At 32.9% G+C, this 132,539-nt stretch overlaps 18 protein-coding genes and 2 long non-coding RNA genes across 21 annotated transcripts; 12 read left to right on the top strand and 8 right to left on the bottom strand.

Annotated features, from left to right (window-relative positions):
- The first annotated feature begins 1,791 nt into the window (after positions 1 to 1,791).
- Positions 1,792 to 2,856, top strand: LOC122597287 (F-box/kelch-repeat protein At3g06240-like). The gene has a single exon (XM_043769901.1). It carries the CDS (start codon positions 1,792 to 1,794, stop codon positions 2,854 to 2,856), a length of 1,065 nt encoding a protein of 354 aa, XP_043625836.1.
- A 10,631-nt stretch (positions 2,857 to 13,487) lies between these two features.
- Positions 13,488 to 15,460, top strand: LOC122596345 (pentatricopeptide repeat-containing protein At5g13770, chloroplastic-like). Its single transcript, XM_043768908.1, has one exon. It carries the CDS (start codon positions 13,531 to 13,533, stop codon positions 15,349 to 15,351), a length of 1,821 nt encoding a protein of 606 aa, XP_043624843.1. The 5' UTR covers positions 13,488 to 13,530; the 3' UTR covers positions 15,352 to 15,460.
- Positions 15,461 to 23,332: 7,872 nt separating this feature from the next.
- LOC122596539 (basic peroxidase-like) lies at positions 23,333 to 24,974 on the top strand. The gene is made up of 4 exons (XM_043769137.1): positions 23,333 to 23,609; positions 23,718 to 23,897; positions 24,041 to 24,209; positions 24,433 to 24,974. The coding sequence occupies exons 1-4, from the start codon at positions 23,379 to 23,381 to the stop codon at positions 24,825 to 24,827; spliced, it is 975 nt and encodes a 324-aa protein (XP_043625072.1). The 5' UTR covers positions 23,333 to 23,378; the 3' UTR covers positions 24,828 to 24,974.
- A 3,468-nt stretch (positions 24,975 to 28,442) lies between these two features.
- On the top strand, positions 28,443 to 29,953 carry LOC122596577 (basic peroxidase-like). Its single transcript, XM_043769186.1, has 4 exons — positions 28,443 to 28,756; positions 28,864 to 29,043; positions 29,179 to 29,347; positions 29,535 to 29,953. The coding sequence occupies exons 1-4, from the start codon at positions 28,529 to 28,531 to the stop codon at positions 29,921 to 29,923; spliced, it is 966 nt and encodes a 321-aa protein (XP_043625121.1). The 5' UTR covers positions 28,443 to 28,528; the 3' UTR covers positions 29,924 to 29,953.
- A 7,807-nt stretch (positions 29,954 to 37,760) lies between these two features.
- On the top strand, positions 37,761 to 38,775 carry LOC122595103. The gene is made up of 3 exons (XR_006323190.1): positions 37,761 to 37,815; positions 37,901 to 37,985; positions 38,600 to 38,775. It is a non-coding gene; the product is annotated as an uncharacterized LOC122595103 (long non-coding RNA).
- Positions 38,776 to 44,406: 5,631 nt separating this feature from the next.
- On the top strand, positions 44,407 to 46,082 carry LOC122597786 (basic peroxidase-like). The gene is made up of 4 exons (XM_043770355.1): positions 44,407 to 44,634; positions 44,732 to 44,911; positions 45,007 to 45,172; positions 45,688 to 46,082. The coding sequence occupies exons 1-4, from the start codon at positions 44,407 to 44,409 to the stop codon at positions 46,080 to 46,082; spliced, it is 969 nt and encodes a 322-aa protein (XP_043626290.1).
- Positions 46,083 to 52,912: 6,830 nt separating this feature from the next.
- Positions 52,913 to 54,192, top strand: LOC122597936 (basic peroxidase-like). Its single transcript, XM_043770529.1, has 4 exons — positions 52,913 to 53,137; positions 53,239 to 53,418; positions 53,514 to 53,679; positions 53,798 to 54,192. Exons 1-4 carry the CDS (start codon positions 52,913 to 52,915, stop codon positions 54,190 to 54,192), a joined length of 966 nt encoding a protein of 321 aa, XP_043626464.1.
- Positions 54,193 to 62,001: 7,809 nt separating this feature from the next.
- On the bottom strand, positions 62,002 to 68,637 carry LOC122598197. The gene is made up of 8 exons (XR_006323556.1): positions 68,472 to 68,637; positions 68,292 to 68,384; positions 65,842 to 65,958; positions 65,540 to 65,662; positions 62,914 to 62,981; positions 62,567 to 62,775; positions 62,349 to 62,426; positions 62,002 to 62,235 (listed from the first exon to the last, which is right to left on the bottom strand). It is a non-coding gene; the product is annotated as an uncharacterized LOC122598197 (long non-coding RNA).
- Positions 68,638 to 69,319: 682 nt separating this feature from the next.
- On the bottom strand, positions 69,320 to 72,819 carry LOC122596044 (F-box protein At4g00893-like). The gene is made up of 3 exons (XM_043768547.1): positions 72,696 to 72,819; positions 70,709 to 71,728; positions 69,320 to 70,593 (listed from the first exon to the last, which is right to left on the bottom strand). Exons 2-3 carry the CDS (start codon positions 70,942 to 70,944, stop codon positions 69,438 to 69,440), a joined length of 1,392 nt encoding a protein of 463 aa, XP_043624482.1. The 5' UTR covers positions 70,945 to 71,728; positions 72,696 to 72,819; the 3' UTR covers positions 69,320 to 69,437.
- A 1,408-nt stretch (positions 72,820 to 74,227) lies between these two features.
- Positions 74,228 to 75,509, top strand: LOC122596280 (OPA3-like protein). The gene is made up of 4 exons (XM_043768829.1): positions 74,228 to 74,545; positions 74,740 to 74,874; positions 74,962 to 75,048; positions 75,215 to 75,509. Exons 1-4 carry the CDS (start codon positions 74,417 to 74,419, stop codon positions 75,356 to 75,358), a joined length of 495 nt encoding a protein of 164 aa, XP_043624764.1. The 5' UTR covers positions 74,228 to 74,416; the 3' UTR covers positions 75,359 to 75,509.
- Positions 75,507 to 79,355, bottom strand: LOC122597286 (acyl-coenzyme A oxidase 3, peroxisomal-like). The gene is made up of 13 exons (XM_043769900.1): positions 78,889 to 79,355; positions 78,672 to 78,789; positions 78,458 to 78,565; positions 78,204 to 78,376; positions 78,018 to 78,117; positions 77,850 to 77,924; positions 77,638 to 77,768; positions 77,327 to 77,462; positions 77,120 to 77,239; positions 76,643 to 76,789; positions 76,448 to 76,552; positions 75,906 to 76,007; positions 75,507 to 75,803 (listed from the first exon to the last, which is right to left on the bottom strand). The coding sequence occupies exons 1-13, from the start codon at positions 79,350 to 79,352 to the stop codon at positions 75,507 to 75,509; spliced, it is 2,076 nt and encodes a 691-aa protein (XP_043625835.1). The 5' UTR covers positions 79,353 to 79,355.
- A 2,464-nt stretch (positions 79,356 to 81,819) lies between these two features.
- LOC122595919 (acyl-coenzyme A oxidase 3, peroxisomal) lies at positions 81,820 to 85,958 on the bottom strand. The gene is made up of 13 exons (XM_043768398.1): positions 85,460 to 85,958; positions 84,580 to 84,697; positions 84,374 to 84,481; positions 84,126 to 84,298; positions 83,947 to 84,046; positions 83,745 to 83,819; positions 83,497 to 83,627; positions 83,189 to 83,324; positions 82,982 to 83,101; positions 82,753 to 82,899; positions 82,557 to 82,661; positions 82,381 to 82,482; positions 81,820 to 82,295 (listed from the first exon to the last, which is right to left on the bottom strand). The coding sequence occupies exons 1-13, from the start codon at positions 85,921 to 85,923 to the stop codon at positions 82,053 to 82,055; spliced, it is 2,022 nt and encodes a 673-aa protein (XP_043624333.1). The 5' UTR covers positions 85,924 to 85,958; the 3' UTR covers positions 81,820 to 82,052.
- A 5,683-nt stretch (positions 85,959 to 91,641) lies between these two features.
- On the bottom strand, positions 91,642 to 95,788 carry LOC122595912 (rac-like GTP-binding protein RAC2). The gene is made up of 7 exons (XM_043768390.1): positions 95,661 to 95,788; positions 95,459 to 95,546; positions 95,165 to 95,274; positions 94,991 to 95,054; positions 94,290 to 94,354; positions 92,408 to 92,473; positions 91,642 to 91,902 (listed from the first exon to the last, which is right to left on the bottom strand). Exons 1-7 carry the CDS (start codon positions 95,757 to 95,759, stop codon positions 91,804 to 91,806), a joined length of 591 nt encoding a protein of 196 aa, XP_043624325.1. The 5' UTR covers positions 95,760 to 95,788; the 3' UTR covers positions 91,642 to 91,803.
- Positions 95,789 to 99,812: 4,024 nt separating this feature from the next.
- LOC122596452 (F-box protein CPR1-like) lies at positions 99,813 to 101,452 on the top strand. Its single transcript, XM_043769030.1, has one exon. It carries the CDS (start codon positions 99,973 to 99,975, stop codon positions 101,236 to 101,238), a length of 1,266 nt encoding a protein of 421 aa, XP_043624965.1. The 5' UTR covers positions 99,813 to 99,972; the 3' UTR covers positions 101,239 to 101,452.
- Positions 101,453 to 106,609: 5,157 nt separating this feature from the next.
- Positions 106,610 to 107,854, bottom strand: LOC122597285 (protein ALP1-like). The gene has a single exon (XM_043769898.1). It carries the CDS (start codon positions 107,852 to 107,854, stop codon positions 106,610 to 106,612), a length of 1,245 nt encoding a protein of 414 aa, XP_043625833.1.
- Positions 107,855 to 108,747: 893 nt separating this feature from the next.
- LOC122597074 (glucosidase 2 subunit beta) lies at positions 108,748 to 111,952 on the top strand. Its single transcript, XM_043769708.1, has 5 exons — positions 108,748 to 108,920; positions 109,045 to 109,158; positions 110,633 to 110,728; positions 110,925 to 111,107; positions 111,594 to 111,952. The coding sequence occupies exons 1-5, from the start codon at positions 108,803 to 108,805 to the stop codon at positions 111,695 to 111,697; spliced, it is 615 nt and encodes a 204-aa protein (XP_043625643.1). The 5' UTR covers positions 108,748 to 108,802; the 3' UTR covers positions 111,698 to 111,952.
- A 158-nt stretch (positions 111,953 to 112,110) lies between these two features.
- On the bottom strand, positions 112,111 to 112,617 carry LOC122597284 (RING-H2 finger protein ATL52-like). The gene has a single exon (XM_043769897.1). The coding sequence runs from the start codon at positions 112,615 to 112,617 to the stop codon at positions 112,111 to 112,113; it is 507 nt and encodes a 168-aa protein (XP_043625832.1).
- Positions 112,618 to 115,662: 3,045 nt separating this feature from the next.
- LOC122597845 (pentatricopeptide repeat-containing protein At1g06270) lies at positions 115,663 to 118,643 on the top strand. 2 transcript variants are annotated; one of them, XM_043770415.1, is made up of 2 exons: positions 115,663 to 117,220; positions 118,344 to 118,643. In XM_043770415.1, exon 1 carries the CDS (start codon positions 115,714 to 115,716, stop codon positions 116,749 to 116,751), a length of 1,038 nt encoding a protein of 345 aa, XP_043626350.1. In that variant the 5' UTR covers positions 115,663 to 115,713; the 3' UTR covers positions 116,752 to 117,220; positions 118,344 to 118,643. The 2 variants fall into 2 exon arrangements, with proteins under 2 accessions (XP_043626350.1, XP_043626351.1); XM_043770416.1 differs by having other exon boundaries at positions 117,302 to 118,643.
- LOC122597283 (zingipain-2-like) lies at positions 116,796 to 118,451 on the bottom strand. Its single transcript, XM_043769896.1, has 2 exons — positions 118,025 to 118,451; positions 116,796 to 117,502 (listed from the first exon to the last, which is right to left on the bottom strand). The coding sequence occupies exons 1-2, from the start codon at positions 118,449 to 118,451 to the stop codon at positions 116,913 to 116,915; spliced, it is 1,017 nt and encodes a 338-aa protein (XP_043625831.1). The 3' UTR covers positions 116,796 to 116,912.
- A 1,119-nt stretch (positions 118,644 to 119,762) lies between the features above and the next one.
- Positions 119,763 to 122,519, top strand: LOC122597958 (PLASMODESMATA CALLOSE-BINDING PROTEIN 5-like). The gene is made up of 3 exons (XM_043770553.1): positions 119,763 to 120,246; positions 120,546 to 120,573; positions 122,236 to 122,519. The coding sequence occupies exons 1-3, from the start codon at positions 119,886 to 119,888 to the stop codon at positions 122,387 to 122,389; spliced, it is 543 nt and encodes a 180-aa protein (XP_043626488.1). The 5' UTR covers positions 119,763 to 119,885; the 3' UTR covers positions 122,390 to 122,519.
- The last annotated feature ends 10,020 nt before the right edge of the window (positions 122,520 to 132,539 follow it).

Genomic DNA, 132,539 nt, shown 5'->3' with positions numbered 1-132,539 from the left:
GGTTTAATATTTATTTGAGCCAAGATAAAGTTTATTTGCTACAGTTCTAATTATCGCAACAGGTAAATCTCATCTATTTATACTTCTAAAAAACATCATGGATTTTTTACAATTATTTAAAGGAACTTCAAATTTGGTAGTTGAAATGGATAATTCTGTAAGTGCTCAGGCAAGTATCTGGGATAATTGGTACTAGTGTATCCGCAAGAGGAGTTTATATATCTCTGCTTCATTTTCTTTATCCTGATATCCTAGATGTGAATTTCACATACTCTATTGTTAGTGATTATATCATTAAATATGATTTCATCTAATTTTGGGGAACATGTTTGAGAATTGAGACAATATTGTATCACTAACTATGGCTAGTTTGTAGATGCCATCTTCATAAAAGTCGAACAGACCCCATTATTTGATCAAAGATGAGGTACATAGAATGCCCAAATTCCAGCTCTTTTTCAGAACCCTTTTTCTCCCGCAGTTTATTTTGCTGACCATTATTCTTATAGTTGCAATTCACTTCATGTTTTCTTGTACCGTCTAAGATATTTGTTATTGACTAATAAGGTATTCAAGTTGTTTTTGTGATTTTATAATGTACCTTAACTTTGGAAGGGCTTAGTCTTGCTATTGCAATTTCCTTTTCCCACAGGAATACTGAAGCATAATAATATCCTATACAAGGGAAGTTAAACCAAAGGTATGCCCTAGTATGATTTGTTAATGTTATTACGATATATGCTATCTACTTGAAGAGTTTGGTAACTGCTTTGAAAGTGGGAATTAAAGGAAAATATTGTTTTCATGATAATATATGTTAGTTCAGTTAGATTTTGCTTCTAGCTTCATATATAGATCTTCAGATAAGTTCTACACATCGAAGGAATGGCTGACTAAGGAAGATATTGTTTTCATTTATATCTAAATCTATGTAGATGCAGTCCATATCTAATATATACGAGAAGATATATTAGGAATTTCAACTGTTGATGTTTTATACAGTTTTCAGGCTTTTTTGTAGGAATGTTTAGTGTATCTTTAGTGTGCTATATCTAGTTTAAGTTTGTTATTGTAGTACATTAGAGGCCAAATCTTAGTTGGAACTTGACTTAGTTTTCCCACTTGAATTAATTGATTTGTGAATTTGCAAAATGGGCAAGAAATGGGACTCTAGAAATTGTTATATCAATTGGAGTATAAATCAAATTGGGAAACATTACCAAGAATCTTTATCATTTCAGAGGCTACTGAGAAGCATCAACTTGATTGCATTGCCTAAATTTTACAATGGTTGCCCCTGTATTATTCTCGTGTAATGTTGAAGTAGGGTCCTCTTTTTCTGCTTAGCATAGAGCAGACATTTTTGTATGTAACACCTTTTATGGTGAAGGTTTTCCTCAAAGCAGTCTCTCTATCTTTGGGTATGGGTATCAGTGTCTACATCTTACCTCCCCGCATAGGTGTTGTTATTGTTGGTTTTTGGACTGACGCTATTGATGAGAAAGTAATGTTCCCCGTGTTTCACGCACAATTTCTTTGCAAGACTTCAATTTTCATTATTTATGAAGAGAATTGAATTCGAATTATATTATTTAGATTTGATGAATCACATTTTGATTTTCGTTATATCCGCTCTTTCTCATACCTTTTCTCTTTAGACTCTTTTCTGTTCTCTTCCCTTACTTTGCACCAGAGGTTTCTTTCATTTGAATTTGACCCTTGATATTTAAACCAATTTCCATAAAGATATCAATAACCTTAAATCTTGAAACAAATCTGCACAAAATCTAAATGGGGAAATCTTTAAAGGGATCACCACATTTTGATACAAATATTTTATTTGATCTCATTTTCATGACACTTGTATGGTGGCCGGTAAAATGCTTGCTACAGATGAAGTCGGTTTGTTCTATATGGCGTGCTAAAATATCTGATCCTCTTTTTATCAAAGCACACCTAGAGAAAACAAATGATCTACGTAGACTAAGGTATATTTTTCATGACCCAATGAAGGCAATGATGAGATCCATAGGATTGAAAGATCGGGATTCAAGGTATGAGCATACTATTCCTATCACAGATTTTTCAAACCATGTTGAGATTCTTGGTTCTCTGAATGGCTTGCTTTTATTGGGAGATGGTGAATGTACATATCATTTGTGGAACCCTTCAACTAGATTATTGAGAAAATTTAGTGGCCCTTATATATTTAGAGGACAACTTAGGAACTTTGCACTTGGCTATGATGCAACAACCTGTGCATACAAGGTTGTAAGGATTGTGCGTGTTACCAGTATTGAGTATCGAAAGCTTAAGTTACCATACAGGCCCTGTCCATATCAGAATACCTATTATGATGCAACTAGGGCTCATATGTATAATTGCAAGACTAACTGTTGGAAAAAGATCCAAGATTTTCCATATGTTATTTTCAAAGATGCTCAAGGTATAACTATGAATGGGTATCCACATTGGGTTATGTTACGGGATCGTCAGGGCCGCGATGACGTTGTTGATTTTGTCATTGTATACTTCGATTTGGTTGAGGAAAAATTCATGGAAATTCCAAAACCCAATTGGTTAATTGCGTCGTCTAAGTTTAAATTTGGTGTTTTTAAAGGACAATTATGCTTTATTCGTTACGCAAATCCACAATCAGAAATATGGGTAATGCCAAAGCATGGGGAGTCTTGGATTGATTTCTCGTCTGTAACAAATATCGATAGTGTTCTTCGCCACCCAGGTTGGGATTTTCGTCGTGTAGATGATGCTGCTGATATTAATAAGGCTTTCGTTGGAGCTCATTACGTCGAGAGCCTAGTCTCTCCTTATGGTGGGAGTGATATGGTCGGATGAGGCCATATGGAATGATTGGACCTACAATGGAAGGTGCTCTCATCCTATAATTTGAATATTATTAGCTAATTGATATTCATACACACTATTAATACAAGCCTCCCTAACATACATATCTTCAACTCCATGTTACTTTGTGTTATATGTTATCAACGAAGTTTATATTCCAGGGTAAAGTATTTTTAAATGTATGTTGGATATTCATCTTCATAACCTTTTATAGTGTGCATCTAATTTTGGTTATTGCTAATATATACCTCTTAGGAATTGTGATGTGGTACTAGTTTTGTCGTTTTGATGACATGACAACTTGGGTTGCCATGAAATTAGAAATAGCTTTGTTATCTGATGAAGAGGTTACTAGAACATATAATGACAATACTAAGTTTGATTAGTATTATACTTTCGTGTAATATTGAGCACATTACATAAAAATTGGCCCTACATACTATTTGTATATAAACACGTACGATTGTATGATGCATTATTCAAAATCCTCATGTATGATGCTTTGTTCTAATCATGCTTGTCCTTTTGCAGGGGGTCGTTTTGGATGGCAAGGAACACATCCTAGGATTGACCAGGAAAGAAGTGGTTCAAATTCAATCTGATTGAGTCTATCTTTTTTTTTTTTTTTCCTTCATATGTTAAATGTGTCCTGAAACTTTGTTGTGATGCTTTATGTATTGTCCAAGGATTTTGAGTCATATGTTTAATCTTTTAGTTGTTGGGTTTGATTATATCAGGCATCAAACTGAGTGACATTAACACATTTAAATTGGAAGAGGCCAATTATATAATTCACATTTGGATGTGTGGCATTTATTATTTGCTTGGATGTGTTTGAATTTATCAATTTTTTGCTGTTTTTCGGGCTTTAAAGGAAAAAACAACTTTTCACCTATGTGATGCATAAATTATATAATTAATGTTCGTTATTAATATCATACCCATGTATTCACACTATGTTTTTATAAGCAATCTGTAAAACCTGTTCGAGTCTTGGATAACCTATGGCCAATAGTCATTACTTTTCAGGAGTGCTCCTTGGTTTGACAAATTTGAGATAATCAAGAGATTATAAAGTGGTTGAGAATCACCCAGACACTAGCTGTGACAACTGTCGTCTGAGCGTTTTTACTAAATTACCCTTCCGATCATTTCTAATTCGTTTCGTTTATGTACGTCTTTGGACTTTAAGACTTTATCGTGAAATAAATGGATTTGTATTTATTTCGGACTTTATGAGCATTTAGACTTTAGAAAAATTGTACGTGAACTCGAGAACAGGAGGAATACTAGTTGTCTTGTGGAAATGCCAAACTTAGTAAAATACTTAAAATTAAATCAATTAAAGATTTAATAAGTAAAAATAGACATGTTTATATCCGTTAGAAAGCTATTAAAAAGTTACGTTTAAACATGACGACAAAATAAATTACGAGTCATGAGTCTTGTAAAATGGTCGAGTCAAACGAGTTTTGTGAAGGTCAAAGACGGTCAACTCGGTCAAGGGTCAAGGGTGGGAACTAACAAAACCCTAACCCTAACTCCCTTTCTCTCATTTTCTCACTTTCTCTCACACACTCTCCCTCCCTCTCTTTCTTCTCTTCTCCAGCCGCCCTCCCCTCTCTCCTTTGCTCAGCCGCCGAACACCACCACAAACCACCGATCGGCAGCCACCATCCACCACGAACCACCACGCACCATCATCATTTTCTTCATCTCCTTCTTATTTTCTTTTAGTTCTTGGTAAGATTTGTTTGGATCTAAGGGATTTAATGTTTGTTCAATCTAAAAGTCGGATTTCTTCATATATGTATATATAAATCCGAAAATCTTATGTTAAATCGGTATCTCTTTCATCCTCTTTTGTTTTTAGATCCGAAGTTTTTCTATATATATATATAATCGGTTATATATATGTATGTATATATAAAAATAGATCCGAAAATTTCATCTTTGTTTATGTATAAATCGGTTTGTACATGGTATATGCATATGGATCCGAAAAACTCTTTTAAAAATTCGAACTCTTTATACATATATTTATATTTTCGTATATATATGTATATATATATAGATCTGAAATATCTTGACAAAAGTTCATGTTTTTCGATGGTGTAATGCATATGTATATGTAAATATCCGAAATCTTGGATCCGAAATGCCCTAAATCCGGAATCTTGAATCCGAAAACTTCTAGATCCGCAAAGTTTGGCTCCGAAATTCTTTAAATCCGGAAACTTATACCCGAAAACTTAAAGATCCGAATACTTTGGATCTGAAAACCATATTCTTGTTTAGATTGATGTATTTCTTTGTATTTTTTCGGTTCATACATAACTATATAAATCGAAATCTTGTATAAACGTGACAATATATTGATTTTTGGGTTGTTTTTGATTAGATCTATTATAGATCCGACTTGTTCTAGAAAATTGTTGTTCTTGGAATTGATTTTCGCTTGGTCAACGCCGGTCAATCGCCTGTCAAACCGGCCAGAAAAGAGTCTTGGTTCAAAATTTGGATTTGTTTTGTATTTTGGAGTTAGGTCAAAGTTTTGGTTCGGTCAAACTTGGTCAACGACGGCTTATTGATAAGGATTAGGGTTTTGGATATTATTTTGATACTTTAGTCAAAAATTAAAGTTGTAAATAAATAAAAGTTTTATTTCAATTAATTGATCTATAATAAAAAGTTAATCTCAAAATTTTATAATTAAATTCCAATCTTCAAAATTACGAAATTAGTATTGATAAATATATATATATCTAAAAAGACTTATAAGGACTAAATAAATTATACGACTTTCCGGACTTAACATAGTTTATTATGACGTTATATATGAAGACTTGACGAGATATAAACATTAAAACATGACCTTATTAGACGAACAATTTCATTTGGACAATTAATAAGGACAAGAGACAATGTTATATACATACATATATATATAATATACATATTATGACATTTGACGAGACATAATGGCATTTCCTAAGACACTAGTATAGGACATGGACTTGTACAATTAAGTAAGTACTTACTGGGTGACTTGTGGACAGTGTAAGACTTTTGGACAGATAGTGAACTCATTTCAAGTGTATTTGACTGTTCGTGTTCTTGTTCGTTCATCTAGGGTATTTGTGCTTGTGCTGCTTTCAGGTGAGTTTCGTAGCCCCTCTTTTTACAAGTTTTGGGGTGGAAAGTATACTTATTTTCAAACAGTTCAGTCGATTTCTGTTTTATGTTCAATATTGAGCCTGTGCGTATAGAGTTACTGTGCCATTTGACGTGCTTTGATCTTGTTGTATGTGTGTGTTTATGTGTTTGTTTGTTGTGCTTTGGACGTACTTATTGTGTGTGTTGAGACTTGAGACTTTGGACTAAGGCAGGTACCGTAAGACCAGACTTTGAGACATTGAGACTTTTGAACTTATTATGGCGTAACTCTGCTCGTTATATATTGAACTATTACTGGTTTAGACTTAAAATAATCGACAAAAGACTTATTTCTTGACTAGACTTTTTGACTAAAACCTACGAACTCACCAACCTTTGTGTTGACGCGTTTTAGTATACTTTTCAGGTACTCAGGCTAATCAGGGATAAAGACTGCTATTCTAAGCTTGGACTTCGGAGATTAGTGCTCCTCTATTTATTTTCAGACTTTAAGGCTACATGCCTTGGAATATTTTTTATGGACTTGGTTGTAATAAGCTATTTTAGCACTGTTATGACTTCGAATTCATGTATTTGAGAATATATTTATTATATTCTATTTCATTTAGCAGTATCTATGTAATTCCATGTCGTGCTGTACTTTTCATGACACTTCATGTTTCCGCCAACGGTGGGGTGTTACACTAGCCTAGCTGTGGATTAGTGGGTACCAAATGGTACATGAGATCAGGATATTTCCATCCAATTAGCATCACAATCTTGTTTGTAATATGTGTTTGTTGATGAATGAAATTCACCATTTAAAAAAAATAAATTTAAAATCTGTACGTATTAACTAGAAATTATTCTCATAGAATGAATGTAATCAATTGGTGTAGTGCATTTTAATGTTGTTTATTATATCAAGTGTAGATTGGTATGTTATTTTGTCTAACTCATGTAATAAACTGGCTAGTTGATGACATACAAAGCAATATTTACACACTAATTTTCAGGCTTGTCCAATAGTCAGGTAGATTCAAAAAATATTTTTCAAGGTTCGTTTTAAGAAAATTATGTTTCCCTTGAACGATACATTTTATAGCAACTCTATCAATTAGTTATAGCTTATATGCTAAGATATACATTTTTACAGTAAATGAATAGAAAATAATTTTCAATAGGTACATTTACATCAATTGGATGAGAGTTTATTGTATACATAAGCAATTGTATACAAAATTGAATGGGGAGAAAAATAATCGTTGTGTGAATGTTATGCAACAATTTTCAAAATAGGATTAGGTTGAATTGTTAGAAGTTGTCGTGCATGATTTTTGATTGAGGTTTTATTTTGTTTTCAATTTTTATGTAAACATAAAAGTAAAAGTAAAAGAAATAAATGAGGTTTTGGCAGGAGGGGTTTCAAATTTTTTATTCTTTTTTATATTATAATAAATTAAAGTAGATTAGAAAAAAAATGAAAAAAATAAAAAGAAAAGGGTGGGAGGAAATTTGGTCTCAAGAAGGACTTTGGTGGCTCCAAATGCTTCTTCAGAATACTCTTTTAGTATAATACTAGCTAATCATCCCAAGTTCAACCTGAATACTAACTAAAATTTTAGAATAAATAAAAGTAAAAATAAGTATTCATAATTTTTGTAAATGATATATTATAACTTGGTTTGGAGATAATAAATTGGCTAACATAATTTATATGTATGAGTATTAATTGCATTAGCAAAACATTAAAAAAAAATTACAATCAAAAAGTAGGAATTATAAATAAGTATTTAGTGAGCTATTTGTCTTTAAAAATATTATAATATTAAATATGACATATGAGTATATGACCTCATAAATAAAATAAAACCTTTTTGATGAAAAATGTAGACATGCCACATAATATTTTTTTCTAAAAATAGTTTTAGAAGACAATTCTTGTTTTAGAAGACAATTCTTCTTTATTATATCTATATAATTATTAAAAAAGTAGTTAATCAATCCTTTTAAAGCCTTTTGCAAATTTAAAGTTATCTTAAAAAATTGCCACATAGGATTTTATTCATGTGGCATCTTCATAATTTTTTTTCACTATATTGATCTTTTATTTTTTATATATTAAACCAACCTTAATTTTTTTATAAAATAAGAATAAAATACACATCTTAAAAACACGCGGACCTTAACAAACACACCCATTTAATTATACCGATTTAAACAACCTTTTCACAAACCATTTGTTTTTCAATGATCCTTAATTTTCTTTTAACCTTCAAAGCCTCTCCCATTTTTATATATTAAACCAACCTTAACTATTGATTGTAATGCTCAAACACTCTCCCATCAATTTTTTCAACGCAATCTTCAATCAAGGTTTATTCTATGATCAACATAAAAAGGTAAAAATATAAATCACCATAAGTTGTTTTGTTTTTCTTTGTTAAAGGCATAATCAAAATGATGAATGTTCTGAATGATTAAGTTCCCCTGTTTTGAGTGATTAATCCATTTGAATTATATTTTTCAGTCAATTGTAAAAGGATGAATGTTTTGGAATTGTCTGTTAATGTTAAAGATTAGATTGTATGGTTTTTGTGTTTCTCTGTATTTGATCTCTCGATCATTAATGTTCTTTTTAATTGGTGTACATGTTATTTCGTCATTTTCTTTCATGAGTTGTATAACTATTGATCGATCTTTATTACAAAGCAAGTCTTCAATTTGTATTGATATCAATTGGACTATGTTCTTATTAAATATATCAAAATTTTGTGGCCAAAGGCAATTATGAAAATGAAAGCTAACCATCGATGCAAAAAAGACTTAAGATAAGGTTTCGCAAATACAAATGTGGTACATGAGATCAATTGGTTCCCATTGATCTATCAATTATTTATTATTTGTTTAAAAACAATTTAAGTTTGGCTAAGAAATAGAAGTTTCACTTATCAGGTCATGTGAACTTTAAATGAATTAATTTAACATTACATAAAAATCTATAACATCTCGCGCATCGCGCGGGTAAAAAACCTAGTATATATATATAATGATAATAATAATAAAGATTAGATTAGATAATTTGTTACTATCAATGTATATTTACAAATAATTTCTTATTGGGACACTAACTTTATGGTTTTAGTATAACAATAGTCAAATGGTATTCAGCTAATTATTCAGAGAGTAATCCCTAATACGAATTGGATATAATAACAAATTATTATATTATATATATACATATATATACAATAAAAAAATTAAATCTATTCGTCTAATACTTAATAAGATTTATATCTATTTATTTAATATATAATTAGCTTTGAAATAATTAAATTTATATAACTTAGCAAATAAATCTCTTAAACTTCGGCTCTGATACCAACTTGAATGGACAAGACTTGATAAATCAAAATTGAGAATTTTTTTTTAATATTTAAAACAATACCTCTCCACTGCGATGCAATGGAGAAATACACTCCCACTGCGGCGCAGTGGGAGATTTCTGGTCTGCACACACAAAAGCCTCCACTGCGGCGCAATGAGGCTGGACAAGCCCACTGCGGCGCAGTGGATAATGTCTGGTCCAGAAACTCTAAAACTCCATTTTGATACCTTCTTTAACAACATACATCCAAATCAGTGTAACACCCCAATAATTTTAAGGTAATAGAAAATTAACCTTTTTATAGTTTTAACATTAAATTAATTTCCTAGTATTTTGTTTTGGAATAAGGGGTTAATTTAGTTGGAACTTTAGTGAATAGCGGGTAAAAATACCCATTTATATTTTTATTTACGTGGCAAAGGGGGGGGGGGGGAATAGCCCAGCCACTTTTGCTTGATGAATCATTAGTCTAATTTCTCTCAAAAGCTTTAATCTTCCATCACATTCTAAATCCTTCCAATTCAAAAGCAGATTTTCTTCTCAATCCCTTCAATCAATCTTCCAAGTGATTTAACCATAACAATAATAATCATTAATCTTCAAGAAGCAAAAATTGAAAAGTTAGAGTTGTGTTTTTAGATGGTGGTGGCTGAATTTAAGAGAGAAAAGGGGAAAAAAAAAAGGGGAATTTTGATTCAAGTCCAAGTTATTGAATTCTTGAGGTATTGATTTTCTTAACCTATTTCTAGTTCCTTTTATTAAATTAGGGTTCTTAATTTTATAGTTTGGGGTTTTATGGGTTTAGGGTTTAAATAAAACCCTAATGAATTTTGATATAGAAATTGATAATATGATTGAGAAAATAAGTTAATGATGAAGAACCCCATAGTTGGAATTTCATAAAATTGGTGTTTGGCTAGTGTATGAACTTAGAAGTCATATTATGAGAATTATAATGAAAAAAATGGTATAGCCAAACACTATAGTGGTTTAGTTCATGATGAACTTAGTTAATGGTTGTAGAAGGAATGAGTTTATAAACTCATAGTATATGATAAATGTTGTGTAGGTGGTGGAGAATATAACAATGAGCATAATAATCAAGTAGAGCCTATTAGCCAAATTCAAGGTGAATGCATATGTATATGTTCATAGTTTGTGATATGGAGGGCATAGATGAATAATTCCTATGACCTCATTTGTATGATTGAATTTGTGTAAGACTAGTAGATGATGATATACCTACTAGCATACATTGGTTTTGTGCAAGACTAGTAGATGATGATATACTTACTAGCATAATTTGGGTGTAAGACTAGTAGATGATGAGATACCTACTAGCATATATCCTTGGCCAAGTAGAATTTACATGATCATGATTTGTTTGTTGTTACTTTGATTGTTGAATGATCGGCTTAAGTATTTATGTGTATTTTAAGGGATATAGTTATATTGATATATTGATCATACATATATGCATTCACTAAGCGTAAGCTTATTCTTTTAGTTGTTTATCTTTTTATAGGTGGTTTCGATAGTAAGAACAACTTGTAATATGCTAGAAGGTTGAAGTTGGAGCTTTTGGTGCATAGAAGGTATTGGACCATTTCATGGAGGAATGGTATCTGGTAGAACCCTAGTTACTCCTCTCATTGAACCCTTGGCTCTTGGTACAAAGTTTATGTTTTGGACATGTTTCATATGTAAGAATTTCAGTAATATGATGTGTCTTGGGTCATTTGAAACTTGATGTAAAGTTTGACTTTGGTTATTTGACAAAATGGGTAAATGACCCATTTCGTTGTAAATTGTGCACTTGATCAAATGAAAGCTTTTGGAATGTTGAGTCATGTGTATTTAACTTTTTTTGAAGTTTGTCAAATTGATTTAAGGTGTGAAAATGTGTTTGTGATTAGTTTTACTAGTTGTTAAAATGTGGAAATAAATCTTTGGGTCAAAATGGGTTTGTGCAGAAAGACTAATATGTAGAGTATTAGTCTGTTGCAGACTAATATGTAGAGTATTAATCTATTGTAGACTAATATGTAGAGTATTAGTCTGTTGTGGACAACATATGGAGTATTAGTCTGTTGGAGACTAATATGTGGAGTATTAGTCTGTTGTAAAAAAAAAATTTTTTTTTTTCAATTTTGATTTAGATGGGTTTGGGTTCTTACAATTAGTTTTCAAACACTTTAAATCTAAACCAAAACATCCAAAAACCTGTAAAACACCATTTTGCAAGATTTACCATTTACACAACTTTTAAAACTTCGCTATTCTACAAGTGGGTCAATTGCCCAACTTGGATTATCAACAATTTGAACTAACTTACTCCAAAATATAAGAGTTAACCAAGATGTTCTAAAAAATTAAATCTATTCGTCTAATACTTAATAAGATTTATATCTATTTATCTAATATATAATTAGCTTTGAAATAATTAAATTTATATAACTTAGCAAAATATTTAGTTGTAACAAAACTGTTTTTGAAATTCTAATATAATAAAAATGATGTAAAATTTCAAATGAATTATGTTGGATGTCAAAAAGATACATATAAAAGAAACATCTTTTTATAATATAATTGTTTATTAATTTTTAAATAATAATAATGCTAACAACAATATCATAACAATAACAATATTATCTATTCAAACAAAAATTTAACAATATTGTATTAGTAATAATACTATAAATAATAGTTACGTCAAAAATAAACTATAATAGTTTCTAACTAGAAAAAACAGGCAATGGACAGTGACAGTTGGCGGTGGATGACAGTGGGCGGTTGTGGTTAGCGATTAATGGCTATGGTCAGTTGCAACAACGACGTTCGCTTCAAAAAGGTCATTGAAGGTTTCACCGGAAAAAAATAGAGTGAAGGTGGTTCAAGAAATTTGAAAAAGATGTGCCGGAAACACTTGGAATGTGAAGGAATGGGATAGACAAACTAGATGTATTATAATAACAAGACATTCACATTTAGTGGGCACCAGCCGTCACTTTTCAGGAGAGGTTCTGGGTTCGAGTCTTACCAAAGGCAAACTTGAGATAATCAGGGGATTATTAAGTGATTGAGGTTCATCTGAATACTAGTCTGGTTAGAGATTAGTAGGTACTAAATCATACATGGGTTTAAGGGGTTTCCATTTAATTACTTTTTTTCTCCCGGCATTCACATTTTAAGTGATTTTAACGCTTGAAATAAAAAATACGACAATTAAGTCGGGTTTATATGCTCTCATACATGCCAGTACATATCAGGTTAGCAAATATTCCATAGTCGATTTGGTATGACTTTTTAGTAAACTTTGATTGGCAAGAATAACATAAAAAATTTACACCATGCTTTTGAGTTCTAATTTAGAAGAAAAGAAATAGAATAATAAGATGAAAAATAAAAAGAAGATAAATAACTTTTTTAGATAACTACAAATGAGAGAAAAAATTTTAAAACCAAAACAATTAAAAAATCTTTTCAAATCATATTAATTCAATTCTTTTTCGTCCTTGAGACTTAGCCTAAGTGGACATTTAATGTCCTTTATATCTTTTAACCAATTGTTGGTCACGGGTTCAACACATATGAAATGTATATTGGGAAGTTTTTGCTAATGAGGTGGGGCATGAGGTTTTCTCTAACATTTAACTGGTTTTTTTTAGAACGGTAGTTGGACTTTCACCGTCAATCATGCCCTCAGATTGACTGTGATGGTGACGTGGTCAATCTTTACATAACAATGAAGAGACAATGCTGAGTCCACTTGTTGAAACAAAATTCAATTCTTTTTCATCTTAAAAAAACCTCCAAAAATCAACTTATCTTAAAATTACTTTTATTCTTTTCATTTCTTTTCTAAAAAATGAATCAACATCACAAGTAGTTTTATTAAGTTTTACCGTTATATTTCTTTTCTATTTTACTCTACTTTGGAAAATCCATATATTATCCACACTACCAATTTCTGACACAAAGTAACATATGAGTGGCTCACATCAACACAAGTCACATAAAAACACAAACCAAAATCCTACTAACAATATCATATCATTCTTTCCCACATTTTAACTTCCCAAATTTCCCTCCATTCAATCCATGCCTTATCTTCATCAAAAATGGCAATTCTCACTTCTTTAGAATTGTCATTAGCTCACATTAATTGCATCAAAACAACACACAGATACCTCGTTTTCAATCCATCCAAACTTCTTATTTCATCATCATCTTCATCAAGAATCTTGATTCTCGATTCTTCAAAGAGTTGCCCACCACCAATTCTTGAAGATGAAGAATCCATCCATACACCCCTTATTGATTTTGATAAAAAGGTTCAAGCTTTTCAAGATTTTTCAAAACCCCATCAAGAAATTTCCAATCTTTTGATATGCAAAATGTTGAAAGATCCAAAAACTGAAGATTTGGGGTTTGAAAGTTACCAAAAAGCAAAAAGAATGCCAGATTTTAGACCCACAAAATCTACATTGCATAATCTAATAAGGTATTCATTGAGTTTAAAGAATTGGAATTATATTTGGTCTATTTCTGAAGATTTTAGGGAATTTGAAGTCTACCCTGATGCTTCATCCTGTTGTAGATTAATTAGTAGTTGCATTCGTGCAAAAAGATTTAAACTTGTTGATAATTTGCTACATGTGTTGAAATTTGAGAAAGAAGTTGCTATTCTGAGTTTTAATGCTGCAATGAAAAGCTATAACAAACTTCATATGTATAGTAGTGCGGTTAAGGTGTACGATATTATGATATCGTCTTTTATGCATTTAGATGGTGAATGTTATAGGCATACCATGGAAGCCTATTTAAAAATGGGCAAATATGAGAAAGTTGTTACCTTGTTCAAAGAATTCGAATCAAGTAATGTAGAATGGACACCATTTTGTGCACAAATTTATAGACTATTATGCGAATCATTAGCAAAATTAGGAAAACCGTTTCAAGCTTTAGATTTCTTTAGGGAAATGACTAAAAAAGGGGTCTTAGAAGACCCTTCTTTTTACTCGTTGTTAATCAATTCGTTTGCAAGCGTTCGTGAAGTTAAAATGGTGGAAGATCTTTTGGAAGAAGCAGAGGAGAAGAAAATGTTAAGGGATCCAGCAGTGTTTTTAAAGGTTGTGTTGATGTACATTGAATTAGGCTTACTTGAAAAGACATTAGATGTTGTTTCTTCAATGAAACGTGTAGATACACGCGTTTCTGATTGTATCTTTTGTGCTATTGTAAATGGGTTCTCAAAGAAAAGAGGACTAAATTCCGCGGTTAAGGTGTATGAAGGGTTGGTTACAGAAGGGTGTGCCCCCGGTCAAGTGACCTATGCATCGGTTCTAAACGTTTATTGTAGGCTCGGGTTATATGACAAAGCAGAAGAGGTATTTTGGGAAATGGACAATAAGGGTTTTGACAAATGTGTGGTGGCTTACTCTAGTATGATTGCAATGTATGGAAAAGTTAACAGAATAAGGGACGCTATGCGTCTTTTAGCACGAATGAAAGAAAGGGGGGTTGAGCTTAATGTCTGGATATACAATTCTCTTCTTGATATGCAGGGGAAAGTATTGAACTTGAAACAAGTAGAAAAGATATGGAAGGAAATGAAAAGAAGAAAAGTTATGCCAGATAAAGTAAGTTATACAAGTGTTATAAACGCTTATAGTAAAGCTCGAGAATTTGATATTTGTATGAAATATTATCACGAATATAGGCTAAATGGTGGTCGGATCGATAGGGCAATGGGCGGGATTATGGTAGGAGTGTTTTCTAAAAGGAGTAGAGTGGATGAACTTGTGAAGCTTTTGCAGGATATGAAAAGTGAAGGTACTGGTTTAGATGCAAGACTTTATCGATCATCGTTGAATGCCTTACGAGATGCTGGTGTGCATATTCAGGTTAAATGGTTGGAAGAGAGCTTTGATCCGAGCTAATAGGGAGATTTTTAAGACGTCTCAAGGGGTGACGAGCTATGATTTTTAAAACGATCTTGCTAAAATCTATACTCCATTAATAAGCAAACTACCCCACCCCCTTTTAACACCTCTACCTTTAAAATGTCTTTTATGCCCTCCTAATTTACACTACCCTATTTTTTCTCCATCACGTTCATTACACACACATACGTTCATCTGATTTCCGATTTTCTCTCCCTCCCCCCTTCTCTGATTTTCTCCCCCCATAAACACCATCCACCACCGCCCCAAATACCACCATCCACCGCCGCAATCCACCTTCTATGTACTCTATCCCCCCATAAACACCATCCACCATCGCCCCAGAAACCACCATCAAACCACCATCCACTGCCGTCGGCTTATTTTTTTTTTCTTTTTCATTGCCGCCGCTCCACAAACCACCATCAAACCACCGACGTTTTTTTCTTATAGCCCGTTGCATCGCGCGAGTACAACGCTAGTGCAGACTAGTACATCTGCGTGGTTTTTCGTTGTAAAACTCTAAACGAATTGAGTACGAACTTGTCGAATATATATAGCCAGATAGAGGGGCCGTCCCTGGACTTGCGAAAATTTTGTACATATTTGATCTTATTTGCAAAAATGAGGCAAGTGTTTGTTTTAGACAATTTACTTGTTATATTACTTGAAACTACTTGTTAATGACTATAAAGTATGAGTTATTGGGTTTGGAATCTGGATATCTAATCAAATTGGATAAACGATATATAGGCTTTAAAACATATTGTATAAATATGTGCTACACGGTTATAGTAGATCTACAGATATACTAATAGGGGTTAGTTATTTTGAAAACTCATTAAAAAAAAAAAAACTCAAGAATCATTTTGGACCATGCATTATTTCTTTTTCTTCAATCAAATAATAGAATTCACCCAAATTTCAAAATGTTTTATCTCACAAATCGTAAATCGTTAGACGACATAAAAAACATGAGTAGTCTTAAAAGTTCATCCTCTTTCATTAGAGATCCAATTCGATATACTATTCACGACTTTTTAATTTTCGTCTTCTTTTTGGTACTTACACATAACTTACACATGAGTAGGTTGAACAAAAATTATGATTCGGAGCGGGCTTTACCTTTAAGGATATTCATAAGCCAAAGCTGGTGGGGGTGATAGGTCATTGAGGGTGATAGGTCATAGTGTGATAGGTCATAGGGGTGACCGGTGATTGGTGATCTACCTAACGGGCTCCGCCCTTAGCTGCTATGGCTGCGCCATGGACTGGCGGGCTTCGCCCTTGGCCACCATGGCTCCGCCAAGGATTAACGACCGCCCTTAACCTTCATTGTTGTGTACATATGTTCATTTACTAATTTACATGTGAAAATAATGATCCTACACATGTGTAGGTACACAAGTACAAGAGGAAAAAAAAAACGAAAAGTAAAAAGTCGTAAAAAGTATATCGAATTAGATCTCTAATGAAAGAGGACGAAATTTTAAGACTACCCATGCTTTTTGTTTCGTCTAACGATTTACGGTTTGTGAGATAAAGAATTTTGAATGATTTGGGTGAATTTTATTGTTTAATTGAAGAGAGAAACAGAGAAAGAATGTGTGGTACCCAATAGTTTTTAAGTTTTTTTTTATTTATGGGTTCTTAAATAACCCTTCTTTTAGACTAGTATTATACCAATATCATTTTCTTAATAATATGCAGTGATAAATCTATAACAAATTTTAACAAATATAATAAATGTACATATTATATTATGCAATGTACAATTATAGTAATCATGTGTTGTTGTGCATCATTAAAAATTGTTGTGGATTTATCACTTGAAATTGACATAATTCTACCCTACTAAATTAAGGAATCTGGGTTATTGGTTTTTTGGGTCAAGTTTCGATAATTCAACCCATCTTAGTTGTAGCCTTGTAGGAGACGCTTTAGTTTTGTTTGGGTTGTTAAGCCCAAGAGATCATGATGGACTAATATTACAAGGACGGAGTGTAAACTCAACAAACAACAAATTAAAACAAAAGAAATAAAGAAAAAACGTGGCAAAGTGCAAGTATAAAGTACAGCTTGACTATACTCTTTTCATATAGGGTCATAGGAATACAACACCCCAAAATTAAAGTAAATAAATAAAAATCACCTTTCAAAGATAAGTATTTTATAATGATTTTATGACATGGTAAATGATTATGTGATTGGATATATGTATTTATTTCCACAATATACGAACATGGTATCTATGCAATATGGTGACGGTGGTGAGGAAGACGTTCTAATGGTGTCGGTGATGGTACTATTGGTGGTGGTGACGGTGTCAAGTAGTGTAGGCTGATGTAATTGTGTAGTGGAAATTTTTTAAAGGATAAGGACTTAAAGTATTAATTATTAAAATAAAAGTTTACTGTATAAATTAATTCATTAAGGACAAATTTAATATTTTATAAAAACTATTTCCATAATGAGTGTTTATTAAGGGTAATTAGTAATTTTATGTGTAACTATTCTAAAAATAAAAATAGGATGCGTGATAATTTTTATAAATGAGTATCGATATGATTCATAAGGAACCTAATATATATGTACTATATGTAAATATTAGAATTAGGTTAAGACTAAGCTAGTCAAAAGTCAAAATACCATTTCCTTAAACGATTTATTTGGGCACAACGACATTTTTTTATTATCATATATTTAACTTCATTTTTAGAGAAACTATTTTTAAAATAGTAAATTTATGTAATTAAATAAATTAAATACAGGTGACAATAAGAATAATCAAATAAAAACGTAGTCAATGAAGTAATTTTATAAAATTATTTGTCAAAAAGCAAAAAGCAAATAATAGTGTACTCATTCTATTCCACTATAAGTATGTTTTTAGAATTTCCAAAGTTTAATTTTTTCAACTTTAATTTCACCTTAGATAATATTATTATGTGTTAGATTATACTCGATGAAAGCTATATGAATCAATTATATTTTAAAAGTGTTTTTATTACTATAATTTTCATAAAGTTTTATATAAAAGAAAAGGTAATGGGGGAACTCACCCCGTATGAGCCATATGATGTCGGTAAAATATCTCTATCCTAATCCCCACATGATTTGGGCACCCCGAAGGATTGAACCCGCATATTTAAACTTCACATATGAGTCTAGGCTTCATTGATAATGGGTATCTTAAAAGAATTATTTTTTTTTGTCCCCAACGGGGATCGAACGTGAGACCTTAAGGTGACTAAGTGCTTGCCTTACCACTAGGCAAATTCCTTGTTGGTTCATAAAGTTTTATATAACACAGAAAATATATTTAAGTTTATTAAAAGTCAAAGTTTAATAATAAAGACTTTGAATATTTAAAATAGGACACTTCCAATGAGACGGAGAAAGTAAATTTTTCTAAAGCTAAGAACCAAAAAGAGCTAAAATCAAAATCTGTGATGATATCAAACTTTTATAGATAAAGCTTATTTGGTGTCTTCATATTTTTTCTCAAATATTGTTGTTTTTCATTGATTTAATTATTGATGTCATAAACACTTGTTTTTTAAAAAAAGTATTTTATTTTTATTTGTATTGTTTATGGTGTTATTTTTTTTTCCAAAAATTAATTTTATTCTCTTTTCAAAACTCTATTAATTCATACATGATGTTTTAGTTTTCCCTCATCTAAACTATTTTGTTATAAAAGACTTTTTAGATTATGTGCGTATTATACAAATCTTTTACATATGAATACAACAATATTGCTTCTAAAAACATTTCATTAATCAGTTTGGTTTTAATTAACACATACATATAACATTGATATATATAATTGTTCGCAAAATTTTTATTATGTAACACGAGTGTTTAGCCCAATTGCACATTTAATATCCCTTATGTCTTTCAGCCAAATATTGGTTACGGGTTCAAAACCTTTGAAATACGTATTGGGAAGTCCTTACGACATAGGGGGTTTCTGGTTTCCTCGATCTAGAACGGTAATGATACTTCCACTGCCAATCATGCCCTCGAATTGACTGTGCTGGTAACGTGGTCGATCTCTACCGAACGATAAAGAAACATGCCATTAAATGCAATCATCACTGCTGTTAGAAAAACCCAAGATAACTAGTAAAGTAAAAGAAAGAAAAAGAAAAATGAAGGAAAGAGGATATACCCTCGTACCAACACGTGTGCTTTACTATTCAATAAATAAGGTTCGCACACAGTAAGTGTCGGTAGGCACGGCCCCAAGCAAATAAAACCATTAGTTAGTAGTAGTTAAAAGATTTGATGGCTACGGTTATTAAAAAGATTTGATGGCTCCCAATTGTTTTAATTAGCTGCCACATATTTATTCAATAAGCAGATAACGAGGGCGGATATTTCAGTACCAGCTTCTATATTAAAATTGAAAATGAATATACGAAGAGTTGAAGTAGTAATTATATAATTGATGAGCTTAGATATATAATTAATTATATCGTTAATAAGATAGTTAATTATTGGGATTTTTTTTAAAAGACTAGCTAGCTAAGAGAACTCATGATATATTTACTCTTGAGCACCCATAATAGATATATCTCAGTTTTACTCTTATAATAACTTACAATAAAATAGTAAAACTTGAGATTACGGCTTTTTAAGAAGGTCAAAAGCATATATGAAAGATTGAAAGCTAGTCAACAGCATTTTCTTACATGAGTGGAAAATAAAATGAAAAATCAATCAGTTTACTGACTCAATTTGACGCATGCATCATTATAATAATTCATATACCGACTGAATCTATTAAATTAGTATTTGTTAAGATAAAAAACAAATTAGTTAAGTATCACTTCAATTATGAAATGATACATATGCACATGTACTTGACTAGTATATATAGTAGTATGGTTAGAAATCACAATCATAATTAAACTAATTGCAATAAATGAGATGAACGTACATTATATAAGCTAATCCGGGCCAAAAGTAAAGTAAAAGAATAGTCACAATAATATAAGGCTTTCTCCCAATAGTATTCTCATGAGTTGCTCACTTGCTCGTCCGTTTGTCTCATCACTTTCTTGTGTCACAAAATAAATATTTCAATTTTTTTCTAAACAAATTGGATTGAAGGATGAGTGCTTAAAGCTCATCCTTTACTACTTGTCAGTTAATTTAAACCGCGCGACGAATTAAACCGATGCATGAAAATGTCCTGATGGTGTCAATGACGTTGCTTATAATTAAGCTATATGAGAACCGACGATCGAGTAGTAGCTAGCGTAGGGAGCAAACACCTATTGATATGATCGAATTCATTATTTATTTAATAATGCATGGCTGCTGCTAATATATATGTATTGTATTTGTAACACATGCATGCTTTGTTATAACAGACAGATAGGCCGGTTATATTTAATAAGATTGTTGATTACTTGCAAGAAAAAGTTGATGTTGACCAAAATTTATATGTTTTAGATAATATAAAACAAGTATTAAAATAAAATAGATAAAATAATATGTTTTTTTTTTATTGAAAATTACTGTGCATCATGAAAATTATCATGCATCATGTGTATGATAATTTATCATGATCTAATGGTCAATATCTTGTCTTATTTGTTTTATTTTAATACTTGTTTTACAATAATCAACCCCTATATATAATATATAATATATACATATATAGGGTAAACACTCTGGTGAGAACAGTCTTAAAATAAGAACGGTGAGAACACTTAAAAAACATCATTTTGATGCATTAAAAGTCCATAAAACTAACATAGTGCAGAACTAATTATCATCATTTAAGTGTTTAACAACACATTGATCCGTCAAAATCGAAAAAATCACGTTTTTTAGTGGATGCATCATTTTGAAGAATATGCATCCAAGATGGATGCACAAAACAAAAAACATGATTTTCTTGATTTTGACAGACCAATGTGTTGCTATACACTTAAATAATGATAATTAGTTATGCACTATGTTAGTTTTATGGACTTTTAATGCATCAAAATGATGTTTTTTAAGTGTTCTCATCGTTCTTATTTTAAGACTGTTTTTATTTGATTGTTCACCTACAGATATATATATATATATATAGAAAGAGAGAGAGAGATAGAGAAAGAGAGAGAGAGAGAGAGAGAGAAAGTTTCCTTATTTTAAGAACTATTTTTTTTAAGAACCATGAAAACTTTTAAAATATGTATTTATTCACATGTTTTTTTTTTGTTCATTCACATGTGAAATAATATAAAGATGTATGTTGTAGAAGAAACTTTTTTAAGAAACCTTCAAAATAGCCTTTTGTGAACTAGTGAATGAATTTGATCACGCTTTTCTTCTACAACATATGTTTTTATGATGTTTCATATGTGAATGAACAAAAAAAACATATGATCCATTATGAAACTTAAGAGTTCTTACGGTTGTTAAAAAAATGGGTTCTCAAAATAAGGGTCTCATATATATATATATATAGGGACGATCAAATAAGAACAATCTTAAAATAAAAACACGGTGAGAACACTTAAAAGTACATTTTGATGCATTAAAAGCCCATAAAACTAATATAGTGCATAACTGATTATCGTTATTTAAGTGTTTAACAACACATTGATCCGTCAAAATCGAAAAAATCACGTTTTTTTGTTGGATGTATCATTTTGATGAATATGCATCCAAGATGGATGCACAAAACAAAAAACATGATTTTTTCAATTTTGACGGATCAATATGTTGTTAAAGTGTTAAACACTTAAATAATGATAATTAGTTATGCATTATGTTAGTTGTATGGACTTTTAATGCATCAAAATGATGTTTTTAAGTGTTCTCACCGGAGTGTTACTCTATATATATATATAGGTGCAAGTTATTTTAGGACTACTTATTTTAGGACATGTGTATTTTGTAACTTACACACCACCATGATTATCTGCAACCACCACCATGATCATTTCCGACCATCACCATGATTTTTTGGCCATCGCGTCGCCGGAAAGTGTTAGTGTTTTTACAAAAAAGTCTTGTATATCATAGTAGATGATGGTGGTGTGTAAGTTATAAAAAACACATATCCTAATTTTTGTGGTAATTAGATCGATAGCTAGATTAAATTTGCAGTAGGTTGTTCTACTTCGATTGTGCATAGCCGGCTAAAACTTTAAGCATTCATATTAACTTGCATGGGCACTAATTAAGGCCTCTCTTAAAGCTCATTCCTAAATCTCTTTCTCACATTTTTCTCACTGCCAGATCAGTTTTTTTCTTTTTTCAAGAACTACCCCTCACACTAAGGAACCTCTTCCTCAACAAAAAAACATAAAAAAAAGCTCCACCTCTCTCTCTTTTCCAGACCGACACTTGTCGTCCAACTTGTTCTTAAATAAGAAAGGGGATGTTGTGGACAGAAAGAAAGAAGGTCATAGCAATAGCTTCCTTGAGGAAGAGCACAAGGACAAGCTCGCCGAAGCTCTACTACGAACGGCCTAACTACTATATATCCAACATACGAATCATTATAACATATAGTGTATCTATCTAGGATGGCAATGGTGGGGTGTATGTAAAACATGCTCTTAAGTAAAGTTGGAAGGATTATGTAAAATTCAGGGAAGTTATGTATGTTTATCAAATTTAAAAGTTTAATATGTAACTTCTTTTTAATGCGTGAGTACCTAAGCTTAGGTAAAATGTACAGTACACATCATTTTCCCATAAAATATATATTTAGGTTTGAATATCGAAGATTTATGATTTCCCATCTCCATTATCTCAGTATTTACTTGATCGGAGATTCTCAATCCCCGATTAATTTGATGATTCTCTGGTGAAACCAAGTTTGGGTCGTTATCTTCATTGGATATATGGGGTATTTAATTATGCAAGCCCTAAAATCTATCATTGGATAAAATTGTAATTACTTAAGTGAGTATATATATAATGCATCGTTGGATGAGCGTTTCACTCAAATTAAATTAGTTATTCATACATAGAGCTTTTTCCTCTTAATTATTTTCTAGCTTTTCAATCACATGGGTTATGATAAGTCAATTATTGGAAGTATTTTGGTTCCTATACTTATTTTACTTGTATCAACGAACTACATAATGCCATGCGAAGCTCACTTGTCTACCACGTTCTATGATGACACGTGTCCTAATGCACTTGAGACGATTAGAAGTTCAGTTAGTGCTACGGTGTCAAGTAATCGTCGGATGGCAGCCCTTATCATTCGTCTTCTTTTTCACGACTGTTTTGTTCAGGTTAATTAACTTCGTTTTAATTTTTGCTTCTAGCTAGCTATTTGACATTAATTTAGAATTGAAATGGAACATGCAATTAACTTTTAATTTGGCTAATTAATATCTCAGGGTTGTGACGCATCCCTTTTGCTTGATGGAAGCGCAAGTGAGAAGAACGCAGCCGCAAATAATGGTGTGATCGGCTTTGAAGCTATAGATGATGCTAAAGCTGCAGTCGAGAGCGTATGCCCTGGTGTTGTTTCCTGTGCAGATATCTTGGCTGTTGCGGCTCGTGATGCCTCAGTGCAGGTATCCATTACGAATAGTAACTAACTCTCATAAATTCTAGCTAGCTATAATTATTACACTGCGCGCTAGTTTCTTTTTTTGAACGACAAATTTGGACTCAGCGACATTGCTGTGTTAATATTGTGTATTTCATGTTAATGTAGGTGGGTGGTCCTTCATGGACAGTAAGGCTTGGAAGAAGAGACTCTCTTGCACCAGCAAGCGCGACTCTAGCCAATACCAATCTTCCAAGAGGTACTAATAATCTATCTCAGCTCATTGACAGCTTTGATCGACAGGGTCTCAGCGTAAGAGACATGGTTGCTCTGTCAGGTTAGATACACATTCCCAGTACGTTTTTTCAAATTCAAAGAACTTACATTCATCTATACTCATACATATATAGCAACATGTTAAAAAAAAATAAATAGAAGATTTTACTTAACTAGATTGTTTTATATCAAATTAATTAATTTACATGTAATTTATATGGTACTAGTATTTGTTTTTTTGAATAAAGTTAAATATGTAAATAATTGTTATATATATCCTGCAGGATCTCACACAATCGGGCAAGCACGATGTGTTACGTTTAGGGCGAGGATATACGACAACACCTCAAACATAGACGCTGCTTTCGCTAGCAACCTTAGGAGTAACTGCCCACAGACAGCACCAAATGGAAACAATAACTTGGAACCACTTGATTTGAGGACACCAAATAAATTTGACAACCACTACTTCAAGAATCTAGTCCAAAGTAAAGGTCTTCTAACATCAGACCAAGTACTCTTTAATGGAGACTCAACTGATAGCATCGTAACTGAGTACGTCGACAACCCTTCCTTATTTGATTGTGATTTTGGTGCAGCCATGGTTAGGATGAGCGAAATCGACGTCGTTACTGGTACTAGTGGAACCATAAGGACTCTTTGCAGAAATGCAAATTGATTATAAAGAAAAGGAGATGTTATAAGTGATGGAAAAGTGTATATTAATAGTTGGACGCACGTACGTACATTATGCAAGTATTCTGCATGCATGCATGCATGCTTTGTTTTAATTCTATCACAATCAATAAAATGGTCCTTTTTAAAATGAAATGCATATATATATATGTTTTCCCCAAATCTATTAATAATTCAAATACCGTTGATAGGCCTTATATAATTATCATCTATCACAACCTAAAAGACAAAGAACTCATAAAATAGGAATCCGTTGTCCTATATATCAATTTTAATGAATAATTAGACTAATAGTGCACGGTGGATCGAAGACTATCAATATATAGTAGTGTTTGCTACACGTACAAAAGGGATCGAGTTAATTAACTCATCGAGCAGTATAGGCTATCGATGTCCAATCTTCAATGGAACCATTGATCGCATATGAGCTCTTAATTACCATTGAAAAAACATTTAGGTGAGATGCCCTTGCACAGAAAGGTTAGGATTTGCCTTGATTATTCATGTGATGGCAGGGGTGAGCTCAAATAAAAAAGTTTCATTTAAATATTGTGTGTGATAATGGGTATGTATATAAGAGTAGTTGAATAGCTGGAGATGAATTACAGGTCTTTATCAATTCATATTGATTTACCAGAAAACTAGTTTGATGTCAATTAACAATGATGTGGACCGACGATATCAAAAGTCAAAACAACTTCATCTTAATGCCCTAAAAACCACACCTTATGTACGTGATCCTCTGATGGATTTTTCTCTCTCGATTCGTAGTAGACTTTTTCTTTTCTTTTTTTCTAATAAACAAAAAATGAAATTGTCGCCGATCTTATCTAGCTTACACACGCTGAAAAAAGGCATCCTGAAAGGAACTTTTGTTATTTTCCTTATTGTGATCAGTTGTTAATAACCTAATAAGCAATTAATCCCTTTTGATATATATCTTGCGGCAGGGATAATTATAATTAGTAATTATAATATATTGTGTAATTAATCCCTTTTGATATATATCAGCGCATAATTAGAATAAGACCACCAAAGCTAGGATCACCATTTTTCTAACATAAGTGGAAAGTTAATGAAATCATCAGTGTAATCTTACCGATGCACTTTGACGCATGCGTCATTTGTGACAGTCATTCAGTACGTAGTACATTAATTATGTACACGTGTACGTATGGAAAAAATTTGTACCGAGACTAATCTAATGTTTGACACTTTGACTGTTTGTTAAGATAAAAAGTATCACTTGGATTAAATTACGCCCCCCATATCCCAACCAGCCTTTTTTAGTATCTAGACCACCACCACTTTTTGCAGCGACCCTCGCTGCAAAAAGTGAAAAAAATGCGGGTCCCATGTCTATAATGGTAAATATGGCAAAATAAAAGCCGACCCCCTCTCTAGGTCGCTACAAAAAGTCTGGTCGGGTTACCAAAAAAGTGGTCGGGTTACCAGGCGCCAATTTGCAAAATTGCAATTGTACTTGTACTTGACTACTATATATAATAATATGGTTAGAAATCACAATCAAGCTAAGGCGCATTAAATTATAAGATGAACATAAAAACAATCCTTTTAAAGGCAAAATTCGCATAACAATAGTCAGTATAAGCACACTTCCTGTACATGTTCATTTTTCAATCATGGCTGCTAATAATATTAGCCTAATCAATATATATCTTCTACATGTAAACATCAAACATATATGCATGTTTCTTTAGACACTAGCTATCACGATGTCTTGTCACTTTGCTTTTAAAATTATAGCTATATTTGTAGGTAAATTTTCGATTAAATTTGATACTCCCTCGTTCAGTTTATGTACTAGTTTGACTTTTTGGAATTTTCTTTTTGAACTCTGACCGTAATTTTTTTTTTGTGTAATATAATATAAAATATATGAAAAGATTGAGTTTTAAATATATTTTCTTTGATTTAATATTTATTAAGTATTATATAAAACACAAAAAATATCCATGACCAAATAAGGTGAAGGAAAAAGACTCACTACAACAAATATGTTATATCTTAACACTCATTTCTACTCATTTTTTAAAAATGTTTAAAAAATTATAAATTTGTTCACACTTATAAATGTGTGAAAAAACTCACATTTAAAAGTGAATAAAATTAAAGGATCAAAATTTTTTCACAATTATATATGTAGAAACAAAAAGTTCACATTTTCAAGTGTGTAAAAATATATAATTGTTAACACTTAAAAGTGTGGAAGTAACTTGTGACACCAAATTTCCTCACACAAGAGGAAGTGCGAGAAATTTGAGTGTGACAAATTAGCTCTCATACTTTTAAGTGTGAAAATGTTTGACATTTTTTCACACTTTTAAGTGTGAATTACTTATACATTTATACTTGTGAAAAAAGTATGTCTTTATTAATTTTTTCACACTTTTAAGTGTGAATTTTTTTTAAACAATTTTAATTTGAACAAATTATAGTATTTTTTCACATTTTTTAGAAATGCGAGGAAATAATTGTGAGCAATTAACACTTTTGTTGTAGTGACTCCTAAAGTCAAACCAATACATTCAAAATGGACAGAGGGAGTATAACTTTTAGTTGGTTATGTAATGTATCAGTTTTTATATAAAAATGAAATTAGTAATTTGAGTAATAATCGAAGTATTTCACAATCACTAATACAAATGTTTAAAAATATACGAGAGTAAGTACCCGTGCGTTGCAGCGGTGAGATGGTGGGGTGATAGTTAAATGCCTACGGCCTCCGCCCTCGGATTTAAAAATTCGTCGAAAGTATATCGAATGACATCTCTAATAAAAGAGCAGGAAATTTTAAGAACACCCATACAATTTTTATAATTTATCGACGTATGATTTTTGAGATAAAAGATTTTGAATGAATTGGAGGAATAAATGATTTATGGAGGAGAGAGAAAAAGATGATTGGTTGAGATTTGAGGAGAGAGAAAAGGTATTATGGTTATTTTAGATAAATATAGATTATATGAGAGGGGTATTTTGGAGATGTACTTAAAATCAATATTGAAAATTTCAATTCAATGTTGAAAATTTAGAAGGAATCTGCTCTATAATATAATGTAAAATGGTTGACCTTGACTAAATCATAAACAACCCATTTTGACCGAAGTTATAAGAGAGAGATATAGTTGGCTAATTCACCTGTAATTAATACTATTAGAATAATGTTGAAGCTGAGTATGTTAGATTTTTTGCTAGCGTCTGATTATAGATAATTAGTAGTATAGGCCAGTTAATTATATTAAATAAGGTTGTTGATTATGTGCAAGAAAAAGTTGGATGTAGCTAGACCAAAACCTGTATTATTTTAAATGAAAAAAAAAAGGATTTTGATCGATGACCAATTCTGATATTGATGCGCGTACGTTGATTGTTCTTGCCACGAGCTGATACTTTTCTTTGATCTAGTTATATATATTCAGAAACCTTAATTAATTGGCTGATTGTGATAGTATAAGCATTCTTATGATTCACATTACAATTTGCAAAGGCCAAGTCTTCAATACAACTATTCAATGACATATATATATTGAAGCATATATGTGTGTGTATATATGGCAACATTGGGTGACTCTTTTTACTCAAATTAAGCTAGATATTCAACATAAACAAGAAGCAAATTAAAAAGCTTTTAGCTTTTTTTTTTTTATTATTCAACGTACCATGGGTGATCATAAGTCAATTGGAAATATTTTGGTTCCTATACTAATAATTTTACTTATCTCATTCAACAACATGCCATGCGAAGCTCAGTTGTCTTCCACGTTCTATGACGCAACGTGCCCTAACGCACTTGCGACGATCCAGAGCTCAGTTAGCACTACGGTGTCAAGTAATCGTCGGATGGCAGCCCTTATCATTCGCCTTCTTTTTCACGACTGTTTTGTTCAGGTTCATTTCCTGATTACTTTTTCAAATAAATCCCAATATATCCATGCATTATATATATATATATGGACATGCAGTAGATTTGAATTTGGTTAACATTTTGCATGCAGGGCTGTGACGCGTCCCTTTTGCTTGATGGAGCCGGAAGTGAGAAGAACGCAGTCGCAAATAGAGGTGTGATCGGCTTTGAAGCTATAGATGATGCTAAAGCTGCCGTTGAGAGCGTATGTCCTGGTGTTGTGTCCTGTGCAGATATTTTGGCTGTCGCGGCTCGTGATGCTTCAGTCGAGGTATATATATATATATATATATATCCATTTACGAATAATAACTCTCGTAATTAAGTTCAATCTATATATAAACTATTTCAGTGTTATATATGTATGTATGTATATGTCGTAATTAAATTACTAATATGTATGTAGGTGGGCGGTCCTTCATGGACAGTAAGGCTTGGAAGAAGAGATTCTCCGGCACCAGCAAGCGCGGATCTGGCCAATACTAATCTTCCAAGAGGTGATAATAATCTAGCTCAGCTCATCACCAGCTTTGATCGACAGCGTCTCACCGCAAGAGAAATGGTTGCTCTTTCAGGTAATTAATTAACTAGCCGGGGTTTTGCAGGTACCAATACTGTACATGGGATCGATCAAGGGTTTCCATCCATATATATATATATATATATGACCTCATTTTCTTTTCAAGCATCATGATATTTATTTATAAGTACTCCATCATGCATATAACTTGTTGTTAAAAATTTTTTGTTATCTTGCGGCAGGGTCTCACACAATCGGGCAGGCACGATGTGTTACATTTAGGGCAAGGATATACGACAACACGTCAAACATCGATGCTACTTTCGCTGCCAACCTTAGGAGTAACTGTCCACAAACCGGGGGAGACAGTAACTTGGAGCCACTTGATCTGATCACACCAAATGCATTCGACAACAATTACTTCAGGAACCTAGTCCAAAGTAGAGGGCTTCTAACATCAGACCAAGTACTCTTTAACGGAGACTCGACTGATAGCATCGTAACTGAATACGTCGACAATCCTTCCACATTTGATTCAGATTTTGCTGCGGCCATGGTTAAAATGAGCGAAATTGATGTCCTTACCGGTACTAGTGGGACCGTAAGGAGTCTTTGCACAACAGCCAATTAGTAGTAAAGAAAAGAATTAAGACGATATATATATATATATATATATGTAACTAATTAGTGATAAAAAAAAAAAAAAGTCATATATTTACAACAGTTGGACGTCGAACGTGTACATTATGCAGTCACAAGTATTCTGCATGCATGCTTTGTTTTCTATATATCACAGTCAATAAAATGGTCCTTGTTTTATTGTTATTATAGTAAAATTTGTATTACTTGATTGACGCAGTGATGGTGTACCCACCGTCACCCAGGATAAAGCCTCACCCTAGGTAGGCTAAAAAGATCACCCAGGGTATCACATAGCCTGGAGAAAAGAAGATAAATATGAAAAGATACGATCATATTACTTCCTTAAATAAAGGAGATCGTTACCAAAGATACAAAACGCGTGAGAGACTTATTCTTCACGAAAAAGCAACTATAAAAGGGGGAAAACCCTAATCATTATCATGATGCCTACTACGGTCAAAATCCTAAAACACATACAAGATCCACGGGCAAAACCCTAAGAGATCTAAAACACATCTAAACCGGCGTACAAAAGGTTCTCACACCTTACCAGCAGGGAATCGCCGTCCAACCCATCAAACACCTCCAAATCCTTTAACCTAATCCATTGTACAAACAATTGGCGCCATCCTCGGGACAATCGCTACTCATCACCTTAACCTTCATAAAAAAAAAGGTTCAAATCCGGAAAATTTTACACCAAAAAGGTTAAAATCCAGAAAATTTTTCTCAAAAAAATCACAAAAACGGTCAGATTCCCTAATTTAACGCTCAGATCCAAATAATGTATGCCGGCGAAGATCCTAATAAAGCAAGCATGAAACGAAAAGATCCAGAAGACTCGCATATCCAGTCAAGAGATCTATGTTTTCCAGCTTTGGGAGACAAAAAAGCCAGCAAAGATCCATTAATAATACAAGCACAAATATTCGATATCTCAGTACGAAGAGTATATATCGATAATGGAAGCGAATGCGACATTATTTATGAACATTGCTTCCTGCAATTACCAGAAGCAATAAAGGCAAGAATGACAAACCCTACAGGCCCACTCGCAGGATTCTCCGAAAACCGCGTATGGCCCCTGGGGGAAATAGATCTCGATGTTACCCTGGGGAACCCTCCGTTTGCACAGACGGAAACCCTAGACTTCACTGTAGTACGAGCACCCTCACCATACAACCTTCTCCTGGGAAGACCAGCAATACAACGAATGGAGATGGTACCTTCCACAGTCCACGCCATGGTACTATTCTAAACGAAATCAGGCGTCGGAATGATAAAATCAAGTTACGACCAAACTAAACAAATTAGTGAGGTCAAAAAATCAAAGGAGGAACCAGAAGAAGTGAAAACACCCAGCCAGAGCGATCAGGCTCAGGATAATGACAAGGTACTTGTGAACCCAACCTTTCCAGATCAATTAATTACCATAGGGAAAGGGCTGCCAGAAGATTTCAAAAAGAAATTACTCAAATTATTGCAACAAAACATCGACATATTCGCATGGGAATACGCGGATATGACAGGGGTCCCCAGGGTGCTCACCCTAGGGGAACAGACCTTTGTTACGGAACACAGGTTGAATGAACGAAAAAGCATGGAACCTGTAAGGCAAAAGAAAAGAAGTTTATCGAATGACAGAGATGAGGTAGCATGCAAAGTAGTAGACAAGCTTCTAAAAGCCGGAATCATAAGAGAAACCACGTACCCTACGTGGATCGCAAACCCAGTAATGGTGAAGAAAGGAGACGGAGGCTGGAGAATGTGTGTAGACTTCACAGACATAAATAAGGCATGTCCAAAAGACTGTTATCCACTACTAGAAATAGACTGGAAAGTTGAATTTTTGGCAGAGCATAAATGGAAGTGCTTCCTAGACGCCTATAAAGAATACCATCAAATACAAATGGCTAAAGAAGATGAAGAAAAGACATCTTTTCATACAAGCAAACGAACATTCTGCTACACAAAGATGCCATTTGGACTAAAAAACGCAGGAGCAACCTACCAACGACTCGTAGACAAAGCATTCCACAAGCAAATTGGGCGAAACCTAGAGGTCTACGTAGATGACATGGTCATCAAAAGCAGAACGGAGGAAGAACTACTTGTAGACATCCAAGAAACCTTCGAGACACTGCGAAAGATATAAATGAAGCTCAACCCAAAAAAATGCTCTTTTGGAATGGAGGCTGGGAAGTTCCTAGGGTACTATATCTCGGATAAGGGAATCCAAGCAAACCCATCTAAGGTAAACAAGATACTCGAGCTACCAGCTCCAAAGACAGTAAAAGAGGTACAAAGCCTAAACGGCAAACTCGCAGCATTAAGTCGCTTTCTTTCAAAAGGAGCGGACAGACAATTGCCATTTTTCAAGACATTAAAGAACTGCGGGGCTAAAAGGGTTCGAGTGGACAAAGGATGCTGCCGAAGCATTCGAACAAATGAAAAAGCACATAGCAGAACTCCCCACCTTGACATCCCCAAGGAAAGGAGAGACCCTGTACATATATCTCGCAGCCTCCGCCGAATGCGTAAGCGCAGTCTTATTAACAGAAAGGGAAAGAAAACAAATGCCAATCTACTTCGTAAGCAGAATACTGCAAGGAGCGAAAGCAAACTACCCAGAGATGGAGAAGCTTGTGTTCGCACTTGCTCACGCAGCAAGAAGACTACGCAAAAAAATCTGGAAGAATGGAAAAATGGGCAATCGAGCTAGGAGCATATGATATCGAGTATAGGGTAAGGCACGCAGTCAAAGGACAGATCCTAGCAGACTTCATTACCGAAATACGGGAAACAAGAAGTTCAGTAACTCACTCCACGACACTCACAGTGACTGGGGAAGCGGATTCTGAAACCTGGGAATTATACACTGACGGAGCATCAAGTTCAGAAGGCTGCGGGGCCGGAATACGACTAGTAAGCCCAGACAAGTAGGAATATACATATGCCCTTAGATTCGAGTTTGAAACAACGAACAATGAAGCATAATACGAGGCATTGATAGCAGGATTGGACCTGGCCAAAGACATGAAAATCAGAAGCATCAAAGCTTTCGTGGACTCCCAGCTCGTAGCCAACCAAGTCAAAGATGAATACGAAGCCAAGGGAGAAATCATAATGCTATACTTGGGAAAAACAAAGGAATTAATCGAGCAATTTGCAAGCTTCGACATCGAGCACATACGAAGAAATCAAAATAAAAAAGCCGATGCTCTAAGTAAGCTAGCCTCGTTAACATTTGAACACCTGGGGAAGAAAGTACTAATAGAGGTCCTTAAAGAAAGATCCATATACGAAAAGCAGGTGCATGATTTAGTTAAAGAAGAAGGAAAAAACTGGATGACACCGATAACCGAATATTTGGTGAGCGGAATATTGCCAGAAGATGAAAACGAAGCAAGAAAAATAAGAATCAAAGCTCCACAATACAAGTTGATGGATAAGAAGACATTTTTGACCCCATGGCTACGCTGAGTGGGACCCAAACAGGCAGAAACAATAATTTTCGAAATCCATGAAGGAATCTGTGGATTACACGCAGGACCCAGGTCAGTGGCGACAAAAGCACTGTGCCTGGGGTATTTTTAGCCATCCATGCACAGAGACGCAATCAAGCTTTTGCAAAATTGTGAAGCATGTCAACTGCACGCAAACGTCCCCTGACTACCAAAGCAAGATATGACATCAGTAACATCCGAATGGCCATTTACAAAGTGGGGAATTGACATAGTGGGGCCACTACCCAAAGCACCAGGAAAGGTAAAATTTCTAATTGTGGCTATTGATTATTTCACAAAATGGGTAGAAGCAAAACCTGTGGCAACCATAAATGGAAAAACAATTCAGAATTTCGTCTGGGAATATATAATATACCGCTTTGGACTACCACAAATGATAGTCTCAGACAATGGAAAACAATTTACGGAGGGTACATTCACAGAAATGTGTCAAAGGCTTAACATAAAGCAATCCTTCACATCAGTGTATCACCCACAAGGGAATGGACAAGTAGAAGCAATCAACAAACAGATTGTGAAAGGCATGGAAAAAAGGCTGGGACGTAGCCATAGTGGCTGGGTGGATGAATTACCATTGGTACTCTGGGCACATCGTACAACACCCAAGCAAAGCAATGGGGAAACCCCATTCTCCCTAGCCTTTGGATCAGACGCAGTCTTACCTGCGGAAATACAAGTCTCCACATGTCGAACAATAGACATAAATGAAGAAGACAATAATACAGAAATGCGTATAAACCTCGACCTTTTGGAGGAACGGAGGGAAATTGCTTCAATAAGAGAGGCTGCGTATAAGCAAAGAATTGAAAAATACTACAACAAAAGAGTTCACCCAGACAGCTTCAAAGTCGGTGATTACGTCCTCAGGCTCAACAGCGCAAGCCAGGTGGAATACCTGGGGAAAATGTGGCCAACGTGGGAAGGACCATACAAAGTCGATAAAGTCATCGGAAATGGTGCGTACAAGCTTTCAACGACAGATGGAAACCCCGTTGACAGGACATGGAACGCAACAAATCTGCGTAAGTTTTATTGTTAAAATATATATATCTAATATATATGTATATGCATAAATAAAAAGAGAAAAGGAGAGAAGATCTTCAACTCTTACGTGCAAATAAATACTCTATTGTTGAACAAGAGAAAATGAGAGAAGATCTCCAACTCTTACAAATAAAGTATTCTATTTTAATTAAAGTGCACTATTATAAAAATTACGGTGGGGACGCCTACCAGACTAATACAAGGACGGGTTACAAACCCTCCAGTGCACAAAAATTATGATTAATGGTGAAGAAGGATCGCAACCTCACACACATAATTTCGAAAAGCCAAAAAAGGCAAAGCATATTATAATAAAGTCATGACTATAACAGAATGCATGCCCAAAAAGACCAAACAAGGCAAATATGAGTGAAAGGGGAAAAAGGCAAACTCCTGAAAAAGCATATGCTTAACTGCTGAAAAAGCAAGTGCATACAACAAAATCCTGAAAAAGGTAAATATGAGTGAAAGGGGAAAAAGACAAACTCCCACAATAATACAGGGCACGATACAAGCTCATGTATACAACTAAGGAAAACCATCAATGAAGTCGTCAAGACAGTAAATTGGCATATATGGTGATAGTAATCCAACAACAACCAAGGCAAAGGATGAAAGCTACAAAAGCTAATATTACGAAACGGGTAATAAAACACCCGATAACTAAAAACCGGATGAAGAATCCGAGTATACCACTAAACACCGGATGAAGAATCCGGGTACAAAAAAAAAAAGAAAAAAAAAAGAAAAAAACCGGATGAAGAATCCGAGTACAAAACCTAAAAATCGGATGAAGAATCCGAGAACATGACTATGACCCAACCGACGAATCCGGGCATATTTTATAAATATCAAAATCTTCACAAGCAGCTTGGTCGACAAGAGATTTCCCGGAAAGTGGATTCACCTTGGTCAAGTGGTGTACAAAAGGAATTACTTCCGTCATTACCTTCTTATACTTCACCTGCAGAGCTGATAGATCGGAACGAAGAAGTTGCAACTGATTTTCTTTATTCACCATCCCATCTCGAGCGGTCTGCAGCTGGGTATCTTTAATTTCAAGAGCTCGCTTCAAATTTTGAACATTGGAGGAGCAATCATCGGATGAAATAGAGGCAACGCCAGCGGGCGTGCCACAATCTTCAGAACGCCGCCGTAGGATTTCCAGATCCGACTCCAACCGGCGAATTTTTATCATATCCACATACGACCTGGCACCGAGCTTAAACTTCTGGCCAAGAGTCTTTATCCGGCCATGCTTGCAGAAAACACTCCTCTTTTTTCGATAACCCCACTTCATCTATTTATGGAATCTATCAACAAAAGTGAAAAACAAAAACCCGGATCCAATTGCTTACCTTATATAGGGATATGAATCGCACTACCGTCAATTTGCAAAAAGGGCCATTCAAGATTCGTTTTAGTACAAAATCGTCCCTTTCAAAAACCTTCTGAAAGACAGCGGACTCCCAGATGCAAACACGCAGGGTATGCTTGACAGGTACGTTTCACTCTCGATAAACAAGGAACAGATTTGCATTTATCAAGAATCCCATATTTAGGGAAAGAAGATCAAATCAAATCCCTTATTCTTAGAAGTGATATACACGGCCCGAAAAACCCTACTTGGGGAATAAGTCACGAACCTCCTGCACACAGGGAGAAGGATGGCTAGAATTAACTTTTCGGCTAAGACTAACAACACGATCTTAGCATATCATATTATTAGGCTGGGGGCTTGATGGTGTACCCACCGTCACCCAGGATAAAGCCTCACCCTAGGTAGGCTAAAAAGATCACCCAGGGTATCACATAGCCTGGGGAAAAGAAGATAAACATGAAAAGATACGATCATATCACTTCCTTAAATAAAGGAGATCGTTACCAAAGATACAAAACGCGTGAGAGACTTATTCTCCACGAAAAAACAGCTATAAAAGGGGGAAAACCCTAATCATTATCATGATGCCTACTACGGCCAAAACCCTAAAACACATACAAGATCCACGGACAAAACCCTAAGAGATCTAAAACACATCTAAACCGGCGTACAAAAGGTTCTCACACCTTACCAGCAGGGAATCGCCGTCCAACCCATCAAACACCTCCAAATCCTTTAACCTAATCTATTGTACAAACACCCAGGATGTAAAGTAGTGCTAATTAAAGTATAAAAACATTATTAATTAGTTAAGTAATCAATGGGGTTTAATAGTCCATGGTAATGTAGAAGGTTATATAAAATATTTGCCAAAGGTCCATAGAAGAACTAGAATGGACGTCCATGCATGTATGTATGGACGTTGATAAAGAAGTAAAGTTAGTTTCATAAATAGATATTATAATGATAGAGAAATTAGTGGGACTATATATGTTATAGACACATAAAATTTCTAATAATAGAGTGAGAAATTTATAAAAACTTAACGAGTGGTTTAATTATAAAAAGCTGATATATGATTTTTTTTATCGAATAGTTAGTCGGTATTCGACATCAGATAACATCTTACCGTATAATGGTGAAAATTATAAGGTGTAGACGATAAACCGTGGTAGATAATTCAGAGAAAAAACCCATAGAGTATCTTATATCTTATATATATATATATATATAAAAGTTGTAAAATGGAATCAATGCTGTAGGATTAAGATTAATTGTGGTTTAAAATAATTTACTGGTATTTATGATTTTACTTGGGCTATGAATTAATCTTCTGTTAGCATTTGGCTTTTATTGTGTGGTAATTTGTGTTATTTATGAATGAAGCTTGAATTCAATGCTGAGGGTTTGTTTAGAATTGATTAGGGCTTTCATGATTTTACTTAGAATTTATGATTTTACAGCTTTGTTAAGGTTAATCGAAGTGTGTTGTAGTAAATCGAATTGTTTTTATGTGTGTGTATGTATGTATGTATATGTATATATATACTAGATAGATGTAATCTTCATGATGATTTTTTATCTCAGCTTTATTAAATGTTAGCATTTGATCATCTCTGCTTAATTAGTTGGTTTAATGTGCTTCTTGGGCTTCCTGGTTAGTGTAACCGATGTTAATTATGGGTGGAAGTAATACATTCACGTCTTTCAATGATTAATCTATCTATATCTATATAAAATTTCTTTAAAGGTTTGCATCATCCATCGTTAATAGAGTTTCTTCACATTCCAAATGACATGCTTGTAAGTGTATTTTTTATATATACATTTTCCTTTTTTTATGATTTACTATAAAATATTGTTTTTCCTTAAGTATTTCTTTAATTTATGCAACAACATACCAATACTAATGATTTACGATATGCTTAGGTTGGAATATAAGGTTTATCTTGATTCTACATATTATTGTTTCTTCATTGATGGTTCTGCAGCTTAAATAAAATCTGGTTGACAGGCAAGAGGTGCAAACATTTATGTATAGTTCTTGAGGGGAAGCTTTACATCTGATGCATACCACATGACCGAGCCTCATCCTAATGGTAAGTTTAAAGTCTATCCATCCCCGCGTTATTTTTGTTTTCCCCATAGATTTGCTAATAATATGGTAGTTCTGTTTGCTGAAATCGGGGACAGGAATAACTTTGTGCATAAAAAATGGCCCTGGTTCAATCTAGGGTTGCTAGGATGTAAATTATATAATTGCTCATGCTACGTCCATACCATTCATTAATGTGGATGAAAATGAAGCCATAATTCATTGTTTTGGTGACAATTTTGAGGTGCAATGACTGGTTGAATAGATATAGTTTGGTTTGGTCATTCCTCCATATACCCAACCTGTTTCGGATTTAAAGAATATTAGAATGCTTAGTAGGTGTTTGATAAAATGTCACATTGAATTGTTTGTTGTTTTTGGTCGTTTATTAATTAAAAATCCAGCTTGCTTTGCTTAATTTGAAGGGCCGTTCTTGCTTGCTACCATGTTCTTAAGTGATAGTCCACGTAAGAGGTGTCTGACAAACTTTATTTGTTTTTGTTGTGATGAATGTCTTAAGAGCCTTGAATGACACTTGGGCACATCCAAATAATTCAACAGATTACTTTCATGCATTATGATTGCTAATCCCTGTAGTTGTATGAACAACACAACTAGGTCTCTAGAATCAGGGAAGAGGACTTGAAGCAAGGAATGATCCCAGGTGAGGAGCCCATTGATGGAGAGTACATGAGGATCCAGAATACTCCATCACACCTTGCAGGAGTTCGAGAGGTCCACAGTTGTGACGTAATGCAAGCATAGGTATTCAGTGGTTTCAATTTTAGGAAAAACAGGACAAGTAAAATTAAGGTCAATGTTGCAATGATATTGGATCGTTAATGTATCAAGTGAAAATCTGAAGGAATGTATGTTGATTTTTTTGGGATGATTATTTTCTAACGTGTGGGTCGAAATGAGGGGAGTGTAGAGTGATTTAGTTAGACAAGAAGCCATTGAATTAACAGATATCAAGTGGCTTTTAGATCACGATATCCTTTTCTTCTCAGCCTTGAAGTCGCTCATTTGTTTTATCAACATTTTGATACTTAACTAATCTCTCATTTTCGTTGTTTTCGTTTTGTAGAAAAATATGGCAATATTCTACTGTTTTGTTAATAGATATAATATAGTTTTACCTCTGTGCGGTTAGAAAGTGAGGTACCCATATCTCAAGTTATCTTTCTTTCCGTTTCTCGATATTTTTTTTTTAATTATACACAAATTACTCTGATGTTGACCTCACATCCATCGTTTTAGTTACACAGCAAAAATGGGATTAAAAGCCTTTTGTGATTGCCTTAAAAACGGGATATTGAACTTACGCCCTCAAAATATAGGTACAATAAGTTGTACTTGACTTCTGTTTCAGTTCTTATTTGGTTACTATATGTTTTGATGGACTACTTTCAGTTTGTTTAAAAAAATAAGCTAATTAAATGTATATTAATAATCTGGAAATAGTAGGCTCAGAAGCAAGAAGAGTTTTTTTCTTTTTTGAACGGCAAAAGCAAATATATAATATTAATATAGGGTCAACTAGCAACCAAAAGTTACAGACATATCCATATATACTACATTTACACAACCTAATAGTAGGCTAAGAAGCAAGAAGAGTTACCACAGAAAAGTGCCATGCTGCTTGAGATTAAACAAGATCGACTTTGTTAATCATGGTCAAATACCAACTATAATAGTTAAGCATGGAGGTTAACACTTTCTGACTATTTGACTTTTGTTCTTCCTAATGGTAAATGTAAATTACTGAAAGGAAAGCCACAGTTTAGTTATGTTCTGGATACATATAACTAGCTTTCGGCATAAGACATATTATAGTTCGTCTACTCCTTCGTTGATCTTTTCATCATTAGTCATGCCTTTCTTAAATTGTGCCAATACAATTTCTCATCATGATTGTTAACATGATTACCTCTGTTTCCGTAGTTCTGAAATAAGTAACCCCATTCTGATGATTATATAAAATATCTTTCATGTAACTAATTTAGCAGCAAATTATGATCACATTCTTTTCTATGTAATCTAACTTACATTGTAGTAAAAACCACCTTGAAATTCGATTTATTAAATGTGTAATTATAAACCGTTATTTTGGGAACTGCATATATTGCATATTCTAAAAACATGTTCACCTAATCATGCCTTTTCAACAGATAGTGATCAAACACTTACGTTTTCCCTCTACACGTTATTACCTGTTGTGCAAATTTCATAAGATGCAGTTTCGTTCTCTTTTAGATGAGATAATTGTTGATTTTTGATAACTCTGTTTGGTGGACAGATTCCTTTTGCATAGTTGTCGCAAACAACAAACTCTCCTATTGCATTCTCACTATAATTATCATGGTGTTTTCATTTTTGAGAGTTGTAAAGGCAATAGCTCTTATCTGCTGAAACTACGTACTAACTTCTACGAGTATTACTTATTTACACTTTTGGCTAAATATATGGGTGAACTGCCTCCTTAACATGCATAGCTTGCTTGTTTGACCAGTTTTGCAACAAGTTACCAGAAATATGACCAGCTAGGAATGTTGCCGCCTACAAACTACAAACTAATGCCTCCTGTTTTAAGCGGTTCAAGTCCGGACATTCAATAACAAAGGTCTCGAAATTCACAACCATTGCTTTGGAAATGCGTATGGAATTACGCTAACATGTATTATTTCCTTAACTCCTTAGCTATTTGTTACTTATATATTATATACTCCCTCCGTCCCAATTTAAATGTTACGTTGACTAACTTTGACCGTAAATAACTTTGTTTGTACTATATAGTAGTTGATGAAACTTATATGAACGAAAAGTACATTAAAAACTCAATCCATTCATATATTTTATATCAAGTGTTACATGACACAAACAAAGTTATTTACGGTCAAAGTTAGTCAATGTTACATTTAAGTTGGGACGGAGGGAGTATATCAATATCAATGTTTCATGCTTTGAATTTCATAAACAATTTTAAAACCGACAATATTATACATGCAACCAATAGATTGCAACTCCGCCGTGCGTAGCATGGGTATTTAAACCCTCGTATTATGATAAAGTTGATAAAACCCATAACATTAATTAATGGTGCTCATATATATGTTATTATTTAATGTTACTTAATATATAGTAATTAATAACATTTAGCGTTTTATATATTTTTGAACGGTATTAACAATGCATTATATATTTAAGGTGAATCAACCAAGGGATCTTTTAAATCTACTGTGTGGACCCCGATAATGAGTTTACTCAAGATTAAAATTATCTCTAACACGTCTGAATCGAAACTCATTTTTAAAAAGAAAAAAAAAGAAGATATTTAAGATGAATCACCAAATTATATTACATTAATATCATTTTAAATGTTAGAATTTGATTTTTCAAATTTGTATCTTTCAATCTTATTTGTAAATAATATTTTTATTATTTTATATAATATGTGAAATGATTTTTAATTTTAAAACAAGCTAAAATTGAGAATTAAACTACTATATATGTGTAAAAGATATACGTAGTGTGTATTCTTGAGAGAAATTGGTGCGCAAGAAGTTGAATATTTGGATCAATCGGGTAAAAAGGGTTCCAATGCTTGTTTACATTTGTAAAATTAAAAAGTTTTCATACAAGAGTTTTTTATGTACATCTAACCCCTTGAACTACTTATAAAACGTAGTATGAAATACCGTTAAAGAACACATATTTTTATTTCTAGCAAATTTATATGTATTTTTCATTAAAATATATTTGTGAAATATTATAAAATACTAATATAAATTATTACAGTTAAGTTTAAAAGAGAAAATTTGAAATATAAAATTATTAAGATATATAAGGTGAGACGGAAGAAATATTCTGTAAAGGCTCTGCCAATAAGTAGAAATGACTTGCTCCTTCGTTTTATAGTGATGGTTTTATTTTATTCACAATCTAATTAATGGACTGGCTCACTAATCTTTATTTTGTCAACACTACAAGAAAAATCTATAGTACAGTAGTAGACTAGTAGCTAGCAAATATATACTGCTAGCCTTTTGTGATCCTGGAAAAACTCAAAACGCACTACATGACATAATAATTTAATTTTGACTTTGACTTTCAAAAATATCTTCTAGAAAAAAGCTAAACCATGTTTAGTAATAAAGACCCAAAACTGACAAGTATAATCTGGAACTCGTCAAAAAATAATAATAATAATAATAATATATAATGCAAATTTTATGAGTTTTTGATTGAACTATCGAAGGCAACTCGTTCTTTCCTAGCTAGTTTTTTGTTGAGTTAAATGAAAGAATGGTCCCTGTGCTTTGTCCATTTTTGTAAATGCAGTCCTTTTCTTGAATTTTTAGCAACGGTGGTTTCTGGAGACATGTTTCAGTTGCAACAGTATTCTCTCTCTAACGAATCCGTTAATTAATGTCGTTAAGTTTCCCATGTGACTAGCACGTGAGGGGTGTTAATGTTTTTCCACCTACACAAACCTAGGGATGTTCAAAACTATTCATATGCGAACCTGTTATCCGAGAATTTGATCCGATTTTCTTTGAAAAGTCGAATATCCTATATTTCAAACTTAAATTTGGATAGTGACTTTTGAAAAAAATTTAAAAATATCGATTTTTTTTCTTAAATACGAAAATATCCAAAAATGTCTAAAAAATATCGAAAAAGATTATTCTCAATATCCGAAAATATTTTAAATTTTACGAAAATTTCTGAAACTTAGTCTCAATACGAAAATATCTAGGATATTTAATTTTTTTCTAAAAAATTCGGATACTTCGGATATTCGAAAACTTCGAATATCCAAAATTTTGAATATGTTTGGATATTGAAATCCTTTATTCGAGATTTTGAATATCCGAAATTTTTGGGGGATATCAAGTTTCAGCTATCTAATTTTTGAATATTCGAACTTTCGCATACTGAATTTCAATATCCAAGGTTTCAGATATTTTTGGATATTTCGAATGCACGAGATTTTCAAAAATCATTATCTGGATCCGAAATTTAGGATGTCCGAAGTTCGAATATCCGACTTTTCAGATAAAATCAGACCGAATTTTCATATTACAGGGTTGAATATAAGATACCTTTGAACACCCTATGTTTGTTTAGATGAAAGGACATTAATACCCTTCACGTACTACTCACATAGAAAACTTAACGACACTAATTAATGGCTCCGTTAGAGAGGGATTGCTGTTGCAACTCAAACATGTCTTTAGGGACCACTGTTGCTAAAAAATCAAGAGAGGGACTGCCGTTGCAAAAAACAACAAACCACGGTGGCCATTATTGCATTTAACTCTTTTTTGTTTTTATCAAATGGAAGGATGCAGCATGCGCGACCAAGAGTCCAAAACAGAAACTAGAATAGGTACTAAGTATTAACAACAGATCTGTGCTTAAAGTTATTGGTAAACTTTTGGGCTAAAAATCTAGCCAGGAGCCCAAGAGTACTGGACTTGGTTTGTTGGGCTTAAAAGATGATATGCATAGGCCTATATATTAAATTTGATTTGATGCCCCCCCAGGATTGATCCGTCTGCCTAAACAAATCACATATAGAAATGACATATCTAGAGCATGATTATATACTTTTGCGGCCAACATATATTTTCAATTTCATTTCTCATTTGGTAAGTGATATACATTTGCGAATTTGACATAACGAGTTTATATATAGTACTGTAGTGAAAACAAGCATGGTTGGATCAAAATTAGTTAAGCAGCCAACTACTATACACATTTCTCAAATAATCGAATTCTACCATATATGTTACTTTAAAGATAAAAATAAAGAGCAAAACCAAAATTCTTTTGTATGGGCCATATATAAAGTGGGCGGAAAGAGTCGATGACTCACCTACTTGTAAGTTGTAACATATACGATTTGATATGAGACATATACTTAATTAGTGATAAATGTCAACTTTGACTTATAAATAGGTTTGATTAGTATTGCATAATATCCATGCATGCACTCTACAAACATTTGACCAATATATATTTGGACAAAATGTCAAAATGGGATTTATTCAAAATACTGCAATTGTTGATTTTTCTGGCCATGAGCAAATACTTTTCTTTGTTACATGAAGTTTTTTTAAAGATTGATCAAGGATAAGCATTAAACTTGAATCAAGCATCCTATCTGACAAACACTCATGCAAAAACATAACTTTCAAGACTTAACCAAAGCCAAATCAGATTTTGACTTTAGATATATACACGTACACATATACTATACGGAGTATATGCATATACATATCTATAAATACCGCTATTGATGACAGTTCTCTCAAGTTAATTAATTAAGCTAAAGTTATAATACACAAAAACACAAAAAGAAGCTAATCTTTTTTTGCCTTTTGTTTTCTTTTTCCCCCAATTTAAGTTTTTTCAGCCATATGGGTTATCATAAGACCATTGGAACTACTTTTGTTCCTATACTTATTTTACTTCTTTCATTCATGAACTACATACCATGCAAAGCTCAATTATCTCCCACATTTTATGATAACACATGCCCTAATGCACTTACCACCATTAGAACTTCTATCAGGACTGCAGTGTCACGTGAACGTCGCATGGCAGCCTCTCTCATTCGTCTTCATTTTCACGACTGTTTCGTTCAGGTTCGTTTAATTTTGTTCTCCTTTTTCCATTGACTAGCTAGCTAGAAACATGCAAATTTAATTAACATGGTCATTAGTTGTTCTAAATTAATTTCAGGGTTGTGATGCGTCCATTTTGCTAGACGATTCTCCAAGTGAGAAGACAGCATTTGCGAATAATGCTGTGAGGGGCTATGAAGTTATAGATGCAGCTAAAGCTGCGGTTGAAAGCGTATGCCCAGGTGTTGTCTCGTGTGCAGATGTATTGGCTGTTGCAGCACGTGATGCTTCCGTGGCGGTAATAACACATTAAAACTGTGCATCAAGTAATAAGCTTCCTATAATCTACTTTTCATTGGTAAATTGAAGATTTTGTGTACCTGATATATGAAGGTGGGTGGTCCGTCGTGGACAGTAAGGCTTGGGAGAAGAGATTCTACGTCTGCAAACCCGACTCAAGCCAATAGTGATCTTCCAAGAGCTAATATGGATCTTGCCACACTCATTGCAAACTTTAATACAAAGAATCTCGGCCCAAGAGATATGGTTGCTTTGTCAGGTTAGATTCGCCTCAATTGTCTTACTTGTATAATTCCATTTTTCATTTTCTTTCAAGGCCTCATCTCATTCCATACATCAAATTTTCCTTTCGTTATACTGCTAGCTTCCAAATAAGGATACATCGAATTAGAGGACTATCTACGTATACTTCTACTCCGAAAAGTGTATATATATCTGTACCAAAACATTGTGAATGAAAATCTAATAGATCAACCGCTCCGGTCACCATGTGATCACATGAGCCCACAATATGAATACTGCAAGCTCAAAGGTTCAAATCTTGCCAAACGCAAGTAGAGAAATATATTTTGTGTTCCATGTGTGAGGATGGTGCTTCACCGGACATGAATTCTATGCGGTGTGCGCTCTGGGTATCAAGATGGTACATGGGAATATGGGACCAGGGGGTTCCCTCCCATTTACCATTTTTTTTTTTTTTTTTTTTTTGAAAAAAAGAATCTAAGAATTCAACTCAAGAATAAAATGATTTTACATATAATTGTTGTCCTGCAGGATCTCATACAATTGGGCAAGCACGGTGTGTTACATTTAGGGCTAGGATATACAACAATGCCTCAGACATAGATGCTGGTTTTGCTAGTACCCGTAGACGCAACTGCCCAGTAGGTCCAAATGATGGGGACGGTAACTTGGCACCACTTGATTTGGTGACACCAAATTCATTCGACAACAACTACTTCAGAAATTTAGTGCAAAGAAGAGGTCTTCTTGCATCAGACCAGGTACTCTTTAGTGGAGACTCAACTGATAGCATTGTAACTGAGTACAGCAATAATCCGAGGACATTTGCGTCTGATTTTGCTGCAGCCATGGTTAGGATGGGAGACATTGACCCCCTTACCGGAACTAATGGGGTGATCAGAAATCTTTGCACTACTTCCAATTAACCGAAAGTGATATATATATATATATATATATGCAATGTTAATATATAATAGCTTGCAAGTGTAACAAGTATTCTGTTTGGGTTTTATTAATTACAAGTAATAAAGTTATCCTTCTATAACTATAACTATTCTATTCACTTTTATATCATATACAAGGTCTTAAGTCCCGTGGAAAGTTTTAATGACATTGATTTCATGTAATAGTTGATTGTTTAAGCTTTTGTGTTCGAGAAACTTAGTTGAGTAATTAAACCTCTATTTTGTAACATATACATAGACGGTGCATATATCCATTATTTTAGCACTTGAAAGTATACGTCATGTCTTTTTCTTTTTAAGGCAAATCACTTGTAATATAGCGGATGGCGCAACTTGTTTAAACGTATTTCGTCGTCTAGTAAGTATTTCGTCGTCTAATTACTAGGGGTGAACTTGCTAGAGGAGGGGTCAGGAAAAGGTTGATTATGGTTATTGGCGGTTCTCTACCGGTGATAAATGTTACTCCACACCACTAATTAAATAATCAGAGCAAAATATGTAAGTGTGTGAAAACATCTTAGCTCAAATGAACGATCGAGTCAAGTATTTATGGGCAAAACCAAAATTCTTTCGTATGGGCCATAAAGTGGGCGGAAATAGTCGATGACTCGCCTACTTGTAAGTAGTAACATATACGATTTGATATAACACATATACTTAATTAGTGATAAATGTCAACTTTGAGTTATATAGAAGGTTTGATTAATATTGCACAATATATCCATTCATGCAATCTACAAACATTTGACCAATATATAATAGGGCAAAATGTCACAATGGGATTTATTCAAAATATGTTGATTTTTCTGGCCATGATCAAATACTTTTCTTTCTCACATGAAGTTTTTTAAAGATTGATCCAGTATAAACATTAAACTTGAATCAAGCATGCATCCTATCTAACAAACACTCATGCATAAACATAACTTTCTAAGACTTAATCAAAGCCAAATCAGATTTTGACTCTAGATATATATATATATATATATAATTAATTACTAGTCCTAATACTCGTACGATGTATGGTAGAGGTGCAAGAAATAACCGATTAACCAAACTAACTCGATTTGTAACTGGTAACTAAAACCAGCTAGTAACCGTAATATTAAAAACTGATTATAGGTTAACAAAAACCGTCGGTTACTAACCAGTTACTCGTTTTAAAACCAAAACCGAATATTAAACGGTTAACCTTTAACTGGTTAATCTCTCTCTCTCTCACACACACACGCACACATATATATATGTCAATCATATTATATGTATACATTGATACATAATCGGAAAGATCGCACCATCAGATGATTTCATAAGCTTTCAATATATTCGTACTCTATATAGATTAATGCTTCTTTTATCAGATCCAACATCAGTTTTTGGTTGTTTTTAAGATTTGGGATGGTGAATTTTGTTTTGTGTTTAGAAAATGATGTTTATTTGGAATATGGTTTTTTTTTTTTTTGGAATATAGGTTTGTCACTCAGACTTGTCGGAAATGATTGTTTTTACCCATTGCTACCCTTTCTCAATATTATAATGGGCGGTTAAAAAAACCGAATCGGTTAACCGATATCAGTTAACAAGTTATTATTAATCGAAATCGGTTAGATAGGTTCCAGTTTTAAAACCTAGAAACCGGTTATGAAATATTATAACTGAAATCTGTTAACTGATTCTTGCACCTCTAATGTACGGTAGCTATATGGTTGTATAAAAAAAATTCGAATATGTCTCAAACATGAATTGTGAGTATGAAATAAATTATGGTTAATCGAAGTTAAGTTATAACTAACAGTAATGATAAATATAATATATGTTTAGTTAAACTTTTGAATTTACCTTAAAATTTTAAAATCACATCAAAATCGAAAACTGTAAGCATAGATGATATTAACTTATTATATTACCGTCGCAACGCACGGGTACTTAATTACTCTTGTTACTTATAATAAGTTAATAACATGAGGCCGTCCTCTAGGGCACATGTACAAGAGCCATGCCTTAAACAAGAGCTATCCTCCACATGGATATTTACAAAAACCATGTATTCTTCCAATGATGTCTCCATTACAACCAAGCATTTTCCCATTGCAAGATTAACATAAAAGAGAATAGGAGAAAGAGATAAAGATGCTTACCAAGAATGGGTGATTAAGGAATGAGTAAGTCACAAGATACCTTATGGAAATGAAACTACAACCCACTCACAATTCAAATATATATCAGATTTTATCCATATGTTGACCCATTTTGACCATTCACACAATTTTGACTTTTGTTGACCTCCAACACTTCGAAATATTTTGGCCTCCAATTTTGGTGAAAAATCAAAGTGTTTAGATTTGGATTTTAGCAATTTCAAACATCTTAGAATGATAATATAAGACTTAGTAACAAGTTTCGGTTCATGAACTTATGTAACAAGCGCTCATTAAATCTCATCGATTTGGACAGAACGAGCACGACTTTTGTTTCAGCAAGATTCGTGCTCTGGAGTTGTGCTCTGAACAAGAGCTATGCTCCATGATACTTAGAAAGTTTTTCGACCTCAAATTTGACGAAAAACAAAAGTTGTTATTTTTGAATTTTGCTAAATATAATCCAAACATCTTAGAACATCAATATAAGGTTATAGAACAAGTTTGGAGTCACGGAAGTGTGTAACGAAGGCTCAGTTAAAAACTACCATTTGGGACAGAAAGCGGACGGCCTTTGCAGGACACAAGAGCTGTCCTCAAGAGCCGTCCCAATGTTTTACGACGAAATGCTACATTAAACTCAAACTGTTTTTATTGTTTTTGGTTCGGAATTAGCGTATGTAAGCCCAAATCATTATTAATATCATTGATGTGTGAAATCGAGTTTAATTATTTATAACAAGATCTACCGCTTACTGACTACCACACACTTACGGGCAGTGTACCCGTTCGTATGTAATATAGTTAATTGGTAAGACCAGGATCGAACACAAGGACTGAATGTTATACTTAAGGTTGTAAAAATGTAAATCAAGAGAAAGTTTGGTTTGTGACCGAGTTGTCACTTTGCGTTTCAGAAAGCTAATTAATCGACAAGTAAAATAAATTAAATACTCAACCGGTGTCAATCGAGAGTATGCGAAAATAGTTTGAGTTGTAACAAATAATTAAAAAGCCATCTATGTCGAATCCGCTACACAAGAAGTTTAGGTTGCATATGGTTTAAGCTCACATTTCAATATTGTTGGTGACAATAATCGTGACAAGACTAAAACACACCCGGCGTGCACTCCGGTTGTAAAATCGACTCAATCACCTAGCCAATTCAATTCCTTGCAACAAGTGGTACCACCAACCTTATTACACTTCCTTGAACTAACTAGTTTGTTTGACTACTTAAACAACAATTTTATCTTTGTGAAAGAAACGTGGTACCACCAACCGTTAAATTCACTTAACAAATTAATTTCTATTAAACTTATATTCTTTACTATCATACAATGACCTAGCAAAAATTGTTCATAGACAAACAATTAGAATAATACTTGCGTTCAACTAGTACCACTATTTAAGAACACAAATATCACCAAGAACACAATTTTAAGTAGAAGAAATCATTCCATTAAGATCTTGACAAAATGTTAAGTAAAACCAACTTGAATTCAAAATACTATGCAACCATAACTAATTGTTTCACTTCATCTTCATAGATGTATAAAGATTTAGCTACTCATAATGGTAAAAGCTAAAGATTGAAATAGAAAGGAATACATAATGTACCCAATATAGAGAACGAATCCAAATCGAAGTCACAATAACTAAAATTAATCTTCAAGTCTTCAAATGATGTTGGAGTAGTGAAAAACTCTTTTTGAACCTTTGAAAATCGGCTGGAGTATAAGTATGTGAGCTAAAGTGTCCAAGACTAGGGTTTGGATGGAGTGGTGGATGGTATTTATACCTCAGGAGAGAGAAAATGGTGATGTCAGGCAGAACTCGCGCCGCTAGGGTCCCTTCTCGCGCCGCTACTGGGTTGAAAACCTGGCTCGTGCCGCGAGAGGCCCTAATCGCGCCGCTAGGGACTTCAGTGAAAAGTTCTGTCTTGAAAATCCACAAATCGCGCCGCGACCTGCATTTCTCGCGCCGCGACTGGGTTGAATTACCCTGGATCGCGTCGCGAGTCACCCTCCTCGCGCCGCGAGGTCTTGCAGGGATTTGCCGTTTCAGCTTCGTTCTTCTTTGGTTAGTGCATATGGACCATTTCTGAGCTATTTTCTACCATTTGGGGCAATATACCTGCTTTAGGCCTGAAACCACTTGCAAATACCATAATGCACCACAAAACAAGTATAAATGGCTATAAAACTAGTACAAAACGTCCAATTCGGTGTAGGGAAACATGTACAATTTGAGGCTTATCAATCATCTTACACATTCCATATATTGTTATGGCACGCCACACATTGATCGACACTATAGATAGTGCTACTTTGCGTCTATATTAATCGTTTTTTAAAATGATGTTCAAGCATGTAAGAATATACGTATGATCAATTATATATGACACTAACTTTCATGTGATATGTTCTTACTTTCATGTGGTATGTTATTAATCCTTACTTTTATAAATGTGCATATCATTCATCATCGTTCGTATGCAATACACATAATGAACTCAAAGCTATGTGTATCAAAAACTTGCTGGACTTAAACATGCTGAAGTGAACCACTATACCATTTTGTTATCCTAGTTTGACACAAACAATATTGGTAACCAATATTTATCTCGGCTTTTTCGCGTCACTTGACATCAATTTTGCAAGAATAAAACTGAAGTTGTTAAGATCTCTATATTTACTTTGACACAAGCACAAAACAAAATGACACCATCGAATAGAATGTTGAATTAAGATATGTTTTAGAGATTTTGATCATTGTGTGTTAAATCTCAGTCGCTCAAAAACAATTATAAGAAATCAAAATGCAAACTCTTACTCATAAGTAACCAAAATAATCAATGTAACATTTTATTTAAACTACTTAAGAAACCAATCCATCAGTCACATCAAAAAACAAGTAAAACCTAAAAAAGTGCATCCATTATAAAACCAACTAAATAATGTAAAATACATAACTACCATGACATCTAATTAGCGATACTTATGCGTTTTTCAATCCTAGCTAAAGCATCCGACCTTTGAAATCCTGGCAACCTTGTGTACCTATTAATCTCGTCACATACACTGTCGTCATTGATAGTGTTATAGTTTGAATTGACAGCAACATCTTTGCAAGAAGTTTGATCCTTATCTCATCAAGTTGTGCTTGCTGCCCCGGTCCTTCAATCTTATGTCCAACATTAAATCCAACACCATCCTTATTGTATATTTCCATGTGACTCATTGCAAACACGCCAGAGTCTATAAGATTGAAACTAGTGCCAATTCATCTATAAGATTGAAACCCAATCCATTCGTATATTTTATATCAAGTGTTACATGACACAAACAAAGTTATTTACAGTCAAAGTTAGTCAACATGACAACTAAAATGGGACGGAGGGAGTACTAACTATGTTTAAACCAGGCCATTAAACTACAGATGTCTTATGATACACAACACTACAGTTAAATTCAATAAACTCACTTACGATGCACGAACATCACTGTTTTCATGCTACTTTATTATCTACCGCCCAATGTTTAATAAACTTAGTACTATGATGTATTACGATTCAAAAAACTAAACTTCAATTCAAAAATGTCACTTACGATGCACCAAAAACCATATTACGCTACACGAACATCACCATTTGAATGCCATTTTATGATCCACATCCCTAAATTAAAAAACTAAATACTATGATGTATTTTGATTCACAAAGCAACAATTAATTTCAATTTACTCACGATGCACCAAAAACCACATTACGATGCACAAACATCACTATTTTCGGCTACTTCATGATCCACATCCCTAAATTTAAAAAACTAAATACTGTGATGTAATTTGATTCACAAAGCAACAACTAGTTTCAGTTTACTCACTTACGATGCACCAAAGAAAGACAATACGATGCACGCACATCACTATTCTCATGCTACTTTATAATCCACAGCCCCAGTTAAATACTTTCATGCTACTTTATGATCCACAGCCAAAGATTTAAAACCTAAAAAACTATGATGTATCATGCTTCACAACACTATAGTTAAATTCAATAAACTCACGCACATTACGCTTCACAAACATCACTATTCACATATTTAAATTTAAGATGCTTTATAATGGCTTATGCGTTGTTGAATCTCTCACACCACTGTGTTGTGCATTTTTTTGGTTACTCATCTTCTTTGAAAACATGTTTTTGCAAGCAATTCCTGCAGATAGCTCCACAATAACCCTAAAATATATAATAAATATTTATATACATATATACGGAGTAGAATCCTAATGATATTGAAAAAATCCCAACAAATTAGCTTTTTCCTTTTTTTAGTCTATATTATCTAATTTACTTTTTGCCATGCCGTGATTTAAACTGCACGCACAAACAATTGTGATTTATATACGCCGCACAATGCCTATTACACCCCTATTTTCTAGTTTTTATTGGACGAAATACAATTAATAAATAATTTTTTAGTCTATATTTTCTAGTTATTTTATACTCGTAATACCTAACCTCTATACGCTTATACACATCTATAAATGCACTATTGATGACCGTTCTTTCTCAAGTTAATTAAGCTACGGTTATACATGCACACACAAAGAATCTTTTTTTTTTCCAACTTAATTTATTTCAGCCATATGGGTTATCATAAGACCATTGGAACTATATTTGTTCCTATACTTATTTTAATTCTCTCATTGAACTACATACCATGCAAAGCTGAATTATCTCCCACATTCTATGATAACACATGCCCTAGCGCACTTGCCACCATTAGAACTTCAATTCGGACTGCTGTTTCACGTGAACGTCGCATGGCAGCCTCTCTCATTCGTCTTCATTTTCACGACTGTTTCGTTCAGGTTCGTTTAATTTTGTTCTCCTTTTTCCATTGACTAGCTAGCTAGAAACGTACATGCAAATTTAATTAACATGGTCATTAATTGTTCTAAATTAATTTCAGGGTTGTGATGCGTCCATTTTGCTAGACGATTCTCCAAGTGAGAAGACAGCATCTGCGAATAACGCTGTGAGGGGCTATGAAGTTATAGATGCAGCTAAAGCTGCGGTTGAAAGCGTATGCCCAGGTCTTGTCTCGTGTGCAGATGTATTGGCTGTTGCAGCACGTGATGCTTCCGTGGCGGTAATAACACATTAAAACTGTGCATCAAGTAATAAGCTTCCTATAATCTACTTTTCATTGGTAGATTGAAGACTTTGTGTACCTAATATATGTAGGTGGGTGGTCCGTCATGGACAGTAAGGCTCGGGAGAAGAGATTCTACATCTGCAAACCCGACTCAAGCTAATAGCGATCTTCCAAGAGCTAATAGTGATCTTGCTACACTCATTGCAAACTTTAATAGAAAGAATCTCAGCCCAAGAGATATGGTTGCTTTGTCAGGTTAGATTATTCGATCACCTCAGTTCTCGATCTTGTACGATATGATTCCATTTTTCATCTAATTATAAGGCCTCATTTCATTCCATGCAGCAAATTTTTAATGATTGTTGTCCTGCAGGGTCTCATACAATTGGGCAAGCACGGTGTGTTACATTTAAGGCTAGGATATACAACAATGCCTCAGACATAGATGCTGGTTTTGCTACCACCCGTAGACGCAACTGCCCAGTAGATCCAAATGATGGCGACGGTAACTTGGCACCACTTGATTTGGTGACACCAAATTCATTCGACAACAGATACTTCAGAAATTTAGTGCGAAGAAGAGGTCTTCTTGCATCAGACCAGGTACTCTTTAGTGGAGACTCAACTGATAGCATTGTAACTGAGTACAGCAATAATCCGAGGACATTTGCATCCGATTTTGCTGCAGCCATGGTTAGGATGGGAGACATTGACCCCCTTACCGGCACTAATGGGGTGATCAGAAATCTTTGCACTACTTCCATTTAACAGAAACTGATATATATATATATATATATGCTTAATATGTGATTTGTCAAATATAAATAAAAGATGCTAAAATGATAAGGTATCTATTTTAAATAAGTTCTATTAAAACGGCTAAGTTTGTTACTAAATATTCTGGCAAAAGCACCGAAGTTACAGAAAATTACGTCAATTGACTCAGGCTAATTTGCTACACAGTCCAAGGAAAAAAAAAGTTACAACGTGTGCTAATCCAAAAAACCAAATTAAACAGATACAACATAAAATAGGCAATCGCTTGTTGCAATGTTATCCCAAAACTACACATTGTTGCAATGTTTTCACAATGACCACCATCAAGTAAATATATTTCTATCTTTACATATGTTAAAGTACAACTTTTTTTAACTAATTATTAACCAATTAAATTATTTGTTTGAATTTTATTAATATTATAAACAAAAGTCGACTTGTACATCTTCATAGTTTTTAATTGGGATAAGTGCCCAGAAATACAGTCAACTAATGCTCAAAAGTTATTGTGTGCATGAACTCTAGGTCAACTTTATTGTGTTCACGAAACTTGAAGTTTTGGTTATTGTGAACATAAAACGGGATTATGGCTATGTGGAACCGGTTACTTTCACATTGACCCGTTGACTGCTTACGTGGCATGTATACAATAACTTTTTGGGATTAGTTTATGCATACTTTAAAAAAAACAGATTATTTTTTTTCAAACTCGCCGGAAACTGCAAATACTCGACGGAAAACTTAAAAATCTGATTAAACCTTCGTTTCTTCACCAAAATACTCAAAAATCAACCGCGAACAAACCCTCAACAAAAGTTAAACCGATTGAGACTCGCCGGAAAATTCACCAACTCACTGGAAAAATTCAAATCACCATAACTTTGTTATTTATTCGAGTTTTGACATGAAACCAACACCAAACTGCTCAAAATTGTTGTCCGAAACTCTAAAAAACAACAAAGTTATGGTGATTTTAAATTTTCCGGCGAGTTGATGAATTATCCGGCGAGTCTCAATTGGTTTAACTTTTGCCGAGGGTTTGTTCGCGGCTGATTTTTGAGTATTTTGGTGCCAATTTCGTGGTCTGATTCGAAGAAACGAAGGTTTAATCAGATTTTTAAGTATTCCGGCGAGTTTGAAAAAAAATAATTTGTTTTTTTTAAGTATGCATAAACTAATCCCAAAAAGTTATTGTATGTATAAACTAATCCCAAAAAGTTATTGTGTGCATGTCACGTAAGCAGTCAACGTGAAAGTGGTGACCGGCTAACTTTTGACCCGGTCACTTTTGCATGCTATAAGACTATTGAACAAGTTTCCTGAATACAATAAAGCTGACCTAAAGTTCGTGCATACAATAACTTTTGAGCATTAGTTGACTGCATTTCTGGGTACTTATCCCTTTCTAATTTAATAGCTATTTAAATTTAGTTCTATCAACTGATAATAATCATATGTTTAAGGTCATTTATCCGGTGCATTACACAGACACAACTCGTCTTGATTTTATTAAAAATAACTTCCGAGTGATATGAAAAAGATAAAACTTACTAAACCAAGCTGTAAAAAATAATTTAATGATTTAAATTTATGTAATGTTCGTAACCCCATATAAAAAAAAGCCTAAATTTGATTTATGACCATAACATAATATTTATATACAAAAATAAACAACTTTTTTTCCCTTTATAACGTATTATTGTACATGAAACCTTAAATTACATTCGTAAATAATCTTAAAGGTTATAATCAAAAGTCTTTAATTTTAATATATATATATATATATATATTAGTAGATAGATTATATATATAATTTCTATAATCAAAAACTAAATTCATATTTAAAAAGTGTAAAAATTTATAAAAAAAAAAAAAAACTCTCATTGAACTACTGTATCATCTCTAAATATATATATATATATGTGTGTGTGTGTGAGAGAGAGAGAAATCTTAAATCATAATTGGAGAAGTATGATTTATTAGATAAAATTCAACTTTTAATTAGAGCCATTAGATCAAATGATGATGTCATATACCTTAATTAACTTATTTAGATTTAACTTAATTTTAATAAATTTAGATTATTATTATTTCTTTACTTAAGTTTATAGACATTAATAATTAATTTTTTTAATGATATAATTATGAAAACTAATATTTTTATATTTTACATTATTTTTTATCTTTAAAATTAGTTTTTAATTTTTTTACAATAAAATTTCTTTTTTAATGTAAAATATTTTTATTAAATTATATTTTTGTATAAGATTTTATCATATAACATTTTTATTAAATCAATGTTTTGAAAACCGGACTGGGTGTCAAATCGACATTCTTAATAAGAATTAAAAAACAAATATGGAGTCCATAGTAAGCTATCACAATTATATATCAAATAAATAATTGTACGAAAATTGCAATGATATTATGCATAATTTTAACTTAGATTAACACAACATGTGATATATAGATTGATAATTAAATTGCTTAGTAATTTTAGTGTATAACTAAATTATTCAAGCAAAACGAGTACAAGTACAATGACAATGCAGACATATCCGCATGAATGAAAGATATCCAAAGAAACGAAAACCTTAATTAGCGAGACATCTAATAGATGATGTATCTATTTTTCAACTGTCTGGTCACTTTAAACCGGAATCTAAACAACCAATAATGTAATTTCATGTTTTTTAGTGGTTTAATTCTCATCTAGCTAAATATTAGTCAACTTCTGATGGTATTATAAAATTATAACATGTCATTAATTATATATGTTTTCGAGCCTGAATATATATAACTATATATATAACCAACCTTTTATCCGGCTTAGTATTTTCAGTTAAAAAAGACAATGGAAAGAAAGAAAGAAATTGTCCCCTTTTTCTCTCGAAACCCGCCGCCGGATATGTTGTAAACAGGGAGCGGGGAAGGAAAACTTTTATTTTTATGTAATATATAACTTACCATTACATGGTGGACTTGAGCTACCCAACGTTGTTTGTGTTTACCGGCATATGAAGTCGTCTTTCGCTGTTGAGTTACCCAAAGTAGCCAGAATTTATTCGTTGGCCGAAAAACCATGCGAATACTTATTTCCAGTTTAGTTCTTGCTGGTAACCCATCTAATAAGTATGTTTGAAATTCGATATGACACAATCTAAAAGCCTTACGCTAATCGATTTTAAAAATCAAAATTCACGGTAAATATAAAAAAGAACCAAGATCATTCTATATCGATCCATTGAACCAAAAGATCATGGTATTAGCCTCCATCATCAACCATAATGATTTCATGGTGGCTTTCCTAATCTCATACACGTTCCAAGACGAGAAAAAAACTACATTATAGAGTATTATTATTATTTTTATACAACTTATAAGCTATTGAAATCACTAAAAAAAAGTCATTCAGTAATTAAAAAAAGACCATTTGCGCATATAATAATGTAGTATGAAATGCTTAGTGACACAGTAAAGCTTCATATCAACACGCAATTGTGAATAAAACAAACATTTATATCCTTAATGCTTTTATTTAAACCATGTGGACAATTAGCTTTCAAAAAGCATTTTAGCACAATTTCTTTGAATTTGGCTAAATTATATCTAATATCATATCACTAACTTATATATGATTATAATTGACCATCTACGCATGTGCGAACCTTAATATATTACTCCCTCCATCCCATATTAAGGTCATATTTTGACCTTTTTAATCTTTTTCTTTCAGTTTTGACCGTAAATATTTGTGTTTGTATTATATAACACTTGAAATAACATATATGAATTGATTGAGCTTTACATGTTCATTTCATTGATATAACTTTCATCAACTAATATATAACACAAACAAAAATATTTACGGTCAAAGTCGGAAGAAAAAGACTTGAACAGTCAAAATTAGACGATTAAAATAAGACGGAGGGAGTAGTACTTTAAAGTATCCTGTATAATATAAAAGGTAGTTAGTGATATTCATATCAATTTTTTTTTATTGATATATCACAACTATATATTATTGGCTTGTACATTTATACAAATTGTATATTGTATTATATTTATCAAAAATGATGATATGAATATCAGTTTCTATGTCCAATATCTTAGTTATTTGGGCAAAATATTTAACGTTTAATTAGTTAAGAGTGAAACGTTTCGAAAGGTTTAAAGGTCATCTAAAATGTGGTTATTAGTTCTCCCATTTTCACATTTAATTAGAAAATATATATATATATATATATATATATACTAGATTTCTTTACATGCACGATGTGCGGTAGTTTTAAACTGTTTGTGTATATATCCAACCCATGTTAGGTATTGGACCTTTTTGATTTATTTTTTGTGTTGGGTTAAATTTTGAGGTATGATAATTTTGTTCAATTATACTTAAACTATTATCTTTGGTAGTTCGATTCAATTTTCAAACACGAAACAAATCGTTCTAAAAGTCTTTTTTTTTCCTAAAAATAAATTCAAAACAATTGAGTTATCTAAATTCTTACAATCCTCAAACAAGTAATTATCGATGTGAATTGGATCAATTCATTGAAAATAAATAAATCTTTTTCTTTAAAAACCTACATAAATTAAAAACAAAGTAAACTAAATGTAAAAAAATATATAATTAAAATTTTATATTAATGGTGTTCCCATATGAGTACTTTAAAACAAAAGAAAGAACCATGTAAAATATACTTGTAGAATAAAAGGCGATAAACTTGGAATAGTAGGGAGCTTGATATTATTTTTTTTTAATTTACAACGATAAAAGTATAAATATAGATGGATATTTGTGAATGAACAAAAATAAATATTTTATGAACTAATAGATATTTAGAATTCCAAATATGAAGGCTGCCAATATATTTTATTAGTTTTAGCCTTTTAGGTAAGGTATAGATTTTATTAATTTTAGTTCTTTGATATATATTATTGTCGAACATAAGTTTAAATTATGAGATTATAACTTATTTTGTAAAGTAACAAAAAATATGAAGATGCCACGTAGGTCAAAATCCTAAGTGGCAATGTTTAAGGCTAGGTTTAGGTTGGAAGAAGGCTTTAAAATGCTAGGATTCTTACTATTTTAATATATATATATATAAGGCCTTTTTGCAAAAAGATCAAGTATTATTAATAAAATAAAATAAACAGCTAACACACTCAAACCATCCGACGTGATGGCAACTTAACTGGACCAGTCGTTGGCCCATTGCGCGGACAACCTCAACCAGTGACGGATCCAAGTATTTAAAATGTTGTTTTGCAGGTTCTCACACAATTGGGCAAGCACTGTGTGTTACATTTAGGGCTAGGATATACAACAATGCGTCAGACATAGATGCTGGCTTTGCTAGCACCCGTAGACGCAACTGCCCAGTAGGTCCAAATGATGGCGACGGTAACTTGGCACCACTTGATTTGGTGACACCAAACTCATTCGACCACAACTACTTCAGGAATCTATTGCAAAGAAGAGGTCTTCTTGCATCACCAGGTACTCTTCAGTGGAAATTCAACTGATAGCATTGTAACCGAGTACAACAATAATCCGATGGCATTTGCATCTGATTTTGCTGCAACCATGGTTAAGATGGGAGACATTGACCCCCTTAACCGGCACTAATGGGGTGATCAGAAATCTTTGCACTACTTCCAATTAACAGAAAGTGATATATATATAAAATACTCCGGTGAGAACACTTTTAAAATAAGAACGGTGAGAATACTTAGAAACATCATTTTGATGTATTAAAAGTCCATAAAACTAACAGAATGCTTAACTAATTATCATTATTTAAGTGTTTAACAACACATTGATCCGTCAAAATAAAAAAAATCACGGTTTTTGTTTTGTGCATCCATCTTAGATGCATATTCATCAAAATGATGCATCAAAAAGAAAACGTGATTTTTTTTATTTTGACAGATCAATGTGTTGTTGAACATTTAAATAATGATAATTAGTTATGCACTATGTCAATTTTATGGACTTTTAATGCATCAAAAAGTAGTTTTTAATTGTTTTTATTTGTTCTCATTTTAATTTGGTTCTCATTTGATAGCCACCATATATATATATATGAGAGGGGTCAAATAAGAAGGTGTGTTAAAGAGAGAAGGGAGAGAAGGTTATATTAACCAATCAGAGTGTGACACGTCATTTTTAAAAAAAATTGCGCGGTGGCATTTTTGTAAATAAATCAAACTTTTGGTCAGCTTGGGTTCTGGGTTAGCTTGGGTGGTCAGCTTGGGTCAGTTTGGTCAGCCCAGGTTCTGGGTCAGCTTGGTCAACCCCAAGCTAACCCAACCCAACCCCAACCTGACCCAGAACCCAAGCTGATTCAACCTGACACAGAACCGAAGCTAACCCAACGTGACCCAAGCTGACCCAAAACCTATAATCTACATTTGTGTAGATTATGTGTAAATTGTGTCAAGCTAATCTGACCTCAAGCTTACCCAAGCTGATGCAACCTGACACAGACCCGAAGCTGACCCAACGTGACCCAAAACCCATAATCTACATTTGTGTAGATTATGTGTAAATTGTGTCAAGCTAACCCAACTCCAAGCTGACCCAACCCAGATGCTAAGCTGACCCAAAACCCATAATCTACATTTGTGTAGATTAATCTACATTTGTGTAGATTATGTGTAAATTGTGTCAAGCTAACCCAACCCCAAGCTGACCCAACCTGACCAGACCCCAAGCTAACCCAACCTGATCCAACCCAGAACCCAAGCTGACCCAAAACCCATAATCTACATTTGTGTAGATTATGTGTCAAGTTGACCCAACCCTGACCCAGACCCCAAGCTGACCCAAGCTGACCTAACCTGACCTGACCCCAAACTGACCCAGACCCAACCCCAAGCTGACCCAAGCTGACCTAACCTCACCAGACCCCAAGCTGACCCAAACTCACCCAGACCATAAGCTGACCCAACCTGATCAAGCTAACCCAAACTAAGTTGATCCAACTCAGGCTGACCCAACCAAAGCTGACCCAACCCACTGAGAGTTGAAGCTGACCAAGCTTCACAAAACTTTAAATTATTTACGAAATTGCCACCGCGCTTTTTTTTTTTTAATTTAGACACATGTCGCATTCTGATTGGTCAATAAGACTTCTCTTCCTTCTATCCTTAACACCCTTTCTTCCAGGATCCTCACCCTATATATATATATATATATATATATATGCAATGGTAATATATAATAGCTTGCAAGTGTGACAAGTATTCTAATAATTGAGTTGAACTATTCAATAATTCAACCGTGAACCGTTTAGCAATCTTTTTTGTTGATGATGGCCGCATGAGCAAGATTGTTCTTTATAACATCAGGAAATATTAATGCACCTAATCAAACAATAATAAAAGTAGACGTACAGACTCTGTACTACAGAGGGATAGTTTAAGTTATAAATTCATTCTCCAGCCATTAGGAAGATTGTCACTGTCCTCGGTATTGTTACTCAACTTTAAAAAGCCAAATCGTAATGAGTAATAATGTCATGATAAAACAAAATAACATATTACTACAATAGCTCATAGTCTCGTACAAACCTTAAGAATACATGCTCATAAGGAATAATAAGTATATTTGTTTGCTTACAGAGCAGAAATCATTTTGGTCTGGCCCAGTTCAATTAGTTTATAACCTAAATTGAAAAAACAACTCTTTTACCAATTGTAGTAAAAATAAATAAAATTATATGACAAAATTATATGTTCTCCATAGATAACCACGTTTTATAACAAAAATCAATAAATAAAATAAGGAGATGATAAACATAACATTTGTCATTTCCAAAGCATCCCAAACATTTATGCAACAATAGACAGACCCCTAAATAATCAGCACCTAAATATTCTGATACTTTAAATTTTGAATAACATGATTTCATCGTATGTAAGGAAAAAATATCACTATCTAAAGAATGTATTGATTTTTTGCAGCCATATGACCAGCGAATTTTGTAAGAACCCAAAGCTCCAACAGGTCTTGGACATAGCCACCTAAATCACAGGAGGGTTATGTTATCTTTAATGCACAGTCCCAAACATTTTTTGGTCCTCAAACTCTGGTGAACAATGGTCAACACAACCACGGAATAGATAGATGGGCGTACCTGTAAACCAAAATCCTTCTACCATGTATCAGCCTCCTTGTACCCCATATGCACAAAATAGTAGGACGGGAACTGCTTCTAGAGCACTCGCAGAAAATATAAAAGTGAGTGGACGTTCGTTAAAGCAAGCAGATTCTCCCCTTGATAATGTTTTTAGCATAAACGCAACAATAAAGAGTGAAGGGACCATGAGAATAATATTCATCAAATAACCTCACCTTGCAATTTGAATTCTGCTTTTGGGAATGATCAAAGTCAACTCTTGATCGGTAGGTCAAAAGCTTGGCCCAGCCTGTTGGAAATTTGTAATAGTTCTTTGGTGCAAGTAAGTAGCATTGCCCATTACGGAAGTATTGTCCAGTTATTGGGACCAAAACAACGGCTCTTGCACCTTTCTCTTCTGGTTATTTGCAACACTTGGATGCATCTAGCCAAAATACTTCAAAATCAATGAAGAGAATCTATCGTATTTATGAACATCTATCGTGGCACAGTTAATGCGTTTTGCTTTCTTATAGGCAGCACAATAAAGCTTCATTATTGTATAAGGTATAAGCGGCAGTACCATTATTGTACATACGAAGATCGGGAAGAGTCCACTCTTTCAAAGCAACTTCTGTCTATAACTTGAATCTGGTTGTCAATTTATTTTACAATTGTAAACTTAACGATACGGAGATTAAACATTATCAAACATAAGTAGAAATTCTAAAAATCTAAATGCACCAACAATTCGTTATAGCTGTCCTAATGGTGGATTTGGCCAAATCCTATTTTTACTGCATGCAACCACTCACATTGACGATTCAAATAATGAATTTAGTAATAATATTTCTTCAATTGCAGTTACCATATTTAATTAATAGTTTGGAATGAAGAAATACGTCCCACAATAAAATTCAACCCATTCCTATCCATCACCCAACCCATCCATGTTGGCACCTCTAATTATTCAGCATCTATAAAAAACTATACAGCAGTCAATAACTCTGTATTTGAAAGTCGTAATTTGTCTTAGTTCTTTTGCAGTTCTTAGAATCACATCATGCATTAGTATTGCTCTATATTATCCCAATTTCTAAAATCAACATTACTCTGTATTATTCGGTAAAAGACTTGATCATGTTAAGGTAAATAATAGCAGTAACATAGTTTAAGTTAAATAAACAATTGAACTTTAAAAGAATTTATAAATTAACAAGATATCTGAGCCATGGCCTTAGACATACAATATGTTAGTATTAGTGATACCACTTTGATCCTTTAAAAGTAATCATAGAAAAAAAGGATGCATCCTTCAAACGCAGGTTTCAGGTGATCAAGACGGCTTGGTTATAAGCTTGCACTGGTGATGACTCCCTACCTATGTAAACCTGTGAAAACCCCCATCCTAACAACCGTAGACACCAATTATAAAATTTAAAAGTGGAACAATGTATGGATACATTCGAGTCAAAAAGGTCCAGGTCGGAACAGGTAAGTTGCACATGCCAAGCCCAATGACCTAAAATCACATTTTGGTCTAAAAACCTCAATTTATATGCTTATTTGGCATATCAACTGTCGGATATGATTACTATACAATTTCAATACAATTCTAAAATAAGAGGTTTAAAGCACCTAAATCTACACTATAGACAACTTTTGAGTTTCGACCCATAACTTTTTAGCTATTCTGTGATTTAAATATTGGGCTAATTGTCTGGAAAGTGCTCCAACTTTGACACTTTTGTTTTTCTGGGGCTCCAACAAAAAAAAGTTTTATTATAGGGATTGAAACCGGCTAAAACATCTTTAATGGGGTCTTGGTCAGGTTTCCAGGCACCTTTTAATTTCCATTCCATTTTATATTATTTTTAAAAAAGAAATAATGATATATGATGCCAAATAAGCTGCCACATCATCTTCTTCCTAAACTTATTCAACATCATTCAACATCCCCAAAATCTTTTATGTTAGATGATTTTTTGCCAGCTATAATTCATGGTGGTAAGTTCATGGGAATTTTTGCAGCTACCTTTTTAAGTTCACTAAATCAAATATAAGGTCATCTACATATATATAAGAAATATTTGAATACTCTTTGTGTGGCCAATCATGGTCATCTTCATATAACCAAATCATGGCTGCCGGAGTTACACAATATAACTGGACAAATCATGGCCACCACTTCGCCACTTCCCCACCTCCGCCGCTAGCTGCCACAATCCCATCTCCGTTCAGATCCCACTTCCCTACCTCCGCCGCAACCACTTTCACCGCATTACATTACAGTAACGAAACTCAAAGGAATAGAAGATTATGACCTCCAAAATCATTACTCGAATAGAAATCTCCAGCCACCATGAATATATTCAGGCACCACTATCGCTACATTAAAATCATTGTCACCGCCACGCCATGGAATCTCTGTCCAACATCAGCTTCAGCCATCACCATATTCGTTTGAGGTTGTTTATTTACAAGATTTGATTATTCTGTAGAAAGCTTTAGATCTTGTTATATTAGGGTTTTCTTGGTTTTTGGATCTTGAGATACAGAGGAAGATTTGTAATACAATATATAGATCGGTATTTTATTGTTTGGTATATAGATAGCCTATAGATTATATACAAAGGCAAGATCTGTAGTGTGGTGTGGATAATGATTTTGGGGGTTGGTGGTGGTAAACTGGTAATTGGGGGCTTGGGTTGTATCAGGCTAAATTATTCATTTATATAAATTGTATAATTATTATAATATACACGTGGCTCCAAGCTGGCAGATAATGTATTAAAAATAATGATAAAACCGGCTAGTAACTGTACACGTAAGCAAAAAGTGTTCGGAGTCCCATTAAAGATGTTTTAGCCGGTTTCAATCCCTATAATATAACTTTTTTTTGTTGGAGCACCAGAAAAACAAAAGTATCAAAGTTTGAGCACTTTTCAAGCAATTAGCCCTTAAATATTTGACCTTTTAGAGATAAAGTATGACCCAAGTCAACCCATCCATGAGTAAGATGGTTAAAATTAACACCTTCCTGTAATACTAATAATGTTAAGAAAAAGATACACAAACAACTGCTATACCATAGCAGATGACCAATTTGTGCCACCATAGAATGAATAGGAACCACATAAAACTATATCTTGAAAATGAAAACATAAACACTGTTCTTTGCTGATACATTATAGCAAAATATGAATTACCTGTTTACGATGACTGCCATTAGTGAAACCATTTGTTCCATTTTTTGGCTGATTGTTTAGCCACTTCTCCTCGAGCTTCTTAATGGATTCCATGTAGTCCATCTAACATTTGATTTTCTCCCTCTATAACAATATATATAACATTATGGATTGCAGCATGCTTAAAGAAAATAACAGATATAATAGACACATCATAACCAAAAGTCCAAAACCATCAGTTCTCAATGAAACATGCTAATTTATACAATGTGTTAAATAATTTAAAGAATAAGTATATTATAAACACACATCTCTAAGCTAACCTCCAAAGATTCTCTGTAAGGCCTCAGAGATATGTAGTTCTTTCAATCTCGTGGTCAATTGCTTTATGTTGCATCTCATTTTCTGCAATGAGTTTGTCAGCTTATATATCAAGCCTCCTACACAATGTACATGGAATACTTGAATTAAAAGTTGATTACATGATTAGGAAAATTAAGGCATGTAAAAATGTTAAAAAGTGAAAAGGAGATAAATATATGTGACTGAGCCTTAACCAAGATTCCCATCATGTATGAAATAAACCGATACAATCAATAAAGATATCGTTTTCCATTCATAGCTGAAGGTGAATACTCTATTTGGGGGCACTAGAGGTACATTTATATTTCTGGGTTCAGTTATTTCATTTTAAAAACACGAAACCAATTCTTAGTTAGGTGGATCTCCTGCAAGACTTCAATACTTTAATATGATCTTTGCTGCAACATACTTTATAGATTCAATATTAGTCCGAACAATATCGTCGATGGGGAAGCGGGTTTCTACATCTTAGTAGCTTTTGATTAACCTTCGGTACAAAAAACTAACAGATTGACGACTATGAAATTAGAGAAGCAAATTTTCCTAAGCTTTGAGTGGGAATGTCAAAAAAGAAAAACACCGCATTTGTAAGAATTGGCTATATCACAGAAATTCATCAAATATCAGTAATTATATCACAGAAATTCATCAAACATCAGTAATATGATAGTTTATCTAAGAGTGGCTAGTTAAGGAGAGAGTTTGTGGTGTAAATTTTAAGGTGGATACTGATTTTAGGAAAGATTCAAGAATGCCCATAGTTCGAATAATGCTCTTAATTGTGAACATCAAATAAATGGAGGCAAGTAAGGTGGAACCATATATCTTTAAATTGAAGCTCAAATGAGTTACTAATCAAGATTGATTTCAGAGCTCTAAACAACAAAATCCATATATTTCAACCACTCATTATATGTTGAAGCACCTCTATGCTCATGTGGTTTAACCATTCGATTATACACTACTCGTCATATAATGAAGCACCTCAATGCTAATGTGGTTTATAATCTATCATTTTGGCTGTTTGGAAGTCTAACCATCTTTATAATGAAGTTTAAATGAGTTATTAACCAAGTTTGATTTTGAGAAATACAAACAATAAAATCATAGATTTCAATCCACTCATTATATAATGAAGCACAAGCACCTCTATGCTCATGTGGTTTAACCAATTAACCGTTGGATAATACACTACTCATCATATAATGAAGCAACTCTATGCTAATGTGGTTTATAATCTATCATTTTGGCTGTGTAGAAGCCTGAAAGGGGTGTCCGGGAATCTATTCAACTTAAGTCCAAACTCCAAAGTTTCAGACATTTCTATTGCTTTCATCCAACTTTCATATACCACCGCTTACTTAAACTAAGAATATCCAAAAGTTGGATACATGCTATAAATTTAGGCTAAGCACATTAAGCTCAACCCAAGGCTCAACCAATCTTCAGAGTTAAAACAATTACAATTTCATCAAATTATTCAAAGGGCTGTTTGTGATCTTTTCAACTTAAGTGCAAAATCCTAAGTTTAGGGCTATAATTAGATACATAAAAAAGCATTTAAGTCTCAACCCAAAATCCAAAATGCTCAACCAATCTTGAGTAAAAATACAATTAAAATTCAACAAATTTAATAGTAATAAATTTGCTTTAGATAATCAGTTTAATTTTACAAAAACAAAACTTGTTTTCATGGATAGATTAAAGTACTCAAGTTACATATATAAGCTTAAATGATCTATTAATCATTTAATCTGTCACTTCAATGAACATAGAATTGCCAAACGCTCAAACCCATCAAAAAGAACAACATGACCAGTTTTCTAACTTTACTAAATAAGGGCATGAATTACCGATATTCCATCCAAGATGATTACATCAGATGCATTAACCTGAGCCACCTGATGAAAGTTAAAAAGATAATCTTAAGCATACAATCTAGGTTAATTGTCGAACAGGTATACAATAGCAATCAAGATTATCACCCTCAAATCATCAGTCAATGTGACCCAACTGATCTTACCCCATATTTCTCACCCTTCTTAACTTTGTGGATTTAATCGGCAGTTTATTCACTAGAGTCAACTGTTAAAACACTCTAACACAACTCCAAAATAGTGAGACAGCCACCTATGATAATCTGGCAAAGCATTACATTATCTAGTCTAAATTTTGCAAATAACATAAAAATTCAGAAATTATCAAATAGTAAGATACATTTAATAAAACGAATCATCATGACTGAACTATAAAAAAAAATTCTTTGAATTTTCATCTTCATCACAAAGTGGTGGGAAAAGTGTGCCAATCTTTTCAGGAAATAATGGGGCTGAATAAGCTTTCAACTGTAAAACTTATAGGATTGAGAAAGAACTAAAAGTAAACATCCAGTAAAAGTCTAGAAACTAACCTTAGAGAAGGAAGATGTAATTGCCCAACTCTCACTTCTAACAGAGAAGTGCATCTATACCTCCAAGCAATCCCTAATTCCCCATCCTTTCGTCTAAAGTAAGAAATATATATATTAAATACGTCATGAGAAATCATACAGAAATAATGTTAGAAAAAAGACCTGGTGTATGAAATGCACCTGCCACAGAAGGCACACGTTCGTTGGCAGGAAGTGTTTGAACTGCTGCAAGGAACAAATCTTGTAATCCATATAGAGAAGAGATGCAATTGGGTAAAAATATCAGAAGAGGAATAAATGATTGATGTATTTCACGGAACAAGAATGATATTAAGATTTAAGACTTGAAGAAATGGATGGCAATAAATTTGTGATATAATGTATAACAGGGAGTAACTCAAAGGTCCAAAGATCATCAACATACATTTAACAAACTGAAAGCTGAAACATTCACACATCATTCAATTCATTCAAAGAATTAACTTCCATTCACTTCCTTATTAAGAAGCCAAAAAGCCACAATCAATAATGAGCCTTAATTACACCAGGAAGCCAAAACCTCAAACTCCATAAGAAATCATCATTAACAGATAACAGTAAGAGAAATATAAACCATCAATAAATCAGAGAAATAACAACTCATAATGAACAAAGATCGTTACGGAGAGAGAGATTTCTAGTTGCAGTATTGATTCAGGATATATATAGATAATTTCATTCAACATTTATGTCCCCAAAACAAGATAAGATGCTTGTCATAATGTGTGATCATTTTTCTTGGCATAATCTACATTACAAGAAAAACTAAAATAGAAGACGTTCTTCATATATAGCTACGTTAATTAGCTGTTTGATAGATGTAGAACAAGTAAAGGCCGACTATCATTATGCATGAATGTTAAATTCTAATCATGTAAGGAGCCTGTTTGTTTTACAAAACTAGGCTATGTAATCTTTTATACATGGATGTATTTCATCTATATATACTTCGCCAACGAAGTTCCCAAACAAAAAATTAGAAGACCAAATTAACTCAATTAACCTGAAACAATAAAAGCCCATGTTCAAGTGACGTTACTAAAATGTAAAAAATTTCTGAAGTATTCAGAAAACATGACGATACTAAACATATTAATCCTTAATTAGCTAAGACCAACTTGGTTCAATCCACACATTGGGGTTGACATGCTCAATTCCAATATTGGAATTTTCTTTAATAATATTTTTGCCATCAAAGGTGTGAAACCTGCATGTTTTAAGTGAATAGAACACTATCTTGCCATTCTTGGAATGCAATCTTGGAAAAAAGATCTTGTTTTCCATTTCTGATGTTTTGGCTTCCATGCTCAAACATGTTGTACGAGAGATGTAGATCGTGTACCTTCCAATAGACTCTATCATCTCCCATTCCCTTTTATGATCATTCAGCTTAAATACCTCTACAGTTTCTCCAAAATGGCCCACTATGACTAGTAAAAGATGTTGATCACAATTCACTAAAAAGTACTGTCCAAAACGACTTTGTGCGCCTACAACTTTACTCCAGACGTAATCTTGTTCTTGTGCTTGTTGTTGGACTATATTTCTGAAAGCATAAAGTTCTCCGTTTTTGCTGATAGTATAAAGATCTCGACCATATAACGTTGGAAAACAAAAAGAAGACGGACCATCATACAAACGGATCCTGCGCCAGGTTTGTTCTCTAGCTACTAAGTGGATGTAAACATGCGGTTCGCCTCTTAGTGTGAATCCAGCAACCATGCAATCAGGGGAAGTAGGTGGTGCTGAGAAACATACGCTATCCAAAAAACGCCATGTAGCTGGGAGCTTGCGGATAGCACTTGTGAAGGGGTTAACAAACGTTACGTCTGCACTGCTATGAAACAACACCCAACCAAACCTAGAACAGCATATTGTGTCATCATGGATTGATACCAATGAATTTCTCATGAAGTACTTGTCACCAAACACCGGATCTGTAAAAGTGATAATTCCCTGATTCTTGTCTACCACCATTAGCCAGGGTGAAATTAATGTTGCTGTTTCTTTGTTACTCCATGGTATCAAAGGTGCTGCTAAATGACAACGTTTGCATGTAGCGCGAAAGTGCATGTACTCCACACCAACACAAAACTCCATAATCATCTCCAACAAATGAAACGGGATATTTTGTAGGCCTGATTCACTCATCATGCTATTGAACTCAACCTTATCATCCATAACTGAAGTAGCCAGCATCTTATCCTCGCCTTCTCGTTTAGAATCAATAATGCACTGTGCTTCTCTATGATCACCTTCTAACCTACACCAAGAATAAAATATCAAGCAGACATGATTATGCTATTAAGACACATTCCCTTAAAAATGATAGCAATAACACATAAATAAAAAAGAGACAAACAATTTAAAAGCAATACCTGCATTCCCACAACAACATGTGGCATGTTGGAAAAGGTACAGATGATAGGGAAATGGTTTTATCTTCAACATCATACGAGTATATCATTTTGCCCGTTTCATCGCGAATGTGTACATATCCCCCTAACTCTGAAGAAATTGCATGTCGGTAAAAAATCGATTTATCACTAACAAGATCCACAAAAAATACAGCATTCTTGGGGTCTGCCATTTCTTCCCACATCATAGCAGTCATCTTAAAGTCTTTTTTGTCTCTCTTTCATTCTTTTCCATCTCAAAGTAGGCATGACCCATTTAAACAGATACACATTACCAACTGTTTTCTTCGTGAGCTCATTAAAAGCAACGATAACATAGAACAACGTTGTACAGGATCCTTTCAGTAAACAAATATCTCCACTACACCGATTGAAGGAGGTAAATGGGCATATCCCAAATAGATGTAGCCTTAGCACTTCTTTATCCTTAACTGCAATGTCGACCTCTATAACAAACTGATCACTCCCAGTATTCAAAGCATATACTTTACCATTAAAAGATGTTGGGCAATATAAGCAACAATCAAAACCAGTAATATTCTTCAGCTGTGTTGCGTATGACATTTCAGTCCATCTAAAAGTTTTTATTTTAGAGTCTAGCCTACAAAAAACAAAGGTTGGTTTTGTGGTTCTCGTTAACAAGAGAACTGAGCTGGAATCATCGGGAGGAGAGGACAAACAACATTGTCCCGTAAATTCAGAATCTTCGTCTTCCAAAATCAATGGGGGCAGATGTATGATCTTATGAGTTAGTGGGTTCCAAAGAGACCACGAGACTTTTTTGGAGAGAATCACCCAGCCATGGAAATACCCTCGAATACATCTTCCAAACAACTCAGGTATTCGACACCGATAATGAGACAGCTGAGCAGGTATGGTGCAGAAAATCTGGTCAGCAGTGTTATCTTCAGCTTCCATATTCTGAGCAATCAGCCAAGGATAGCTTGCAGATAGGGGAGGCAATCCATGCTTTTGCTCCATCTGAGGATATTTAAAAATTTAGTGCAGCATAAATACTACTGAAGTCAATTTAGTGAACCTGGTTTAAACAAATCATCCAAATAAACATGTCAAAACATTCACCAGCAAGTGGGCGGTCTAGAATAGTACAACAACAAATTGCAAGCATATTATATAAACATATAAGTATCACATCATGCAGGCATACATAGATATAAGCAAATATGAAGATAATAAAGATAAGGTCTGGTAAGCCTATATAAGTTAAACCTTTGGGTGAAAAGTTGGGAACTTCGGTTGAAAGTCGGGAGCTTTATACTGTAAAAGGTAAAAAAATTTTAGGTAGGAAAAGAAATGAATCCAAATGATTTTTGTGTGAATTGAGTTCTTGAGTTTTTTTTTAATGATAGAAAGGAAATGAAGTGATATGATTTGAAAGGATTTTTTAGTTGTTTTTGTTTTAAAAATCTTCCTCCCGTATTTGGCATGATTTGGAAGGATTATATCTTTTCTTTTCTCATCTCATCATTTCAATTCTTTTCCTTTAAAATGGAACTCAAGAACATAGTGTAAAACTTGTTGACGATCTTAAGAAAAGATTCAACCTTTAGTCAAGAAAACAGTGGTAAAAATAAAGTATATACTTCATGGTTTCGGTTTTTGATAAATAAAAAAATAAATAAATAAAAAAATACCTAGATTCTGTGGTGATTTTCCATATAATGATAAAGTGATAATCAGAAAAGTATTCCAACCAGGATGCAGGTAAAATTGGCGAATATATATATATATATATGATAAACAAAATCATGTTACGCATCAACATTAGCAGTAAGGTCCCTTGAACAATATGCAACAAAAATCGAATAAGTGGATCGGAGACAGAACAATAGCAGAGTAAGGTCCCTTGAACAATATGAAAGATAAATATATATATATATATATATATATATATATATGATATATAAGTATAGAGATATAGCTTTACCTTCGCACCCGGCATAGCGACTGAGCCTGTGAGGGAAAATTTGGCGGCGACGGTCGAATTGTCGAGATAAAAAGCCGGGGAAAGCCCAGTTATTGGAATACATCCGAGGTGCCGCTTTAAAAAAATTTTACAAAATAAGCCTATATATAAATAGCCCCCGAATTTTATATAGTTTTAGTTAAAATAGTTAATTCATGTTTTACCTAACATTTCCTTTTTATAGCTATATAAGATATGACTAAATGAAAATATGTATATCATAAATTTAAGTGAAATTTAGCATTTTTTATTTATATTTAAATAAATTTATACCATTATTAGGGAAATCGAAAACACAATCAAGCTATAAGTCAATATTGTCTGTTTGGTAGAGGGTTTTGGAGGTTTTGGAAAGCTTAAAAACCCCGAGTTTTTAAAAAGAAGCTACATTTTTTATGATAGTCTTGTTTGGATATACATTTTAAATTAAAAGTTTTAGCCCCAAAAAACTCCTAAAAGCCCCGAAAGGTCTTTAATATAAAAGCTGGTAGAAGATGGGTTGAATAGAAGCCCCAGCTCCTAGCCCCCATTTCTAAGCTCTAGCTCCAAGCCCGTGACCACAATCCTAACTCCAAGCTTTTGTGCCAAACATACAAATAAGGAAAATGATAAATCCTTCTAACCAAATAGCTTAATAATCCTCCTAATACATTAAGAAGATGACAGGTGGTATCCATCAATTCTCTTTCATAATCTTGCGCCCCTGATTTTTCTACATGTCATCATCTCAAAGTTAGAAGGATTATTAGGCTAATTGGTTGGGAGGATTAATCATTTCTCTTGTATAATAACTATAAGTTTTGGGTTCTTGTTGGGCTCAGTATACCAACGGTCCACAATAGGAGTTCGAATATCGATAATGACCCAGCAAAATTTAGTAGGCTAACTTGATTGTTTTGGACCTAAATATATAATTTGGGTACCAAAATCATTTTTATCTTTAAGTTCTTATAAAGATTGATGTCAAAGGATTAATTAATAGTACGAGTATGATATCTACCAATAAATTAAACTCTAACTCTTGGCTTATCACGATACACATTATAACCTTATTTGATTGATCGTTTTCTCAATAATAATAAAGTTGTCTCTTTTTCATTCTTAATTTCGATCATCGGTTTATTTTAACCACAATTTATTTCATCCTCAAGAATCATGTATAAGGCATATTTGAATTTCTGTATGATACAGTTTATATAGCTACCATACATCGTACGAGTATTAGGACTAATAAGTATATAACAGTTGATTAAACAATCACAAGCGAAAGACATGGTGATTTAATATATGATGTGTTTGATACCCAAAAGTTTTGGGTTCAAATGTTCTCAATAATGAAAACAGACTACGAAATTGAAGTTAAATATACGATGAGACATGTCGTTATTTATTTTTTAGAAAATGAAAATATAAAAGGAAAATATCTTAAAGGGTAGTTGTGCAATAATTCATTGAGGATAAGTTAGTTTGCGTGATGCACTACTCGCTTTTTAAGTTTTAAGATTCCATCTTCCTAAACACACCCACACATACAGACGTAAAAAGGGAAAGAAGAAAAGTAAATAAATTTCATAACCAAATCTATTCCGTGTTCTTACAGACAAACAGACAGAGAAACCAAAAGAAAAAATATCAAAGGAAGAAAGCAAGAAAGAAAGAAGAGTGGGTTAATAATATATATTATGATATTACCATTTGGGAAGCTAGGAACACTTGCTTTGAAAACATTTTGCAAACCAATCGCTAAAAGAATCAAAAAAGAAGCCGGTCGTTATCCTCAGTTCCGTCACTCCATTATCAATGTTGCTCAGGTATCATCATCATTAATATTAATATTGTAATTCTTATTATTATTTATCTATCCTTTAATGTTTAACTATAATTATAACTTTGAGTAAAAAGGAGCTACCTTGAATAGAACAGCCAAATGTTAAATTGTGCCTCAAGAAAAAGAAATAAGGAATAATATATTAGGCAATTTTAATCAGTTAGTCAAATATTGCAGCTTAATCATCGATTTAAAACAAAGTTGCAAAGGCGAATATATGGTCATGCAATAGATGCCGCTATTCGCCCTCTTAACGAGGAAAAAGCCGTTCAAGCGGCTGCAGATATGCTTGGGGAACTCTTTGTGTTCACCGTAAGTTCTGTTTTTTTTTTTTTTTTCAATTTTTTAATACTAGCTTGATAATGTTGAAACTGCAAAATTTGGTCCAATTTTACGCAGGTTGCAGGAATCGCGGTTATCTTGGAGGTCCAAAGAAGTTCAAAAGCAGAAGCTAGGAAGGAGGCCATGCGTAGACAAGAACTAGAGGTGAACTTTGTAACAGAATAAATGTAGTATCTTCTTTTATAGCTTATATTCGTGGAAAATGACCTTCTAATCTATTGGCGTTTACATTTGTTACGAGATATCACATTCTGTGTGCAATGGTCATGTACTTTTTTCTTATCATATTATTGCTTTTTATATCGTGAAGGCATTGAGACAACGTGATGAAGATCTTGCTAGAGAAGTTGAGATGCTCAAATGCAAAATCACCGAGATAGAACAAGTTACTAAAGGACGAGGGTTAGGTAACTTTCTGAAGCCTCTTTGGATCGACTCCAGGCATATTCAATGAATTTATTGACGCTAACATTAGATATACATAGGATATTCATTGTCTCTTAGGTGTATGCGATAGAATGCCTTTTGTGAACGATATGGTTTATGAATCACCATAGATTGTAAGCATTTGAAAACACTTTATGCGAATTTTGTTTTTTAAATCATATATGGAGGAACTGTTTTCTATCATGCATGGGGACAACATGGTGTTGTCTTTTTAGTGAAGGCCATGCATTGGCGTCGATCCAGTTGAAAGCTATCGGTCCCAAAAGGGCATCAGGGATTCCGAAAGCAGTCACTAAAGCAAGTGCATGTGGTCTTAATTCACTGCACAGTTTAGGAACCTCTTTCCTAACCACTGCGGCATTTTCTGTTGATAAGTAACCATATCGAAGAAATGAGGCATCTTCTTCCATCACAATTGTGGTGTACATTGATCTCATTAGACCTAATACGCTCTGCATAAATACCAGTAAATCGAGGCATATCAAGGGTTTAATCTTAATCTCCATATGTAGCTCTGTCTAAGTACAACAAATTTAAGGGAAATAGAAGTTTACTTTTAGAGAGCCTGTAGGAACGGTTGCTTCAACATCAAGATATGTTTGTAGAATTAAGCGATCTGAGAAGGCTCTGCCCAAATCCTCAGCAATTTGATAGGTCTAACAATGGGAGTAAAACACAAAACAGTGAGTGTTACCAACACCGCTACATTGATAAAGTAAACTAGAAACAAATATAAAGGTTAGATGTGGCATATTGGGCAAGTTGGACAGGTTTGGTAATATACTTACATAATTACCCTTTTTTAACCGTTTTTTGAAGGTTGGTCCCCCCCTCAATACCCTTCGATTTTCCTATTTTAGTTAAAACCTATTTTCAAAATAATGATGGATTACGAGGTTCTAACTGTTGAAATATACTTTGGGCGATTTTTGACCCATTCAACCCATTGACCTATTTTCTTTTCATTTAGTTTTCTTGATTTGACCAGCATAACCCATATTGACCCATCAATGGGTACATTGGTTAAAATTATCACCATAAAAATAAATTAGTCACTTTGAATTGGAAGAATCCATATTTAGGAGGTCTGCCTCACCACTGAGAATATATGTTCTTTGCTTTCTCCCTGAGCCTGGCGCTGTGAGACTTCTGTTACAAAGCGGTGCAATAAATCCCTCTCCCTTAGGCGGAAGATATCGGTCTGCATCAAAGTGAGTCTTAAACTACTATCCCTATGCCCTATAATTGACACTAAGTATCAAAAGTCTACACAAAATCTTATTGTTAATACCTGTAACTGAGCGGTCCTGAGGGCGGAGCTTGTGAGCTGAGAAGGGATAATGGGAGCAGGTTTGTTTAAGTGTTCTAGTCCCATACCTTGAATTTCTTTATTCCTTTTTTTGGCTGCCACCATTTCCATGAGGAGTGCCTTGCTAACCTGAAGTGGTTATACATATTTATTATGATACGAATTCAATGTTTGTCCCATAATGGCAGCATATAAGTACACAACTATAGTTGCAGATCCAGAGTTCTTTAGTAGTATATGCCCTATTATACAAAAATGTATATGTATCTTGTATATGCATTGCAATATATATTAGAAGATAATATGCATTGCCAAATATCATACGAATTCAGTGTTTGTCACGTAATGTATATGTATCTTTGTTTTTGTATTTACATAATGAAGAATATTTTTAGGACCCTGTTACCAGAAACCACTTCTAAATTCCCTTGTATCTACTAGTACGAAATTGTTTATTACCTGTTGCATCAGAACATTATTGTCTCCTTCTAGAGTAAGTTGCACATCATGCTCACTTTTCAAATGACCAACATGATTTTCAGTCTTCAGACCTTGCCCACCACAAGCTTCTCGACATTCCTGACCCAACATCAGTACACAAATTAAACGATTATATACTGCATTGTAAAGCTGACCCACTTAACATGTTCACTTGCATTTTTCAACCTGAAGGGTTCTCATAGCATGCCAAGTTAAAGTAGCCTTAAGTGCACTAGAAATGACATGAACACTTTTTAGTGATGTGCGTGTTCTGTTCACGTATATATTCTTCAAATATTCTGAAGCAAAACTCAAAGCGTATCTGCCAATCAGCAAAATGAAAAGGGTTGGTATAAACTCTAAGCAAACTAGCAAGTATCTAAACTATTTATATAATCGGGTTTATTGTATAAAAAGGCAACCATATTTGATCTTTTTTTTTTTTTTGGGCAACCATATGAGCTTTTTATAGTAACACATAACCCTTAGTTACTTACGTCTTTGCTACAAGAGGCAAGAGTCGCCTTTGATGACTTGGATAATCAAGCAGGAGAACTTCAGGTTCATTTGATCGAACTGAAAAGGCTCTCCTTGACAAAGAGTACCTTAGTGCAACCGCTAAACCAATCTACAGGTAATAAATAGCACTTCAAGTCACTCTTTGAATGAACTTAAGCAGTTAAGCCTATCTAAGATTCTTTTTAAGTACCTTTGTTGTGTTCATAGAACACGTTGCAATAGTCACACGACCACATGTTAGCGGAGCCAAAAAGGCTGCAAATCTCTGAAATCGAGAATCAAATTGCCAACACATTTTTAACATTTTATATGATAATACACCTGAGTTTTGAAAGAGCTGAAATGGGAAGGCAATAACCTGATCCGGGTCTTTTATTGCACTTGTATATTGTCCATCTGGTGTGACATCAGCAACTGAATTTAACATGTTCTCTCTAGGTACTCGTAGATTGTCAAACCTGATAAACATATACGTTCATGGTTACCATCTGTATCGAAATATTATAACTCACTTCCTGCAGATTAAAATCCTATATTTCTATACCATATTCGACCATCATCAACACCATTTAACCCAAGCTTATGACCACAATCGGCTATACGAATATTTGGACATATATTCCCTTTCATGTCTCTGAGTTGGGCTATAAAAGCATGCACTCCTTGACTGACACCGTTAATTTCAAGCTGTGAGAAAACTACTGTGTGTGTAGCATCCTGAAAAAAAAAACAACACAAGTACAATTTAGACAAAATAAAAAGGAAAACTGTAACCAGGTGAGCGGACTGAGGTCTTACATTAGCTGCACCTCCAATCCAGTACTTCTGAGCAGATTCACAAGGAGTGCTGATGATGAATTCCTGAGTGGCTGCATCATATCTTGTAACTGTTTCAATGCCCCGGACCTAGAAGGTGACTCAAAAAATGCAACATATTACAGTTACATGCAACCATAATGATAATGTTATGAAAACAGATCAACTAAAGTAAATGACTAAAACTTTCACATACATTGCTTCCATGTCCTAACTCGGTCATAGCAAAGCAACCCTTGACTTCATAACTCTCGGATGGTTTCAGCCATTTGTCATGATGGCGTTTTGTGCCCATAAATTTGATTGCACCACCCCTGAAGTTATAATATGATTAATAAAAAAAAAAAAAAAAAACACATAATCAACAATTTGATTGGCAGAGAAACGATATTTGTTGCCAGTTCTAGACTTACCATAAAAAGAAATGAACACCAAGCTTAATCCCAAGAGAATGATCAAAAACACCACACGAGTTAGCTCGAGTAAAACCCAAAAGCTCTGCAGCAGGTCCCTTCCTAGTTAGCCACCCATTGAAAACTCCTTGTTTTCTCAGGTAATCGATTCTTTTCATGGTCATTTCTCTCTGCTGCTGCATTGACTGGTTAAAATCTGGTGAAATGAACACTGTGCCACCTCTTTCTCTTGGGCAAAACAGAGTGCTCTGTGTCATCAGATTGAACATGTAGTCGATTTCATCAATGCTGTCACCATCTAGGAGCTTACGAAGTGATTTGGTATCAAAATCAGATGGTGGCTCAGATATCTCTGGTGGGGAGTAGTTGACACATTCTGCTATGTCGAGGTGCTCAGCCGTGTGGTTATGATGGCTCTGGAAATGACGGGCTAGTACTTGAGTCCGAAAGGTGACCCGATCCATAGAAGATGTATGATTAATTGGAGAGAAAGAGAACCAAGGTTGTCATTTCCTATCTTTTTGCGATTTGGTGGGTTTGTATAAGAGTGCAAAAACTCATTAGTTATAGAAAATCCGCGACAAGGGACTAGAAGACTAGAGTTGGAATCTATAAGATTCATCGTTAGTACCTAGAAGCCTAAAGTCAGTATGAATGATTCTAAGCATGAAAAAAATAAACTTAGAATCTGTATGCATCTGAAACGTAAGCTTGTAATTGTACAGTAAAAACAGAAACTTAGGATTAGTATTTCTATGTAAACAAAACAGCAACTTAGAATTAGTATCTCTGTGCAATAAAAAAAAAAACAAAAAACTAAGAGACAATAAACACTTTTACATATGTGTATATGACTCTATATATATATGAACTGTTGCCCCTACAACTAATTCTAGAGTAAGATGTGGTAAAATTAGTACTATCAGTCGCTTGTAGCCTAGTGGTTTAATTGTTCTTTCCCGAGCAGAGGTCGCTCGTTCGAACCTTGCTTTAGCTTGGCCATGTCAGGAGTCTTGTACTCGAGTCCAATTCCGATCCAATGAACACTCTTAGTTTGGCCCCATTTCTTGGTCCCAATTATGATGTTACTCCCATGACAGTACGCCAAATACATTAAGATGCTTTCTTTTGTTTTGTCTAAACATATCTAGAAAACTTAAGCCAAACACTACTTAACCTTATGACTTTTTGAGATACGAGTCATATGCCCGCGCAATGCGACGTCAATGGTGGCAGTGCACGGGGTGGTGGTGGCGGCGTTGGCAGCGACGGGTGGAGGCGGTTATGGCGACTGGTGGTGGCGGTGACGGGTGGTGGGGGTGGCAATGATGGTGAATGTAAAAATACATGATGTTAAAGGAGGTAGTGTAGTTATTTTAAAGATTGAGATATTTATGTTGTAAATTATTTCATTAATGTTATTATAGGTATATTAGGTGAAGATGTTCAAATTAATGAATAAATAAGAGAGATATTTTAGGTACTTCAATTCCTTAATTGAGATTTTTGAGGGGTGGGTTCTCTTTTATAAAGTATTTATAGATAGATATAATACTACAGTACCTGGCAGACAAAATACATAGTTACAAATTATGTGTATACTATTACGTTCTTGTTTGTTGTCATTCAACCAATGTTGTTCATCTTGTTTTATGTCAATACCAAACTTTGTTGTGAATCTGTACTTTTGTCTTTTCCGATTCATTATTAATAATTATTTGCAACAAAAAGTAATAATGGAGTGAATTTGATTTTGATGTTAACCCCAATAAGTAAATTGTAATGAATTGGATTTGTCAACTTGCTCGTTTTCGGTAACTTAAAAAGAATTGATTAGGTTCACTCACAACAACTCTGCACTATCTGCAAAGTGGATGGTCGTCCTGGGATTAGTCGGCTCACTAAACGAGTGGTTAACGAAAAAAAACAATGAAATATACTGAATTCTATTCCCATTTTACTTTGTTTCTAATGGCTAACAACTTATTGTCCATAAAACAGTTTGAACTGACATGATTTGAAATAGTGTTTTATCTTAGCCTAAGGTAGTTGCATCAACCTTGAGCTCGAGTTCATCTTATTTCCCAAACCTATAGTCAACACACGATTGTTTTAGGGTAGTGGCCCATGTCGTTCAGATGATTGTTTCTGCCTACATATCTCAAAAGAGCCGAAGAGCATTAGTAATGAAGATTGATAAGAGTTGTATAGAAGGTATCCAAAGCCACATAGACGGAACATTTGGGTAGAGATAGAAGTATGTTTTATGGTGAATTAGGTGGGCACATCTTACTTTCCGAATTAATGGGGAAAGTTTGGTTTGATTACATATCAATTCATACAAAATATTTTGAGTTAGCTTCAAATGACCCTAACTTCCTCCCTGCCATGTCCGATTTCCTTCCTTAGTGTGCGACCTGGTAACTTGTACTAAATGAGAAGAAAAAAAAAAAAAAAAAAAAAGAAGTTTTATTCGAGGCAGATTGGTTACCAAAAACAAAACAAAGACAAAGACCTTCAGTGATGCAACTACAATAAATTTATATTAATCACATTATTGTGTATGTGTACAATAGCGAAATAATAAATCTAAAGAGAGCGCAACATATATGGAAGAGTCCTTACTTGATTGTAATATAGTTAACAAGTTTATAGTCAAAAGAATCATCTGTATGTCTTGAACAAGCATTCGCATCAATCCAGTTGAAAGCTATCGGTCCCAAAAGAGCACGTGGTTTGGGTTCACTGCACGGTATTGGAACCTCTTTCCTAACAACCAAGGCATTGTCTGTTGATAAGTAGCCATATCTAAGGAAATGGGTCATCTTCCATCAAAATTGTCGTGTACATTGATCTCATCGGACACAAAACCTTCAACAGTATTGATTTTTGTGTACAATGCTCTCTTTAAACTAATAGTGGCCATAACGATGATGCTAATGCAACTTTTTATTAATCAAATGATCGTTGTGTGTACAATAGGTAAAGGGTAAAACTATATAAATGGCGGCAAACCAGAAGTAACTTCTGTTGCTTCATTTTACAACAGATAGAGGGTCCTTATTTGTAATATATATGGAAAACGAGACTACAGTTGAATGTGAAGGGTCCTTACATGTAATACATATGGAAAACAGGACTACAGTTGAATGTGTATATTATCTTTAAACTGAAGACCATGCATTGGCATCAACCCAGTTGAAAGCAATTGGTGCCAAGAAAGCATCAGGAATTCCAAAAGAGCTCACCAAAGAAAGTGCATGTGGTCTTAATTCACTGCACAGTTTTGGGACCTCTTTCCTAACCACTGCCGCATTGGCTGTTGATAAGTAGCCATATCGAAGAAACGATGCATCTTCTTCCATCACAATTGTAGTGTACATTGATCTCATTAAACCTAATATATTCTGCAAAAATATTGATAAAATATTTAGTTTTAACATCTATTTCTAGAGATCAGTTGCATGTAATTTTATCAAAACCGGTGTTTACCTTCAAAGAGCCTGCAGGAACAGTTGATTCAACGTCAAGATATGTTTGTAGGATTAAGCGATCTGAGAAGGCTCTGCCCAAATCCTCGGCAATTTGATAGGTCTGGAAATGTACAAAAAAGATTATAAAGATGTATTAAAATTACATGGAAGATAGTAGCTTGAGTAGTGCCTTACCACTGTGAATATATGTTCTTTGCTTTCTCCTTGAGTTTGATGCTGTGAAACTTCTGTAACAAAACGATGCAATAGATCTCTCTCGCGTAAGCAGAACATCTCAGTCTGCCACCAAAACAGTTTATAAGTACTTTTCATATATATTATAAAACAATTTATTAGTATCAATGAATGCAAAACAACTTTGTTTTGTTACCTGGAACTGAGAAGTTCTTAGAATTGAGCTTGTGAGTTGTGAAGGAATAACGGGAGCCGGTTTGTTCAAGTGTTCTAGTCCAAAACCTCTAATTGGTTTGTTCCTTTTCTTGGCCGCCAAAAACTCCGCAAGGAGTGCCTTACTAACCTGAGTTTGTGTACGAAGATATTAATTTATTAACTATTGAAGCTATCAAAGATAGAGTAAGAATGGAATTTATGTTTATTACCTGTTGCATCAAAACATTGTTGTCGCCTTCAAAAGTTAACTGAACATCGTACTCACTTTTTAAATGGCCAACATGATTTTCAGTCTTGATGCCCTGTCCACCACAAGCTTCTCGACATTCCTGACCCAAAATGGGTAACCATAAGTTAGAAATTTGAGCTTATTGGGACCTCAGATAATAATGATAAACGTCATGAGCAACAATCACCTGAAGGGTTCGCATGCAATGCCAGGTTAAAACAGCCTTGAGTGCACTTGAAACAACATGGACAGTCTTGTTTGATTCAGGTGTCCTTTTCACGTATATCATCTTCAGATAGTTTGAAGCAAAAGTCAGAGCATATCTGTCAATCAACAAAAAGTCAATGGGTCAGAACAAATTTTAAATAAACAGAAAAAAGGCTCAAAGACTACACCAAACCATAACCACATGCCATACTCATTTCAATAGAAGATGATCAAAAAAACATACGTAATCTCAAGGACACTACTAAAGTGCTAATATTTGGTACTTACGTTTTTGCGAGAAGAGGTAAGAGACGCCTCTGATGGCTTGGATAATCGAGCAGGAGAACTTCAGGTTCATTTGGTATGATAGAAAATGCTCTCCTTGACAGAGAGTACCTTATTGTTGTTGCTAAACCAATCTGGAAAAAGTAAGCAAAAAAAAAAAGCCTTGTTAAAATGATTTATGCTAATTCATCTTTTTACAAACATGTACAATCAGCAAATGCATGACAAATCCCACTTGTATTTCCCAGTACCTTTGTTGTGTTCATTGCACTAGCAGCAATAGTTACACGCCCAGACGTCAAGGGGGCCAAAAAGGCTGCAAATCTCTGAAATCAAGAGTAATATACAGATAAATAAAAGCTGGGTTTTGTTTCTTTCTCCAAATCTTTTGGCATTCTAGATTAAACATAAACTAAGAACAAAAGTGATATATGCATACGAAAAAGCACTAGCCTGATCTGGATCTTTTATCGCACTCAAATATTTCCCATCTGGTGACACATCAGCAACAGAATTCAACAAGTTCTCTCTAGGTATCCTTAAATTGTCAAACCTAAAACACATAAAGGTTTGAAGTTACTATTACTACCTCAAAAACATTATACACTTCCTAAAAAAATATTAATTCATACCAGATTCGACCATTGTCAACACCATTTAAGCCGATTTTGTGACCACAATCAGCAATACGGACATTTGGACAGACATTTCCATCTGTATCTCTGATCTGTGCTACAAAAGCATGCACCCCTTGATTCACACCATCAATCTCGAGCTGTGAGAAAACGATTGTGTGTGTAGCATGCTGAAAACAAAAAAGCATTACATTCTGTAAACAATGTAAGAGCATACAGCATCTAAATTCGGAATGAGGTCTTACATTAGCGGCACCTCCAATCCAATACTTCTGAGCAGACTCGCAAGGAGTAATAATGATAAATTCTTGGGTGCTTGCATCATATCGAGTGATCGTTTCAATGCCTCTGACCTAAAAGTAACTCACCAAACAACATATGACAGCTAAGCGACACCATAATGTTGAAACACTAAACAATTCAAACAAAGATTTAAACAAGCTTCACATACATTACTTCCATGTCCTAATTCAGTCATTGCAAAAGAACCCTTCACTTCATAAGTCTCGGTAGGCTTATACCATTTATCGTGATGGCGCTTTGTACCCATGAAACGGATTGCACCACCCCTGATTTACAATAAGGACACACAAATGATTATCTTCTAAAGTTCATTCCATCCATAAGTTATGTTACTTTAACAAAATAATAAACTTTTACTTGATAACTGTACTTCCATGCTTCAGCTTTAGTATACGAGTAAAAAAAAACACAAAACTAATCTGATAACATTCTAAAAAATTTCTTTTCAAAGATTAAGCTACCAGTTTTGAGGTCCAAACCTCACTCGGTTAGCATCTGGGGTGGCCACAGAAACATAGGTTCATCAAATTCAAAGGCTCGACTTTCCAATGTAGCCTGAATAGGAAATCCCTCTCCATTTACACAACAACTACTCTAATCTAAACTTAATGTCTTCTTTTACCAACATAAACCTAACCGCCAACAATACAAAATCTTGACAACTTTACTCTTCTAAGCAAAACTTAGCTAACGTTATAGTGAAATTAAGGAACTTTTACAAGGTTTAACACAGAACTAAAAATTACCCTTTTCTAAACTTAATGTTCTTATTCTAACAGCAAGTTAAAGTCAACCATACTCGATCCCACCATGAACAAGGTATCAGGGAGGTCGGATGTAGACAGTCTTACCCCTAATAAAAGGTAGATAGACCGCTTCTAAAATTCTAATTCTACCAACATAAACCAAATAACAAACACCACAAAATCTTGAAATTTACACATTATTGATCAAATTCTAATCAAATCAAACAAATAACAATAAAGTAACCAACTTTTTTAAAAGGGTATTAAATTAAAAAAACATACCATAAAAAGAAATGAACACCAAGTTTAATCCCAAGAGAATGATCAAAAATACTAATAGTTTCAGCAAGTGCAAATCTCCACAAATCACCTTCAAATCCTTTTTTATCAAACCAACCATTAAAAGCACCTAAATTTCTCAAATACTCAATTCTTTTCATGGTCATTTCTCTTTGTTGTTCCATTGACTGATTATAATCAGGTGAAACAAAAACTTTCCCTCCCCTGTTTCTTGGGCAAAACAGAGTACTCTGTATCATTAAGTTATATATATAATCTATATCTTGTATACTATTTCCATCTAATAGTTTTCTTAGTGATTTTGTGTCAAATTCAGATTGTGGCTCTGTTAGTTCAGGTGGAGTGTAGCTGACACATGGGGTGGCGTCAAGATTTGTGGTTATGGGGTTTTGGTGGTTGTAAAGATGCCGGGCTAAGATTTGGGTCCGAAAATTGACCCGATCCATTGATGAAGATGAAGATGAAGATGATAAAATTGATGGGGGTCGTGTATAAAGAAAGATGGGAGAGTTTTGGTAGTTGAAGGAATGGAAAAACAGGGCGCCTACAGGTATGGCAAGTCATGATTTTATAGATATGGACAAATTATATTCCACGACGATCATTGACATTTTATCTTTTATGGATATGCGAGCCAAATTTATTAATAAACTAATCGTAATACCCGTACCTTGTATAGTGGTTATATAGATTGTATCATAAATAAATTATAAATTTGAATATGCCTCATATATTATTCGTTAGTACGAAATAAATTGTAGTTAAAGTTAATCGATGATCGGAGCTAAATTATAATATATACTATATAGTTTTGATAAATATAATATATGTTTAGTTAGAATTTTGGATTTACCTTACATTTTTGGAACCACATCAAAATCGGAACTTGTAAGCATAGTTGATGATGACAAATAGCCTTGTAATGTCTTTTATATTAATAAGCCAAGAGTTGGAGTTTAATTCTAAGTTTAATAAGAAAATTAAATTTATATACAACTAAAAAAGTTAATTTAACAAATTAAATAAATTAAAATGACACGTGTTGATCAATAATTACGCCACGTATCGTTTCAAGAAGATGTCAATCATGGTTTAGTTTATTGGTAGATAATAATAAGTAATACGAGTAATATATTTATTGAAAATAACTTCTTATTAATTCTTTTAATAAAAAACGATCATGGTATCCGCGCAATGGGTCGGCAGTGGTGGGGAATGCGGTTTAGTGGTTTAAGTGATGGTACTATTGCTGGTGGTGACGGTGTCAAGTGGTGTAGGCTGATGTAATTATGATAGTGAAAATTTTTAGAAGATAAGAGCTTAAAGTGTTAATTAATACGGAGTAAAATAAAGATTTAGAGTGTAAATTAATTCATTAGGGTCAGATAAAGGTTTAGAATGTAAATTAATTCATTAAAGACAAATTTGGTATTTTATAAAACTCTTTCCGTAGTAACTGTTTATTAAGAGTAATTTAGTATTTCTGTATGGAACTATTGTATAACTATTTACATAACAATTTAACTGATAAAATAATGAAAAAAAAAATATTAATGTACACGTTGAAAAGATTATCAAGAAGATATATTCGGATAATTTATCAATTTCCTACTAAATAATAGATGATATTGCCATATCGGTGCTCCTAGTGTATTGTTGTAGTTATTACTAGATTTTAGATCCATGTGACATGGGGCTTATAATATTATCAATATTTGGATTGAACACATGTATTGTATTTCATCTTTTAAAATAAGTTTTTGTAAACAATATTTCAAATATAGAGATTTTTTTTAATTAATTAAATGATCATGGCTAAAAATAAATATAAAGCACGTAATCAAGGCTAAAAAGTAAAAAATTATTGATGTAAAATAAAAAATTATATATTAATGAGACTTTTTTTACATACACTAATACTAATATAATAATATATTTAGATAATGATTATAACGATTTTTAATTAATAATTAAATTAGTGATGACATAAGCGGAAGTCAAGTTGATAAAATTGAACGATTTGATTGGTTAATAAGTCATTAGTTCAACTGGGAAAAAAAAAGGTAATTGGATGGTAACCCCCCAATGCCATGTACCGTATTGGTACCCACTAATCCCCCAGCTGGGCTAGTGTCCAGGTGATTCTCAACCAATTAATATTCCTAAAAATATCTCGAGTTTTAAGACTCGAACCCGGGGTATTCCCCCCAAGAATTGACAGCTGGAAAGGTGTACATCCTAACGACCACTACGCTATTAGTTGGAGTACTCATTAGTTCAAGTGTCTTATAACATATGCTAATATTTGACCGTAGTTTTTGACATTTTTAGAGTTTATATTGTTTATATTAAATTTTAAATATTTATATTTATAATTTATAGTTGACATTTATAGGTATAATGATGAATTCTTAGTATTTTTTAACAATCTAATATTTATCTTTAGATATAAGATTAGTCATACAAAAATATTTATATGGGAGTTGTAAGTCGACATTCACATCTACAAAATTTTAATATTTTTTAACAACCTAATATTTAGCTTTAAGTATAAATTAGTCGTATAAGTATATCTATATCTATTTAGTTATACAATAAAAGTCAAGAAAAGTCAAAATTAAAAATTTATAATAATAAAGAGTCATGATTAGTCAATAAGTTATTAAAGCAACTGTGTTTTAGTATAATAAAAAATTATTTTCTTGTTAACAATTGTTTAAATTTACACATATATTTTGGAAAACGTTTATATGAAAACTATCCTAAATAGGAAGAATCATAAAAACCTTATCATTATAATTAATAAAACATTAAGATAGTCTATATGTGAACGAAACATATGAACAAATGCATTCAAAATCAATTTATACCTAACATTATAGTATGTTTTTAATTAAAAAAAATTCATATGATTTTTTATTATATTTTACATGTGGATAAAGTTATCCATATGTGATTTACTACATGATTTTAGAGTTACACTGTTCTCATAAAATTAACATATTTATGAGAGTATTAATACTTATTAAGTGTTGATGCATTTCATTATTTAAGCATTTAACAACACATTAATTCGTCAAACTAATAAAATCACATCTTTTGTTTTATACATCCATTTCGAGTGCATCTGGATCAAAGTTATCAATCTTTATTATTTTATTTTTTTAATTGAATAATGAAAATTTACATCGATACATCCATGTGTTTATTTGAGATGCAAATGTATTATTATCTTGATAAACTGAGATGTAAAGGAATTAATTTCAAACATTTTCATCATTTTCATTTAAAGTTATCTTATTAGAATGTCACATATCTAAGAAGATTGGGTGATCTTCACCTTTGGGCTAGGCTGATAAAAAGCATGATTGTATTTTTTCGACATATATATATCAGGTTTCACATAGCCTCGAGCGGTAATATTATAAGAGAGAGAAAATTGAATTCACTACACGAAAGAACTGAAAACTTGTGGCAAGTAAAAACATATATTTTTCATACATAAAAACATTGATAACATAACATAAAAATGTTATATGGTGTTTTCAGTGGTTCAAAAGTCACATTAGAAACCATTTGATTAAAATCAGTAGTTATAATTAAAAAATGATATTTGAATCTTAGCTATTAATTTTAATCCAATGATCAAAAATTTTCTAACATAATTAGTCATGTTAAAAATTTGAAGGAATCTTTCCCCTTTAATATGATGGGCACACATATGTTGACGAAGGGTAAAAAATTGTTTAAAGGTTTGTTCCCTAAATTTTATAGAGAAATAAATTCTTGTGGTGAACTTTGACGGTCAGTTCTCGAGTCCTTTTTAGGGAGAAAAAAAAAATGAATACAAATAATTTCAAAATTAATTGTCTTTTTGAGTTTTTTTTAAATGAGGAAATGAAATGATTACTAAGGAAAAAGATGAAAGATTTAGTATTATTTTGCTAAAAAAATTTCAGCCCAAATTTGGGTTGATTTAGAGTGAAAGATATTCTCTTCTAATTATTTTCTTTCTTTTAATTAGTAAACTCAAGAACTTACCGTGAGTCCTTAATTAATTAGCATTTAGCTACAACTATCCTATCTGTTACTGCATACGATTTTTCTTAATTCATCATGAAAATCCCTTTCATATTGAACCGGATTATATCACTAGATTTGAAACATCCCATACATAGTTACATATTTAAAGTTATTTGAAAAAGAATTGGAAAGCAACTTTATAATATTCATAATATTCAAGTAAAGACAATCTCATGGTAGTTTGTTGCGGGCTAAAAAGCATCGCAAAACGATGACAAAGAAAATAAATTATAAATATATATAATCGTTTAGATAGAATTTGTATTCACGTATATACATACAAAACCACTCTTAGTAAGGTAGCATGGAATCAATTTGTATTTGATAAATGACAAGTTTAACTCCTACAGTAATTTTAGTTCTCAAACTTACAATCAGCTAAGTATTTACTGAATAATCATAACAAACATTTTTATTTATTTTAAATCTGAATACGCATATTGCTATGGCTTTTTAAACAAGAAGAAATTTTTTTTTAAGAAAAGAAGATTTTTTACCAAAAATATTATTCTTAAAAAGATGATTTATTTTGAGAACCCCTAAAAAAAGACACGATAACCATTCTTAGTCACAAATTTTTTTTTCTCTTTTTCTCGTTTACTTACACATGTGAAAGTTACTCAGTGAAATTTTCGTAAATATTGACTCTTTTTATTTGTTACGCGTGTGAAAAGAACGCCTATATATCTCTATTCTTTATAAAACAAAAATGTTTCTAGAAGGTTTTTTAAAAATATTCCTATGTTGCAACATGAGATCTTTTCCTACACCATGTTTTACAAAAGATGACATCATAATTAATTTTTCATTTTTTATTTTTCATTTTTTAATTTAGGTATTAATATATTTTTGTTTATTGGCTTTTAACGCCACTAAATTTTGTTATATAGAATTTTATAAAAACAAATTATTTATTTACTATCTTTTTAAAATTACTATCTTTTTTAATTTATTTATGTATCATTATTTTATAATAAGAACAAGATTATAACATTTAAAACTTTATTTTATTATGACTTAATCATACTTTTTTCTTTAAAATTCAAAATATCTTTTTTTTTAATATGTATCATTAATATAATTTTTTTATTAAATGTCCACATTATTATGTAAGATTTTAATCACCTCATTTTTTTTGTTATAATAAGCCGAAATCTATGGGTTTTTTTTCCTTCCAGATAATGGTTTTTTTTTGCCAACCGAATGTGTTTTAATGTGTGTCCACAATTACAAAACTTTTTGTTTCCATTTAGTTTTGTTTTTTACATAATAATTTATCACAACTTTCCAACTTATTTAACGTTGTTATTATACATTTTAAATTGACAACATATTTTAAAACTACCCGGGTATTATTCGATTTATTTGCAGAGCATCCTATCAGTTAACCCGGGTTTAACCTGGGTTGATTAGCTAGTTGTTGAAATTATACAATTTACACATGTATTAGGTCAACACGTGTAAAACATTATTATTCAAAATAGAATGCTCTGGTTTACACATATATAAATAAATAAAATGAATCAATATTTATGAAAACATCACTGTGTAACTTTCATTAGTATAAGGAAGAAAAATGTATGGCTAAGAATGATTCTTGCGAATTTTTTAAAGGTTCTTAAATAACCCTTTCCATATTCATAACATCCAAAAGTTGGGATAATGTCTTTATGCAAGTCCCACGCAAAACATTAAAATTTTGTCACATCGTATCATTAAAAATCATTAAAATTCTGTTAATTAATTTTACCTTCGGTTGTATAAACATCTTTATATATCCTTATTTTTTCGCATCATTACATTTCATTACCTATTACTTTGAACAAACATGCTACAAAAACATCTTTAAACAAGAACAAACACTAAAACACGTATAATTATGAACATGTTTCAATGTTAGTATGAGTTTGTAAGGATTTTTTCATTGGAGATACTTTAAATATATAGGACCATTCTATGTGATCAAGCTTGTAAGGATATTAGTAAGAGTCAAGACTCAAGACACCCAAATTCAATTGTGTAAATGTATAAAACAAAAACAAAAGGTAAATGGTTTAGAATAATTCATAAACACAAATGTATCAAACAAAAAGTAAAATAAAGTTTTCATACTTCTACATTTAAATAACTATATTCGTTGTCTTACACAATTAGCAACCAAAAAATATGTAAACATAATAATTCCTATTACAAACAGGAATTCATATGAAAAATAAACTTTTTATTTATTACTTGTAATGGGTCTACAAATAAATGCATAATCGTAGCTTCTTTCTCTTCTTCTTCGATTTCGTTGGTTGAAGAACAATTCTAATTGCAGCATCGAACACAGCCTTCACATTCTGTATATTATGACACATTTATTATATGACAATCTATAAATAATTATTGTGAATAGATTTAATCCTAAAACAACCATTGTTATGTATATAAGTTTGTATTTACACACACACATATATATTATGGGAAAAAGGGAATATAAGGTTGGCCGACACCTAATCTTAGGTGTGGAACACCTCACATACTACTATTTTATTATTTATTGTTTAATGAATAAATGTATGCGCCCCTATGATTTTTATGGATTAAAAAAACAATATATGAGTGTTTCACATCTAAGCTTAGATACTCGACAACCTTATATTCCCATCACCTATATGTTATATATAATAAAGCAACTTGGTCAAAAGATAAATTACACCAGCCTTTATATGCTAAGCTAAACCAAAACTTTTGTCACAATTGGATTGTAATTTGTAGGTAATAAAATTCGTACTACTAAAAGACTTATACCAAGTATTTTGCAATGCTTATTGTTAGCAAACTTAAGGGTTGATGTTTAATAACCTGTTGAGTCTTCGAACTGCATTCTATGTAAACGGATGCACCTATTGTCTTCTTGAGTTCTTCCCCCTGCCAATTTTTTTACAGCAATATTTTTGTGTTAGCCGGGTTCTTTTTTGTTGCTTTTTGTCGAAATATTTTTTAGAACAAGTTGTTTAACGATTTTCCATGAAGTATGAAATAATAATACAGTATATCTTTGGGCTAATTGTTTGAAAAGTGTTCTAACTTTAACACTTTTGTTTTTCTGGGCTCCATCAATAAAAAGTTCTATTTAAGGGCATAAAACCGAATAAAATTACTTTAGTGGGATTGTGACCTGCTCATGCTGACGTAGACTATATTTAAACAGTCATATCTTTTTTTTTTTTACACCTCATTTGTCATTGTCCTTTGCCTTGTGGATTTTGTTTATTACTCGTACTTTTTGTGGTCAATATCCCCAAACTTTTTATCAATCAAAACCAACTACAATACATCTCTATTATTAACCTCAAGACACAATCAAAAATTAACTTACGTAAACTATGCAACTATCAATTTAATCATATCAAATACACAACAAAGGAATTACCACCCTTAATTAATCTTTCACAAATCATTGCCAGAGTTGCCACCACCACCCCCGGTTTCTCCGCCAACTCAACTGCCACCATCGCTCATCGGCGTTGCCATCAATGGCTTCTACCCCTTAATTCGAGTGATAGAAACAATAGATGGAAGAGATGGTTTTGAAGTGTGTGGCCAACGGAGTCCAACCGATAGGGAGTTTGTAGAGGCGGCAAAAGAATTCAATGATCTGAAGAAAGGTTACAGCGGTGGAAAAGAATTCCGGCTATGTTTGACGTGGCTATGTTTATGGTTGTATCCCTTGTTTGTTCAACTCGAAATCATATTCCGAAGGAGAATTGAAGTCTGAGATTTGTGTAGATCTATATATAAGATCTGAGATGATGTTGAATGATGATATTTGATTACCTTTTTTTCCTGGATGATGTTGGATGATATTCAATGGAATCGGAGATCTTCAAAGTTTTGTTACACCTATTTTCTTTCCTAAATCCTAACAGATGTATACACATATATATAAGTTATATAAGATGTATCAATATATAGATATATATTGAAAAAATGAATTTGGGGATATTTTGAAATTTATTGGGTTTTATTTTCTCAAATCAAGAATAGCAGTGGTGAAGGACTTTAAAACATCAAATCCTATTCTTTTTCCTTCCAATTGAGATGATGTCTGTAAATATCGATTAATGATATACATTATTGAGATGAGATACTCGTTGGATGGATGAGTTTCTACTGAATTTTGATATATGGTTATTTTTATTTTATACGTAAAGTCAAAGAATTTGATGTTTTGGGTGATGTGTAAAGAGGAGTGATGACTTGGATGTACACATCATTAATTTGATCATTTTAAATTAAATTGAAATTAAGAAGTGACCGTCTACCTATACAGAGCCTCACTAAAGTAATTTTTTCCGGTTTCATGCCCTTGAATAGAAATTTTTTTTGTTGAAGCCCCATAAAAACAAAAGTGTCAATCTTTTTATATGAGTGCATTTTGCCATTTTGGTTCTAAACATTTTTTTTTTTTTGAAGTTTATGTAACAAAAACTTTTTAATATATATATAGGACGCAACCAAAAAAGTTAATAAGTTACAAAGGATACAAAACTAGCTTATATGTGTGACTCGAATTTACAACCTAATTACCTCCTAAGTCAATAACCCGACCCTTACCAACTAGATTCAAGCCCTTTGATTACTGTCGTAATTTTCATTTAAATTTAAGTTAATTTTGTTGGTCATAATCCAATTACATAGAAACGGTCAACAAAAAATAAATTCTATTTCTTGAATTACTTACTTGAGAAGTTGTGATCGGTATGGCATTTGGATGATCACTCAGATACTGCTTGTCATCACGCAAATCTATATAATTGGATTCAGAATAGATGAGTAAATTAATTTGACAAGTCCACAATCATCAGTACGTATATATGTCGAAGTGAATATGTATGTCACCAAAAACACATCCATTTATTAAAAAGATGCATCACTTTTAGTTGTTTACAATTTATAAACAGGATTTATTTTTTTAATTCGTCATCGTGTTGTGTAGGTAAAGGGAAGTATTCTTACAGAAATGATACTGAAAATGAAAAATATGAGATTTTATAACTATATAAAGGTTGAAATAAAAATGATTATTGTACAACGTTTTTGCTGGTCGACATATATTATATCATCATGTATCAGAAGCGGCCCAGGGTAGCAGGGGAAAACCTGACCCGTTATGGGCCCACTTTTTTAGGAGCCCAAATTATTATTATTTTTTGAACATTAGGAGCCCAAAATTTTTACTTTTATCTTACAAAAGTAGTCGTTATTCTAAAAGGATATATTTATATATATGAATTCGCTAAACTTTTTTTTTTTTTTTTTTTTTTTCTCACGGCTCATCTTGGGAACTTGAATTCTCAGGATAAGCTATGCGAATAATATCTTAATCATAAATTACAAAATTACACATATATGAACAACAATTAAAATTGGAATGCATTTTACCTAGCTTGGTTCCGACCAACACAATGGGCACAGTTGGGGCATAGTTTCTTAGCTCGGATATCCACTGAAACAATCAAAACAAGTTTCCATGTATTTATGGTACTCAAAATTAAGCATACAACTTACAAATAGCAATATATGCATAACATTATACAAGTCATGTTGACCAATTACCTTCTTGGATATGTTTTCATAACTGGCTTTGCTTATTAGAGAGAAAGCTAACACAAAGACATCAGCACCCCTATAGCTTAGAGGCCGCAATCTGTTGTAATCCTCCTGCCCTGTATACATATAGCTCAAATCTTTCATTTGTTTGACACATAATTAAAAATTTTTTAAAAATCATAAATATTGAAAAAATGGTTCAAAAGTTTCCGAGTGAGTTCATAACTAAAGTCATACGAAGTATTTTGAAAAAAAATAAATTTATTGGTGAGTTAACCAAAACACGTCAACCTCACTAACCTGCAGTATCCCAAAGCCCAAGATTAACCGTCCTCTCGCCCACCACCACATTGGCACTAAAGTTGTCAAATACGGTAGGAACGTAATCCTAAACCAACAAAATTGGAAAAAAAAAAAAAAAACAGAAAGTTTAAGATCGAATTGAAGTCACAGTGTAAGTTATGTGCATTGTATAATGTAACGTATTGAAGCATATACGTACAGTTGGAAACGTGTTGCTGGTGTATGAAATGAGCATACATGTCTTTCCAACCGCCCCGTCACCTACGGTCACACACTTGATGAATCTTGAAGAAGTCATTGCTGATCGAATTGGTGAATAAACCAAATGGGCCTATGTTGTTTTATAGCAACAAAAAGGAAAGTGGTTTGAGGGATCGATTTAGACTTCAAATATAAATAGAGGGGATAAATATGGTGATTTTGTATACCTTGAAGTTTGTTATATGATTAAACATTTTTTAAATATAAAAAAACCATCACCAATTTCATCATCTTGTCCATATAAGTTTTTACTTTCTTGGATTTTTACATGTAACATTGACTTGTACTCCGACTTAGAATCACTTGTTGATTAGTAGTATATTTTTGTATAATTAATGACTAAGCTTTGATAAAAGTCATGCCCGTATTATTATTTTACTTTGAGTTCGTCTCTAATGACAAATAAATAACAACTTTAATGTAGATTTATAACATCGTTCAAGCAAACATAGATTTTGATTAATATATCCTTTGAGTTTATTCAAGGACTCCACTAAAATGACACGAACTATAGAAATAAATTATGTTAGATAAGCATAACCAACGGACCATACAGTTAGGTCCATATAATGATTGAAAAATGGAGTTTATGTAACTTAAAGGTGAAGAGTGGGGTGGTGTTGTTAGTTGGGCTTGAAAGGCTATCTAGCTAGTGATGGAAATTAACAAATATTAGATCGTTGCTTAGCTATCCAAACTCTATGATTACTCTAGGTTTTCTTAAATCACAATTTTCTACATTAAAAGTAATGCTTAAGTTTTCTAAGTACTAGTGATTTAGTCCACATTTCCAACAATAATACAAGCATCATATGACCATGAGCTCAATGTCATTATCTTACTACTGTTATGTTTCGAAAAATGATAATTATCTACCAATAAATATATAACAAGGTCCTAAATTCATTCATAAACAAATAAGAATCCTTAGATGGACTTCATTTTTGATTTATAACCATTAGATCAAATTTAATTATTTCATTTTTAATCAATGACAACATTAATACTTATATTTTATATAATTAGTCAAAATATATCCCTCTTATATATTATTTTTAATTTTAGCAAAATTTACATAATAACTAAAATTTATTCCCAATGTGCACGCCTAACATGTTTAATTTCTAGGTGATTTATAAACTTACCTTTTGTAAATAATTAAATTAAAGATATAATATTTATAATAATCCATGTTTAATTCCAATGTAATTTACAAACACATTATATGTAATATATTATTTATTATTCTTTTATATTAGTATGTAGTAACATAAAACCATATTAATATGTTAAATTTGTGTTTTTATTTTTTATCCAATGAACATATATACGATGATTATATATTTTTTATTTGTGTGTTATTTTATTATAAACATGACTTTAACACGTATGAGTTATGTCATCCGTCCAATTTTAAGTGTTCTATTTTGACTTTTAAGTTTTTTTTTATTTCAACTTTGACCGTAAGTATTTTTATTTGTATTATATAGTTGTTGATGAAATTTATTTTAATAAAAAATACATTTAAAATCTAATCTATTCATATATTTTATATCAAGTATTATATAACACATGTGAAAATATTTACGGTCAAATTGATAGAAAAAAGAAAAGTCAAAATGTGACACTTAAAATGAGACAGATGAAGTAATATTTAATGCCTTACGTCATTGTAATTTCATGTTACTTTATTAGCTAGATATTGATATTTGATACCGGTAAATACAGAAAATAATATTTAGTTTTACAATATCATTATAGAAAGATATAACACACATATTTTATTAACCATCCTTGATACAAAATACTTATTAACCAATGACATCATCATATTCTAACATGTGTCCACAAGACACATGTTTAGAAACATTAAAAAAAGTTAAAATGTCTTTGAATACGAAGATCTTAAACATAAAAATGACTATTAAATATTTTTTTTATTTAAAGAAAATTTAAGTTCATTTATTTTTTCTAAACATGTATCTTGTGAGCACATGTTACAATAATCTTTATGTTATTATGAAAGTTAAACATATTTATTTCGCGTATTATGCAAGAAAATAATCTAGTTACTCTATATATTAATGAAAAAAGTTAGATTCATAAATATATACTATTATTTTTCAAAACACGCCAAAAACAGATAAATTTAGAGACAACTTGAAAATAAATCAAATATACAATTTTTTCATATATTAGCTCCACTATTCTTTTCTTTTCTATTTTCGTTCTTTTTTTATTTATTATTGTTATTGTTATTTTTTATTCCATATACATTAGTAAAAAGGTCCAACGTGTCTTGGGACATATACATAATTATTAATTAACAAATGTCATGTGGTTGTACATGAGTTGATCATGGGTGAAACAAGGCTACTCACTTGCTTCTTGTATATGATGTACAACCGGAAATAAATCAATTAGCATAATCATTTTCTTCATAAGTTTTTGGCAGTTTTGAGCTATTTTTTATTGTGTGAGGATTAAACCAGATAACTTAGAAAAACATAGTTATTATATTATAAAAGATAAAAAGTGTGCGAGCTACATGTATTTTTGTTAATTGTAAAAAAATGGATATCTTGTTTAGATTAAACCACTGAATTTTCAAATTTATTTTATATTATGCCAAAAATAGTTACATGATTAAACATTGAAAAAATGAAAATAAAATATTAAACCATTATTAACCCAGACATATCACATAAGCATGTAATTTTAACTTTTAAAATGAAAATGTTGAGATATGGACTGAAGTGTTTAATTAATTCCAAAGCTAAAAGCCAAATACTTTCACACCAAATGACCCGGAACCCATCCGGCCCATTCCAACACCCCAATCCAAAGTCCATACCATATAATGATCAAAATTATAAAAAAAAGGGTAAATAAGTGAGAACTCTCTGATCCCATGTACCACATTGGTATCCAGAGTGCATACCGCATAAAACTCATGTTCAGTGACTCACCATTCTCACACATGGGTCAATAAATATAGTTTCTTCTCTTGCCTTTGGCAAGATTTGAACCTGTGATCTACAGCCTTCATCTGTGAGCCCATGTGGTCACATGGTGGCGGTACGAGTTGATCTATGATAACTAGTTAATAAAGATTCAAAAGTTTCTTATAACTTAGAAGTACCAGCTAGCTGTATGTCTGCGCAATGTGATGTGTGACGGTGATGGTGGTAACAAGTGAGGGTGGTGGCGTTGATGACGGTGATAGCGGTAGCGATGTGATTATCAATGTAATAATGGTCAGGAGTGGATTATTAGGAAGGATTTCGAGAGTCCTGAGTTTCATCCCAGACATGCGTGGTTCAAACACTGCATACTCCTCAATTGGATGTCACTGTGGTGTCTCGAATGCTAACTACTAACTACTAAGTCATTGCTCAAAAAAAAAAAAATGATTGATGTAAAGAGCGTATTGTGAACATATTAGACGGAGATATTTAAATTAGCAAATAAAGTAAATATGAATTTTAGAGTTTGCAACTACTTAGTTGAAAAAACAGAATTTAGTAAATGTTACATAATATCTATCTATATCTATATCTATTTCTATATCTATACTTCTATATCGATATCTACATCTATATCTACATTATAAACTATAAGGTATTTGGTCATCTCTCATTTTTTTTTTAAAAAAACTTGATTTATTCAAACTATCTTTCTTGTATTCATTAATTTGAATATTTCTACCTAATATACCTATAATACCTTTAATGAAATTATTTATAACATAAATCTCTCAATCATTTAATAACTAAACTACCTCCTTTAATTTACACCAATTTTTACATTAATTGCTACACTCGCTACTGCCGCCGCGACCACATTTTGGTGTCACCATCGCCTCCGCTGACACCACTCGTTGTTATCACCATTACCACCATCGCATCACGCGTACTGACAACTAGTATAAAGGAAAAAATCTGTTGCATAATGGAAAATATCCAAAACTCCAAACAAGTAACGCTAATGCGCGGGTCCATTTCAACCTCTATCTACACGGCATGACTTGTTCAACAAATATATAATTGGTTTACAGTATTCAGCCCCACTTAGTTTTCATCGTGTTCCATACGTCCAAACACCAATAAACTAACATGTCTCTCTTGTTTTCGATCCAACCAATATTAATTATATATGTGTCATGAGTACTTAAATCTTTTCCTAAGATCATGATTACTTTATAAACAAATTTTTGCTCAAGAAATTAATCCGACAAAGATCACATAAATATGGCGGATAAAGCAAGTAAAGCTATGAGCTTATTGAAGCTAGCAGAAGAAAGGGCAATATTGAAGAAAAAAACCGATGAAGAGAAACGAAAAGAAAAGCTAGATTCGATACCTTATATCTCGAAAGATTGTGTTTTTGATATTCTAATTCGATTACCTCTTGAATCCCTTCAGCACTCTAGATTCGTTTGTAAGCCATGGTATAACATTATTAAAAGTCCTAGGTTCATTCGTGACAATCTTCAAAGGGCCGAGAAGGTCGTGATCTTCTTAAGCCCTTTGAATAATTATTTACGCGGTCGTTGGGCTGATCAAGATTCTGTTTTCCATGAAAACGCTAATACGTTTTCAGTGGAATCAAAGATTTTTGACTTAAGATCGGTCCATGGACTTCATCGTCTTCTAATTGACCCATCATCAAAGTATGTCATAAGATATATGACCTTTGTGGATGGGAAAAGCGTCTTAGGTGATTTTAACGCGACTTGTTTAGGCCAAATTAGAGCAAGTTGCGATGGTCTAATAGTGGTTGATAACATGTTGAAAAAGGGTGAGTTGTTGATAATGAATCCTGTCACTCGCGAACTAAGTTTGCTTCCCTTAGGCACGATATATCCCCAACACGATGAATCATTTGGCCTCGTGTATTCTGGTACACAAGGCTATAAACTCGTCCACTTGTTTAGGGACGAGTTTGGATTCATTGGATGTGAGGTTTTAAATATTGGGGAAAAGTCATGGAGGGATATTGATGGGCCAGCTTTTGGGCTTATAAAATGGTTTGGGTCTGAGCCGGTTTTTGCACTTGGTGCATTACATTGGGTTCCAGAAATCGACCATAGTGAATACATAGTCACAATGACTATCGACGATGAGAAGTTTCACAAGATCATGCTTCCTAAAAGTTGTAGATTCAATGATCGAATAATGGTGGTATCTCAATGTCTTTGTTTTGTAACACATGAAGAATTGAACGAAATAAGCATATGGATTATGGAAAGTCTTTCGGAAGAAATATGGACAAAGAAATATACCATCGCGACCGGGTGCATAAGAGATTTGATCCCTCTTTATTTTGCAAGATTAAAATGGGAGATATATTTTATGGATAAAGATTGTTCGCTTTTTGCTTTTGATTTTGAACGCGAACGTATGACAAAAATCACAACGAAAAGAGGAAATTTTCTGCTCCTTGGAACTTCATATTTAGTTCATGTCAATAGCCTTGTTTCATGGAAGACTAAGCACGATGGTATCGACCCGTAGCGTAGTACTTGTGTCGACGTATTGATTATGTTATTCGATCTCGACATGTCCTATTTGCCTTTGGATGTCTACTCAGCTAGGGTCACCAAAATATTCAATCCTCTTGTAAACATAAACATGTATGATATATATGTGACAGTGAGAATGGTATGTATGTGTGTTTGAAAGATTCTATGTACTACTTTTTATAAATGTAATAAGCTGTTAATGATAACTTTTAATGTTGTCGTTATCATTTTCCTAAATATATAGCTTATTTAAACAAGATACTCTTTAGGACTGTGATTATGGTTTTTATGTATGATAAATGCAGTCCTAAGAAAGTAAAGGTTGTGTTTAGTATTTTTCAGATAATATATATGTAACAAATGTAAATGTTAAGTTGTCTAATCTGTTATTTTTTCAATGGGGATAAGTATTCTGAAATGTAACAAAATGTCTATAGTAGGAAATAACTAAAGTTTTGTGTATTGTATGTAAACAACTCGAAATTATGTTTATTATATGTAAAAAATGTAACCGACCAATCAAAATGTACAAGTGACAACTACATACGGTTGCCACGTATGTTTTCTTACATACAATAAACATAATTTTGAGTTGTTTACATACAATACACACAACTTTAGTTATTTCCGACTATAAACATTCTTCCAAAGTTTATTACATTTCAAAATACTTATCCCTTATTCAATTCGTGTAACAAATACTAGTTTAATGGCTGTCGATTACCAATTGGTTTTGTTAGATTAAAACCCTATAGGATTCATGTCTCAAATTGTAAAAATTATTCACAACATTCTGTGCAAGTGCAACAATTCGGGTTTATTATACGAATTGGACAAATAACAAATTAATTACATGTATTAAATAAAACTGAAGTACGCTACACACTATGATTATTTGTATGTAGTTGATTATATTTTGAGTAATTAATTTCTTCCATATTTTCTAAATGTTAGATATATGGATTGAATGAATTTACAAAGTGACACTTAAATACAAATTGCAGTAAAGAGTATAAGAAATGAATCAATATTACATTTGTATGTATGATCAACCAGAAAGAAAAAGAAATAACCATAGAAAATGAGAAAAAAAAAAAAAGAAGAAAGAAAGTAAAATCGTAATCTAAAGGCCAAGTGCATGTTATAACTCCCGAGCTGCCATAAAGTTATTGTAAGACGAGGCCAGGTTGACCTGCTGAGATTGACAAACAGTTTAATTAAGAGCTATATTTAAATAATTATTAATTAATACGAGTAGATAACAAGTTAATTATAGTTTTCAAAACTCTTAACAAAAAATGCATATACTTATAAAATAAATTAAAATAACTGGATTATTGTATGAAGTTATTTAGCCAAAAGATCATAGATTGTACCAAATAATATGTCAAAACCAAAGCTTGAGAAATTATGAAGGATCACATAGCGGAAATTCACATACCTTCAAATACTTAACGGGCCTCAAATATGTACTTTATAAGTTCAAATTATAAAATCAAGTATTTTATATGATATAATAAAATAATAATATGACATGATATATAGTAAAAATAAATCTAACTGTAAAATATATTAACTTTGAGAAAACCAACTCCACCATGTGAACCCCGAATGTGAGTTTTTCCTAAAGTCTTGTGTTTGAGTCATGTGTTTCTCATCTCAAGGTATTTTTCATGAGTAAAGGATTGGAGATCTAGCAAATCGCTGATTAAATTACATCCAACACATTTGAATCGAAACTAACTTAAATGAAAAAACTTTGAGAAACACAAGATATTTATTTAACAGATCAATTGATCGAGTTAACGTATATAATATATATATATACATGTATATATCTTATTATAATTATATAATAAGATATAAAATTTATTATATAAGTTATTTAAATTGATATATATACAATTATTTATTATAAATTTATAATTATAGAAAATTAATGTCATAAGTATATTGTATTGCAAACTCTTAGATTTATTTGTTTATGAAGTATATGCAAGTGACGTGGTCATTATCAAATCATAGACACCTAAACTAAGTATAACTCTAATTACTTAATCTCAATCATTAAGATTAACTCGAAGAATGATAAAACAGATTTTTAGGGTTGAATCAATAGTTCAAGTTCAAAACACTCTAACTGAAAATCAAATCAAATCAAAAGGAGATAATAAATCTACTCAACTAATTCAGATCAAACAAATTAAGAAAAAAAATATTCATGAACAAATGACTAATTAGTAAGACTTTGTATATTAAACAATTTAGAAAGTATTGACTTCGATTAAAAAAAATCAATATCAAATCCAACTCATAGATAAGTTAATTGACTACAAAATATCTAATAAAACAAAACCCTAATCTAGCTTCTAATTAAGGTAATTGAAATTAAAGATAAAAATACCTTGCTAGAAATTATATGCCGGACCAATTAAAGTCATTCATCATTTGTTGTGATGAATGAAGAATAGAACCATGTTGATGTTGTTGTTGTTGATCTCTTTCTGGCTTTAACGACTTGTCCATATTTGGCAAACTATAGTTAACTAATCGAGGATTATCGATATCGACACCATTACCAACAAAACTATACCCATTACCAGGGTTGATGATCATCCCATTATTTTGGTCACCATTATTGTATGGTCTATTGTTGTAGAAACCTTGTACAGCTACTTGTCTAAGTTGATATTCGATATTGGCTTGTTGTTTTTGCTTTTGATATTGGACAAGTTCTTTCTCAAGCCTTTGGTACATACCCAAGGGCCCTAGTATGGGGTCTTCCTTGCGACAGTTTGCCTCCCAGATGAGCGAATTCACTACATTATTCGCATCTTCATGGCTTAAACCCTTCACCAGTTTGGTCACATTACTCACGCCAAATATCTTATGAACTGCTTGAAAGTCTGATGTTCTTTCAACCGGGAAAAAAGGTGCTAGTATGCACTTTTCCGTGCACTTCTTTCGTTGGTGGCGGCATGATGCGCATGCCGGGACTCCACCGCTACCACCGTTGTTGGTGGTAATTATGGGTGGTGGAGACGGGGAAGGAGGAGCCTCAAGAACCCTAATGTTAGGGTTGTTGATTGTACCATTGTGGCCTTTTTGCATCTTTTGATGATATAGCCCTATCAGTAAATCAAGAATTACTTATTTGTGAGAACAAGAATTGAAGAGGCCTTTGAATGAAGGAATATTAATTCATTGATTTAAGGTAAAAAATTAACATGTAAGATTCTCTACATGTTTATATAAACAAGATCTATAGAACGTACATGTACATAGCATAAAGTTAAACAAGATATCTTTTCTATAATTTAAAAACATTTATTTATGTAGAATGAAAAGGGTGTTTAAATAAAATAAAAGGTTCGAAAAAGAGAAGTAGACATACCTATAAATATTGTGTTTTATTATGTGGAAGTGGGGTAGGAGAGTATATAGGGGTAGGGTAGAGAAAGATCTAAGAATTTTAAGCATCGAAAGATTGAGAATTTTCGTATATAAAGGGTTTTAGTTTATGTGTGTGTAGGTAGTTCACATGAAGATCGAAGGGTGTGTGTATATCCACAACTAAATTTAACTTAACAACCCTAGATTTTAGCAAAGTGTAATCTTACACTCGAAATAATTTCTCCTTACATGTTAAGTAATATGTTGACAATAAACATGAATTCATGTTATCTCAAGAGTTTTGGTCTTTAATTTTGAAGTTCATATACATCAAAATGCCACTTACTGATGTAATTATAAAAAGTGTTCTTTTATGTAGGTTAGTAAGTACTCTGTAATTCTTTTAACTTATTTAAACTAGAAAAAAAATTTAAAAATTTCTTGAATACAAGTGGTGCCTCCTTGAAATGGTCTTAGCCTTCACGGCCTAAAATCATAACAAGACTTTGGTTAGCGAGTGTTAACAAATCACTCGCTGACCCTTTAAGGGTTCTGACAAGAAATAAGTGTCATAATGAAGTACAAAAAGACACTCAAGTATCTACAGGATGACTTGACATATTCTTTATTGTTGTAGAAAACACTTAATGGATGTGTATCAACAAACATTAAATGTTCTTATCGGATCCTCATGGATCTAACATTAAATGCCAAGTGATGGATACCACATATGGTTGATAACTGGATTCCATTTGAGCATCAGTTGTAAATAGAAGCGATCATTATATAAGAAAAGTGTGAAAAAGGGGAAAAAACATAAAAACCCAACTAATACATGAACCACTCGTTACTCCATGATGCGAGTATGAACATGTTAGATATGGATTAATTATCCAAAATTTTGGATATCAACAAATGCATAAGTAGCTTTTTCGATCCCATTAACAAGCATTTAATTTACTCAGTGCCGTCTCATGAATTTTAAAAGCCCTGCACTGCATTATTTATAAGAACCTTTATCCATATCATTTACGTATTCTCTCATTTAATAGAATAAAAAAGTACCTTTTATAATTAGCAATTCCAAACAGGATCACAATATCACATTGTAATCATTGGGTATTATGATATGAATATTTAATACTAGCAAAAGAAAATTGAACTTTTGGGTCCTTAAATAAAACTAGGCCCTATTCGTTTGAACATGTTGAACACCCTTAAATCCGGCCCTAAATTTACTCTATTAGATTTAACCTTATGAATTTATAAATTATAATACACTTAAGGACTCACTATGAAAAAACAAATAGTTTAAGGTCTGATAGAAGTCAAGAGATGAAGGTGTGGGTCAAGTATATAATATGATGTATTTTGGATATGATAGGAGAGTAAACAATGGTTTAAAATTTGTATAATTTACGCTATTGCTCTACAGATAAAGCCAATAATATATGTTTATTTATTTTTTATTTGACTTGTACATCAAGCATCAAAAGTAATACAATTACTATTTTTCTAATTACTTGAATAATACCAATATGGTACAATAGAAATAAGTTTTTTACTGTTGCCTTGTTATAAAATTATTTTATAACAATTCAATCTACTTTATATGCTATAAAATCAATTCAATTAAATAACATGCAAAAGATGAAAGGATAAATATTAGTGGATTTCACCCTTTAGGGGGGTGGGAGTGGATACCCCAACCCCAATCTTCCCCAAATTTCCACATCATCATTCTTAAATAAAACCTTTCCACCTCAAACTTCCCCAATTCACCCCAAATCATCCCAAAATGGTGGCGCTACTCACCCCAACCCCAATTTCCACATCATCTTTTTTATTTTCATTTATTTTTACTTAACAAAATCATAAATTATATTAAATTTAAAAAACATACCCTTTTATTATATTAAAAGGAACATAATACTTAAAAAAAATAAAATTACATAATACTAAAAAAAAAACTAATCATCGAGATACGCCAAATCTTGAGCCCATACGTGCTCCGTAAGATCATATCGAAGGCGATGGTGAACTTCTTCGTCTATTAACTCCGCATACACACTTTCATCGAACACCGGTTGCACTGGCGGGTCCATTATATGGACCGGTGAGATTGCCCTCTCGTCCCTCTTAATGATCATGTTGTGTAAGATAATACATGTATGAACATACTTTCCAATTTTGTCTTTCGTTTGAGGTCGAAGAGGTCGTTGAAGAATTTTCCATTTACCTTTGAGGACACCAAAAACTCGCTCAACATCTTTTCTCGCCGCCTCTTGCAATTTCTTGAATCTTTTTTCCTTAGGGTCGGTTGGATACGGGTATGCTTTAACAAGTGTTGACCACTTGTTGTAGATCTCATCACTAAGATAGTAGCCACGTTTATAATCTCGGCCATTCACGCGGAATGAAGAATCCGGAGCCGTTCCGTTACGCGTTGTGACATACAAATCGGATTGGTTCAACACGTTGATGTCGTTGTTCGACCCCGGGACACCGAAAAAAGCATGCCAAATCCACAAATCTTGTGACGCGGTGATTTCAAGCATAATAGTTGGACCGTTGTGGTCACCCCTCGTGTATTGCCCTCTCAAACGTCTAAGACATGCCGACCACTCGACATGTGTGCAATCGATGCTACCAAGCATCCTAGGCATATGATGTCGAAGCTCGTGGGCCTCGAAGATGCGTGCAACGTCGTGTGACGTCGGCCTGCGTAGGTACTCTCGGCTATACAACCGAATGATGGCGTCACAAAAATAATCAAGGGTCTCACGTGCGGTTCTGGCTGCCATGCACAAGTACTCGTCATACTCGTCTGGTGCGTTACCCGTTGGGAGTTGCATAACGGCGGATGTGCATTTCTGTATCGCCGTAAAACTTTTTCTTTTTCTTGCATCGTAACGTTCTTGGAAATACGGGAAGTTTGCTTCAACGTCGCGCACGATATCTAAAAACATGGTCATGTCCATTCGAAACTTCTTTCGAAAGTAATCGTCTTTGTATTTTGGTTGTTGAACGAACCAATCGTTCAAAAGAGTGGCAAGACCAATTTCCCGACGCCAGTCCGTATACCATCGAGTTTGAGGAGCACTAGAACTTGCTGTATCTTCAAGAAAGTGTAACGCGTTAAGAAAGAATTCCATAGCGCTATCGTTTGATTCGTCGGGAGAGTCGCTTGACTTATCCAAATTACCGGAAGCCATATTTTTTGGTGTTAGGTGTAAGAAATTAGTGATGAAAAGGTTGGGGTGTTTGAATTTTATAAAAATGTAGTGAAAATGAGAGTAGTTGTGTGTTGTTTTGGGAAGAAAAGAGTGTATATATATAGAGAAAGAGGTAAAAGACAAAAAAAAAAAACAACGGCTCTCCACCCTCGCTCCCCTCGCCACGTGTCCAGCCACCATTCGTCCGTTTCCTGCGCGCGGTCCCCACACTCGTTTCTCTCTCCTCGGTCTCACTACCCCGTTTTCGAGCCTTTTTTCCCCACCCCGACCCCCTGGCGGCGGTGTTTCCACGCGGGGCCGGGCTTCACCGTTCACCACCCCACTTCCACTCCCACCCCTCTTAGTTTTGTAAAGTTTTAAGTTGATTTTTAAATATATTAAGTTAACTTGAGGTTGATTTATCATTTTCGATTGTTAGGTGGCGTTTGATTTACAGAATTTGATGGAATCTAATGAAATTGGAATTGAATTCCATTCCTTAGCACGTTTGGTTGGTTAAAGATGGAGGAATCACATTTTGTAGGAATGTAAACATTCCATCATTTGATGGAATCTCCATTCTTTGGGGATGGGGGAAGGAATTTCTTTCCGTTTCTTACTTGAATCTTCAAAAAATCAAAAACATTCCGTCAAATTCCATTCCTTCAGATTCTAATTCCTTTAACAGATTACATTCCTTCCTAAAACATTTTGTGAACAAAACACGCTTAGAGTTTAAATTCATTAATTTTGAGTGTTTTTATGTAATCTTTTAATTTAAAATCAAAAAACATAGGAGTAAACTATCCATCAAAATAAGGTTTTGTGTTTTTTTCCCGACCACCCCAATAGCACTCTCGTTGACTTGTTTAAAACAGTCGGAGTACTTACTATGTGTAGAAAACCAACCTTTGTTTTCCAAAGAGTAAATAAATAAAGAAATTCTATATGGAAACAACAAAATCCATATATAATTTCATCATTATTACTATGTGTTTGTTACTAGTAATTAATGCTAATTTTGTTTTCTCTTCAAATGTACCTATTATTGGAATCCACCCTCTAGGTTAATTATCATTCTCTTCTTCATCTCTCATGTGTTTGTGTTTTGTATGTATATATATGTGTATATATATTGTTGGTTGTAGTTGATTTTTTTTTTTTTTTTTTTTTTGTATTGTGTCTGGCAGATGAGAAATACTTTGATTCAGAGGTTATAAATTGTAAAGATGGATCCAATTCATTTACAAGAGATCGTATTAATGATGATTTTTGTGACTGTGTTGATGGCACTGATGAACCTGGTAATTATTTTCCAAACCTTTATTAATTAAGTTGTTATTATTATAATTTGTTATAACAAAAATTAAGATATGGTTAAAGGTAGATGGGTGTGATTTGAACATCTGATTTTCGCTTCTTATGCTGCATGTCTTCAACCACTAGGAATATGAATGTGTTTAATTTGTCTTGTTTTGCGAGTGTGTGTATTAAACTCTAAAAAATCGAGTCATTGTATCAAATGTTGAAAGAGATTTTGGCAGTTGAATACAAATTTTAGACGATTACTCAAAATTTAACGGGCCCTTACAAGATAGATGCTTTATGAAAACATAGATGAATCGTTAGATTGAGAACTCAAATTGGTAATAAGTGATCTTTCTAGAGTTCCTTGATGGAAATGTGCTTAATGTTAACTCACATTTAGGGCGTGTTTAGTTCGAGAAAACGCCTCTTGTTTTCCATTTGTATTTTCCATGAAAACAAGGAAAATAAAAAACGCGTTCAAATTGCATTTTCCTAAAACAATTTTCCAGGAAAACAAAAATCCCTGTTTCCACTTTTTGAACTGAAATTAGGAAACTACTTATTTTTTGTTTTCCGTTTTCTATTTTCTGTTCTCCAAGCTAATAAGATGGAGAAATAGAAAACAAAACCATAAACAAGTGGATTTGAACATGTTTTCTAGTTTTTTAAATTGGAAAATGAAAACTGCATTTTATATTTTAAACGCGTTTTCAAAATCTTCAAAGGTTTTCTAGAAATGGAAAACCCCTTTTATTTTCTAAAAATTTGGAAATCGAAAACTAGAAAACACTTTCTTGAACTAAATGCACCCTTATTTGCTAAAAATTTTCTTGCTCTCACTGTATTTTACTTTGAGTAATATGAAAGATGATGATAAGGGGGAGAATGCTAGATTGCTACTTACAGGGTGCCAGCTCATTTCTTTTAAACTATTCTTTGTTGCTTGGGTTTGTAGTTCGGACTTTTGGAAGTAATGTGTAGTGAGGTTTGGAGTATCTGAAAAAAAATATCTAAATTGTAACCTGTTTGAGCTTTGGTTCTGACTCCATACTTTGTACTTATGCTGCAAAACAAGTAAATATGATAGGGTCTTTTCAGCTGAATCTACCGGCTGCTATTTGTTAACATTGTTACTGTCTCTTTATGGGTTCACCTTTTATTGGAATGGTTGTGTACTCCATGACGACGCTGATATGTTCTTTAGCTCGTTAAGCTGGTTTAGACAGCAACACTGTCAAAAGTGTGTCTAACAGATAAGTTATTGCCTTAATCCTTAATAAATAAATAAGTTCCTTTGCTGGTTCTCTGAATATTTCTGTTCTATCTTAGTATGTTTATGTACATCCGAAAATAATGGTTTTTAAGGAAGCTTTAACTTTGTGTTGTACGTGGCAAAGCAGAATTGCTAGATTGATATATACGCAGACTATAACTTTTTATTTTTTATTTTTCTTTTTTTGTGATCTACAGGAACATCAGCTTGCCCTACCGCCAAGTTCTATTGCAGGAATGCAGGAAGTTCACCTCGATTTTTATTCTCATCTCGTGTGAACGACCAAATTTGTGGTTAGTTGATTTCCGTCTTTACTTTTATTAACTTATTTACTTAACCAGCCTTGCTATTTTCATTCTTGTATAAAATGAAAATGAGATCAATAGATAATTTCAGTGCTGGTATTTATGTAAAATATGCATTATATGGATTTGAACTGACTTTGACATTTTTATTGATCATATAAGTTTTATACCCTTTCTTCATTAGACTGTTGTGATGGGAGTGATGAGAATGATGGATCCATCATCTGTCCAAATACATGTGTCATGGGTGGGCATACAGAATACAAGACACTAAATTACGGTTCCCGAATCACTAGACTTCGTTCCGCTGGTGTCAAACAGAAAAAAGTCAGCCTTAGCGGGGAAGACACAATCCATAAACTCCAAGGTAAAACATGGTTCTCTATGCTCTGTACATTCCATATAATGAGCTTTGTTATACACTTGACTTCTTTGGTCAAATTATTTACCTATTAACTATAAAATTGTTGACAATGGTTATATAAATACTTATACAACCAAACGATATTTTCTCATGTACGATAACACTACACCACTATCCATTTTGGGTTGACAAGTTTTCAAGTCCATTATAGTTTTTGTCATAATTTTTGGCCCGAAAGTGTTCTCAGTTTCATGCTTATATAAGGGATATTACAAAATCTAATAATAGACGTTTGAAAGTAAAAATTTACAGCGTTTCAGTTTTTCTAAGTTTTGATTACAACATTGTTTTCCTTGTAGCATTGACAATTCTTTTTGGTTGCTGTACCCAACCATATTGACATCGCTTAAGTATACATTTTCGTTATAACGCTTTCAGTACAACTAGGATGGTGTTTTTGGTAATGAGTCACTTAATTAATGCTTGCAGGTTTGAAGGTTGTGATAATCGTACAGGTGCTTCTTATTGGTTTTGTAATCTTCCTTTGTCAGTGTCGTAGACGTGTGAAGTCGAAGAGAAGATATTCTCGTTAAGGAACATGTAGCCTTAACTGTATGTTGTTATCATATCATTAAACTAAAGTTCTAGCAGAACATTTAGCTGAAAACTCTAGGAATGGTGACTTGGTAATGGCATTTTTTGAGTATGTAGAGTTAGTTATATGTAGTGTAAAGAGGTGCTGAAGCCCCATGTATTGGATACTTAGATTAGATAGGAATGCAATAATATCTTTTCATGTGACTAAATTATATGCAAGGATTATTTAAAAAGTTGTCACAAAATCTGAACTTTTTGTCATTCATATGTCAATCTGTTCATGTATATATACCTTTATACATACAAAAAATATGATATTCAACTTCGGAACTTTTAAGTTATATGGAGGCCTTCACTACTTCAACAGATGAAGTATGGCAAACATCAGAGCATAAACACTTGTGGCAGCTTAAGCTATGGGATTAGAAGCCAAGATCGATAAAAGAACATCCTGTGTCCGAGGAGTAGCATTAGCCCGACAAAGAGGGCAATTACCACGAGAAAATAACCACATATCAATACACGCCACATGAAAAACATGAGCGCATTCTGGCATAATCCTAACTTCATCGTTTTCTTCAAATTCACCCAAGCAAATCACACACGTCCCTTCTTTAAAATCTTTTGAGTACTTATGCACCGTCAACAAGACGGACGAATTACCACTTGAACTTGATGCACTAGTACTAGTACTACTAGGGTTCGATAAACTTGCATTGGAGTCACGTTCAACCCTAATTCTTGGACGGCGGTACATATTGGGTGGTCTAGTTGGCTCAGGGGCGGGGTCAGGATTATTACGACAACTAACCAATATGCAATGGATAAAAGCGACTACAATTGCACCCGAGACAACCCCAAGAACACCAACTAACAGCGGGCTAACACCATCGTGATTATGGTCCGAGTCACCCATTGTGGATAAAAAATGATAGTTGAAGTATATGCTAATGATACATAAATTTGATCATTGTTTAACTTAAAGCTATTTGTATATATATACACATGACTCAAGATTCGGTGTTGATGTCACGGTGCATTTACATGACTTTGATGCCAAGTTTGGACTCAAACCAAAATGAGAAATGTGTGTATATATCATATAGTTATGATCATATGAGTAGCGTAATATATTTATTATAATAATTGGTGAAGACAAAAAAAGAGCCGAGAGAGAAAACGAGTTGCTGGGTTCGTGGCGGCACGGCATCATATTTTGAATGGATAAGTTCGGTTTTGTATTATAAAAGGTTATAAGAAGATTTTAACTTGTAAGTGAAGGTTATATACACTTAATTATATACATACTAAAAACCAAAGTGCTATGTATAAGTTTTTTAAGCATAAAAGGTACAAGTTATTAAAACACACATTAATTTTAACTAAATTTCATTTTAATCCTTTTAATTTTAACCAGTATTCGTTTTAACCCCCTAAAATTTCTATTTTTTTTTAACTTTTATCTCATTTTTAATATACTAAAAACCTATATGAATGTATAAGTGATTTATGCGTAGAATGTACAAGTTCTTATAGCACATAATAATTTTTATCATTTTTCAGTTTAACCCCATGAACTTTATATTCTTTTAACTTTTGTTCCACATCAAAATTTCGTTTTAATTTTCATGACACTAAGTTTTTGGGTTTCTTTTTTTTTCATCAAATAACTTTCACGTAGTTACGATTTTACTTTTAAACATTTTGTTTGACTATTTTTATCCGTCTTTTTATATATATGTTATATATATATATAACGTTTTTAATATATAATATCATTATCGTTACGTCTTAGTTCCATGTAACATTTAATTATTAACATAGTTATTGTTTATGTTCTTATACAAAAGGTCTATACAAATTTACAAATCCTTTATGCCTTACAAGTTCTTATAACATATACTAATTTTTACCAATTTTTTCGATCTTTTAACTTTTGCCTTACATCAAAGTTTTCATTTTTGTCACACTAAACTTTTGGATTTTTATCAGATACTATCACATAGTTACGGATTTACTTTTACACATTTGTTTTGATTATTTTCATCTGTATTTTTATATAATAATGTTTTTTATATAATAACTTTTGTCATCATTACGTCTTACATTCTTATAACATCTAAAACATTAATATAGTTATTGCATATGTTTTAATACATCTTTTTAATCTTTTGCATTTTTTATTGTTATTGTTACATGTTTAATTGTTTTTAAATTTTGAGTTCGAGACATAAATTTGGGAACAAAACTTTGTCGTGTAGAAAGCGTATCCCGCGGCAACGCGTGGGGTACAAAAACTAGTTAACTACTACATATATTTTTTGAGATAGAATATGACTATAGTAATTTTGAAACATACCGAAAATGCTAATATCGTATGGAAGTTGTATTTGGCTTAGTGGCAACCAAGTTTGGAAATGAGGAGAAATAAGTTAGAAAGTTACATGTTTTTCATTTATAGGAATTCAGTTTGAGCTCTTTACTAGCTTATCATTTTGGGTAATATCCGAGCATATCATAGATATTTAGATGATTAACATACAAAAATACAACACTACTATTATTTATATAAAAGTTGATGATAAAAATAAAGAACCATGGAACCGTTAATTATCATGCGCGCTACAAATGTAAATTCTAAAATAATTGACTAACACTCAGGGTAAAATGGTTTTACGTAAAAAAACAAAAACGTAAAAGTGTTGATCTAATAGATAGGAATTATACATCTTACTCGTACTTCTTTTACTATACGATAATACGAATGTTATCTAGCATTAAGAAAACAAAACCAAATTATGTAAAGTAACATGATTTTTTCGAAATTAAATTTAAATTGCAAGAAATGATAATGATCAGGTTAAAAAAAGAATGAAAATAAAAATGATGATATATTATTCTAAAAAATTGATATATGATATTATGATTGGATCTTTAAAGATATATTATTTTACATTAAGTTTGAATATTTTTGAAAAACTTTTTAATGATGGTTAAGAATCAAAATTTAATATGATGTCATAAATACATTTATATAAAAAAGTTAATTGATAAAAAAAAACCTAGATGTCAAGTAAGATTTTTTTAAAATATCATAATGTAATCAAAATCTTGTTTTATTTATATAATAATAGATATCGAGTCTAATATAACTAATTTCAAATTACTTTGAATAATTTTACATGTTCAAAATTATCGATCGATTTGATCAAACATGAAAAGGTTTATCTCATCAAGTCAACCATAACATATAAATATATTTATTGTAGTAATATTTATTTATTTTTCATTATTAACTTTTTATACTAAGGTTTGTTATTTATATTCTTATTTTGTGCCAATGAATAATCTATATTCCCCGTTGAATGTTATTCATTTGGGTATGCAAGTTGTTTAAATTGTCTTTAATCTTTAATTATTTATTATTTAATATTTAAAGTATCTGCATTAACCATTAACATCAATTATCTTTGATACTTCAATTTTATTACGAGTATTATTTTTTTTACTGGTACAACAAAGTAACAAACCCCTTTACGTGACTTCAGTTTTCCTATCTATCAGTTGGTAAGTAATTCACTAATTCCCTTTTAATTGAATCTCTACCGGTAGTTAGTTTAACAGTTTTAGGGACAGATACTTGTGTAATTTTGGAAATGAACACCAACTGTTTGATAAAATGCCTCACTTAGTACACAAAGCACCTGGATATCATGTATAATGTATGTTGTTGTCTGGTCAATAAAAACATACACATACGTATGTGTTAGACGTATCGACATTGTTTGTGTCGAGCTTTTATCGAATTACTGATCAAAATAGATTGGCTCAACCTTATAAGAGCTCAGTGTGACCCATTTTCGAGCCTCATTTTAAAGTTGGATGCTTGATGTAAAATTGATTGACTTTGTATGTTTATGTAGATTCTTATCAGGATTTATATCTGCAGGGTTTCGTTTGCTGAGCGCATCATCTTTACTCTGCACATTGAAGCTATAATAATAAGTAAATTATGGCGCTTTCAGTGCCAAGGCTACGTAAACCACTGATTTCGTTTTCTTTTCAGTCTATGTACTTTTCTTCCGTTATAAATTCAGTCTCATCACAACGATTAGTTGAGAATTCGATTCAAGATGCAGTCACAGCCAAAAGTTACCAGCAAATTGCAGACATTCTCGGTGTGTCAAAAGAAACTTGTCAGACCTCCAATCCCTTTTCGTTTCTCATAAACTTTCACCAAGATCAAAGAACCAAAATTATTGATGAAATTCTACAAAGTTTTGTTTCTTTAAGGCCTCGTGATCGCCCTCGAGTTGCGTATGCCTACCTCCTCTCTTTCACATTGCAAAGCAGTAATCCTTTACCTCTGTCCCTGGCAGTCCTACAGCGCACCCTTCGCTCAGGCTGTTCCCCTGTTCCCCAAACTCACCTACTTTTATCGACTGTATGGCTTCATGAAAGAAAGCAAACTGATGAGTCTGTTGCTAGTATGCTATTGCAGATGAAGTCGATTGGATATCGACCTGATGGTGGTGTATGCAACTACCTTATTTCATCACTATGCAAGGTTGATCAGTATGAGGAGGCGGTTCATGTCTTGCGGTGCATGGCTGGTGCAGGATGTGTTCCCGATTTAGAGAGTTTTGGCTCTGTAATCGGTCTACTTTGTGACCTTAGAAAGACAAAGTACATTGAAGAGCTAATGAAGGAACTGGTAGTTAAGTTTAGATTATCTCCGAGAAAAGAGATGGTGGTAAAGGTCCTAAAGGCAATGCGAGCAAACAAAGATGTACATAAAGCAGTCGAAATGATTAATTTTCTAGAGGAAATGAATATACAAATTGGGTTCGAGAGCTATGAGCTGGCTGTGGAGATGTGTTTAGAATCTGGTTTGTTTGTTTTGGGAGGGAAAGTTGCTTTAAGAATGACTGACAGAGGTTTTATACCTTACATAAAGGTAAGGCAGAAGGTATTCGAAGGACTGACTGCCATCGGTGAATTGGATTTTGCTTATATTCTTAAAAAGCGGTTCACAGAATTGAACTCTTAGTGTCCCACATATTATTACGATTTATGAATTTACATTTTGTTGTGTTGTGTATCAAGAAGCCATGAATCCATGATCACTTACCCATAAAGTATTCATAATTACAACCTGATACAAGTATCGAATATTGATGCAGTCAGTTTTTTTTTCTTTACATGAAGACACTAAGACAAGACAGGGTAAGTCGCGTCCATTGTAATAGCACACTTGCCTTTTCTACCTCTAGTTCCACGCTTGATTCTCATATAGCCATCTTCACCCCAGTCTTTACCCCAAGAATTCTTAACAATCCAGTACTTCGTTCCATTTTCTTCCCCGTAACCGACCACTGTTACCGCATGATTCAAGTGGGTACCACAGGGACCCGTGAAAATTCCATGGGAGTATAGCTGAAATAGAAAGCCAGCAGCAATTGCAACTGATACGGGTTGCTTGGAGACTGCAGCTTCTAGACTTTTCTCATCCTTAGCAGGTACTTTTTGGTATTCTTTTATTGTAACTGCACTTATTTTAGCTTTTGATTTGTTACATTTATGCTCTTTGGCTACATAAGGATAATCATCTGCTGCTGTGATTCCACCATTGTGTATGACAAATTCGTATGCGTGTTCCATTATACCACCAACGCATCCTGTGTCACCATTGTCGACATCACAATCTATAAGCATTTGTTCTGATAGAGCTGTTAAATTACCACTTTTTATTTTGTTGAAGCCTTCAGTTGCTGCTACTGCAGCGAATGCCCAACAAGCTCCTGCATTTGTAACGCCTTTTGTTTAGTAATTATACAATGCCATATAAATGTCACATTGCATCAAATTTTTGTACAATCCCAACTCAATAATGTCAGTGAGGTAAAATGCATTAAGCCTAGAGGAGATAGATTCTACCCATTTGCCTATGAATGGGTGGATTTGGTTTGTGTTTATTCCAGTTGTATCAAATCAGAATAAATTAGCTGAAAGGGAAACTTGTCAGACGGGATGAAATTCACTCCCAGTCTATTTTTAACGCGTGCATCATTGTAAATTGTTTTATTCAAATATTTGAATTATTGTTGTTATAAAGTAGCCTTTTCAATCATAATTAGTGCATTATTCTTTATAAAAGTTATGAACAAACAAGTGTTAACATGTCAACCCAACCCAACCCAACCATCCTGTTTTGTCCCATACTAAAAAATGACCCAATCAACCCCAATCCTTCTTGACCCTTTACCCGATCTGCCTGTCCCAGCCAAGTTGCCACATCTAATTAAATCTCACAATTCTTGTACCGCATTTGCCTTGATCTCTGATATGAGTTACAGCTCCTTTCTTTCTCCAATCCACACTTGCTGGCAAATCCTGTGTGATGTTGATGGGATGGGTCGAATCTGAATGCCCATGACTTTTATAACCCATATAAAAAGATTGAAACTCCTCATTGGTTAGATCCACATATTTATTGTCAGTGAGCTTGTAGGAAAGATTTTGTGAGTTGATATACTCGATATACTGAAAATTAGATTGGTAGATACCGTATCTTATTCCCCTTTCATTATTACCTTTGTATCTTCTCCCATGTTTTTTGAGCCACTTCACGTACCTATGCAGATTATGGTTTGAGTTGTAGCTTGGTTGTTCAGGCTCCCGAGCTGTACAACATAGTATAGATGGGGCCAGAAGGGCGAAGAAAGCTATTCTGAACAGAATAATGGTCATTGTTAATAGTAAGTTTAGTTTAATTCAATTTAATTTGCTTTATTTTTTGACAAATTAGTGGTTTGTTTTAATGTAGTTGCATAATGTTGAGATCTTGTTCAGTTCATGTGTTTTGTGCTTTCAATATATGTTACGTTTATGCCTAGTAAACGGCTCTTGTATATTGACATTTTCTATCTTTCAATACTGAAACTGAGGTATGCGATTCTTGATAAATGATCCGCTGGATATAAAACTATTTGTATTGTACTGAATTTATGTAAATATAATTTATTTTACAGTTTGCAGTTCATATGAACATCGCTACAATAAAGATGAGCTCGAGCTTTATGGTGTTCGTGCTAGGCTCGAAAACAATTGAGTAGGCTTAAGCTCAACTTGATAGCTCGACAAGCTTTCAATATGCAGGTCCGAACTCGACTCGATTAGGTTTGAATACGGCTTGAGTTTGGCTCCATAATATATACCTAAGTTAACAATAAAAGAAAAAGAGTACCCTAAATCAAAAACCACCATTATATATACTATATTATAAAGCAAATTCACTTTTAATTTTCAACATTAATTTTAAAATTTCAATATTAAGTTCCAATAATGTACACATTCTATTCCATGATGTACCATACATCATAGCCACATTACATTAATAACTTCCAGTACTCACCGGCGTCACAACCACCACCAATCTCGGCCGCTGCCACTGCCGCTCGCCGCCATCACCACCCGTCACCGCCACTACCACCGTCGCCATTACGCCACCGTCGCCACCTCCATCACCGCTGTAATGCGCAGATACCGTTCTCGTAAATCATTAACTCCAAATATAACTTCATTTCAAAATTTCAATTCCAATCTTCTTAGCTTGTATGTTTATTGTCTTTTACAATATGACAAGTTGATTGAAAAACATTTACAGTATATACTAAAATTTTAGGATTAAGATCCTTAAGGTTGAAACAACTTTTTAGGTGAAGTTGGAAAGATCTCAACTCTTTAATTAAAATTAAAAATCATGATTCAAATTTATTTCAATCTAAAAAGCTAAGGATTGTCTAATTTTTACTTCAAAGTTGATATATGTATTAAAAAATTACGAGTAATATGAAATGAATTTTTTACCAAATTTAATTGTGTGTACCATTATTTTCACTTCCTATTCATATATCTCGAAGGAAAAAAAATATCACTTGCAAAAATATCAGTAGAAAAATAGTCCGTCCTATTTTACTCGCAAAAATATCGGTGAAATGCATGTGAAACACGACAGTAAAATCCAAAGAAAAGACACAAAAGTCCAGCCGTTTGCAGTTACTTGCAAAAATTACTCTGTCTCCACGATCTATCCATCTTCCCCCAACGCTCATATACTCACAGTAAAAAAAAACACACTCACACTCACACTCACACACATCCAAATCTATACATACAACAATCATGTATCTAAAGCTTCCCCCTATACTCACAACCCTTTTCCTTCTAATCATCATCATCATCATCATCTTTACCACCGCCGTCTCCGCCGCGTCACAAACTCAACCCGCCGGCGTGGCACTCAACCTATGGTGTGTTGCAAAAAACAACGCCGAAGATTCCGCACTTCAATCTGCCATCGATTGGGCATGTGGGACCGGCGGGGCTGACTGTACACCCATTCAGCAAGGTGGGCCTTGTTATGATGCGGCTGATGTTAGGAAAACGGCGTCGTATGCGTTTAATAGTTATTGTACTAAAAATGGTATGACTGAAGATACTTGTAACTTTGCCAATACTGCTGCTTTGACTTCCCTTGACCCAAGTAAATACTAACACTTCTTTCTCTTTTCTTTTCCTTTTCTTTAAAGAATTTATTTGTGTATTAATTAATTGAGAGAATAAATATTATGTAAACAAAAATGCGATTTAATATCTTGAGACGTCAACATTTTTAGACAAAATGACCAACCAAATCACAACTTTGCGAAATTTGAAAAATGTTGGACATTTTGAGGTATTGAATGGTGTTTTTAGTTACCAAGTTTTTTGCTATTATTATAATGTAGTGTAATTTGCTAGATTATAATTTGGTGTTTTATTTTTTTTATTTATTTTTTTCAGGTCATAGCGGTTGCAAATTCCCATCAAGGTATGTATTGTTTTTATTAAGTAGTGCTACTTTCAGTGGCGGACCCAGGATTTATAGGGATGAGTAGCACAAATTTTTTATTGTTGGCTTTATATCGATGTAAAATAACGATACTGACTGAATTGTTACGATTTTTTAGGATTTTTGACTATTTTTAATGATTGTTAAGAGTTTTTGACACTTTGGGTAGTTTTCATTTATCATTTAATGCACAAGTACGTCTTTATGAGTTTATTATTAGGATAATCTTTTGAAAGTTTTGATTTAGTTACATTGACGGGTATCCCATATTTGTTTGACCCGTAGCACCAATGAATAATATATCGTTTTTCAAAAAAAATTACACTACATGGATCTAGCGGACCCGTAGCCCAGGTTACCCCTAGGTTTAATGTAGGTCCGCCTATGGCTACTTTAGTGTTTAAGTTAAAGTTACTATTTTTGGCAAATGTAGTTAGAATCCAATCTTAATATTTTTAGGAATGTAGTAAGTTTTCAATAAGCAAGGAAGCCTACAAAGATGGGCTGGCTATCCAGGCTGTGTTTTGGTTGATGGGTGGTATCTGGGGTGGTCCAAATGGTTTTGGCTTGCAATTTAGGTAACTGGTAATGTACTAATGTGGGTCGAGTTTCAGTCAATTTGAATAGTTTCAGGTCACCCCTTTTATTTTTGAACCCGTTTCAATTGTTTTGGGTTCGGTTGATATAGTTTTGAACCAATATGTTTGTCAATTTAAGTTTGTGGGCGGGTAGGGCTATTTACGAACAGTTTGCAAGAATTTTGTTTTATGTTTAGTAAAAGAAAGGATATGATTAAGTGATGACCAGGCATGAACATAGGTTCCATCCATTGTTCGTTTGTGTATTTCCCACACATATATGAAATATCAGTAAAACAGAGTAGTAATTGTTAATCTATTATGCAAATGGTGACAAACACTCATAAATGAAAAGAACGTTGTATATTTTAAACGTCATTTGGTGATGTATGTTTGTTTATCTTCATTTTTTCGTGTACTTACCTTCCTAATGGACTAACAACAAAAAACACATGCTTTTTAACAATAAACATCCTCTAACATAGTGGCCCTGTTGTTTTGTTTGTTAATCAAACATAACGAACAAACATGAACGCTTTAAGTTGGTTCTTTTTAAGTGTTCATGCTCATCATTATTTAGTTTAAATCAAAAAAAGTTATATGATAAAGACCGTTAAAGTTCATTCCGTTTGTTGCAGCCTAGTGTTTGGTTCCTTGAGTTGTGTAAGGTCCATGTTGTGCTTGGTCAAACTCAGACAATAATTAGGTCATCTCATATTTGACCCAGTATAATTTGACACCGGGTTCAGTTTCATGTTTGCTTAATTCGTATTAGGTTTGTGTCATTTTTCATGCCAACACAGTTTTCAGACATACATGACCGTTTCATGTATTGGATGTTCATGGTTATTTAGTACTCGCGTCTACTTTGTAATAATATTAGTGATTAGCTACAAAATTTTGAAGATTCTGATTAAATACATCAAGTTTAAAGAACTTCGTTCGTAATAAACTTACAAGTAGTTAATCACCTTCAATCATCTGATCCATTAATTCTGTATAGCAAGTATCGGATTTGCATATCAAAAAATTGTTAAATTGAAGTTTTGTTGGAAAATGGCAGTTTGGAAGGGAAGAATACACTAGGAGCTACAGCAACAGGGGGAGGGACATCAACTGCAGATATTACAAGTAAAGGAGTTAATATCGCATTATATAGTGATATGTGGCTATGGTGTTTGTATTTTGTTATATTTTCTTGGTTAAATTTTGTTTAGATGATCTGTCATTTTACTTCTTAATTTTTCCTCTTGGTGGAGTCAAAATGAGTTAGTTTGGCAAAGCTAGAAGGGTGTATTGTAAGATTTTTATTTAATCATATGGTTTGTGATCCTTCAGTTTAGCTAATTCATCGCTTACCAAAAAGATATTGGATGACTATCTATTAGAATTTAGAACATGTCTCGTCACATTAGTTGGCTGAACTGGGTTACACCGTTACAGGATGAAAACTTCTGGGTTGTTTTGATTTTACTTAACGATAATTTGGGATTACTGATGGATCACTAGCCCATCCGATCTTGTTCATTCCTCACATGAGGAAACTCATCATAGGTAAAAGAAAATCCATCACTCAACATTGAACCTCAATTTTTATTATGAGTTTAAAATTCATCACATGTAGATCACTAGCTCACCCGATCATTTTTATTCTTTTATTTTTTTAATTGAGGGTCATTGGTTATTTGGACTATTTAGATGTGCATTAGGACTTGCAATTAGAGGTAGTTAATAACCAGGTTTGTCGGGTACTTAATGAGTTAAATTGTGTAATTTTTTTTAGAGGATTTTGTCAAAAACAACTTATGCTGCATGTAAAATAAGATGACATTTCACGCATTAAAAGTTATACATTATATTAAGAAAAAAAAAACAAACTTGTTCCACACATAAAAACTTACACATTATAATAAAAAAAAATTTAAAAACTTATAATTAAGATGTTAATATCGGTTTTTTCTAATTATCGCTTTATTTTTATGAATTTGATTATTTATGTCAGTACTTCTGTCTTTCCTTTATTTTCAATTAGTTTTTATGTCAAACTCGGACCCCAACGTCTCCTTGCAATAGCAAAGCGAATTATATACGATGTGTTTTCAAACATATTTATATGGCATATCAAATAGTAAACAATCCTTTCCTAGCTTCAGTTTTATTGGTATATAATAAAATAAAAGGACTTGATATAGGAACGTACACGTATAAACACTTAAACACCCACCATATGAGAACTTGAGAAGTATTCCTTGATATATTTCCGGTATGATACTTTGACTTTTCAGGTCTAAGGCAAGTATATTTTTTGTACAAAAACATATTCGCATATAGTGGATATTTATGGCAAATTGGTGGATGTGTATAGACGTCGCTTACAAAATCTATCACGTGTATTATAGGTTGATATAGTTGCTAGTGGCTATCAAAATATATGAGATGGGTACCCATGTAATGTGATGACGAGACGGTGACAGGTGGTGGTGGCGTTAACGATGTGATTATTAATATAAAGGTAGTTGATGTAAAAGGGTGGTGCAGTTAATGAAAAACAAATATATTTATAGAGGGGCATTGATCGAATATGAGATATTTGTGAGGATTTTTGGTTTTGATGTAAGGGTATTGTAGTCCTATCAAAGGCTTAAAGTTTAATAAGAAAAAAAAAAAAATTTGCTTTATTAGGTATTATAGATTATAGATTGGTGCTTACTTGAGAAATGATATAGTTACAAACAAAAGTTTAGTGACCATATTTACAAACTCATGTGGACCAATAGAAAAAAAAAAGTGAATCAAAAAAAGAGAAAATAAATATAATTTGTGATGTCACATGTGTTTTTAAATTTTGTAAGTAAAATTTTGGTCATGAACTCATGAATGTAGCATTCCTTAGCATTACCATTTATGGCCATGATTAGCAATGTCACTAGTCACTCGTCATTATCATAATTCCATCCTTACCAATTACGAGTACTTATATATTTATTTTCTATTCAGCATCCATAATACAAACTTGGCTTTAATAGCAAAAAAAAAAAAAAAAAAGTCAAACATCAAAGATTCAAAGCTAGTAGCGATTTTCTGCTAATTCAGTACAACCCGTGCAATAAGGGGACACAAATGCAGCTCCGAAAATCCAGCTTTTAGACTTAATCATACAGTTTACATTTTATTTTTTATTTTGAACAACATTATTAAAAATTTATTTTGAATTCCTTCAGAACAACACCCTTAATTCCAGTTTTGATACTGATTATTAAACTATGTCAAATACAAGCCCAGCTACATTAATTACTGTTTTTGTTTCTTTTGCAAGAATCAAACCAACCCTATGTTATCTTCTGATTTCTGCTTCTGATGTATCTTTATTATTTGTTCACAAATGTATTCTATATTTATCTTCTTAGTAATCTGTTTGAGCAATACATATACATTACACAAGTGGCCTAGCTTGATCAAGTTACAACCAATATATATACTTTGATCCCGGCCAACTTCATTAATTTAGCTCCAGTTCAAAATCATAAATCTCTAACTAATTAATGTGCATTATTTGAAATGAATTTTGGCCCTATGTAAGTGTGTTTGAGTAAGCCAAGGGTCAGGAAGCATGCTTTTAATTTTGGATTGGCCTGACCTAATTATAGTGCTACCCTTTTTTTTTTTTTTTTTTTTTAATCAACATATGTTCAATTCGCAGCCTAACAGTGAAGAGTTAGGATTTGAAATTAAAAAGGGTCGGTTGCTTGATTGGGATGACCAGCTGGAGAAGTTCATGTTGATTTAACCTTTGAAATGAAAACTTATAGAATAAATAGGATAACAGGATTCCAGCTGTAGTTTCTTGTTAGGTCGGTAAAACTGTCATTATATACGAGCTGAGTAAAAAATTCTGTTAGTTGGAGGGAGCTGAGCACCATCTAGTCCCCCTACGCTAGCTGATCTGCCTCTACAGCCTAATTAAGTAAGTTCACGTGTCAACTTTAAAGAAGGCACAAGAACGAAAACTCATTCCAGATAAACGACGTTCGTAGATCAGTTGAAGCTAGGTCATCGATCGACTCATCGAGAATAATATATATCAGCGATATATATATTTCTTATTTTTCACATTGAACCTGCTAACGCTCTACAATATATCTCAAATGACTATAAAGGGAATCATAATATATTGATTAAAGAACTCAAAATTAAAGAACTAATTAATGACCTAAAAGTTTAGTGAGTGGGTTTACTTGACCCTTCGATCCATTCAACGAGTACAAGGCCTAAAGAGTACTCACAATTTTGAAACTACTCACATCATATCTATCCTTTAATTAAGGTTGTTCAAGTAGCACATTAATTAATTAGTGAAATTGAGCTGAGTAGACCTTCAATAATTCACTTTGCTGACACACATTCTTAATCTAGGATTGGATGTTCTGTCTTTTATTGTATATTCACATTCATATATTCTATACTTTCTATAGTATTCAATTGACATTTGTTTGATCATGTCATTACATATATGCATCACTAATTAATAACGCTAGTTTTTTTTTTTTTTTTTCCTAGCCCACCTTACGTATGACGAAAATGGCTATAAATAGGCCTAGGAATGGAATGAGATCATTGCAAGGCATCTCTAATTAAATATGGTTAAGTGGCAGATTTGGTTCTGTGTTTTCTTAGTTTTGTGTTTGCATACGAATGCACGAATGTTGGAACATAGGAAGAGCCGCCTAAGCGCGCCCTTCAGAGCCATGTTTGAGCGGAAGGTGGCGGGATTAGGGTACGGAGTTGGCAATGCTAAGAACCAAGAAAGTGGCTATGCACCTACTCGTTTGAGCCCCGGGGGACCTGATCCTAAACACCATTAATCTAATAGTGTTTGTCATTTTTATTTCATTTAATTTGATCATTTTTATTTTTCATTAATTAGTTGATCAACTGCATGTGGTTTTTTGAAGCAGAATGCATGTGACTCGTTTTAGGGGCATCACAAGCAAGATGCATTATCAAGTGTGCGTGTGTTGTGAAACTTCTTGATTATCTGCCACCCGGCCCATTGTAATTCTTAATTATGTGAATAATAATTAATTCTATCAGAAAAAATTTTAGAAATCTTAATTTAATTTGTTCATGAAATATATATATCAAGCTGATCGAACATATTTAGCTAGCTAGTAGCGATCTTGTGCTGATCTCAGACACATACATTTCTATTTTTATTAACATCCTAGCTAACAAGATCAAAGCTATAAGAAAAATCAGATAGCTAGCTAGGTCAAGTGATCGACAGGCCGGTGTTGGATGCACTCCAAAAAAAAGCAAGATATATATAGTAGTTACTAGCTACCTAGTGATCGATGACAAATAGATAGAGTGATCACTGATCGAACATATATATCATATATATATATATAGAGAGCCGGCCTAACACTACATGAAAAGCAAGCCATTGCTTTAGGCCCTCATACTTTTGACTTTTGAGGCCTCAATATCTTGTTATACAGTGGGCTTAATGTATGTGATATATGAGCTAATATCATTATTTAAAAAAAAAAACAACAACAGAAATTGCCTATTGCTATTGTAGTAATAAACCCAATAACCATTGCCTTTTGATAATAAGTAGTTATCAGCCGCTTAGAATGGTTCCTTTTTAATAGAATAAATTGATAAACCTCTAGTCACAATTTCATAGTAATGGGTTTCATAAATCATAACATCTCCTTCACATTTGTACGCTTGTAAAGTAGGACCCCAAATATTCATCTCGTTTAAAGTAATCAAAAAGTTTAAGCCGTCATTGCATATATATATATATATATATATATATGGAAAAGTGAATATGAGGTTGTCCCCCCATCTAAACTTAGATGGGGAACTCCTTAAACACAAATATTTTAATAATATTTGTATTTTAAACAAATGATGGGGCCCCGTGATATTTATGGATTAAAAAACCAAATTGTAAGGGTTTCCCCATCTAAGCTTAGATGAGGGACAACCCCATACTCACTTCCCCATATATATATATATATATATATATTAAAACCGTCATTATTAATGTCAGTCGTGTGAATGAAAGTATATATATATATATATTAAAACCGTCATTATTAATGTCAGTCGTGTGAATGAAAGTTAAAAGTGGTTATTAAAGGTTCACTTCTGCTTGGTACTATATATAGCAAAATTATCTCCGCAACTTAAATTAGTGTTACGAAAAATCAGTTGATCAAGAAATGGTGATCACTGAATTAAGATATATACTATGATATATACAACATATATATAAACTTGCAACAACAAAAAATTAATTAAAAACATTCAAATGATGAAATGATCAAGCAAAAGGTTTGAATATTGTATAATACATTAAATTAATTTGTATGATGATTTGAATACATATACTTCTAAATTGTATATTGAATATAAAAAATAATCTATCCCCATTTTTTTAAATAAAAAATTAAGGAAAATGATAAACATAGCCCCGGGCTATGTATAATACGTTATTACATGCATCAAAGGTTATACAATAGATATCAATCCGTAAATATAGGGGTATTTATGTTCAATGTGCAAATTATTTATGCATGTAATAACATGATACACATAGCCCCAAGGCTGTGTTTATCATTTCCCAAAAATTAAAGATCGAAGAAGGTTATGTAATAAACATTTTATAGACTACACACGTACACTACAAGAGAAAAAGGGTTTTGGCAATGAGACTTTTCTTGTTAAAGAACATTTGGCGTCCCCAAACCGATACATAAATTTCAAAGATTGTATAGACGACCACGTACTTGGGTATAGACGTGGGTAGTTTCATTATCATCGCTAGTAGTAATTACCTGTTTATGTACGAATTAATTGTATATATATATATATATGTGGTCATTTTTTTTTATTATATTTTTTTTTGAACGGTAAATTTGGGCTCAGCAACATGTCACTCCATATATCCAACTCCAATTTCAGAAGAAACCCATTATGGGAAAACCACTGTTCCAGAGAGTATTACACCAAGATTTGAACCCAAGATCTCTCCGTCTAAAGCTCCACCATATACCAATCCATATATCGATGATTGGTATATAGACGATCATTTAATTAGCTAGGTAGTTTCATCACATATATATTAATTAACGATCATTTTTGTGGTATAACTAAAAATGTACTACGTTTCTTCTACTTACAAACATATACGAATTGAAGTAATTAATTTAATAGCTAGCTTATTATATACCTAGCTTATAGCATATAAACTAATTAACACGGAATAGACCAAGTGATGAATTGAACGTGTATAAATAGAAAGGATCGGAGCTTAATTACAACCTTACACGTTAGTTTTGTGTTAAATCACTACGATAGCCAGCAAAAGCTCAAAGAGTCAAAGTCCCTCAGCTCCTTTAGAAATATATTTGTAACCTGATCATAGGCGCAGGAAAAAGAAAATCAAGCTATATAGGCTTCATAACAAGACCCGCGTCGTATGTACGCACGTGTTTATTGAATCATGGCCGGCGCGCAATATAATTTGAACAACCACTCCCCGTCGGTTTTACATTATTCAATCCTCGATCGACAGGGTTGCTAGCTCGGTAGCTTGTTAGGTGATCGAAATACGTTGAATTAATAAATATATATACCGAAGGTGCTAATAAATATTGTTGGGTGATCTGATAATTATATGATATATAGATCGACTAATTGTTACAATATACGATATTTTCTTTAGAAAAGGTGTAGCTTCGATCTCATCGTACTTGCTTAAAATGGAACATCCTATTTATACAACTATGCTGACTTTTCTAGTTTAGGAATATTCTTAGTAATATTCCTTTAACTATAATGGGAAAGATTAATTATTTCTCTAAATGTTTGTATAATTAACACACGTACATCCGCACAAAGATATGATGAAGTTGACATGCATGATGTCCTTTGGCACAACTATTGACCCGGCCACTACAGGTATCATAATTTTCATTTACTAATCTAATATGAGTATAATAATTAAGAATACGAGCCTGGTATCCGTGCAATGCGGCGGCAGTAGTGGTGAAAGCGGTCTGCTTTATTAGTAACTTTTGGTAGTTACGTAAAGAAAAAAAAAGTTCAAAGGCAATAAGGTATTTCAAAGACATAAATATTTAATAGGGGGATTTATTTTATTAAGGAGTAGAGATTATATATATATATGTATATATATATATATAATAATAAACAATCAAGGTCGGCAATTGAATTTCGGCGTCCGTGTGCAAAATCAAATTTCAAAAATGAGGCCCATATAACATAATAGATATATATACATATATTTTAAGATAGATACTATGAGTGTAAAAAAAAGAGTATTAATTGCTTATAAAAATTCATTAAACACGAAATGTTCTCATCATAAAAGACTTTAGAAGTTACAACTTTTTTCATTCTTCTTTGAATACTAGTCCCCTTTTAAAAACATGCATTTAATTTTATTTTTAATATCTATAAGTCCTTAAAATACTAATTTCTTTTAATAAATATCTAAATAAAACTTTTTTCATTCTTCTTTGAATACTAGTCCCTTTTTAAAACATGCATTTAATTTTATATTTAATATCTATAAGTCCTTAAAATACTAATTTTTAATAAATATCTAAATAATACATATATATAACTAAGAATTTGAAAAATGAGGCCCCGTCTGAAAGTTGGGGTCTTGTGCACTGGCCTATATAATACTTGTCAAGATCCTCCATTGTAAAAAATCTTGAACAAACCTACGAAACAAAGATGGCACGACTGTGTGTATATATATATATATATTGTGTGTGTTAAAGCATTATATGACACTATGTATAAAATAGAAAAGTGAATCTCTTTTTCTGTATCATATCAAATTATCAATGTCGACGGTCGACCACCATTGAATTATTCTTCTTCATTAATTCCTTTTCTTTTTAATTTGCTATTAAAATGCATCAATGACTCAGTAGCTTCCGCTAGCTTCTCGCTTTATATAATTACACATTTACACATAGAATATATTTGAAAGTGTTCATAAACTTGAAATGTAAAAAGAAAGACCGGATTGGAATATATCTAGAAAACTGATGCATATAATTGGGTCATTTATAATATAGGGGTTGGGATACACTTGGCACCCCTAATACCCCTCCTTTAGCCTAATCCTCCATCCTTATTAATTTTCTAATTTTTTAATATTAATTTAAATTAATTTATACTTTTTGGTTTTCCATCACCAATTTACACTTTAACCCCAATCTAAAACAATTAATTTACACTTTTTTGTTTCCCATCAACAATTTATACTTTAACCCAATTTATAAATAATTAAGGGAAAAGTACAAATTTCGTCCCTGTGGTTTTTCAGAAAAACACGTTTCATCCTTGCCGTTAAAAACGAGCTTTTTTCATCCCTGTAGTTTTTATTCCGTTATAATTTTTCGTCCCTGCCGTTATGTCCCCTCCACGTGCTAGTCACGTGGGGACCTTTTCGTCAGTTTGCACCAAAAATCAACAAAATAAAAATACGTTAATGCCACCGAATAAAGTCCATGATGTTTTTTCACCACCGAATGTTTTTTTGGTGGCTCAAAATTAGGAATTTTAGCGTCTTTGATGGCGTAAAACAGAAGAATGGGGGGTCTAGCTAGCGTGCAACTTATCTGTGGGTTATAGAGCACCATCTTAGATGCTACAGTGGCCGTACCAGACAATGGAGAGGAGCTGGGCAGAAAATCTAGGCGAAAATGGGTGATGAACACATAGTTGACTTTTTAAAGTTAACTTTGACTTCAACCAAGAACTCTAATTTGAGCTACATAACTTGATTTGAGATGAAATTAAAGTATTTTTGTGTATTGTTAATCAGTTTGCACATGAATGAAAACAAACCCATTTCGAATCCGACCAAACATCATAATTTATATGAAAATTTCGCTTTTGACCTAATCGTGTAGTCATAAACCCTAATTTTCGACTTGTATGTAATTTAACCCGGATTTTTGGTGCAAACTGACGAAAAGGCCCTCACGTGACTAGCACGTGGGGGGGACATAACGGAAGGGATGAAAAATTTTAACGGAATAAAACCACAGGGATGAAAAAAGCTCGTTTTTAACGGCAGGGATGAAACGTGTTTTTTCTGAAAAACCACAGGGACGAAATTTGTACTTTTCCCAATAATTAATTATACTTTTTGGTTTTCATCACCAAATTACACTTAAAAATAATTAATTTACACTTTTTCTGTTTTCCATCACCAATTTACAATTTCACCCAATTTAAAAATATTTAATTTACACTTTTCGTTTTTATTGATAATCTATAATATAATTCACGTACGACAACAAAAAAAGAAGCTACGATCAACTATAAAAGGGTTTTTCCTTTTATATACTTTGCACATAATTAATCATTATTATTATTTTTTAACATTGAATTCTTATGTTATTGTTATTATTATTTCTTTTAATTTAATTTGTTGTCCATTATAGGTTCGTTATGGCTTTTTCTTCAACAACAAAAAATATGACCACATTAGTTCATCTTGAAGATCTTAAGCCAACACATGTTAACCATCATTTAAGATTCCGTGTTGTACATGTATGAACTGTTTCGGCGTGAAACAAAACGTACGAGATGGTCTTTGTTGATGAATTGGTATGTATTTTCAAATTATATAGTTTACAGTTTTAATTAGAATATAAGAAAAGGTAAATTTTTTATTTAGCTAAAGTTGGGTGAAAAAAAAGGTAAACTGGAATCAATATTTATATGGAGTTAATTTTCGTATGTTTCTTCTCTAGCTTTCGTATTGATTAAGTTGTGATATATGACTTAACTAATCTAGATATTACATATTAAATTTTGTATTTGTAACCTATATTAACTCTTAGGATTTACGATTATATTTTTCTATAACCTTTGTGAATAGGCGGAAAATTTTAGGAGTATTTTGACTGATGAAGTGACTACCCAGCTAGCAAATTTCTAAGTTGATTCCAGTACATCTATTTAATATATTTGAATTCCAATTTTTTTAACTTTGATTAATAAATTTTGAGATTACCCGTCCATTGCACAGGCCTAAACACTAGTATTATAAAAACATCCCAATCCGGTATAAAAATCCAAACACCTACCATACGAGAAGTAAAATATATACATTGATACTTCTCGTATATTATTTGACTTTTCTGGTCAAAGCTTTAATAATGGAATACTTACTAAGAAGTGGGTGATTTTTGCGAATTTGTGGGTGTGTGTAAAGATGGATAATCCGAATTATTATATATATGTGGTTGGAAACATGCATATACATACGACCGATATATATATATATATATATATACACGT

Source organism: Erigeron canadensis, chromosome 4, assembly GCF_010389155.1.
Source record: "Erigeron canadensis isolate Cc75 chromosome 4, C_canadensis_v1, whole genome shotgun sequence".
Taxonomy (NCBI): Eukaryota; Viridiplantae; Streptophyta; class Magnoliopsida; order Asterales; family Asteraceae; genus Erigeron; species Erigeron canadensis.
This window is presented reverse-complemented; position numbering and strand designations above follow the sequence as displayed.

What these genes read in the sequence shown, in the direction of transcription:
- LOC122597287 (XM_043769901.1), top strand. Translation starts at nt 1,792, where the DNA reads ATGGGGAAATCTTTAAAGGGATCACCACATTTTGATACAAATATTTTA.
- LOC122596345 (XM_043768908.1), top strand. Translation starts at nt 13,531, where the DNA reads ATGGCAATTCTCACTTCTTTAGAATTGTCATTAGCTCACATTAATTGC.
- LOC122596539 (XM_043769137.1), top strand. Translation starts at nt 23,379, where the DNA reads ATGGGTTATGATAAGTCAATTATTGGAAGTATTTTGGTTCCTATACTT. An exon ending in TTCACGACTGTTTTGTTCAG is followed by an intron (nt 23,610 to 23,717) that starts GTTAATTAACTT and finishes TTAATATCTCAG; the next exon opens with GGTTGTGACGCATCCCTTTT. An exon ending in CTCGTGATGCCTCAGTGCAG is followed by an intron (nt 23,898 to 24,040) that starts GTATCCATTACG and finishes ATGTTAATGTAG; the next exon opens with GTGGGTGGTCCTTCATGGAC.
- LOC122596577 (XM_043769186.1), top strand. Translation starts at nt 28,529, where the DNA reads ATGGGTGATCATAAGTCAATTGGAAATATTTTGGTTCCTATACTAATA. An exon ending in TTCACGACTGTTTTGTTCAG is followed by an intron (nt 28,757 to 28,863) that starts GTTCATTTCCTG and finishes TTTTGCATGCAG; the next exon opens with GGCTGTGACGCGTCCCTTTT. An exon ending in CTCGTGATGCTTCAGTCGAG is followed by an intron (nt 29,044 to 29,178) that starts GTATATATATAT and finishes ATATGTATGTAG; the next exon opens with GTGGGCGGTCCTTCATGGAC.
- LOC122597786 (XM_043770355.1), top strand. Translation starts at nt 44,407, where the DNA reads ATGGGTTATCATAAGACCATTGGAACTACTTTTGTTCCTATACTTATT. An exon ending in TTCACGACTGTTTCGTTCAG is followed by an intron (nt 44,635 to 44,731) that starts GTTCGTTTAATT and finishes AATTAATTTCAG; the next exon opens with GGTTGTGATGCGTCCATTTT. An exon ending in CACGTGATGCTTCCGTGGCG is followed by an intron (nt 44,912 to 45,006) that starts GTAATAACACAT and finishes TGATATATGAAG; the next exon opens with GTGGGTGGTCCGTCGTGGAC.
- LOC122597936 (XM_043770529.1), top strand. Translation starts at nt 52,913, where the DNA reads ATGGGTTATCATAAGACCATTGGAACTATATTTGTTCCTATACTTATT. An exon ending in TTCACGACTGTTTCGTTCAG is followed by an intron (nt 53,138 to 53,238) that starts GTTCGTTTAATT and finishes AATTAATTTCAG; the next exon opens with GGTTGTGATGCGTCCATTTT. An exon ending in CACGTGATGCTTCCGTGGCG is followed by an intron (nt 53,419 to 53,513) that starts GTAATAACACAT and finishes TAATATATGTAG; the next exon opens with GTGGGTGGTCCGTCATGGAC.
- LOC122596044 (XM_043768547.1), bottom strand. Translation starts at nt 70,944, where the DNA reads ATGACTGCTATGATGTGGGAAGAAATGGCAGACCCCAAGAATGCTGTA. An exon ending in ATGTTGTTGTGGGAATGCAG is followed by an intron (nt 70,594 to 70,708) that starts GTATTGCTTTTA and finishes TTCTTGGTGTAG; the next exon opens with GTTAGAAGGTGATCATAGAG.
- LOC122596280 (XM_043768829.1), top strand. Translation starts at nt 74,417, where the DNA reads ATGATATTACCATTTGGGAAGCTAGGAACACTTGCTTTGAAAACATTT. An exon ending in CCATTATCAATGTTGCTCAG is followed by an intron (nt 74,546 to 74,739) that starts GTATCATCATCA and finishes CAAATATTGCAG; the next exon opens with CTTAATCATCGATTTAAAAC. An exon ending in TGCGTAGACAAGAACTAGAG is followed by an intron (nt 75,049 to 75,214) that starts GTGAACTTTGTA and finishes TATATCGTGAAG; the next exon opens with GCATTGAGACAACGTGATGA.
- LOC122597286 (XM_043769900.1), bottom strand. Translation starts at nt 79,352, where the DNA reads ATGGATCGGGTCACCTTTCGGACTCAAGTACTAGCCCGTCATTTCCAG. An exon ending in CAATAAAAGACCCGGATCAG is followed by an intron (nt 77,925 to 78,017) that starts GTTATTGCCTTC and finishes TCTCGATTTCAG; the next exon opens with AGATTTGCAGCCTTTTTGGC. An exon ending in ATAATGTTCTGATGCAACAG is followed by an intron (nt 76,790 to 77,119) that starts GTAATAAACAAT and finishes TAACCACTTCAG; the next exon opens with GTTAGCAAGGCACTCCTCAT.
- LOC122595919 (XM_043768398.1), bottom strand. Translation starts at nt 85,923, where the DNA reads ATGGATCGGGTCAATTTTCGGACCCAAATCTTAGCCCGGCATCTTTAC. An exon ending in GTTGACAATGGTCGAATCTG is followed by an intron (nt 84,047 to 84,125) that starts GTATGAATTAAT and finishes TATGTGTTTTAG; the next exon opens with GTTTGACAATTTAAGGATAC. An exon ending in CGATAAAAGATCCAGATCAG is followed by an intron (nt 83,820 to 83,946) that starts GCTAGTGCTTTT and finishes TCTTGATTTCAG; the next exon opens with AGATTTGCAGCCTTTTTGGC.
- LOC122595912 (XM_043768390.1), bottom strand. Translation starts at nt 95,759, where the DNA reads ATGACTTCTTCAAGATTCATCAAGTGTGTGACCGTAGGTGACGGGGCG. An exon ending in TACCGATCACAACTTCTCAA is followed by an intron (nt 92,474 to 94,289) that starts GTAAGTAATTCA and finishes AAAAATTGGCAG; the next exon opens with GGGGAAGAACTCAAGAAGAC. An exon ending in GCAGTTCGAAGACTCAACAG is followed by an intron (nt 91,903 to 92,407) that starts GTTATTAAACAT and finishes CATAATATACAG; the next exon opens with AATGTGAAGGCTGTGTTCGA.
- LOC122596452 (XM_043769030.1), top strand. Translation starts at nt 99,973, where the DNA reads ATGGCGGATAAAGCAAGTAAAGCTATGAGCTTATTGAAGCTAGCAGAA.
- LOC122597285 (XM_043769898.1), bottom strand. Translation starts at nt 107,854, where the DNA reads ATGGCTTCCGGTAATTTGGATAAGTCAAGCGACTCTCCCGACGAATCA.
- LOC122597074 (XM_043769708.1), top strand. Translation starts at nt 108,803, where the DNA reads ATGGAAACAACAAAATCCATATATAATTTCATCATTATTACTATGTGT. An exon ending in TATTGGAATCCACCCTCTAG is followed by an intron (nt 108,921 to 109,044) that starts GTTAATTATCAT and finishes TGTGTCTGGCAG; the next exon opens with ATGAGAAATACTTTGATTCA. An exon ending in TGTGAACGACCAAATTTGTG is followed by an intron (nt 110,729 to 110,924) that starts GTTAGTTGATTT and finishes TTTCTTCATTAG; the next exon opens with ACTGTTGTGATGGGAGTGAT.
- LOC122597284 (XM_043769897.1), bottom strand. Translation starts at nt 112,617, where the DNA reads ATGGGTGACTCGGACCATAATCACGATGGTGTTAGCCCGCTGTTAGTT.
- LOC122597845 (XM_043770415.1), top strand. Translation starts at nt 115,714, where the DNA reads ATGGCGCTTTCAGTGCCAAGGCTACGTAAACCACTGATTTCGTTTTCT.
- LOC122597283 (XM_043769896.1), bottom strand. Translation starts at nt 118,451, where the DNA reads ATGACCATTATTCTGTTCAGAATAGCTTTCTTCGCCCTTCTGGCCCCA. An exon ending in CAGAGATCAAGGCAAATGCG is followed by an intron (nt 117,503 to 118,024) that starts GTACAAGAATTG and finishes TTACAAATGCAG; the next exon opens with GAGCTTGTTGGGCATTCGCT.
- LOC122597958 (XM_043770553.1), top strand. Translation starts at nt 119,886, where the DNA reads ATGTATCTAAAGCTTCCCCCTATACTCACAACCCTTTTCCTTCTAATC. An exon ending in TTTGACTTCCCTTGACCCAA is followed by an intron (nt 120,247 to 120,545) that starts GTAAATACTAAC and finishes TATTTTTTTCAG; the next exon opens with GTCATAGCGGTTGCAAATTC. An exon ending in GGTTGCAAATTCCCATCAAG is followed by an intron (nt 120,574 to 122,235) that starts GTATGTATTGTT and finishes GGAAAATGGCAG; the next exon opens with TTTGGAAGGGAAGAATACAC.